Source organism: Fundulus heteroclitus, chromosome 8 (genome assembly GCF_011125445.2).
Source record: "Fundulus heteroclitus isolate FHET01 chromosome 8, MU-UCD_Fhet_4.1, whole genome shotgun sequence".
NCBI lineage: Eukaryota > Metazoa > Chordata > Actinopteri > Cyprinodontiformes > Fundulidae > Fundulus > Fundulus heteroclitus.
Genome location: NC_046368.1, coordinates 12,094,489 through 12,238,667, shown reverse-complemented (window position 1 = coordinate 12,238,667; position 144,179 = coordinate 12,094,489). Strand labels below are relative to the sequence as shown.

The window sequence follows — 144,179 nt, the reverse complement described above, 5'->3', positions numbered from 1 at the left end:
CCACATTTAAAAACCATCTATCATCCATTCTCTATAGTCACTTAGGTATGCAGGGTAGCAGGGGCTGTGAAGGGGGGGCCGATCTCCAGCAGTCACTGGTTGAGCAGCAGGGTACACCCTGGTACAGTCACCAGTCCATCACAGGGCAACACCGTACACCCACTCACACCTGAGGAGTGAGACGATTTAACCTAACAGCTGTGATTTTGAACTGTGGGAGGATGCGGGAGTACCCAGAGAGAACCCACACATGCACCAGGAGAACATGTAAACTCTATGCAGAACAACCCCCAGCCCAGGGTTCAAACCCTGGACCTTTTTGCTGCAATGCAACGGCGCCACCAACTGCACCACTGTGCAGCCCTTGTCCTTCTAAAACTAGGTGCCACTTTGGGTTGGTCTGACATCAAAATCACAATAATGTTTATTGAGGTTTATTGTTTTAACGTAAGGAAATGTGAAAAAAGCTCAAGAGGCGTGAATACTTCTGTAAGTACAGAACTTATAAACCCTCACCCTGAAAACATCGGGTAAGACCTTCTAAATCCAATTCTACAATGGGTTTGCAGCCAATTCCGACTCACTTTATTATTGTAAGCGTATCCTCAGTTCGATCAATCCCCCATTATCGCTACATAAAAATGACCCCTCTTTGCTGTAAATCCATCTTTTCCCCAAACCTTAACCAGCCTATTTCTTTTTATAAATCATTCCATATGTAGACCCACTCCCATCCCCTCTTTCAGTTCCTCCCCCTCATGCTTCCTTCCTGTCCCCTCGTGTTCCCTCTCCCCTTTTTCTCCGTCAGCCATCCGGTCTGAATAATGCAGTGGCCGTCTAGCGGCACAACCATTGTCCCTACTTCACTGTTAATGTTGTGTCCTTGTCACAGTTATTGGGTCACTATCATCCATCAGAGCTAATCATTGTCAGACAGACATGGAAAAACAAAACATATCCCAGAGAACAAAGGAACTCGCATGGTGAGAACAAAGGAGACCAGGGCCCAAAGAACCATGATGTGCTTTATGACACTCCTGTTAAATCAAATGATCAACTTTGAACAGGCAAGCACAAAAGGAGCTTCATTTTATTACCGAAACAGACACCGCATGCAAAATGTGAAATGTAAGTTATAATATGGTTATTTATCTGGTCGTTGGTTTTTGGCCATTTAATTTAATCAGAGACAAGCATTGTGGAGTGTTTAATTGACGCCTGCAGCATCCCATTACCCAAACACTGTACGTATATAAAATGCTGTGGTGCAGCTGGAACACTTGGATGTAAAAAATATCAAAACAAGCCAAAAGTCATTTAAACATGTACTATTCTCTTTTTTTCTCTCTCTCTTTTTTCCTATTCTCAAATTTAAGGGAGAGGTTTCTCTTGCTCTCTCTTATATACTAAAATTGTACCGTCGTCATACAAAATCAGAAAATGATATGTGAGTAAATGGTAAAGCAGAGGCTTCATAAATTCATAATTGCACATCATTTTACTTTTGATTGACCAAAGTTTGGATTGTATTTAGATTTAAATTTGATCATTGCATTTTTATTCAGTGTTGAACATTGTGTTGTGCAATTTCAAATATCGTCACCCTCCTAAAATAATGGCCTATGTCTTTTTTTTCCAGGTTTTTCAGAAAACCCACAAATCTATACAGCTTAAGTCCCACTCTTGACACAGGTCATGATACAACAGGGGTGGTATTGCATGGTCTCCTCAACTGAGGATCTAGATAATTTTAGAAGAAGTGGCCAGCATTCTGGGATAAAAAATATTTATTTTTTGCAAAAAAATACTTATTTTCAGACGATGTGGATATGCTATTTACCTTTGTAAAGTGCTTGTTTGTGATAATGAGCTTTTTGCCGTATTATCTACATCAATTATACTTCAAATGAAATTTTCAAGTAAAGGATTCTGTATAAATCTTGTGCTTGACCTGGAGCTAGAGTCGAGGCTGCTATGGATTAGTTTAAAGAAGCCCATTGAGACATGAAAGCTGGTTGATAGCTGATGTGGGAGTATCAGACATGACCGGCGCATTGGAGTATTGGCCTTGTGCCTGTGTGCTCTAACACAACTGAGTGTCTGAGTGCTCCAAATGAATCAATAGAGATGAGAGCTGACTGTTTTTTGTTTTTTTTTTTGTTGCCGATTTAATTACCCTCCATTAAACAAACACGATCAGCGAGACGGTTGTCCTTCAAGAAATACGCACACACTTAAACAGAAAAGGCAAACAGGATTATTTTTATGTCAGCAAAGAAATAAATCTAAGAAACACTTTGGTCAACAACGAAGAGCATACACAAATACATTTCTAAAACGAGAAAAGATATTTTTTTAAACTCCTTATACAACTGTCAAGTGAGAGCACAAAGAAGGACAGAGAATAAATTTGGCTATTTAAGGAATTTGAGCTTGTTTTGATGTTTCATAATTCTTTGCACATAGTTGAATCATCTTTGGTTTTGGAAAAGAAACCTTGAAAGCTGATGACCTCAACGCATTGGGGTAGCGTGTCTACCTCAGCCCCAAAAGGCTTGGTCAGGTTTGTGTGTGTGTGTGTGTGTGTGTGTGTGTGTGTGTGTGTGTGTGTGTGTGTGTGTGTGTGTGTGTGTGTGTGTGTGGTGAACCACAATGAACGTGTTTTATCTACTGATTACTTGTCTGAAATCAAAAAGTTTTCTTTTTGATTACACCATTTTGCATACCAACATGTAATCGCTCCGTTTCCAGTCAAGTATCAGCAACGTGATGCCTGTTACTGTAATCATTGCTAATTATATACAAAGTACGGGAAGAAAAGCATGATTATGCTTGTACTGATGACGTACCTGTGGCAGTTCAAGCAGAAGCTTGACCACTTTATAAAAAGTAAAAATTCTTGAATAGTTATATATATATATATATATATATATATATATATATTCATAGCCATGAAGTAAACACATAAAATACTTTACTTTTTACTTTCATTCAACCATTTTTTTTAAAAACCCAATTTTATTTTAAATAATTCAGTTGGTTTAAAAACACATGTACAGTGCCTTGCAAAGTATTCACACCCAACCCCCCTAACCCCAACTTGAAAAATGCCAAGGGGGTGAATACTTTTGCAGGCCACTGTATAGCAAATAATAAGCATTTATAAGCAGCCCATCTCAAGACCTGCAAACTGAATGTAACGGAAACACTTTTTAAACATATAGTCATATTACAAAATGTCAGTGTTATTGAAATAATAATTTAGTTTAGTAGATAAGTTCACAAAGTTAAGGACATTATGTAGTCAAATTACACACAGACTGATGTTTTTAAGCATTCATTTCTGTTACTACAGAAATATGAGCCTAAAGAAAACCTATTCAAAGGTTGTTAGCTTGATATGGGCTGTATGTTTACCTTCTTGCCACACAGAGTAAGAAAAATAGTAAGGAAGGTAAAAATAAATAAATAAATGTAAAGCTTAATTTAAAAACTAAATCCACCGTAGACAGCCTTGTTAGGTCACCAAGCACTTATCTTAAGGGATTTGGACAAACCCAACCTGGGACATAAATAATAATAGACAGCGAGGGTAAAATTGATAGCAGGTTCTTCCCAAAATAAATAATTGTAAAAATGATGGACCCTTCTTCTTTTCCTGCCTAAAGCGAATACAATGTAATAAGTCAGAATCTGCTAACTATACCCTCTAATCTGCCACATTTTACCATGTTTACACGTATACAAAAAAAAAAACAAAAAAAAAACAGACAAACTCATGGAGTGAAACAGTAGCAGCCACACTGTCACTGCTGGTAGAAAGCCATTTGGAGACTGCAGCTTGGAAAGAGCAGCGTTGCTGCTGTCAGCGTCTGACAGACAGCTGTGAGGAGTGTGTAAGTGTGTCTGCTGGTGTCTGATTAGTGCCTCTCCTCTCACTCTCTCTCTCTCTCTCTCTCTCTCTCTCTCTCTCTCTCTCTCTCTCTCTCTCTCTCTCTCTCTCGCTCTCTCTCTCTCTCTCTCTCTCTCGCTCTCTCTCTCGCTCTCTCTCTCTCTCTCTCTCTCTCTCGCTCTCTCATGATTATATAACGGCAGTTCTGGTCTCTGTTTATAAATGTGTGTGAATGCGTGCACGCACAGTGTGTGCGTGTAGAAGGCAAATGTGTGTATTGTCTGGCTCGGTGCATATGTCTGACCTAGAAATACCCAACAGTCTCTCATGGCTTCATTAGGACCCATCCAGAAGTTCAGAATCCACAACCTTGAAATCATCACCATGCTGCCTTCTACTTAAAGTTCTTTTCTTTTCTTTTTTTTTTTGTAGTTTTTAACTTCCCATCTCCATTTTTTTTTTATTGTTTTACTTGAGTTGCCTCCGAAAAAGGTCTCTAACCAACATATATATTTCAACATTTCAATAAAGTATATTATGAAAAACATTTTCATGACAATTTAAAATCATAGATATGGCACCCTTTACAATTATTTACAAAAAATGTGCGATGAGACATAAAATGATTTTATTTTTCACTGCATCATCATCTCATGCTGAGAATATTTCCCACAGGAAAAAGTAATCATTATTTACATCAGAATGTGACAAATTTTATTCATCTTTTTACTTTGCAAATGTTTCCCTCTTTATTGGTGGTGAATGAGCTATGGTTTCTCTGATGTATAAATATGAACAGAAAAGCGCTTTTTTAGCTATGCATCAAAATCAAAAAGACATAAGAACGTGGAATTTGAGTAAGGCAGTTATGTGTTGAACTTCAAAATCTCTCTCTCTCCCTCTATCTATCTATCTATCTATCTATCTATCTATCTATCTATCTATCTATCTATCTATCTATCTATCTATCTATCTATCTATCTATCTATCTATCTATCTATCTATCTATCTATCTATCTATCTATCTATCTATCTATCTATCTTTCTATCTATATATAACTAGTCAGAGTAAAAAAAAAGTAGCCATATATTTGTAGCATGTCCTATAACCACATTGTATTAATTGGTTAAAATACTACTGGCTGTTGTTTTTTGTTTGTGTTTAAGTGTAAATCTGCTATCCTCATTTTTTGCATATAGCATCAGAAAATGATCAAAAATGGGTAACATCACCTCCAATGAAGTTCATCTGCAACCTAGACCTGACAGTTGTATTATGGAGGGTTGTCCATCTTCCTAATTCACCATTATTTTACCAATTTTGTGGTTCATTCCTGTGAGAGGTGAGGTAAACCCTTGACAAGTCCATAACAGATTTTGCAACCAGTTACTCATTAAGATTAGAGCATGTTCCTGGTTTCCAGAAATGTAAAATACATCCTCGGTATTCTGTAGAGGTGGGTTCTTGTAGACTGTTGGAACACAAATGAGCGCAACGATTAAAGCTAATGACAATCAAAGTGATCATCGCTCTGCTCTAAAATGTTCTGATAGCGCATAGTCCCTGGTTTCTAGTATTCACATGGGAATTAACCTGATATGTTTCAACCACATTTGATGGCTCGTTTACGACAGGTTGCTCCAACCTTCATTGGAGTCAGCAACCCGGTTATGTGCCGAATGCAGGCGAGGTTTGGGAGCTTAAAATCCATCATGTTGGGATTGGGTTAGACCCAATCCCAACCAAGTTGTTTAAGGAGGTATTCCCTCTGATCAGTGGTCCTATTTTAGACATGATTAATCTATCCTTGGTAAATGGATATGTACCACAGGCTTTTAAAGTAGCTGTTATTAAACCTTTACTTAAGAAACCATCTCTTGATCAAGATGAGTTAGTAAATTACAGACCTATATCTAATCTTCTTTTCTTATCTAAAATTCTTGAGAAAGTAGTTGCTAATCAACTATGTGAACATTTACAAAGTAATGACCTACTTGAGGAGTTTCAGTCAGGCTTCAGAGCTCATCATAGCACTGAAACAGCTCTGGTGAAGGTCACCAATGATATTCTCATGGCCTCAGATAATGGACTTGTGTCTATACTTGTCCTGTTAGATCTCAGTGCTGCATTTGATACAGTTGATCACAATATTCTCCTACAAAGACTTGAGCATAGTGTAGGGATTAAGGGAAAAGCATTAGGCTGGTTTAAATCTTATCTGTCGGACAGATTCCAGTTTGTTCATGTTAATAATAAATCTTCCTCAAACTCTAGGGTCACTTGTGGAGTACCACAGGGTTCAGTCCTTGGACCAATTCTATTTACTATATATATGCTTCCGATTGGCAAAATTATCAGACAGCATGGGATTAATTTCCACTGTTATGCTGATGACACTCAGCTATATTTATCCATAAATCCTGATGAATCCAATCAGTTACTTCGACTGCAGTCATGTCTTGATGACATCAAAAGCTGGATGACATTTAAATTCTGACAAGACAGAAGTTGTAATCTTTGGGCCAGAGTCTTCAAAAAATAAAGTTCTTAATCAATCCCTTAATCTGGATGGCATTAACTTGGCCTCTGGTAATAAAGTTAAAAATCTTGGTGTTGTTTTCGACCAAGACATGTCATTTAAATCCCATATTAAACAGGTTTCCAGAGTTTCCTTTTTTCACCTCCGGAATATCGCCAAAATTAGAAACATTCTGTCCAGGAGTGATGCTGAAAAACTAGTCCATGCATTTGTTACTTCAAGGCTGGACTATTGTAATTCTTTACTATCAGGAAGTCCACAAAATGCAGTTCGAAGTCTTCAGCTGATTCAAAATGTTGCGGCAAGAGTTCTGATGAAAATCAACAAGAGGGATCATATGTCTCCAATTTTAGCTTCCCTTCATTGGCTTCCTGTTAAATCAAGAATAGAATTTAAAATTCTCCTTCTAACGTATAAAGCCCTTAATAATCAAGCTCCACCATATATCAGAGCTCTGATTACCCCGTATGTTCCTAACAGAGCACTTCGCTCTCAGACTGCAGGTCTGCTGGTGGTTCCTAGAGTCTCTAAAAGTAGAATGGGAGGCAGATCCTTTAGCTATCAGGCTCCTCTCCTGTGGAACCAACTCCCAGTTTTGGTCCGTGAGGCAGACACCCTGTCTACTTTTAAGACTAATGTTAAAACTTTCCTTTCTGACAAAGCTTATAGTTAGAGTGGCTCATACCCTGAGCTATCTCTATAGTTGTGCTGTGATAGGCCTAGGCTGCTGGAGGACATCAGGGTCTAATTTTCTCACTCTACTGATTTCTACTGTTCTTTAGTCTACTGTTCTCCAGTTTTGCATTGTATTACATTGAAATGACTGTCGTCATTTCAGCTTTTAACTTTTTGTTCTCTCTCTTTTTCTTCATAGTAGGTTCACCTGGTCTGGCGTTCTGTTAACTGTGACATCATCCAGAGAAGACGGCTCACCCGCTACTACCATCTAATGTAGAACAGATTACTAGATCAATGTGTGCTTCTGTGCTTTTTTGTTTCTCTTGTTGTGTCTCTGTTCTTTCTTCTGTAACCCCAGTCGGTCGAGGCAGATGACCGTTCATACTGAGCCCGGTTCTGCCGGAGGTTTTTCCTTCCCGTTAATGGGTGGTTTTTCTTCCCACTGTCGCTTCATGCTTGCTCAGTATGAGGGATTGCAGCAAAGCCATGTACAATGCAGATGACTCTTCCTGTGGCTCTACGCTTCCCCAGGAGTGAATGCTGCTTGTCGGGACTTTGATGCAATCAACTGGTTTCCTTATATAGGACATTTTTGACCAATCTGTATAATCTGACCCAATCTGTATAATATGATTGAACTTGACTTTGTAAAGTGCCTTGAGATGACATGTTTCATGATTTGGCGCTATATAAATAAAATTGAATTGAATTGAATTGAATGTAAGAAGCAGATTGGTATTTTGTTGTAGCATCCTCTGTCAGCACAAAAAGAAAAAAAACATCTGCTGGTGTGTATGCCTCCAAATGTTCCCCTGACTCATTTACCCATGACAATTAGCTGGAGCTACAACTTGCTTTTCCTGTGTTTGGCCAGATAAACAAAGAATAAAATAGATTGTTTCAAACCACCACACGTGCTGCTTTTGGCTTAAGTGACCTTTATTGCTCTTGTGAAAAAAAAAAATAATAAAAATAAAATTTGACTAAGTCAGTGTTGGAATGGTATGTGCAGAAAAATCCAACTTTCTGCTATTTTCATTCATTGCAACAGCTTTATACGATCACTGCTTGGCTCACTGATATAAAGGACTCTGGTGCTTAGAGTGCAAGTAACAGTGAGAGGAATTATGGTGCTTAGATCTTGAGCAGAAGTGGATCTGAAAGATCACAATATTTTAGAATCCAGAATCCAAGTTTTTGTTTCAAGCGGTCTTTCCCCACAGTGGTGGGTTACAGGGAGACTGGGCTCCACACAGTCTGCTTTTAAATCTCTGTCCCATCCCAATCTTTGGTCACGTTTACACTTTTTTTTTTCCTGAGCTGCAAACCTGAACCACAACAGAGAAGGAAAAGTAGCAAAAAACAATGATATACCCTTTAACACTGAGGCTAATGTTTGATTCCCAAGTTTGTCTACTAACTTCAGGTCAGCAGGTGATGCAATTCACATCCAATTCATTGCAACAGGGATCGAAGGTGCATGGGTATCAAAACATTTCGCCTTTACTAGAGTCGTAATCCACGTTTCAGCTGAAATCAGAGCAAAAATTGCTAAATTAATTAGCAAGCAGATGCAACATCTTTATGTTTTTTTCATGTTCTTGTGAGACCTGTGAAACGCCTTGATCAACGTCGATGTTCTTGATGTGATTTCCTTTATTCCAGAAGGGTCCTTTGAGTCAACTCTCTGAGATATCGTTTCATCTGCAAGTGACCGGGACCTTTAATACTGGATGTGTACACTAACTCCTCTCTGATAAACACTGACTGACTTTGTGACAGGACAACGCCGATAAGAAAGGAACGAGCGTTATCAGGTAAAGGTCTCTCACAGAGGTCCACTGCAGTATTTTACTACTTCTCACCCCGTCTCTGTATCTCCTCTCTTTTTCTCCCACCCCCCATCCCTCGCTGAGTCCCGTCTCATCCCCTTTCGTTTTCTTTCCCTCTTGCTGCACCTCTACCCCTCTCTCATCTCTCTCTACCCCCTGCTGCACCTCTCTCCATCACTTCCTCGCTCACCCTCCTCCCCACATGTCTGTCTGTTCGAAACTAGAGCAACGTCTTAATCGAGGCTCCGAGACGTGACGGGAATTCCTAAGCAGCCCCGGCCTCTGCAGTGCAGACACGCACGCACACACACACACACACGCACACACACACACACACGCACACACACACACACACACACACACACACAGAAGCAGAAACCCACATGTTCTGCTCTGCAGCCAATTAACAGCGCGCGATCTACCACCAAAGGAATAACTGCATTTTGATGAGCTGGAGCGTGTGTGTGTGTGTGTGTGTGTGTGTGTGTGTGTGTGTGTGTTGAGCTGGTGGCCGTCAGAAACACTTACACAGATAGAAGGATATCTCTTTTATGTGTTCAAGGGAAAGAGGGAGATTATGGTGTATTAGAAGCCTTCTCCAAGCGGGACAACCTGAGACAGGAACAGGGAAGTGCCTGAGATTTTCTTTCTGTGTGTGTGTGTGTGTGTGTGTGTGGGTGTGTTGGTGCAAACAAGCCGCATTAGGAGAACAATGCAGATGATTTACTTGGAGCTGAGCCTCGCTGTCTCCTCCTCATCCTCCTCCTCATCCGTCCTCTATTTTTGTTACCTTTCATTCTTCTTCTCCTCCTCCTCCTCCTCACGTCTATCCAGCCTCTACTTTGTGGAGTTCATCCAAAGGTGAATGCCTGGCACACACAAAAAAAAGTATATTCCCCCCTTCTGAAAACTCATATATTCTCTTTATGTGTCAAAAATATTGACATCAGCCTTGACACAATATCCCAGAGCAGCAAAGCACAGTGCTTGCCAGGTTTCATCATCCCCCCCGTATGTTCTTCAGAGATAGAATATGTTGAAACGAAAGCTGCGGGTTTGTAAATCTTGCTGGTTTCTTTGCCCCACTTCTCTGCACAGTCCTCCACATCTGTTCTTGTTAATTTAATGTGGGTAGGTAAGAGGTTTTGCACCGTTGATGAGAAGTGAAGTGAAAAACTTAATCGTTTTAGTGAATAAATAGGTCATTGAAGTATTAATTGAGAAACATAAGAATGCATGAATCCAGATTACCTATTTGGCATCAATCACCCTTTTTTCATGTGGTCTTTTTGATTACATACAATCATGCCATTAATATTTTCACGTTTGTAACGCTGCACAAAATATCTGCAAAATAAATGTATGTAACAGAATTAGGACGACAAGATTTTTTTCAACGTCAGAAAATGAATTCTCTAATGCACAGCTGGTAACTAGGAGAATCCTGCGCTTCCAATTGTTTGAGGATGAAATGCCGCCATCTAGGGGTTAAATTGGGCAATTACAACTCAGGGACTGCATATTCTAAAAAATTGTTACCTTTGTTTACTTTGCACAACGAATACATAAATTATTTAGAACTCATAGGACGTTTCTTTGTTTGTTTACCAACTTTAAAGGCTCTAAAAATATATATCAAATTTAGTAGTCTTAGCTTGTTTTAGGAGTTCTCTTTTATATGGGATTATATTAAAGGAAGTTTGGTCGTTTTTAACCACTACTTCCATATTTAAACCGAGCTTAAAAGGTTTAGTAAATTATAAAATATTCTTACTTTATATAACCATGGCTGTTTTCTTATTTTATTTAAAGAAATAGAGCTTTAAAAAATTGCTAGTGGTTTTATTCTATTGTCATTTTTATGTTATTTAGATACTGACCAAATGGTGTTTAATTGTTTAAATTTCATTAATCGGATTAATTTTGTTGCATCACAATTTTGGTGGTTTGGTCTTGTATTTTAGTTTCTTTAATATATCTAAAATCACCTTTATAATTTCACTGTAAAGTATATTCAATATAAATGTGTATTTCTTAAAAAAAAATAAAAACACCTGAGATGTTCGATTAAAAAGTAAAAAAAAAACACAATTCACTCTTTATTTAAATAAGTAAAACATTAATTCCCATTTTTTTATTCTTTCTTTATTTTTCTTTCTCGTGAGTACATAAAGTACACAATCATATTGTATTAAAAAAATAAAAATACATTGTCACATCAGTTGGAATGTTGCGGAGTCAAGGTTTGTCGACTTATGTGTCTCTGCTCGGCTGTCTTTTGCCTTTGAAACTCTCTTAAGTTTTCTTCTCCGAGCTCCTCCTCTTGATAGTCAGCTCTCTCTCAGCCGCCTCAACACCAGCAACTTTGGCTGCCTGGATGTGGAGCTTTCCATCTGGAGAAAGGCTGCAGCTGACGTCTTCATGGTTCACCCCTTCAGGCAGATCAAACTCCTGTCTGAACTCCTGCAGTCTGTAAGAGTAGGAGCCTTTGCCGTCCTCTTGTTTCTTCTCTGTCTTGCCGCTGACTCTCAGCTTCCTGCCCACCTGCCTGACTGACAGCTCTTCTGGAGCAAAGCCTTGAGTGTCCAGGGTTAGGCCAAAGTGCTCTCCCTCTTTGTCCAGCTGGTAGGAGACTGGCTGCAGAGCCACGCTGCTCCTAAAAGGCTCTGTGTCCTCCAGGATCTGGCTTTGAAGTTTCTCCATCAGCTGAAGACTGCTGCGCAGCTCTTGTAGGTTTCTTTGCAGGAGATCCTGCTGGTGGAACAGAGGCCTGACCTCTGGCCACAGACTGCGTACAGGCCAGGAGAAGTCCATGAATCTCCTGAATGCGTAGGGAAATCCACGAGAGCACAGCATGTTTCTCCTGTTTAGTCTTGAGTCTTCTTGTCTTGAGATGAATCTCTGTTCAGGCGTCTCTTCACTCCTCTGTTGCTTGTGTAGCTTTCTGTCAGTCAGTGGGACTGTCCCAGCTTTATATTCTAACAGGGGGAGCTCCAGAGGCTTCAGGAAGTTTCTGGTAATTACCACAGAACTCCACTGGGTGGAGCTGTTTCACACAATATATCTGCTCTTCCAATTTTTGCTGTTTGCCAACATCATTTCTTTCATCAAGTTTTCATTTCTTTTAACTTTTTGGGAGTCGGGGCAAAAATAACATTGTATAAACACACAATGTTTGATCCTGTTAAAGCAATTTTGGTTAAGTTTTTAGAACACTATAGCAGAATTATAAAACGGGTTTCTGAATCAACTCATACTTATTGTAATGTAGTAGATTTCCTAGAATATTTTCAGTAAATATATCTTATCTGTTTGTGTCAGGGTATATTATTCAACATATGTTGTCTTTAAAAAAAAAAGAATTGGAATGTACCTGGAGAGTACATGATGTGCTGAAAATCCAATAAATAAGAAATGTATCTTGTGTAATATAAACTTTTCAAACTAAATTATAAACCCAATGGTTATTTCTCTTTTACCTCCAGTGCACGACAACTTATATACGACAATATCTAAGAACTTATTCCTCTTTGTTTTTATTGAAAATACGGTATATTTATAATAGTAGATTTATTGTAGATTGCTTTACTAGTCTTTCAGTTCTTGCCATGGAAAAAAAAACTCCCCACAGCATAACACTCCCGCCTCCATGCTTCACTGTAGGGCGTTCAATACAGTTAATCACTAAATATTATTGTCTACATTAACAAATATGTATTCTTCTGGCCAAGCAGCCCTTAGGTTGAAATAATTTCTCAAATAGAACTCATTGTGTGTCTGTCAGTGGTGTTAAACCCCCATTTCTTGATTTTTTTTTTTTTAAGTTGGAGTATTCCATGGCTCCATACTTGGACCTCTTTATTTTCATTATACATTAATGATGAACCAAATGTTTGAGAAGACCTTCAGATCATGTTATATGTGGATGATGCTGTAATTTTAACAAACTCTAAGTATAAAATCAAAGTCTCAGAAAGAATAACATCAGCAATCATATATCGATTAGTGGCTTTTGAAATCATGTCTTTTATTAAATTCTCCAAAAACAATCTGAGCGTTACTTTCGAAACATCCATCTGAAAAGTCTTATCTGAATGTCTTGCTGAAAGGAGAGGAGCTCCAGTTTATACATATATTATATATCTTGGAGTTACCTTGGAGTCCACTTCATATCTTTTAAAAATGTGGAAAAAATATATCTAGAATTGTTCATTTTAATATTCATAACTTCAGACAAATCGTGTTATCATTGCCAGAAAATGGTGTTAAAATTATTCTTCATTACATGATTTTTTTTTTTTTTTTTTTTTTTGCATATTGAATACTGTATCACTAATTGGCCAATGACAAACTTGACAACCACAAAAACAACAGAATCACTATTCAAAATTAATTTCAAAAATTAATTTCATCCTCCAAAATACAATATTCTTAGTTTTGAAAGTTTTGGAAAATTTTAAATTGCTTTTTCATTATTTAAGGTTTGAAATGGACCTGCTCCACCACCTCTGGAAGAGTTTAAACTAAAATCCAGCACTAGAGAAAAGGTAACAAAAGCAAATACTAGAGGTGAAAGAGTAATACCTCTCAGACGCACATTTAGTCAACAGGTGTTATCAGTCGAGAGTACAGAAATTTGGAGCAACATCTCAGCTGATATAAGAGACTCTACTACATTCAGTTAATTTAAAACCAATTGTAAAAAAAAATGTCTCAAATGGAACCATATCTGTGATCACTAATGCCAGATTATCCTTATCATGGGCAGTGCTCTTAATGTTCCCCTAAATTTTATTCTAATGTTTTGTAATTGATCGATAGATTGCTTGCTTCTTGCTTTTAACTTGTTGACTTGCCAGAGGCAGAGGATGTAAAGTAGCCTTCAGGCTAATTCTGGCATATTTACATTTAATGTTATTGATTACGCACTGTCCCTTTTTAAATAAAAATTTAAAAAGAAAAAAAGGCCCATGTAGAACACTTCAGTTTGTAATATCCCTTTATTTTACAAATATTTCCATATACAAATACATTAATGTACAAAATTGCTATTTATCCTTATAACAATTGTTACAGAGATAAAAGTCCTCCCACTGGCACATCAACATGTATATGAGTCCATGTTTGCAGGTCTCTTCTATGATCTGTTGTCTGTCTCTGCTCGGCTGTCTTCTGCTTGTGAACACACACTCTGATGTGTTTCCTCCTCTGAGCTCCTCTTGATAGTCAGCTCTCTCTCAGCCGCCTCAACACCAGCAACTTTGGCTGCCTGGATGTGGAGCTTTCCATCTGGAGAAAGGCTGCAGCTGACGTCTTCATGGTTCACCCCTTCAGGCAGATCAAACTCCTGTCTGAACTCCTGCAGTCTGTAAGAGTAGGAGCCTTTGCCGTCCTCTTGTTTCTTCTCTGTCTTGCCGCTGACTCTCAGCTTCCTGCCCACCTGCCTGACTGACAGCTCTTCTGGAGCAAAGCCTTGAGTGTCCAGGGTTAGGCCAAAGTGCTCTCCCTCTTTGTCCAGCTGGTAGGATACTGGCTGCAGAGCCACGCTGCTCCTAAAAGGCTCTGTGTCCTCCAGGATCTGGCTTTGAAGTTTCTCCATCAGCTGAAGACTGCTGCACAGCTCTTGTAGGTTTCTTTGCAGGAGATCCTGCTGGCAGAACAGAGGCCTGACCTCTGGCCACAGACTGCGTACAGGCCAGGAGAAGTCCATGAATCTCCTGAATGCGTAGGGAAATCCACGAGAGCACAGCATGTTTCTCCTGTTTAGTCTTGAGTCTTCTTGTCTTGAGGTGAATCTCTGTTCAGGCGTCTCTTCACTCCTCTGTTGCTTGTGTAGCTTTCTGTCAGTCAGTGGGACTGTCCCAGCTTTATATTCTAACAGGTGGAGCTCCAGAGGCTTCAGGAAATTTCTGGTAATTACCACAGGACTCCACTGGGTGGAGCTGTTTCACACAATATATCTGCTCTTCCAGACTTTGCTGTTTGCCAACATCATTTCTTTCATCAAGTTTTCATTTCTTTAAATTTTTTGAGGGTCGGGGCATAAATAACATTGTATAAACACACAATGTTTGATCCTGTTAAAGCAATTTTGGTTACGTTTTTTTTTTAGAACACTATAGCAGAATTATAAAACGGATTTCTGAATCAATTCATACTTATTGTAATGTATTAGATTTCCTAGAATATTATCAGTAGATATAGCTTATCTGTTTGGGTCAGGGTATATTATTCAACATATGTTGTCTTTGAAAAAAACGGAATTGGAATGTACCTGTAGAGTACATGATGTGCTGAAAATCCAATAAATAAGAAATGTATCTTGAGTAATATAAACTTTTCAAATGAAATTTTAAACCCAATGGTTATTTCTCTTTTACCTCCAGTGCACGACAACTTATATAAGACAATATCTAAGAACTTATTTCTCTTTGTTTTTATTGAATATACAGTATATTTATAATAGTAGATTTATTGTAGATTGCTTTACTAGTCTTTCAGTTCTTGCCATGGAAAAAACCTCCCCACAGCATAACACTCCCACCACCATGCTTCACTGTAGGGCGTTCGATACAGTTAATCACCAAATATTATTGTCTAGATTAACAAAAATGTATTCCTCTGACCAAGCAGACCTTTGGTTGAAATAATTTCTCAAATAGAACTCATTGTGTGTCTGTCAGTGGTGTCAAACTCCCATTTCTTGATTTTCAAGTTGGAGTATTCCATGGCTCCATACTTGGACCTCTTTATTTTCATTATACATTAATGATTAACCAAATGTTTGCAAAGACCTTCAGATCATGTTATATGTAGATGATGCTGTAATTTTAACAAACTCTAAGTATGAAATCAAAGTCTCAGAAAGACTAACATCAGCAATCATATATCGATGAGTGGCTTTTGAAATCATGTCTTTTACTAAAATCTCCAAAAACAATCTGAGCTTTACTTTCGAAACGTCCATCTGCAAAGTCTTATCTGAATGTCTTGCTGAAAGGAGAGGAGCTCCAGTTTGTACATATATTATATATCTTGGAGTTACATTGGACTCCACTTCATATCTTTTAAAAATGTGGAAAAAATATATCAAGAATTGTTCATTTTAATGTTCATAACTTCAGACAAATCCGGTCATCATTGCCAGAAAATGGTGCTAAAATTATTCTTCATTACATGATTTATTTATTTTTTTGCATATTGAATACTGTATCACTAATTGGCCAATGACAAACTTGACAACCATAAAAACAACAGAATCACTGTTCAAAAAGGATTACAAAGTATTTGGGAAAAAAACAGTCCTTTCATCATTGTCTCATCCTCCAAAATACAATATTCTTAGTTTTGAAAGTTTTAGAAAATTTTAAATTGCCTGTTTCATTATTTAAGGTTTGAAATGGACCTGCTCCACCACCTCTGGAAGAGTTTAAACTAAAATCCAGCACTAATGGAAAGGTAACAAGAGCATATACTAGAGGTGAAAGAGTAATACCTCTCAGACGCACAACATTTAGTCAACAGGTGTTATCAGTCAAGAGTACAGAAATTTGGAGCAACATCTCAGCTGATATAAGAGACTCTACTACATTCAGTTAATTTAAAACCAATTGCAAAAAAATGGCTCAAAGGGAACCATATCTGTGATCACTAATGCCAGTTTATCCTTATTTGGGCAGTGCTCTTAATGTTCCCCTATCTTTTATTCTATTGTTTTGTAATTGATTGATTGATTGATTGCCTCTTGCTTTTATTTTGTTGGCTTGCCAGAGTCAGAGGATGTAAAGTAGCCTTCAGACTAATTCTGGCATATTTACATTTACTGTAATGTTAATGACTATGCACTGTCCGTTTTTAAATAAATATTTAAAAAGAAAAAAAAAGGCACATGTAGAATAACTCACTTTCTATTATCCATTTATTTTACAAATATTTCCATATACAAATACAATAATGTACAAAATTGCAATTCATCCTTACAACCACTGTTACAAAGATAAAAATCTTCCCACTGGAACATCAACATGTATATGAGTCCATGTTTGCAGGTCTCTTCTATGATCTGTTGTCTGTCTCTGCTCGGCTGTCTTCTGCTTGTGAACACACACTCTGATGTGTTTCCTCCTCTGAGCTCCTCTTGATAGTCAGCTCTCTCTCAGCCGCCTCAACACCAGCAACTTTGGCTGCCTGGATGTGGAGCTTTCCATCTGGAGAAAGGCTGCAGCTGACGTCTTCATGCTTCACCCCTTCAGGCAGATCAAACTCCTGTCTGAACTCCTGCAGTCTGTAAGAGCCTTTGCCGTCCTCTTGTTTCTTCTCTGTCTTGCCGCTGACTCTCAGCTTCCTGCCCACCTGCCTGACTGACAGCTCTTCTGGAGCAAAGCCTTGAGTGTCCAGGGTTAGGCCAAAGTGCTCTCCCTCTTTGTCCAGCTGGTAGGAGACTGGCTGCAGAGCCACGCTGCTCCTCAAAGGCTCTGTGTCCTCCAGGATCTGGCTTTGAAGTTTGTCCATCAGCTGAAGACTGCTGCGCAGCTCTTGTAGGTTTCTTTGCAGGAGATCCTGCTGGTAGAACAGAGGCCTGACCTCTGGCCACAGACTGCGTACAGGCCAGGAGAAGTCCATGAATGGACTGAGGGCAGACGGGAATCCATGAGAGCACAGCATGTTTCTCCTGTTTAGTCTTGGGTTTTCTTGTCTTGAGGTGAATCTCTGTTCAGGCGTCTCTTCACTCCTCTGTTGCTTGTGTAGCTTTCTGTCAGTCAGTGGGACTGTCCCAGCTTTATATTCTACCAGGTGGAGCTCCAGAGGCTTCAGGAAGTTTCTGGTAGTTACCACAGAACTCCACTGGGTGGAGCTCTTTCACACAATTCATCTGCTCTTCTAGACTTTGCTGTTTGCAAAGATAATTTCTTTCATCAAGTTTGCTTAAGTAATATTTTGTTGGGTATAAAAATATTGTTATGTTGTATAAAACACAATGTTTGAACCTGTTAAACAAATATAATTTGAAAGTTTATCATGAACATTAAAACAGAATATCTTAAAAAGTGAAAGTGTGCTTTTTATTGATGCACCATATTTACAGAATATTTGTATCTCATCTAATTTAAAAATTTCCTTTGCCAGACTGATCCAAATGGTTCATTTTCTTTTTCCTCCATAAAAAGACAACTTCTATAAGACAATATCTGAGGATGTTTTTCATTGTGTTTTTATAGACAACAGGGTATATTCATAATAAGTGCTATATATCGTCTGCTAACAATAATAAGTCTTGGCCTTTCTGTAGCCTTCGAATAGAAACAAATTTATACAATATATCGTTCAAAATGCTCATACGTTCAGCAGTTTTCTTTAGATATTATATGAGCACGTTTGTTTATTTAGGTCAAATGATTAAAAGTCAAACTTCATCAGCCATGTTTTTATAATTTATTGATTTTTTTATTACAGTTCATACCTAATACCCAACATATATCAGAAAAAATGTTTACTACATCATTTATAGAAATGAAGTGATATTAGTAATAGAATTTGTATTTGTTTCAGGGCAGCCTTGACAGACATTTAACAAATTCAACTGCTTTTCTAAGTGCTATACTAGAGCTGTTCAATGGATTCTGTTTACATGAAACCATGTCCCTTTTTTATATAGGAAGAAATAAAACTTTAGCGGCTCTGTGGTACGTTTTTTGTTTGTCAGTGTCCTGCTGAAAGATGAACCACTGCGTATGTCTGAGGTCAAGAACATTCTGGAACATGTTTTCATCCAGAATCTCTGTGAACATTACCGAATTTATTTTTTCCTGTCTTGTGACTAGATTTTCAGTTTGTGCCACTGAAAATTCTCCCCATAGAATAACATTGCCACCACCATGCTTCACTGCAGGGATGATATTCTCCTTGTGATGAGTGTAGCCTGGTTCCCTCAGAATATGGTGTTTGGAATTGATGCCAAAATGTTTGATCTTCACCCCATCAGACTACAGAAATGTAATTTCTCGTGTTCTGAGAGTTTTAAGGGGGCTTTTTGGCAAACCCAAGGCAGACTGGCATGTCCCTCTAACTAAGGAGTTGCTTCCATCTGGCCACTCTACCCTACAGGCCTGATTGGTGGATTGTTGCAGAGATGACTGTCCTTTAAGAACGTTCCTCTCTCTCCACAGAGCAGCACTGGAGCTCTGACAGAGTGGTCGTCAGATTATTGGTCACCTCCCTGACTAAGGCCCTTCTTTCCCAATCTTTCAGTTAAGATGGCCAAGCAGCTCTTGGAGGAGTCCAGCGAATTCCATACTTCTTCTACTTAGAGATGATGGAGGCCATGTTCAAAGCAACAGGAATCTGTCGTTAATTTTTCTCAAATTTAGATTTTTAGACAATCCTGTCTAAGAGGTCTGGAGATGAATCCTTTGATTTCATGCTTGGTTTGCATTCTGTAATGCTCTGGGTGTGACTTTCCAAATCCTGGTCAGTTTACTGAATTTACCACAGATAGACTCCAATGAAGCTGTAGCAACATCTGAAGGATGATCAGTGGAAACATGATGAGCACACACTTAAATCCTAGTATGTTAGCAATGGTACATAAGGTTTTTTTTCTAATAGATTAGCAAAAATGTGAAATTAACTTATTTTATTATGTAAGTATCGGACTATGTGTAGAGTTTTTAGTGGAACAAAGTGTTTAACCGATTTTCTGATAGGGTTGTGACATATCTGATGGTGGAAAAACTTAATACCTTTCATGTGTATTTAGCAAGTCCACAGAATAAAGCACATTTAGAACACTTCAGTTTCTAATATCCCTTTATTTTACAAATATTTCAATACACAAATACATTAAAGTACAAAATTGCTATTTATCCCTATAACAATTGTTACAGAGATAAAAGTCCTCCCACTGGCACATCAACATGTGTATGAGTCCATGTTTGCAGGTCTCTTCTATGATCTGTTGTCTGTCTCTGCTCGGCTGTCTTCTGCTTGTGAACACACACTCTGATGTGTTTCCTCCTCTGAGCTCCTCTTGATAGTCAGCTCTCTCTCAGCCGCCTCAACACCAGCAACTTTGGCTGCCTGGATGTGGAGCTTTCCATCTGGAGAAAGGCTGCAGCTGACGTCTTCATGGTTCACCCCTTCAGGCAGATCAAACTCCTGTCTGAACTCCTGCAGTCTGTAAGAGTAGGAGCCTTTGCCGTCCTCTTGTTTCTTCTCTGTCTTGCCGCTGACTCTCAGCTTCCTGCCCACCTGCCTGACTGACAGCTCTTCTGGAGCAAAGCCTTGAGTGTCCAGGGTTAGGCCAAAGTGCTCTCCCTCTTTGTCCAGCTGGTAGGAGACTGGCTGCAGAGCCACGCTGCTCCTCAAAGGCTCTGTGTCCTCCAGGATCTGGCTTTGAAGTTTCTCCATCAGCTGAAGACTGCTGCGCAGTTCTTGTAGGTTTCTTTGCAGGAGATCCTGCTGGTAGAACAGAGGCCTGACCTCTGGCCACAGACTGCGTACAGGCCAGGAGAAGTCCATGAATGGACTGAGGGCAGACGGGAATCCATGAGAGCACAGCATGTTTCTCCTGTTTAGCCTTGAGTCTTCTTGTCTTGAGATGAATCTCTGTTCAGGCGTCTCTTCACTCCTCTGTTGCTTGTGTAGCTTTCTGTCAGTCAGTGGGACTGTCCCAGCTTTATATTCTAACAGGTGGAGCTCCAGAGGCTTCAGGAAGTTTCTGGTAATTACCACAGAACTCCACTGGGTGGAGCTCTTTCACACAATTCATCTGCTCTTCTAGACTTTGCTGTTTGCAAAGATAATTTCTTTCATCAAGTTTTCTTAAGTAATATTTTGTTGGGTATAAAAATATTGTTATGTTGTATAAAACACAATATTTGAACCTGTTAAACAAATATAATTTTAAAGTTTATCATGAACATTAAAACAGAATATCTTAAAAAGTGAAAGTGTGCTTTTTATTGATGCACCATATTTACAGAATATTTGTATCTCATCTAATTTAAAAATTTCCTTTGCCAGACTGATCCAAATGGTTCATTTTCTTTTTCCTCCATAAAAAGACAACTTCTATAAGACAATATCTGAGGATGTTTTTCATTGTGTTTTTATAGACAACAGGGCATATTCATAATAAGTGCTATATATCGTCTGCTAACAATAATAAGTCTTGGCCTTTCTGTAGCCTTCGAATAGAAACAAATTTATACAATATATCGTTCAAAATGCTCATACGTTCAGCAGTTTTCTTTAGATATTATATTAGCACGTTTGTTTATTTAGGTCAAATGATTAAAAGTCAAACTTCATCAGCCATGTTTTTATAATTTATTCATTTTTTTTATTACAGTTCAAACCTAATACCCAACATATATCAGAAAAAAATTTTACTACATCATTTATAGAAATGAAGTGATATTAGTGATAGAATTTGTATTTGTTTCAGGGCAGCCTTGACAGACATTTGACAAATTCAACTGCTTTTCTAAGTGCTATACTAGAGCTGTTCAATGGATTCTGTTTACATGAAACCATGTCCCTTTTTTATATAGGAAGAAATAAAACTTTAGCGGCTCTGTGGTACGTTTTTTGTTTGTCAGTGTCCTGCTGAAAGATGAACCACTGCGTACGTCTGAGGTCAAGAACATTCTGGAACATGTTTTCATCCAGAATCTCTGTGAACATTACTGAATTTATATTTTCCTCTCTTGTGACTAGATTTTCAGTTCTTGCCTCTGAAAATTCTCCCCATAGAATAACACTGCCACCACCATGCTTCACTGCAGGGATGATATTCTCCTTGTGATGAGTGTAGCCTGGTTCCCTCAGAATATGGTGTTTGGAATTCATGCCGAAATGTTTAATCTTCGCCCAATCAGACTAAAGAAATGTAATTTCTCGTGTTCTGAGAGTTTTAAGGGGGCTTTTTGGAAAACCCAAGGCAGACTGACATGTTCCTCTAGTTAAGGAGTTACTTCCATCTGGCCACTCTACCCTACAGGCCTGAGTGTTGGATTGGTGCTGAGATGAATGTCCTTTTAGAAGGTTCTTCTCTCTCCACAGAGCAGCACTGGAGCTCTGACAGAGTGTCCGTCAGATTATTGGTCACCTCCCTGACTAAGGCCCTTCTAAGTGGAACAAAGTATTTAACCGATTTTCTGATAGGGTTGTAACATACCTGATGGTGGAAAAACTTAATACATTTCATATGTATTTAGCAAGTTCACAGAATAAAAGCACATGTAGAAAACTTCAGTTTCTATTATCCATTTATTTTACAAATATTTCCATATACAAATACATTAATGTACCAGAACTCTACTGGGTGAAGCTCTTTCACACAATATATCTGCTCTTCCAGATTTTGCTGTTTGCAAAGATAATTTCTTTCATCAAATTTTCTTAAGTAATTTTTTAGTGGATCACAAAAAAGGCTTTGTGTTTTATAAAACAAAATGTTTGAATATGTTAAGCAAAATTTTGTTAAATATTTATTACATTAAAGCAGAATATTTAACTTTTTTATTTTTACTAAATGTATCTTGTCTAATACAAATTTTTCATTTGAATAATGCATCTAACTGGTTAATAATTTCTTAGGAAGCAAGACACTAACAATCTCTAATGACTTATTTCTCATGTTTTAATAAAAAACAGGGCATATTCATACTAAGCGCTGCAGGTTGTCTGCTGAAAATATTTAATCATGGCCTTTCCTTAGACTTCAAATTAAGTCAGAAATTAATTTGCACAGTATATCTTTTTAATATGCTCATTAGTTTGATCAATTTTTATTTACATATTTATTATATGATCATATGAAGTGATTTAAGTCAAATGATTAAAAGTCAGACTTCATCAGACATATCATAAGTATATATTAATTTATTTGATTATTGCCATAATAAACTTGGGCCCCTGGTGGGAGATAGTATTAAAATATCTGTGATGATACATGGTAGAAAGAACAAAGCTAAAAGTATGATATACAGCAAAAAGTAATCATACTTTAAAGCAATAGATTGTCAGATACAACCAGCCATGGAGACCATATTTACCACTTTGTAATACAAACTGGCTTTTTAAACATTAGATCTCTGTCAACAAAAAGATTTTTAATGAATGCTTTCATTACCGACTATAATCTTCATGTTATGTTTTTAAGATAAACATGGTTACATAAATTCAATGAGGCACCTATTCTGATAGAGTCAATGCCTCCAAGCTGCAATTTTTCTTTGTCAAAGCAGACAGCAAAGAAAAGATGTGGCCACTTTTTTTGTGATTCACTAAAGTGTAAAAAGGTGTTCCTGGGAAATTTTCTCTTTTTAATATTAGGCTCTCAAGGTAAAGAGCCCGGTACGAACTCTGATCTTGTTTGCTGGCAGGCGTCATGAGTTCAAATCAAACCTTTATTAAAGATTTAAATGACCTCCAGTGAAAGGTGTTGATTCCGACTGTTTGTTTATTGTGGGAGATTTCAACTTTCATGTTGACCCCTCTGAAGACAGAGGTGCAAAAGAACCATGTGACACACTTAGAAATGTTGGTTTAACTCAACATGCTAAGCAGCCAACACCAAAGGTGGGTAGAGTAGCCACAAACTGTACTTAAGTAAGAGTAGCACTACTTCAACACATTTTTACTCAAGTAAAAGTAAAAAGTAGTCAGCCAAGAAATTACTTAAATGAGAGTAAAAAGTATTCAGTAAGAAGGCTACTCAACACTTACTAACTAATTATAACAATTGATCATTTAATATTTAAAAAATATGTAATCAGACAGACTAAAATATAAGGTTATGTACAAATTCTGGTATTTTAAAGACAAAAGATACACTAAAGACAAAAGAAACAATTTTCTAAATTATTTTTTCAACATAAATCTTCAAAGCAATACTTACAGCACTTGACGTACGTGCAGTATGTTAGAACAGTGCAAAGTACTAACAGTGACAATATCTACTATTTACTGGATGCTCATTTGACCTCCAAATCCCTCAATGAGCTCAGCAGATAGAAAATAACATTAAAATAATAAAGCTTGTGTACAAATAAGACGTCTTACTTTAACATAAACTCTAGGTGTTTGTCTTCTGGTGCATTTTTTGTTATAACACATATTGTTTATTCATGAAGTTACACACACTGAAAGGAGTAGCTAGAAATTTTACTCATGTAAGAGTAGCAATACTTGAGTAATAATATGACTCAAGAAAAAGTTCTAAATCCACTTCATCCTGTAACTCATATAAACTTATACTTCAGTATGTTAGCTATTAATATTAATACTTGTGTACATGTGGTTCCATGGTTTGGTTGTAATATATTTGCAAAAATGTGAAAATAACTTAATTAATCATGAAATTATCAGGTTCTATGTATAGAGTTTTTAGTATAAAAAAAGATTATAAGTATATATATTTTCTTATAAGGCTGGAACATACCTGATGGTGGAACAACTGACAGAATAAAGCACATGAAGAACAACTAATTTTCTATTATCCCTTTATTTTACTAATATTTCCATATACAAATACATTAATGTACAAAATTACAATTCTTACTCACAACCATTGTCACAAAAATAAAAATCTTCCCATTGGCACATCAACATGTATATGAGTCCATGTCTGCAGGTCTCTTCTATGATCTGTTGTCTGTCTCTGCTCGGCTGTCTTCTGCTTGTGAACACACACTCTGATGTGTTTCCTCCTCTGAGCTCCTCTTGATAGTCAGCTCTCTCTCAGCCGCCTCAACACCAGCAACTTTGGCTGCCTGGATGTGGAGCTTTCCATCTGGAGAAAGGCTGCAGCTGACGTCTTCATGGTTCACCCCTTCAGGCAGATCAAACTCCTGTCTGAACTCCTGCAGTCTGTAAGAGTAGGAGCCTTTGCCGTCCTCTTGTTTCTTCTCTGTCTTGCCGCTGACTCTCAGCTTCCTGCCCACCTGCCTGACTGACAGCTCTTCTGGAGCAAAGCCTTGAGTGTCCAGGGTTAGGCCAAAGTGCTCTCCCTCTTTGTCCAGCTGGTAGGAGACTGGCTGCAGAGCCATGCTGCTCCTCAAAGGCTCTGTGTCCTCCAGGATCTGGCTTTGAAGTTTCTCCATCAGCTGAAGACTGCTGCGCAGCTCTTGTAGGTTTCTTTGCAGGAGATCCTGCTGGTAGAACAGAGGCCTGACCTCTGGCCACAGACTGCGTACAGGCCAGGAGACGTCCATGAATGGACTGAGGGCAGACGGGAATCCATGAGAGCACAGCATGTTTCTCCTGTTTAGTCTTGAGTCTTCTTGTCTTGAGATGAATCTCTGTTCAGGCGTCTCTTCACTCCTCTGTTGCTTGTGTAGCTTTCTGTCAGTCAGTGGGACTGTCCCAGCTTTATATTCTACCAGGTGGAGCTCCAGAGGCTTCAGGAAGTTTCTGGTAATTACCACAGAACTCCACTGGGTGGAGCTGTTTCACACAATTTATCTGCTCTTCCAGATTTTGCTGTTTGCCAACATCATTTATTTCATCCAGTTTTCTTAAGTAAATTTTTAGTGGATCACAAAAAATACTTTGTATTTTATAAAACAAAATGTTTGAATCTGTTAAGCAAATATTTGTTAAATATTTATTACATTAAAGCAGCATATTTAACTTTTTTATTTTTACTAAATGTATCTTGTCTAATACAAATTTTTGATTTGAATAATGCATCTTACTGGTTAATAATTTCTTAGGAAGCAAGACACTAACAATCTCTAATGACTTATTTCTCATGTTTTAATAAAAAACAGGGCATATTCATACTAAGCGCTGCAGGTTGTCTGCTGAAAATATTTAATCATGGCCTTTCCTTAGACTCCGAATTAAGTCAGAAATTAATTTACACAGTATATCTTTTTAATATGCTCATTAGTTTGATCAATATTATTTACATATTTATTATATGATCATATGAAGTGATTTAAGTCAAATGATTAAAAGACAGACTTCATCAGCCATATCATAAGTATGTATTAATTTATTTGATTATTGCCATAATAAACTTGGGCACCTGGTGGGAGATAGTATTAAAATATCTGTGATGATACATGGTAGAAAGAACAAAGCTAAAAGTATGATATACAGCAAAAAGTAATCATACTTTAAAGCAATAGATTGTCAGATACAACCAGCCATGGAGACTATATTTACCACTTTGTAATACAAACTGGCTTTTTAAACATTAGATCTCTGACAACAAAAATAATTTTTAATGAATGCTTTCATTATGGACTATAATCTTCATGTTATGTTTTTAGGATAGACATGGTTACATAAATTCAATGAGGCACCTATTCTGATAGAGTCGATGCTTCCACACTGCAATTTTCCTTTGTCAAAGCAGACAGCAAAGAAAAGATGTGGCCACTTTATTTTGTGATTCCCTAAAGTGTAAAAAGGTGTTTCTGGGAAATTATCTCCTTTGAATATTAGGCTGTCAAGGTAAAGAGCCCGGTACGAACTCTGATCTTGTTTGGTGGAGGGCGTCATGAGTTCAAATCAAACCTTCATTAAAGATTTAAATGACCTCCAGTGAAAGGTGTTGATTCCGACTGTTTGTTTATTGTGGGAGATTTCAACTTTCATGTTGACAGCTCTGAAGACAGAGGTGCAAAAGAACCATGTGACCCACTTAGAAATGTTGGTTTTACTCAACATGCTAAACAGCAAACACCAGAGGTGGGTAGAGTAGCCACAAATTGTACTTAAGTAAGAGTAGCACTACTTCAACATATTTTTACTCAAGTAAAAGTAAAAAGTAGTCAGCCAAGAAATTACTTAAATGAGAGTAAAAAGTATTCAGTAAGAAGGCTACTCAACACTTACTAACTAATTATAACAATTGATCATTTAATATTTAAAAAATATGTAATCAGACAGACTAAAATATAAGGTTATGTACAAATTCTGGTATTTTAAAGACAAAAGAAACAATTTTCTAAATTATTTTTTCAACATAAATCTTCAAAGCAATACTTACAGCACTTGACGTACGTGCAGTATGTTAGAACAGTGCAAAGTACTAACAGTGACAATATATACTATTTACTGGGTGCTCATTTGACCTCCAAATCCCTCAATGAGCTCAGCAGATAGAAAATGACATTAAAATAATAAAGCTTGTGTACAAATAAGACGTCTTACTTTAACATAAACTCTAGGTTTTTGTCTTCTGGTGCATTTTTGGTTAAAACATGTATGTTCTTTATTCATGAAGTTACTGACACTGAATGGAGTAGCCAGAAATTTTACTCATGTAAGAGTAGCGATACTTGAGTAATAATATGACTCAAGAAAAAGTTTTAATTCCACTTCATCCTGTAACTCATATAAACTTATATTTGAGTATGTTAGCTATTATTATTACTTGTGTACATTTGGTTCCATGGTTTAGTTGTAATATATTTGCAAAAATGTGAAAATAACTTATTTAATTATGAAATCATCAGGTTCTATGTGTAGAGTTTTTTTGTATAAAAAAAGATTTTAAGAATATATATTTTCTTATAAGGCTAGAACATACCTGATGGTGGAAAAACTGACAGAATAAAAGCACATGAAGAACAATTCACTTTCGGTTATCCCTTTATTTTACAAATATTGCCATATACAAATACATTAAAGTACAAAATTACAATTCTTACTCACAACCACTGTTAAAATGATTAAAAATTTTCCCATTGGCACATCAACATGTATCTGTTGTCTGTCTCTGCTCGGCTGTCTTCTGCTTGTGAACACACACTCTGATGTGTTTCCTCCTCTGAGCTCCTCTTGATAGTCAGCTCTCTCTCAGCCGCCTCAACACCAGCAACTTTGGCTGCCTGGATGTGGAGCTTTCCATCTGGAGAAAGGCTGCAGCTGACGTCTTCATGGTTCACCCCTTCAGGCAGATCAAACTCCTGTCTGAACTCCTGCAGTCTGTAAGAGTAGGAGCCTTTGCCGTCCTCTTGTTTCTTCTCTGTCTTGCCGCTGACACTCAGCTTCCTGCCCACCTGCCTGACTGACAGCTCTTCTGGAGCAAAGCCTTGAGTGTCCAGGGTTAGGCCAAAGTGCTCTCCCTCTTTGTCCAGCTGGTAGGAGACTGGCTGCAGAGCCACGCTGCTCCTCAAAGGCTCTGTGTCCTCCAGGATCTGGCTTTGAAGTTTCTCCATCAGCTGAAGACTGCTGCGCAGCTCTTGTAGGTTTCTTTGCAGGAGATCCTGCTGGTAGAACAGAGGCCTGACCTCTGGCCACAGACTGCGTACAGGCCAGGAGACGTCCATGAATGGACTGAGGGCAGACGGGAATCCATGAGAGCACAGCATGTTTCTCCTGTTTAGTCTTGAGTCTTCTTGTCTTAAGGTGAATCTCTGTTCAGGCGTCTCTTCACTCCTCTGTTGCTTGTGTAGCTTTCTGTCAGTCAGTGGGACTGTCCCAGCTTTATATTCTAACAGGCGGAGCTCCAGAGGCTTCAGGAAGTTTCTGGTAAGTACCACAGAACTCCACTGGGTGGAGCTCTTTGACACAATTTATCTGCTCTTCCAGATTTTGCTGTTTGCAAAGATAATTTCTTTCATCAAATTTTCTTAAGTAATTTTTTAGTGGATCACAAAAAAAGGCTTTGTGTTTTATAAAACAAAATGTTTGAATCTGTTAAGCAAATATTTGTTAAATATTTATTACATTAAAGCAACATATTTAACTTTTTTATTTTTACTAAATGTATCTTGTCTAATACAAATTTTTGATTTGAATAATGCATCTTACTGGTTAATAATTTCTTAGGAAGCAAGACACTAACAATCTCTAATGACTTATTTCTCATGTTTTAATAAAAAACAGGGCATATTCATACTAAGCGCTGCAGGTTGTCTGCTGAAAATATTTAATCATGTCCTTTCTTTAGACTCCGAATTAAGTCAGAAATTAATTTACACAGTATATCTTTTTAATATGCTCATTAGTTTGATCAATTTTTATTTACATATTTATTATATGATCATATGAAGTGATTTAAGTCAAATGATTAAAAGACAGACTTCATCAGCCATATCATAAGTATATATTAATTTATTTGATTATTGCCATAATAAACTTGGGTACCTGGTGGGAGATAGTATTAAAATATCTGTGATGATACATGGTAGAAAGAACAAAGCTAAAAGTATGATATACAGCAAAAAGTAATCATACTTTAAAGCAATAGATTGTCAGATACAACCAGCCATGGAGACTAAATTTACCACTTTGTAATACAAACTGGCTTTTTAAACAATAGATCTCTGACAAGAAAAATAATTTTTAATGAATGCTTTCATTACCAACTATAATCTTCATGTTATGTTTTTAGGATAGACATGGTTACATAAATTCAATGAGGCACCTATTCTGATAGAGTCGATGCTTCCACACTGCAATTTTCCTTTGTCAAAGCAGACAGCAAAGAAAAGATGTGGCCACTTTTTTTGTGATTCACTAAAGTGTAAAAAGGTGTTCCTGGGAAATTATCTCCTTTGAATATTAGGCTGTCAAGGTAAAGAGCCCGGTACGAACTCTGATCGTGTTTGCTGGAGGGCGTCATAAGTTCAAATCAAACCTTTATTAAAGATTTAAATGACCTCCTGTGATATGTGTTGATTCCGACTGTTTGTTTATTGTGGGAGATTTCAACTTTCATGCTGACAGCTCTGAAGACAGAGCTGCAAAAGAACCATGTGACACACTTAGAAATGTTGGTTTTACTCAACATGCTAAACAGCCAACACCAAAGGTGGGTAGAGTAGCCACAAACTGTACTTAAGTAAGAGTAGCACTACTTCAACATATTTTTACTCAAGTAAAAGTAAAAAGTAGTCAGCCAAGAAATTACTTAAATGAGAGTAAAAAGTATTCAGTAAGAAGGCTACTCAACACTTAGTAACTAATCATAACAATTGATCATTTAATATTTAAAAAATATGTAATCAGACAGACTAAAATATAAGGTTATGTACAAATTCTGGTATTTTAAAGGCAAAAGATACACTAAAGACAAAAGAACAATTTTCAAAATTATTTTTTCAACATAAAACTTCAAAGCAATACTTACAGCACTTGACGTACGTGCAGTATGTTAGAACAGTGCAAAGTACTACCAGTGACAATATCTACTATTTACTGGATGCTCATTTGACCTGCAAATCCCTCAATGAGCTCAGCAGATAGAAAATGACATTAAAATAATAAAGCTTGTGTACAAATAAGACGTCTTACTTTAACATAAACTCTAGGTTTTGGTCTTCTGGTGCATTTTTTGTTAAAACACGTATATTGTTTATTCATGAAGTTACTCACACTGAATGGAGTAGCCAGAAATTTTACTCATGTAAGAGTAGCGATACTTGACTCATAATATGACTCAAGAAAAAGTTATAATTCCACTTCATCCTGTATCTCATATAAACTTATATTTGAGTATGTTAGCTATTACTATTACTACTTGTGTACATGTGGTTCCATGGTTTAGTTGTAATATATTTGCAAAAAATGTGAAAATAACTTATTTAATTATGAAATTATCAGATTCTATGTGTAGATTTTTTAGTATAAAAAAATATTATAAGAATAAATATTTTGTTATAAGGCTAGAACAAACCTGATGGTGGAACAACTGACAGAATAAAAGCACATGAAGAACAACTCACTTTCTATTATCCCTTTATTTTACAAATATTTCCATATACAAATACATTAATGTACAAAATTACAATTCTTACTCACAACCACTGTCACAAAGAAAAAAATCCTCCCACTGGCATATGAACATGTATATGAGTCCATGTTTGCAGGTCGCTTCTATGATCTGTTGTCTGTCTCTGCTCGGCTGTCTTCTGCTTGTGAACACACACTCTGATGTGTTTCCTCCTCTGAGCTCCTCTTGATAGTCAGCTCTCTCTCAGCCGCCTCACCACCAGCAACTTTGGCTGCCTGGATGTGGAGCTTTCCATCTGGAGAAAGGCTGCAGCTGACGTCTTGATGGTTCACCCCTTCAGGCAGATCAAACTCCTGTCTGAACTCCTGCAGTCTGTAAGAGTAGGAGCCTTTGCCGTCCTCTTGTTTCTTCTCTGTCTTGCCGCTGACTCTCAGCTTCCTGCCCACCTGCCTGACTGACAGCTCTTCTGGAGCAAAGCCTTGAGTGTCCAGGGTTAGGCCAAAGTGCTCTCCCTCTTTGTCCAGCTGGTAGGAGACTGGCTGCAGAGCCACACTGCTCCTCAAAGGCTCTGTGTCATCCAGGATCTGGCTTTGAAGTTTCTCCATCAGCTGAAGACTGCTGCGCAGCTCTTGTAGGTTTCTTTGCAGGAGATCCTGCTGGTAGAACAGAGGCCTGACCTCTGGCCACAGACTGCGTACAGGCCAGGAGAAGTCCATGAATGGACTGAGGGCAGACGGGAATCCATGAGAGCACAGCATGTTTCTCCTGTTTAGACTTGAGTCTTCTTGTCTTGAGATTAATCTCTGTTCAGGCGTCTCTTCACTCCTCTGTTGCTTGTGTAGCTTTCTGTCAGTCAGTGGGACTGTCCCAGCTTTATATTCTAACAGGTGGAGCTCCAGAGGCTTCAGGAAGTTTCTGGTAATTACCACAGAACTCCACTGGGTGGAGCTCTTTCACACAATTTATCTGCTCTTCCAGACTTTGCTGTTTGCCAACATAATTTCTGTCATCAAGTTTTTGTAAGTAATTTTTCAGTGGATCACAGAAAAGGCTTTGTCTTTTATAAAACAAAATGTTTGAATCTGTTAAGCAAATATTTGTTAAATATTTATTACATTAAAGCATTATATTTCAAAATTAATTTTACAATTGGAAAATACAATTATTAATGCACCATATTTAAGATATTTTTTTACTAAATATATCTTGTCAAATAAAACTTTTCATTTGAATAATGCATCTAAATGGTTAATTCTTCTTTTCTTCGGCAGCAAGACACTAACAATCTCTAATGACTTATGTCTCATGTTTTCATAAAAAAAACAGGGCATATTCATACTAAGCGCTGCAGGTTGTCTGCTGAAAATATTTAATCATGGCCTTTCTTTAGACTTCAAATTAAGTCAGAAATTAATTTACACAGTATTTTTTTTAATATGCTCATTAGTTTGATCAATTTTATTTACATATTTCTTATATGATCATATGAAGTGATTTAAGTCAATTGATCAAAAGTCAGACTTTATCAGCCATATCATAAGTATTTATTAATTTATTTGATTATTGTCATAATAAACTTGGTCCCCTGGTGGGAGATAGTATTAAAATCTCTGTGATTATACATGGTATAAAGAACAAAGCTAAAAGTATGACATACAGCAATAAATAATCATACTTTAAAGCAATAAATTGTCAGATACAACCAGCCACGGAGACTATATTGACCACTATGTAATACAAACTGGCTTTTTAAACATTAGACCTCTGTCAACAAAAATAATTTCTAATGAATGCTTTCATTACCAACGTTAATCTTCATGTTATGTTTTTAAGATAAACATGGTTACATAAATTCAATGAGGCACCTATTCTGATAGTCGATGCCGCCACGCTACAATTTTCCTTTGTCAAAGCAGACAGCAAAGAAAAGATGTGGCCACTTTATTTTGTGATTCACTAAGGTGTAAAAAGGTGTTGCTGGAAAATTTTCTCTTTTTAATATTAGGCTCTCAAGGTAAAGAGCCCGGTACGAACTCTGATCTTGTTTGCTGGCAGGCGTCATAAGTTCCAATCAAACTTTTATTAATTATTTAAATGACCTCCTGTGATATGTGTTGATTCCGACTGTTTATTTATTGTGGGAGATTTCAACTTTCATGTTGACAGCTCTGAAGACAGAGGTGCAAAAGAACCATGTGACACACTTAGAAATGTTGGTTTTACTCAACATGCTAAGCAGCAAACACCAGAGGTGGGTAGAGTAGCCACAAATTGTACTTAAGTAAGAATAGCACTACTTCAACATATTTTTAGTCAAGTAAAAGTAAAAAGTAGTCAGCCAAGAAATTACTCAAATAAGAGTAAAAAGTATTCAGTAAGAAGGCTACTCAACACTGAGTAACTAATCATAACAATTGATCATTTAATATTTAAAAAATATGTAATCAGACAGACTAAAATATAAGGTTATGTACAAATTCTGGTATTTTAAAGACAAAAGATACACTAAAAACAAAAGAAACGATTTTCTAAATTATTTTTTCAACATAAAACTTCAAAGCAATACTTACAGCACTTTACGTACGTGCAGTATGTTAGAACAGTGCAAAGTACTAACAGTGACAATATATACTATTTACTGGATGCTCATTTGACCTGCAAATCCCTCAATGAGCTCAGCTGATAGAAAATAACATTAAAACAACAAAGCTTGTGTACAAATAAGACGACTTACTTTAACATAAACTCTAGGTTTTTGTCTTCTGGTGCATTTTTGGTTAAAACACGTATGTTCTTTATTCATGAAGTTACTCACACTGAATGGAGTAGCCAGAAATTTTACTCATGTAAGAGTAGCAATACTTGAGTAATAATATGACTCAAGAAAAAGTTCTAATTCCACTTCATCCTGTAACTCATATAAACTTATATTTGAGTATGTTAAGTATTGTTATTATTACTTGTGTACATATGGTTCCATGGTTTAGTTGTAATATATTTGCAAAAATGTGAAAATAACTTATTTAATAATGAAATTATCAGGTTCTATGTATAGAGTTTTTAGTGTAAGAAAAAGATTAGAATAATTTATATTTTCTAATAAGGCTAGAACATACCTGATGGTGGAACAACTGACACAATAAAAGCGCAATTAGAACAACTCACTTTCTAATATCCATTTATTTTACAAATATTTCCATATACAAATACATTAAAGTACAAAATTACAATTCTTACTCACAACCACTGTTAAAATGATTAAAATTTTTCCCACTGGCACATCAACATGTAAATGAGTCCATGTTTGCAGGTCTCTTCTATGATCTGTTGTCTGTCTCTGCTCGGCTGTCTTCTGCTTGTGAACACACACTCTGATGTGTTTCCTCCTCTGAGCTCCTCTTGATAGTCAGCTCTCTCTCAGCCGCCTCAACACCAGCAACTTTGGCTGCCTGGATGTGGAGCTTTCCATCTGGAGAAAGGCTGCAGCTGACGTCTTGATGGTTCACCCCTTCAGGCAGATCAAACTCCTGTCTGAACTCCTGCAGTCTGTAAGAGTAGGAGCCTTTGCCGTCCTCTTGTTTCTTCTCTGTCTTGCCGCTGACTCTCAGCTTCCTGCCCACCTGCCTGACTGACAGCTCTTCTGGAGCAAAGCCTTGAGTGTCCAGGGTTAGGCCAAAGTGCTCTCCCTCTTTGTCCAGCTGGTAGGAGACTGGCTGCAGAGCCACGCTGCTCCTCAAAGGCTCTGTGTCCTCCAGGATCTGGCTTTGAAGTTTGTCCATCAGCTGAAGACTGCTGCGCAGCTCTTGTAGGTTTCTTTGCAGGAGATCCTGCTGGTAGAACAGAGGCCTGACCTCTGGCCACAGACTGCGTACAGGCCAGGAGAAGTCCATGGATGGACTGAGGGCAGACGGGAATCCATGAGAGCACAGCATGTTTCTCCTGTTTAGTCTTGAGTCTTGTTGTCTTGAGGTGAATATCTGTTCAGGCGTCTCTTCACTCCTCTGTTGCTTGTGTAGCTTTCTGTCAGTCAGTGGGACTGTCCCAGCTTTATATTCTAACAGGCGGAGCTCCAGAGGCTTCAGGAAGTTTCTGGTAATTACCACAGAACTCCACTGGGTGGAGCTCTTTCACACAATATATCTGCTCTTCCAGACTTTGCTGTTTGCAAAGATAATTTCTTTCATCAAATTTTCTTAAATAATATTTTGGTGGGTATAAAAATTGTTATGTTGTATAAAACACAATGTTTGAACCTGTTAAACAGATATCATTTTAAAGTTTATCATGAACATTAAAACAGAATATCTTAAAAAGTGAATGTGTACTTTTTATTAATGCACCATATTTACAGAATATTTGTATTTCATCTAATTTAAAATTTTCCTTCGCCAGTTTTATCCAAATGGTTCATTTTCTTTTTCCTCCATAAAAAGACAACGTCTATAAGACAATATCTAAGGATGTTTTTCATTGTGTTTTTATAGAGAACAGGGCATATTCATAATAAGTGCTATATATCATCTGCTAACAATAATAAGTCTTAGCCTTTCTGTAGCCTTCGAATAGAAACAAATTTATACAATATATTGTTCAAAATGCTCATACGTTGAGCAGTTTTCTTTAGATATTTCTTATATGAGCAAGTTTGGTAATTTAGGTCAAATGATTAAAAGTCAAACTTCATCAGCCATATTTTTATAATTTATTGATTTATTAGATTACAGTTCAAACCTAATACCAAACATATATCAGATAAATTGTTTACTACATCATTTATCATTATGAAGTATTATCAGTGATATAACTTGTAATTGTTTCAGGGCAGCCTTGTCAGACATTTGACAAATGCAACTGCTTTTCTAAGTGTTATACTAGAGCTGTTCAATGGATTCTTTTAACATGAAACCATGTCCTTTTTCTATTAAGGATGAAATAAAACTTTAGCGGCTCTGTGGTACTTTTCCGTTTGTCATTGTCCTGCTGAATGATGAACCATTGCGTCTGTCTGAGATCAAGAGCATTCTGGAACATGTTTTCATCCAGAATCTCTGTGAACATTACTGAATTTATCTTTTCCTCTCTTGTGACTAGATTTTCAGTTCTTGCCACTGAAAATTCTCCCTATAGAATAACACTGCCACCACCATGCTTCACTGCAGGGATGATATTCTCCTTGTGATGAGTGTAGCCTGGTTCCCTCAGAATATGGTGTTTGGAATTCATGCAAAATGTTTAATCTTCACCCAATCAGACTAGAGAAATGTAATTTCTCGTGTTCTGAGAGTTTTGAGGGGGCTTTTTGGCAAACCCAAGGCAGACTGGCATGTCCCTCTAACTAAGGAGTTGCTTCCATCTGGCCACTCTACCCTACAGACCTGATTGGTGGATTGTTGCAGAGATGACTGTCCTTTTAGAAGGTTCTTCTCTCTCCACAGAGAAACACTGGAGCTCTGACAGAGTGGCCGTCAGATTAATGGTCACCTCCCTGACTAAGGCCCTTCTTTCCCAATCTTTCAGTTAGGAAGGCCAAGCAGCTCTAGGAGGAGTCCAGCGGGTTCCATACTTCTTCTACTTAGAGATGATGGAGGCCATGTTTCTCACCTGGTCTTTCAAAGCAACAGGAATCTGTCATTAATTTTCCCCAAATTTTGATTTTTAGACAATCCTTTCTAAGAGGTCTGCAGATGATTCCTTTGACTTCATGCTTGGTTTGCATTCTGAAATGCTCTGGATGTGACTTTCCAAATCCTGGTCAGTTTACTGAATTTACCACAGATGTACTCCAATGAAGCTGTAGCAACATCTAAAGGATGATCAGTGGAACCATGATGCGCACAAACCTAAATCCTAGTACGTTAGCAATGGTTCATAAGGTTTTATTTCCAATATATTAGCAAAAATTTGAAATTAACTTATTTTATTATGTAATTATCAGATTATGTGTAGAATTTGTAGTGGAACAAAGTATTTAACTGATTTTCTGATAGGGTTGTAACACATCTGATGGTGGAAAAACTTAATACCTTTCATGTTTATTTAGCAAGTTCACAGAATAAACCACATGTAGAAAACTTCATTTTCTAATATCCCTTTATTTTACAAATATTTCCATATACAAATCCATTAATATACAAAATTGCAAGTCTTACTCAAAACCACAGTTACAAAAATACAAATCTCCCCACTGGCACATCAACATGTAAATGAGTCCATGTCTGCAGGTCTCTTCTATGATCTGTTGTCTGTCTCTGCTCGGCTGTCTTCTGCTTGTGAACACACACTCTGATGTGTTTCCTCCTCTGAGCTCCTCTTGATAGTCAGCTCTCTCTCAGCCGCCTCAACACCAGCAACTTTGGCTGCCTGGATGTGGAGCTTTCCATCTGGAGAAAGGCTGCAGCTGACGTCTTGATGGTTCACCCCTTCAGGCAGATCAAACTCCTGTCTGAACTCCTGCAGTCTGTAAGAGTAGGAGCCTTTGCCGTCCTCTTGTTTCTTCTCTGTCTTGCCGCTGACTCTCAGCTTCCTGCCCACCTGCCTGACTGACAGCTCTTCTGGAGCAAAGCCTTGAGTGTCCAGGGTTAGGCCAAAGTGCTCTCCCTCTTTGTCCAGCTGGTAGGAGACTGGCTGCAGAGCCACACTGCTCCTCAAAGGCTCTGTGTCATCCAGGATCTGGCTTTGAAGTTTCTCCATCAGCTGAAGACTGCTGCGCAGCTCTTGTAGGTTTCTTTGCAGGAGATCCTGCTGGTAGAACAGAGGCCTGACCTCTGGCCACATACTGCGTACAGGCCAGGAGAAGTCCATGGATGGACTGAGGGCAGACGGGAATCCATGAGAGCACAGCATGTTTCTCCTGTTTAGTCTTGAGTCTTGTTGTCTTGAGGTGAATATCTGTTCAGGCGTCTCTTCACTCCTCTGTTGCTTGTGTAGCTTTCTGTCAGTCAGTGGGACTGTCCCAGCTTTATATTCTAACAGGTGGAGCTGCAGAGGCTTCAGGAAGTTTCTGGTAGTTACCACAGAACTCCACTGGGTGGAGCTCTTTCACACAATTTATCTGCTCTTCCAGACTTTGCTGTTTGCCAGTGTTTATCAAGTTTTGATTTCTTTTAATTTTTTGGTGGTCAGGGAAAGATTACATTATATAAACACACAATGTTTGATCCTGTTAAAGCAATTTTGGTTACTTTTTCACAACACTATAGCAGAATATTAAAACAGGTTTCTGAAAGAAAACATAAGTATAACATAGTAGACGTCACATAATGTTCTCATTAAGTTTTATTCAGTATTTTTTTGTGGATAACAAAAAATACATTGTGTAATATAAAATACAATGTTTAAACTTTCGGTGAAAACTTGGTCTGATACTTATGAACATTAAATCGGCATATTTTAAGAAGTAATTAATATTTCTTTATAATTTTACATTTTCATTAAAAAGGCAGATCCAACCAGTTAATTTTTATTTTTCCTTTATCCTCCTGAGACCCGGCCCAGTCATTTATGTCCACTGTAGTGGACATTTTGTCCACATGTATCTCCCTTAAGTATCTGGAGTTACCCTATCAAGCCCTATAGTGTTCTGTAGAGGACATCCTGGGCTTTCCAGTGATGTATCATGTGATAGGTTTGCAAGCTGGGAACTTTACTTTTTTTCTCTCACAAGATGGTCGCTATACTAACAACCACATTTTATGAAAAGAGGAAAGGTAAGTCAAATATTCTTTATCTATTGCTTTTTTTACCATGATAATTATATATATTCTTGTTTATTAATGTGTCATCAACAATATTATTACATCTGAAAATACTTTAATTATTTATGTTTTGAAATAACAGTCATTTAATGAATGTCAACTGTAGTGGACACCGGGACCATGTTAATGTGTTTAATGACTGACATTGTCGTCGGAGACAGAAGCGAAGCAGAGAGGATTCTATACCAGATAATAGAGGGAAATTCAGATTTGGAGCTGTCAGATGAGGAAAAGGATGAGAATGAGTATCAGCCTGTGATAGGGGGAAATAGTGACGAAGAAGGAGCGGAAGAAAATGTAGGAGAATCTCATAAGACAGAGTCAGAGCCAGAGAGGGAGTGGGAAAGTCGTCGTCCTCTGTGGGGCAGGACAAACTTGTATGTTTTATTTAGTTTCAAGCTAATGTTTTAAATTTTATTATCATATTACTGTAGATTATTGTAGAGTTTGTAGTCTGTATAACAGATGTTAAATGTATGCAGGTTGCCTAAAAACATGCTTGTGAGATTGGTCAATATTATACCCATGACACTGAAATTATGGCATTAATCAAAATTGATGTGTAAAAAATGTAGGATTTTTATTAACTTAACTTTATTTTTTTCCCTCATCCCATGCCATTATAATAGATTCACACCTGTGCTACCTGGGCTTCCTGCCTATCACAATGACCCTAAAATCTGTGAATACTGGAGTCCAATCCAGTACTTTTCACAGTACATTATTGTCAAATTCTTTGAAGATCTGGCAGCTTTTACAAATCAAAGACAGCTGCAAACTACAGGAGTGTCTCTGAATACTACTAGTAATAATAGTAATATCATCTTTATTGTCATTGAAACATACATTACAATGAAATTTGTTCTCTGCTTTTAACCCATCACCCTTGGGGAGCAGTAGTCTGCCATGAGCGGCGCCTGGGGAGCAATCTGGGGATCAGGGTCTTTGCTCAGGGACCCAGAGTGCAGGCAGTGGGGATCAAACCGGGTACTTGCAACCTTCCCTGAGTGCAAGCGCGCTGCTCTAACCACTAGGCCAACACTCGCCCCCAAGAACTCAAAAATTTTACAGCCCAAATTTTACTGCCCAAGAAATCAAAATTTTCTTTGGCATATCAGTCCACATGGCCTGCCATGGCTATCCCAGAGTGAAAATGTTTTGGGCTAAAAAAAACAAAGTACCAGTCATTAGCAAGAAGATGACAAGGGACAGGTTCTACAAGCTAAGAAGCTAAGATTGTCAATGACCTGGATGTGACTGAAGAGACAAAGAAGTCAGACATTCTTTGGAGAGTCAGACCATTGCTTGACCGTGTGAGGCAAGGTTGTCTCAGCCTTCCAAGGTGTGACAAAGTGTGCATTGATGAGCAAATTATCCCATTCACAGGCCGTTGCCCAGTCAGACAGGATTATCACAGCTAAAATATCCAGAGGAAGATGAAATGCAGAACTGCTTAGTTCTATGTCTTGTAGTTTATTGTTGAACTAAATACATGTATTTTTACTGTTGCAAGCATCAAACAACAGAACAATGTTACAGATATTTATTTGTTTTTATCAAATGTGACAGTTCTTAGGTAATTATCACTTTCAAGACAATCTTTTTAAATTTTTTCATTTTCTAAAACCTGTTCTATTTTCCCATGCAAATAGTCCTGTTGTCCTCCACAGTGGACATGCTATAAAATTAAAATTAAAAATATATTTAAAAAAATTAAAATTGTAATGTGTTTTTTTAGGTCCAAATACATGGGAAATCACACAAAAAAAGAAATTGTAAGACACTTTTTTTCTTTGGTTCTCAGGAGGTTATAGCAACCAATATAAAACTCTTTTTTTGTGTGTTTTTATATAAAATAGGCTATTTTCATAATAAGCACGACAGTTTATCTGCTGCCGATATCAAATCTTGGGCTTTATTTCATGTCAAAACCAAATCACAAACTAATTTATACCATTTATTGTTCAATATGCTCATTAGTTTAATCAGTTGTATTCATATATTTCTTACAGGTGCACATGAAGTGATTTAAGTCAAATGAGTAAAAGTCAGATTTCATCTATATAATTATCATGTGCAGAATTATTTGATTACATTTATAAACTCATGCAAACAAATTTCAGTGAAAATGTTTAATACATTATTTATCATAATGAAGTAATATTAGTGATATCATTTGAATCTGTTTAAGTAAGCTTTAGCATAGTTTTACAAATAATTCCATACTCTTAAGCAGTGTATGAAACGTTTTATACAAGAGCTGCCCTATTGTTACTTTTTTCATGAAACTATGTCCCTTGCTCATTGATATTGTTTAATATAGCAACAAATAAAACCTTAGTGGCTCTGTGGTACTTTTCTGTTTGTCAATCCCTACTGAAAGACAAACCATTGCGCCTGTTTGAGGTTGAGAGCGCTCTGGAGCATGTTTTCATCCAGGATCTCTCTGCATGTTGCTTAATTTATCTTTCCCTCTTTTCTGACTTGTCTTTCAGTTCTTGCCACTGAAAAATACTGCCATCTCCATACTGCCAAAATGTTCAATGTTTGTCCCATCAGATAAAAAAATAGCATTTCTCTTGGTCTGAGAGTGTTTTGGAAGCTTTTCGGCAAACTACAGGCAGACTTGCGTGTTACTTTTACTAAGGAGTGGCCTCTATCTTGAAGTTTCTGGTAATTACCTTAATTTTCCTTTGGGTAGAGCTATATCAAATAAAGGTAAAGTAAAAAAGTTTCCACTTTTTCAAGTTATTTATTTTGTTTGCTGCTTTTGTTAAGCTAGGGACACCAGACTTTATTTAATTTGTTTTGCCGTTTGAGCCGTATCAATTAAAAATAAATGTATTTCCTTTTAACGTTTTGTGTATATTTTTATAATTTATTTTTGGTTTGAAATTTAGAATTTTTTTTTCTAAAGTCAACTTTGCAGCATCCATGAAACAGTTAATAATCTTCTGATTTAGACTTTCAACTTTTGTTATATAAATCAGAGAACTGGAAGAATAGTTTGTTACAATTAGACATTATATGTATTTTTGTTTTTAACATATTTTTTTTTTGTCATACAATTTTATAAACCATGTCTTATCTGGTTAAATTTAAATATTTCACAATCAATAGATCAATACACAAAGTGTCATTTTGGAGAGAAAAAAAAACATGTTTTTTTTATATTTTTTTTATTCCAAAGAGTTACAGTCAATACTCTTTTTTTTTTTTTTTGTCAAGCTATTTCCCAAATGGTGAAACCTATCTTGGCCAGGGCTAAGCAATCTTTCCAACCCAATACCATTGTTTTACCTTAGTTATCTAAATCAAACAAGTCCAGAGTGGAAAAAATCTAAAATTATATTTTGATTAAAGAATGCATATCAAGTTTCATTGTTAACTACCATTTGTTTTCTTTTGTGTCTAAAGTATTATGATTATATTTCTTTGTTTTGGTTCTTGGATTTTATTGAGTTGAAGTGTCATATATATCATAGAACAAGAACAAAACATTTATATATATTTGGTCAAATGACAAAAGAATGTTATTTCAGTGTCATTTTGTTTCCTGTTTAAAATATCACAATATTTTTTCGGACCAAACAAATGAAGAAAATTGCCTTAAATGTGCTCCAAGCTTCTCTTCCTTCTTTATTTTAGTTCACTCCAAGTGTTTATTGGCTCAGTAATGGTTCTCTGGTGGTCGTCGGATGGACTTTTATCTTCTGAGTGCATTACTCCAAACCCACTGTCTGCATATTAGTACCGCGATCAATAGTTATGGCTAGACAAGTAGCCTATGGTATTTAATATCACACAGAGAAAAAGAGAGACGGTGTGAACATGCAAGGTTAGCAATTTCATAGCTCTGAAATTTAAACAAAACAATATTCATTGTCATAAAGAGACGGAGCAACTTTAGCAACATACTATGGCCAGCATCTTAAAATCACAATAAAATTATTTTTTTTTTAGAACATTTATTGTTTTCAAGATGAAGTCATACTTTGCCATTGCGACTTGCAGACAACATGCAGCCTTCCTTTTTTTAATTTTTTATTTTTCCTCTCCAGAAACTCCAACAGACTTTAAAAATGGTTCTTGTTGAAAAGAGCAGTGATATTCTAAATTCAGATAACAATAGCTTCAAGCACCTTGAAAGTGTAACATAAAAAAACGTAAATGTTAGAAATTATTTACATTTTATTGAGATTACAGTAGTGTTTATAAAAATATGATAATTTTGATCTGGGGAAGTCACTACATGTCTTTATGTTGTTGTAGCAATTTTTCTCCAGAACCTTAAAAGACAATTGAATAAATATACAAATTAATAAATAGCACATCCAATTTAAAAAAAAACAGTGCTGGTAAACACGTGCTCCTTTTTGACATGTATTTTATATTACTTTTCAGCCTTTTTAGGATGCGTCCAACAATCAGATATATTTCAACCTGTATAGTAACTACTGTTCTCATCAGAATTGGTACAGTTAATTTAAATAGATTGGTTTATGAAACCTTTAGTGGGGTTAGAGTCAAGAAAACTTTTGTTAAGTCCAAAAGTATTCTAACTTCACTAAAAGTTTGGGAACCATGATTAAAAGCAGTGTCATGTTAGCCTGCGTTATCCATTCCAAAACCAGGTCTTACATGCGTTTTCAAATGTTGCCTTGCTAGAACCCCCAGTTGTGCCCTAGGTAAGGTAAGGTAAGGTAGGCTTATTTATACAGCACTTTTCAGTAACGAGACATTCAAAGTTTCATCTTCCTAGGTTCAGCTGTTTATCTGTTTAATTGAAATAACGTTAAGTCGGTCCACCATCTTCGTCTTTCTGCTCTGTGTGATCCACCAAAGCCACTGGAATTGAAACAGCCAACACCATATTGCCATCACTGTGGTTAACAGATCTGAAAAGTTTGCTTCAAAGCCTCTAAACATAGCTCAATATTTTTCTCTCCTGACCATAAAACTTTCTCCAGAGTGCATCTGGCTTGTCCATTGGTGCAGGTGCAACCTTCTTAGGGTAACTGGGATTTTAGGCTCATCTAGTATTGGTTATTATCTGTCTATTCTTGTTTCTTATTAGTTAGGTTTTCTGTTCATTATCTTTCTTAATAGTAGTTCTGTTAGATCTTTACTTTCTTGTCTAACTGTTCTAGGTTGGGTTAGTGAGTTATTTTGGTTATATTTGGTCACTCTGCATGTATTCCTATTAGGTTCTGTTCCCCTCCTGTCTCTGCCATATCATTGCTCTCTCTCCTTCTGCTTAATTACCTCAACACCATTCACCTGTGCTTTATTGCTCCACCTATCTTCCTTTCTGTCTACTCCCCTATATTCAGTCACCTTAGCCATACTCAGTTGTCAGGTCTTCAGCTATGCTACCTGGTTTCTGTCACCATCTTGTCATGATCTTGGTTCCTTTTATTCCATGCCTGCTTGTAAGCCTTTGTTTCCATTATTTGAGAAATATTCTTCACTACAGCATAATACTCCAGCATTCTTGCCTACCTTGGTCCACAAACCAACACCCAACTCCTGACATCAGGTGGTTGAAACTTGGACATAAATGCATGTTCCAACAGCACAACGACTCCAAAGAACATAGGCAAGGGCCTCATTTCAACACTACTGAAGATTTGTGGACTAAGTGTCAGCTCAGACCCAGGAGGCTTACCGATGTGAATGAACTCTTGTAGGTCTGCCAAGAAGACGGGTCAAAAATAGAACCTGAACTACACAAAAGCTCGCTTGATGACTACAAAATGTGTGTGCGGTTTTGTTACAACTCATTAAGAGAAATTTGGACATATTCTTTAGATGGATGTATATAATTAAACCTAGTTGTGAACTGATGATGGTTAGATATAATAAATTCAAACTTGTGAACCTAATTCATGTTTTTTTTCTTTATGTACTAAACTTGCATGGTATGTTGACAGCCAAGAATAAAAAAAAAAAAGGAGGGACTCTAATCCTCAGAGGCCCAGAATTCATGTGATATTCATGCCTGTGTGGAGCAACCTTTCCATCAGCACTGTATATTTAAACTATTATATTTGCACTTAACGCATACAATTTTAACATATCCATTTATCAATCAGTATCTATCTTAAAGTAGAAGTTTTAGTTGAAATAGCAAACCCATTCATACAAGTAATGATGAAAAATAGTCCAGTGATTGTTGTGGCTTTAAAGCTACCTTAATAAAGTACCTTCTGAGGTAGATTACATAATTCCCCAAAGGAAAAGTAGATTAAAGCTAACCTTAACATACAGTGCCTGCTGCCCACAGTGTTTCCCCCCCCCCCCAAATTAGTGTAGTGGCCGCAGTCGTTTCGGTACTAACTAAATCTAATTTGCTTTGCAAATGAGATTCAGCATTGAGCAGGCAGGTTCTGGAGCTGTTTCCACAGGGTCAGCATTTCCTTTGGATTCCGTTTGTGAACGAGGAGAACAGATCTGTACGCACACGGATTGTCCCTGTCTGTGGCGGGGAGATCGAACGTTAAGAACCCGGGGTGGTGGACTGGAGAGAGCCCGAGTCTGTTCAGGCACATGCCGAGGTACACGTCATCGATGGGGAAAAGGCGGACCCTTTCAGACACCTCTTGTAAGCGTAAAGCAAGTGAGCCTGAGTACACCACCCCTCCTCCACCAGCGTAAGGTGGGTACACGCCTTTGTAAAAACTTTCCGGTATGTAGTACTTCATGGAGGGCTCGCGGTTCGGCATTGCGTTGCTGATCACGTCGCCGACGAACAAATTTATGCCGGTGTTATTAGTAGACGTTCCCCAAAGCTCGTGCTCCTCCACTTTTTTCTGCAGGTAATCCAGAAGGGCGTCTGTCCGGACAAAAACGTCATCGTCGCCTTTGAAGACGAAAGCTGCGGCAGGGCAGTACTGCTGGAGCCATCGCCAGAGCAGCAAGTCCTTCAAGGTCAAATTGAAGAACGTGTCCCGGAAATCCCATTGCAGAATGTCCCCGTATTTCTCATTCTCCAGCTTCAAAAGGTTCGTCAGGTCTGGGTAAGGACCTGTGCTCGAGTCCTGCCTTCCAAGCAGGAAAACGGTGCGCACGTGTCCCCCTTTTTTACTGAACTCCCCCCTCACCAGGCCGCTACGCCCCCAAGTTTCCCGTATGGCTTGTCGGTTTTCAAAGTTCCCCACTTGAGATTTGATAGCCATGAGGAGCATAGGAGACCCCACACCAGTGCTATCATTGTTCCTCCGACACATGCCAGGCTGATTGATAAGAATAGGATACTCCCTGCAATGCATTGACTTGATAAACGCCCTGATTTGCTCCGGCATGCTGTTGAAGTCCTTCACACGAGGAACTAAACACTTGTGTGACATGCAGTCAGATAGACATTCATCCTCAAATTCCGTAAGAGGCTGACCTTTTGGCCTTCTCTGCATCCCGGTCAGGTTTCCTCTCAATATGGGGTTGTGCTGGCGGTCCCAGGTGTGCTGCAGCTGGTTCCACAGCGCGCTGTCCTCCAGGCGAAGGTTCCAGAAAGGGCCGAGTGGGTGAGAGGCCAGGACGGAGGAATTGGCCGAAATCCCTGGCGCAATGTAGTGAATGGTTATTTTTGGAGGCGCGTAGGAGATGGTGACAAATATGGTGACCATGATGTAAATCACAAGGTGGCCAGTCATCATGCATGGCAACAGGCACATGCACAGCAATCTCCCATTGCATTTGCAGCATTTCCCCATTGTTGCGCGGGTCCAACACCTGCCTAAAGAGAAAAAAAAAAGTGTAGTTATATATTCTAAAAAATTATAATAAACCAAAACTCTCTATATGGCTCATCTCTAAACACAAAACACAGCAGTGGCATAGATCAGATTTTGTAAATCCCTTTTAACACTCTGGAGCTTCTGTCTCCGTGGTGACAATCCAGTGGGGGTTATTATATGTTCTTGTTTGCACTCAGAACCTCATTGTGTACAGCTGAATACCTGAGCGCCCGAGTGATATATAGAATGCAATTTCGTCTGTCATATTATGAGCAAATCTTCCTTTCAAACCTTGTTTTGTCACTTATTGTCCATCTTGCCAGCGGATGAAAGATTAAGCTTCTTATTCATATTACTTACAAGTGTTTGAAATCTCACTGGTTCCACCAACAAAGAATACCAAAAAAAAAAAAAAAAATAGTCCAGTCTCCTTTCTTCTATTGTCTGATATGGTCGTAGGCCAGTTAGTTCAGGTCCAACGTGTCGAGCATCATTTCTATCCGCAGCAGCATATCCTCTAACCGTATATATGTAGCAAGAGCTGCTCTCTAACGCTGTGTCAGGGGCAGCTGAGCAACACGTCCCAGGTGAAGCAACCTGTGCACACTGCGCATGCTTCTCTCTGACTCCTCATTAAATAATGAGGTGAAAACACCCGTGGGAGGGGTGGGGGGCGTATTGTGTTTAGCGGGCACTGACTGATGTTACGCTGTGATTTCTCAGAAGCAGATTTTGATTTGCATGCCTGTGATGCAGGCAAATATTTGCATGGCAAAAATGGCCGGCTAAAACAAACCAAACCACGCATTGGTTGTGTTGTGAGGCATCCATCAAATGAGAAGGCATGGTTCACTGACATCACAGAAGTGGATATGAAAATTCAGTGACGTGCAAAATTCATTCCTCTTGAACATTTCAACTTTTTTTTTTTTTTACAATACAAATTGGAAATAGAAACCCCGTTGGTGCAGGTTTAGTCAGACCCCGTGGGTCCATGCGCTTTAGAACAACCTTAAGTAACTGTTGCTGTACGTCTTCTATACCAGCTTTGCACACCAGAAGCTAACCTTATGTTGTGTGTTGTTTTCAAAATTGCCTAATCTTAGTCAAATGGGATGGATGGGTCCACGGACATCAGCTTTGCCTTGCTGCAGATGCTCATTTGGATTTCGGTTTGAACATTCATTCTGTCATCAAAACAAGTCAAATGTGTATTTGGGTCCATCCCTCTTTCCACCCCTGCCGACCGCCTTTCCTGTCTCTGCTGCAACATAAGCAATCCCCACTGTGTGATATTGCCACTGCTATGTTTTCACTATGGAGCTGATGTTTTCAGCCGACTACATGGCCTGCAGTAAAGTGTAAAATGAACTAGTTTCTTTTTCGACATCAGCTTTCTTCTTGGGATTCTTCCTTAAAAGACAGTTTGCTATAGTGCATGACTGATGGTTGTGGTTTCAACAGATTCTTTTAGTTTCTATTGATTTCTGCAGCTCCTAAAGTTACCATGAGCCTGTTGGCTGCGTACAGATATGCTTTCCAAGTTGGACTCTATTTACTGACTTGGTGACTTCTTCTAAATGCAATATTCAGATGTAAAAGGGGTATGGAGACTGACAAGCAGCACACAGTAGATTTTTTTCTTTTTGAAGATTTTGTGTTGCTAGTTGTCTCACAGAAACCAGACAGGAAATTTGCAGCATGCAGCAAAAAAGTGAAAATGTGCAGGATTTCAATATACAAAATGTGGACGTTTATGTTTGTAACATGACAAAAGTTGGAAAATTTACAAAATACTTTTGCAAACGCTATAACTCTCTTTCTAAAAAACTATTTTGGTTTGAAAGTATAGTCACATAACTAAGTGTTTTGTATCATATAAATGGGATACTTCTGTTCTATCAAATTCTTTCAATATTGGACATTGCTATAGATAATTATTTGCTGACGGGCTGATGATTTCTCAAATTAAAATGATAACACTAAAAATAGATTACCCTTTTTATTTTGAGAGTATTATAATGCTGACAGATGCATTTCTATAAAGTAGAATGTCTCTGAAAAGCTTATTTTATACATTAATTCAATTAAAACAATGAAATACGTTATATAGATTCATTACAAACAAGTTGATACATTAAAAGCATTTATTTCTGTAAATTTGAAGGATTATGACTGACAGACAACAAAATCCCAAAATTCAGTTTAATTAATACTACTACTAATAATAATTTGCTTTATTTCAGGATGCCTTTCAAGGAACACAAGGTCACCGAGAGAAATAAAACGCAATTAAGACAGAAAAAGCAAGCAATATCAAAACAAGCAATAAAACTAGATGGATGTTATGTTGGATACACTATTCGGAAATGGCGCGTCTTAAGTTGACCTTTAAAAACAGAGAGTGGTTGAAAGTTTCAAAGATCAGGAGGAAGTGAGTTCAAGAGATGGGGAGCAGAGCGGCTGAAGGGAAAATTTGAATGCAGAAATGCCTGCCTTCTAAGAAGGACGAACATGCACTGCACAATATAAACGCTTAAGATTCGATTAGGGTTATTTTCTTCATAAATTACTGCATCAGTGCTGTGTGTAACGCAAACAATCAGCTTGCGATGCCACTGAGTTGTCAAACCTGGTTGCTCTAAAGCGGTCTTCATCTTGTTTTTATTGTTGGGTCTCGTGTCTCTTAACTTCCTCTAAGCGTAAACCCCTTAGATTTTCTATGGTATTTAGGCCATTCTACTTTCCTGGCCAATCAAGTGCTGTGATATCATGGTCCTTAAACGTTGGTATTTATAGCCGAGTGGGGAAGACGCAAGTCCTGCTGGAAAGCAGTAAGTATTCTCTGCTTATCTGCTCTTCCAGGCTTGATACTAGAACCTTGATTTTGTAAATGGAAATGCAGAGTTCAGTTTAATCTTAAAAGAGGACCATGTTAATCTGGCCTGCAACTTGAATTCTTGCTGTTTGTGCGTTCGCAAATACACAACAATCCATCTTGTCCATTTTCTACCTCTCCTACCATCTCCTACCTCTACCATTCAGGACCGGGCCAATCACGTTGCGGTATTATGGTCTAATTATGGACGTATAGCTGTGACCAAAGCAAGAGCTGCCGAGCCCACAGCCGAACCAAAATAAGCATGGCAGCGCTGGAGGACGCCTGCCTAGTTGTTGCTATCACATCTGTTTTGTCAGAATGCACGATTTCTTTTTTGAAATACAAACAGCAAGAGGTGCCTTGACCAGCGTAACTTGTGGTTTCTCGTACAATATTTTCATTTGATACCGTGATTGGCTAAAAGCAACCTTTGGTAGGAGGATACTAGGTGTCATTTTGCCCAATCAGCTCGGAAAGTTCTACCATAATCCACTCCTTGTGAATCTCCCCTTTACTCTAGAATGTGCTTTATTTAACAATCCCCTCAATATGTCAGTAATCCTTGTTGCATGTAAACTTTTTGTCTACCAGTTTTTCCCTTTTAACAGCACACTGTCAACAAACCAATTCTTTATCAACGACTTTTTGTAGCTTACCCGTTTTGTGATCAGCCTGTCATCTGTTTGTGAAGAAAATTACATAGCCATACTTTAAAGTTTCTATATTGTTAATACTTCCTTATTATTGGGGTTATGTACTATTCAATTTAGGTTTTCATTAGTTGCACACACCACACATAAACGGTTTAAATACATCTAAATATTTTACGAGTTTCACTTTTTTCATTTAATCACAAGGAATAAAGACCATTTTGGATATAATCATATTTTATTGAATTTAACAAAAAATATAAACGTCTCCCAAAGTGTCCACCAAATTCCCATTGTTCGCGAGACACAGCATAACAGACGCATATTTGGACCAATAGAATAGACGTCTGTCAAGTTGTTATTCGCCCGATTCCAAGAATTCAGCCAATAGAAGGGAAGAGGAGGCGGGGCCTTAAGCGGCCGCTTTGACTGGATGTTTTGCGTGGAGCGATGCACGTTTGGTTGAGCTATGAATGAAGGGCCATCGTTCCGGGTGGTTCGGAGGTGGAAAACACAGTTTTTACTCTCGCTACGTGTATTTAAAATGAACAGCCAGGTTTTCCTGAGCGGTACTTGAATGACCCGTTCACCACATGCCATCTCTCCGCCGGGTAAGTGTATTTCTAAGCATGTTTGAAACCGTTTTTTTTTTTTTTTTTTTTGGGAGGGGGGGAGCGACAAAACATGCAACAGTCCTGTTTATTTGTCTGTGGCACTAAGTAGCAAGCTTGCTAGCGGATTTTTTTTTTTAGTACTCTGTTTTTTTCTTCTTCTTTAAAAAAAAAAAGTGGAAACAAATAGGATTATCAGTCATTTTAAAATGGAAGAAAATGTTTTTTTCTCTCTCTCTTTACTCGCAGGTGAAAAAAACATTTCATTAGACTCGCTTTTGTCTGGCTTTTTAGCCAAAGTCGCCAGCCGTTGGGGTTGTTTGGAAATAGCCGTTAGCGTTAGCTTATTCTTCAGACCGTGTGTGTATATCTCCTGGAGAGAAGAAGTAACCCAAACACACAGTTTCTCACACACAACCAGACGCTGCTTACAAAACAAACGGAGCCAACGTTTCCCAGAAGACGCTGATAGCCGGAGCTGAGATACGTTGTAGCCATATCATCACCCTTTTCTCCCCCCTCCTCTCTCTCTCTCTCTCTCTCAGTTCATCGGCTAACGCTGAGACTTTATCCCCTCACTTTGAAGGCTCCTAATGCGTTCTGTTCCTGTGGCGTTCCTGACAACAAAGGCTTCTGTTGTTACAGGAAATCGTTTCCTCTCATCTGTGTATTAACCTTTAGCTGGAGTAATCGCCACAGCAACATGAAAGCCCTCTCTCTCCCCAAAGCACCCGGCGATGCTTTCTTGCGACATCTCAGCGGCGCTGGCGCATTTATTAAAGGTTTAGTTAGCTAGGCTTGCCATATTGTTTTTGTTTGTTTGTTTGTTTGTTTGCTTGTTTTTAGAATGAAGTAAAGGAAAAAGTCGTGTGTAATTTATGTGTCGTCGCCCCCCATTAACGTTGAAAAGTTGGGACCCAATCACAAAATCGGCAGGAATCTTAAGGATAAATTCTCACATGAAGCTCAGAAATGGGAAAAAGGAATCATCTGAGCAGTTTGAATAAATGTGAATGAAAAAAAAAATCAAATAAATATCAAATATCAAATACAAATATAACGTTTAATATATATATATATATATATATATATATATATATATATATATATATATATATATATACACACACACACAGGTGCATCTCAATAGATTGGAATATAATTTAAAGTTGATTGATTTCAGGAATTCCAATCAGAAAGGGGAACACCTTTCATTATTTTGGTTCTTCACATGGAACAACCTATATCCTGTATGTGTTTGTTTATTTTTTATTTATTTATTTATTTTTGCACTACTAACTTACTCAGCACTTGCCGAAGAGCAAAAAGGGGGTGGTGTGTGTGTGTGTGTGACGTGCATTCATTTTCTAGCGTCGCAGAAAGGGTTGGAGGGATATCTGCAGCGTACAGTATTTCGTTAACTGTATTCATTGTATTGATATGGATCAAAAACTAAAAAAAATTAACTCCAGATAAATGAAATGCTGCTTTGGAGGAACCCAAAATGTCACTTTGTGCATTCAGCTTCCTTAACAAACAGGAAGTAAATGGATGGATAAGGAATGAGATTCTGCATGTTCTCCAAAGTTCAAGCAGCTACAGCAAAGAGACAGTTTTTTTTATTTGGGGGTGGCGTTGCTGCCGGTATCGTAAGGACTGATAGAAAAACTTCAGCCATAGACCCAGTGATGTTAGAAGGCCGTTGCATACCTTTTGTGTTTTGACCTGCCGGTATTCCTAATGAACAAGAGAGGCTTCTGTTTCAGGAAATGATTCCCTCTCAGTCGTGTATTAACCTTTTTATCTAATGATTACTACAGCTGAAGGATAGCCATCTCCCTATAGCACTCAGTATTGCCTCCTTCGCATTTAGTGGTGCTGACGCATTTCTTAATTGACATGTACGCTGGCAACAGGAAGCGTCATATAAGACTTTTGTGATTTAAAAAAACAAAACAAAACAATCATTGGACAGAAAGGACCTTTACTGTAATCGTGTTATTAATGAAAACAGCACAAAATCCACAATCATTTATGCCTCTTTGTTTCAGTGAAACCTGTTGGGTTGTGACCTACAGTTCCAAATTGTAAAAAAAAAAAGAAAAATCAGTGGTTAGAACAAAGTAACAGACTTGTAATAACTCTTTTTCTTTTTTCCATCATAAAAGGTCACGTTCATTACCATAGAACGTTTTTGTTCCAGTATTAAAACAGCTACAGAAATCCTGCTGCCGTGAAAAAAAAAAAAAAACAGTAATCTGCTTACATGCTTTTTAATTTCAGCCTTATAGTTGAATTTTTGTTATTTTCGATAGAAACTGGAGTTTTCATGGGCCAAACAAGCATGAGCTCATGCATCAGATATGTTTCTCTTTCCAATACAGATGCCTGAAGTGATGAACCAACAGCCGACTTAGCTGATCTAAACTAATGTACTCATTTCAGGTTATTCAGGCATGTCGTATTTTTTTTTTTTTCTTGCAGCAACAGCACAAACGGCGATAGTAACACACTTGGACTGTGATGTGAAGCAAACCGTGTCACACTTGTGCTTCGCCAGTCGCCGTTAACTATTTTCTGGAATGGTTTAACCTACGCTGTTGGGAAGAAGTCCAGGGGTTAAGCCTGTGGGTTTAATTCTTGGAAAGCGCTTGCACTTTCGGAGTAACTCTCAGGTGACGGTTATCCCTTCCTTCCTCCCTCGCAGCAAAATTGGCAAATTCTTTGTCGCTTCTTTACACACAGGAGTCTCTTCGAGCCTCATTGATCGGCGTTGTTGCTTCACAGATCTATAGGCTAGTAGGGAGATTATGTATGTGCAAGGCCTTCAGTAGATCCTGTCTTAATTTGCTTTGTCTTCACTCGTGTGAAAGATCCTTCTGCCATCCGGGGTTTGACCTTCTTCTTTTTGGCCCACTGTGCCTTGTGAAAATATTCCCACACTTGGTCGTTTTCACAGTTTTGTTACGTTAAAGCCGCAGACCTCAGTGTGTTTCATTCAGATGTTTGGAATGCATAAAGCGGCACGAAATTGTGACGTATAAGAAGAGTCTGAAAAGTGCGGCGTGCTTTTCTGACCCTTTCTGAGACCCATAAATGCTATCCAACGCAACGAACGGCCACTCTGTGGGTTCTTTATTCTTGGTAACATTTGTTGTAAAAGTATTTCAAGGTTAGAAGATGCCACGGAATATTGTTAAATCCATCATCTAAAACTGGAAGACAGTGTAGCTCAGCTGCAGATCAGAAGTACATGGCTGTTTACCTAAACTGGAGAGCATCAATCAGAGGTGCAACCACAAGGGGCCTATGGCGACATTTGAGGAGCTGCTGAGATCTACTGCATGTGTATTTTTTTTTTTTCATATTTTTGTTTTGTATAATTTAATTAGTAAACTTAGATAATCTTTCACTTTGCAAGTATGCAGTGCTTTGTCAATCATGTAAAATCTCATTAAGATACATTAAAGTTGGAGGCTGTAACAAAAGATGAAAGTGTTTACTTAAATGCTTCCTTAACACCAATAAGGCCTGTGGACAAAACTCATGTTTGCATGTTGTTTTGAGTGAAGAACACAAACACAAAAAGGCAAAGATAAGCACGCGTGATACTGTTGGATGCTTGTAATACAACATCAAGGATAAAATCCATCTCTGTGCGAATGGACTTGCATAGTTCAGATGTTACTATTGATTTTTACCGCGCTGCATATGAGCAGCAACCTTATTAAATTTTAGCTTTTCTACATCAGGAAGCACCACTTAAGGCATTGCAGGGCAACATTTTCGCCTCAGATGAAATCAAGTTCCTGCCAACAGAGAAAATGTCATTTGGTAAACCTTTTTTTTTTTTATAGAAAACAAAAAGTTTCACTTTTACACATTTGCACAGATTGCATAACTGGAGTTTTGCCGTTTATAAAACTCCCTTCAAGCCTATAAGCTGATTGCTCTCCCGACTGTTTAAATTGAAATGCATTATTATATCAGTAGCCTTCCTTTATCCCTGCAGAAAGCTGCTGTTCACAGGGTTTAAACTCTTAAACGAGTGGAGTCCGATTTTTCATTCTCAGTTCAGCTGAGAAGTAGAACAAGTATGTTTATCAAAGGTTAGCATACATCAGATTATAGATCTGAGCACAGAGGGCGGCTAATTAATGCTCTGAGACGGCACAGGCTGTGTAGTGGCTTTACTACCGCCACGGTTAATTGTTTGATTGTCAAGATAATTTGTGTGGTTTCTTAAAACAAATGTCAATATTGTTTTGTCTAAAAGAAATGTCTCATCAACATTTAATAACTACATTTATGTTCCACTCATATGTGCTTTTTTTCTTCTTTTTTTTCTCTTCTTCTAGGATTTTTTGGATGCTCTCTTCCACTCCGTAGAGTTTATTCATCCAAGATTCCCCAGGACCACCTAAGACCCGATGCCTTAGTTTTGCAATTAATTACAGAACTCGCACACAATTATATTGTGAAATAACATTTTTTATGTAGAAATTAAGCCCCGTCATTTTACTCCCCACAAAGTTTCACCTGACATCCGGCTGAAAAAAGGCCCAACAGAACCCTAAAGTGTGAGCTAAACGGCAACAAGAGCCACCATGTCCTCCATCCTTCCCTTCACACCCCCGGTCGTGAAGCGCCTCCTGGGATGGAAGAAGACTCCCGCTGGCAGCGGAGGAGCCGGCGGCGGAATCGGCGGAGTCGGGGAGCAGAACGGAGGAGGGCAGGAGGAGAAATGGTGCGAGAAGGCCGTGAAAAGCCTGGTGAAGAAGCTTAAGAAGACGGGCCAGCTGGACGAGCTGGAGAAAGCCATCAGCACGCAGAACAGCAACACAAAGTGTGTCACAATACCCAGGTAAGGGCGCGAGCTGCAACTCCTTCAAACGGGAGATCCTAACTTTGAGCCGTCACATGACTTCTAACCAATCGCACCTGACAATCCCACTGGCTTTGACCTTTTTGTAACAGATTATTTTCTTTTTTATCAATTCACTCAGTCCATAAATTCAACACATTCACAGCAGGGGGACGTGCCGGCACCACCTAGTTTCGTATACATAGCGGTGGTGTATGTGGAGAAAATGTAAAGACGGGGATGATGGGCACCCACATGGTCACCGGAAGCGTTGCGACAGTGGGTTCACTTCCCCGTTCTGTTGGGCCATAGGTTAAGAAGGTTGCAGAAGTGAAACGCTGCTTGAGGAAACAGATGTCCTGCACGTAACACCGGCAGTACTTGTTTTGGACTTGACTTAATGAGCGTCAATTAGGACATTTTGAAAATACTTTTTCCACTAGACACTTTTACATCTGAAGGCTTTAAAAAAAGCTGCTGCTTTTACTCTTTTTGTGGTCCACACAGACCCAGCGGAGGGAGTTCAGAGCCGCCTGTTTGTGTGCTTTCACAAAACAAGCTTTATGACATAAGTTTGCGTCTTTGGTTAAAGCTTCCCGTTGTGATTCTGACTGTATCCCTGACCCGTGGCAGGAACGTGACTGTGGTTTCTGCTGTCATGATGACGTCATGATAATATTACCCTATTTTGCGGATCGTAAGGCACACTAAATATTCTGCCCGAATGTGTAATATCACTCCGCCCCTTCACGTACACAGATCTCTATCCGTCTCTGTCGGGAGGGCAGAGTAGTTGGAACACACTGCTCTGTTTCTAACATAAGGCCAAAATAAAAGTAACTTTTATATCAAATTAACTTACTGGGTTTATTGTTGCTAGCTCGTACTCCGGGCGCAGGCTGCCTAAAGGCTCCCACCTGTCAGTGAGAACAGAGAGGGAATGTGATGCTGTGTGTCCTGGAGACCGCCTGCTTGGAGCAGCTCAGCGTATCAAGCTCAGTGTCGCATATAAAACAGTTCGATGTGAAGACTTATTACACTGAGTATAGTTTATAGTGTGACACGTACCTGTATGCGTGGAGTCCTGCAGGGTAAGCGCTTACCTCCGCGGAGTGAACTATGCCAGAGTATGTGGGAGCCTTTACATGAATGCACTTCTAGATTCAAGATTACAGTCAGGCAGTCTTGTAGACAGCTCAGGGGTCCTATCAGGTAGTCGCACAGTGTACCGTAATGCTCCAAATATCCATTGTACGGAGTGGCTTAGTTGCTTAACAAAGTCGTGCTTACAGATTTTTGAGCACATTGCACCATATAAAATCGGTCAGTAAGCACAACATTAATTATATATAAGGTGCACCAGATTGTAAAACGCACCATCAATTTTTGAGAAGATTTAAGGAATTTTAAGTGCACCTTACAGTCTGAAAAATTCGGTAGATTGTATTGACTATTTCTATTATGGCTGCAACTGACTATTACTTTGCTAGTGGACTAATGTCAGTTTTTTTTTTTTTTTTTTTCTGATTAGTCAAATGTTATTTCAAAGGATTTTTTTTTTTTGCTTTTGGCACACCTTTGGTTCTCGCTTCATAGTAAGTTATAAGTTGTCACAGTAAATTAAAATAAAGGGAATTTGAAATGTAGGCAATCTTTCATCACGTCAAAGAAGCAGCAAAATTTGTATTATTACTGTATTATTCCACAGCAAACGAAACACATTTCCCTAATCTGTACACTTTCTGTACCAATTATAAAAAAGTTTCATTGATCAGAAACTCTAAAAATATCTGATTATTCTAGGAGGATTTAGTACAGGTTATTCATGTTTTTATGTTTTGCTTTGTTTTGAACTAAAGCTAAAATGTTGTCCAGATTTCTTAATGAAAAATTACTTGACTGAACTGCTGGATCAGAACCAAAATTCAGTTTTATCTTATTTACTTAGTGTTGCTTAGGAATTGGCTTGTATGAGCTCCTCACAGTATGAAGATTTTGAATGAAAATATCACCGTAGCGAGACAGTTACCCAAAACTAGCTATTCAAAGCGTTATCTATTTCTACGTTACTGCGTTATCTTCTTTATTTCAAACAGGAAAGCGACAGCTGTTCCTACTGATGCTAAAACAAGATGTTGACAGATGCTGCACTCATAGCTTTTCAAGTTTATGTATAGCTGTGAAATTGCATCACCTTAATAAGATTTATTTTTGGCATTCCAATAGTTTCCACACAATAATTTGAAATACCCAAACGATCTTTCTTATAAGCAAGGGAAAAGTCTAATGGTTTTCTTTCAGCCAACTGACCTTCAGTTTATGGCTGGACGTTTGTCTGCTTTTATGAAGCGGGACAGATTTTAATCCATGATCCAGCCAAACTCCAGCACCTGTGAGCAGTTTTAATGCAACACTTCTTGGTTTCTGTCATCAAAAACTAGCTAGTCACATAACTTTACATTGTGATTTTTTTTTTATTTCCACTTGTTAAAAAAAACTAACCGTTTTTATTTACATTCTTCCTTTGGCTTATCTTGAGAAAGTTTAGTGTTTTTTTCCCCCCAATAGTCTTACTCCAGAAACGTATCGCACGTTACTATTCAGTTCTTCTTTTTCTGCTAAGGCTATTCGCAGCAGTCTGTGTCGCCCCCTAGAGGTCAGTTATACAAATATAACGCTGTTGTGATAACTTTTTAAAATGCCGGCTTCATAAATTTACCCGCATTCGGCCAGCGGTGGGACCTCATTTCCACCCCTGCTTGGCCTCCACTATGAGGCCTTGTTACATAAACATTAGAGAAAGTTTGCGGTTCATGGAAACCAAAACACAGCGCTATTTTAATTTAAGAATCCACGGTGGAGTTGTCTTACTGACAGCCACCTCTCCAGTGATCATACCAGACTTCCCAGGTTGTACCTTTGTAGTTTTACCTGTTTCGTACACTCGATTTGGGTACGAAGTTGTTTCCTCTGCCACGGGATATTTTTTTAGGAGGTGGGCGGTAATTTGGGCCCGCCAGGGTCGGCATCTGCAGTCTGCAGCTCCAGAGCCACAAGTGGTTCTTTTGGCCTTCCATGTTGACTCCTAATAACTTTTGCCAAATATGATAAAGAACCAACTGATGTTTTAGAAATGTATAATGCATATTTAGCAGTTTTCAGTATTTTTCCCATGGGATAATTGCATTTAATTTCCCCAACAGAGACACAAGAAATATGAGTCATATATTTTTTTTAGATCTGTTGTTGTCATTAGGTTGGAAACTATGCTTACAAAACCTTTTTTTTTTTACATTTTCCACAATCATCAGCACTGAATAGAAGAAAATGTATCCATCCTCTATTTGCAACATATATACGTTTTTTCTTTATTTCAAAACCTTTATAATAGACATAAAATGATGGTTCTTTAAAAATGACAACAGATTTCCTATAGTAGATGTTTATCAAAAATTTGTTGTTTTTTTTTCTTCAAAAGATGAAGATTTGCTGCTCCAAATGAGTTTTATTTAGCTGGACTGATGGCTAAAATTGCTCTTTGGATTAGGTTGCAGACCGCCGCACCTCTTAAGTGCATTAACCACCAATTGTTAAAGTTTTATATAGTCTAAACATAGTTTACCATCAGGGCATTTAGCAGAAAGTTATTCAAAGGCTTTTTTGTAATATTTCATATTCAGTAGGAGGTGACTGGCCCAAGAAAAAGGAGGGGGGTGGGATGTATATTCAATGGCTTAAGAAAAAAGGTCCTGAACTGGAAGTAGGAACGGATGAAATGGCAACACGTGGGTACGAAACAGAGGTAAAAAGTGGCAAACGGGGCGATTAGTACAAGTAGAGCGCGGTCTGCTTTCAACTTGCTGGCCGAAAACGATGGTAATGCAAGCAACTGTCTGCTGCAACGGTTGATGGCTAGGGGGAATATTTAGGCGAGGATAAATTGAAATAAAATAACAAGAAACAGAGCATCAGTGTGCATAAGAACCTAATAATTCATAGTTTCAGTTTTTGTGACATATTGCCTTTGAATTGGAAATCTTAACTCTGAAGAATAAGGGGGTGGTGTACATGGTGTGAAGCTTCTGCTGCTAAGAAGAACGTTCTTATCAGTTTAGAGTTATTGTTTTGGAGCCAGGTTGCAGTAAAAAAAAAAAGAAAAGATAACGAAAGGATGTGTTTTTATCTACACAACTCTTCTTTCTCTGTAAACAGAACCCTAAGCTGGAACTGATCTTAATCTCACTAACAGGAAATTACAGTTTTGGCAACCTGAAAATGCATCGAGATTCTCTAAATTGTTTTCTTCAGAAAGAAACTTGGTGGACTCACCTTTGTGCTATTACTATATCAAAACATTTTCTCCTCCGTTGTCTCAGTATACATTTCATTAGAATCCTACGTGGCATTTAATTGCATATCTGACTTAACACTCCATGCCAGGTGAAAACTGTAGAAAGCTAAAGCATTTGGATGTTGTTTAAAAGACTAGAGGAAACCTGTAAATGTGGTTACTTAGGTGTTTTATGTAAAAAAATGGAAAAAGAGCACAAGCTCTCTGAACTCTTTTAAGGGGGCGGAGCGTTCCTGGGTCTGCGTTGTGATTGGTTGGGAGGATGTAATGACTAGAATGGAAAAGGAAGGAAAACTGTTATTCTATTGAACCTTTTATTTACCCTTTTTTTTTTTTTACATCATCGATATGTCTATCGATAAATATATATTGTTATTGAATTATAGCCCTATTATGGCGTTTTATTGGCCTAAATTTTGTATTGGCCAGCTTTGTGAAACAGATGAGCTGTTCGTCAAGTGAGAAGAAAAATAACCATATCAGGTGCAGGATGAACTGAAGCAGTAATATGTTTTGTTTTAAATGTCCTATTTTTATAGTTTTAAAAAATAAATCTCCTTTAAGACATTTAAAGTAAGAATTGGACATGGTTTTCAGGTAGTTTTCATGTTTACTAGCAGGGCTGGACAATATTAAAATGTTGCGATAACGATATGGCATGTGATAAACAGAAAAAAATACTAGGTTTTAATGAAAAGGTTGCCTCTGTCCGACTGTGATGTTTGTGTTATGAAACAACTTCGATGTGGTTTCTTATCAACTTTGCCACCTTTTTATCTACTCAAACTTTTTATGTTGAGTTAAACAACAAATGTCACCAAACATCTCAGGGGTACCAAGAGCCTGAATGCAGTGCTCTTAAATAATTAGCTAAAATTATTCAACGCTGGGCGATTCTTTACGATATGCATATTGCGATCTACGTTACTGCGATGATGGTAGATTTATATAATATTAATATATTGTGCAGCCCTAACTATTAGTCAGAAAAACATAAGATAATGTACCCATTTGTAATAGATTTTTATACATTGTTTATGTTTATACCAAAAGAATACACATTAATCTAAAAGGAGGTGTGCAACATTGCATTTAGCTTTAGGGTCAATATTGAATGGAAAAATATCCAATTTACTAAATGATTCTGACCACTTCAAGAATTTTAATAGGTTAAATACAAACTGCACTGATGTTATTCATATGCATTATGGTAGATATTACACTACTGTCAGAAGTTTATGATTATTACATCCCAATCGTTAAAAATAAAATAAATGCATTGCAGGTAGGGAAGCATCAGCACTGCTTTACTTTATGCACAATATATCAGGGAAAAAACATTGATCACTCTGGCCTTTTCTCTGGAAGGACTTTAAACTGGAGAAACACCTTGATGGAACGTTTTAAAACTTCCTTTTTGAAGTCTTTGCGTACTTATTCCCATCTTCAACCAGTGGCTGATTTGTTTTTGTTGTATTTGTCTTACAGTTGTGGGCAAAAGACAAACCAAATTAGACTTCTGATCCTGAGGGAGACTTTTATCCCCTTATATAAATGTATATGCCAGATACCCGTTTCTCAAGTTAAGATTATAAGGTCAACAATTTCCAAATCGCAGAGGTCTGCAATTTTTATCTATGTAACAATTAATGGATAAATTGCGTCCTTAATGTGTCAGTAATATGTTTAAAGTGGGTTGGCCTCCACATGGAAGGGAAGAGAGTTGCAGCAGTGATATAATTTAAATGTTTTACTTGTTTTAGCATTTATATAAGCAATACTTTTTTTTTTTTTTTTACCAGAAACTTTCAGGAATCTCACCATAGTTTAACACATGGACTTGTTAGTTGGTTGCACTTTATGTTCAACAAGGATTAATGTCCAACTCAACCAGCTATTCTCTTGAATAATAATATCCTGATTGATAAAAAAACAGTTACATTTCTTGTTTTAACTATTCCTTGTTTGCAAACATCTTTACCTACAGGCCATTTTTGTTGCTTTTGGAACTTCCGTTAAGAAGTTCCCAGAAGTAAGATGGCTTTTTTTTTTTTTTTGCCTTTTCTAAGTCGGATGAACATGTTCTTAATGTCAGAAAAAGATGATGGTGTCGGCTGTAGTGGGAAAAAAATAAGGTTTTGTGTCTAAAATTAAACTCAACTCAATTTACTTTTGTCATATTTCATGTGCAAGATTGTAAATCTCAGTTGTGAAACTGAGATTAGGGGTTTTTGACAATAAGGACTATGTTATTTACTTAAAGCTTTCAAATGAGAAAGGCTCTTGGTTAACGTCTACATTTGATGAAACTGTACTTGGTGCTAGTTCCTGTGAAGATGTAAGCGAGTGAGTCAACGGGTTTCAAGATAGGAGTCTTGTACAGACAGGCAAGATAGGTATTTTGATCACACTGCAAAATCTCCCTTCTTCTGCTTGAAGATGGTGAGAAACCTGGAAACAAGCTAACACTTTAGGATGCACATGAACAAAATTCCAATTTATTTTAATCATTTAGTCTTTTTTAATTTTGGTCCTCATTTAGATTTCCTTGTGTCAAATTGTTTGACCTTTTTTCCCATTTCATTTCTTTTGTCTTGGAAATATTATGCCAAAATGTGACTTTTTATATTTGTGCAGCTTGAATAAGGGGTTTAACATTGAAGAACTATAAAATGATAAACTTGTACACTTGAAAGTTTATAACCATTCCATTTTGTTGGGTTCTATTTTCTAAGATTACCAAAAGATTGCGCTCACTTTAAAAAAGATAATTTTCTCTTGAAGTATTTTTTTAATGATCTAAATGTGTTCCTAGATGAATGTTGGGTCTCTTCCAGCTCTGTGGACCATCTGACTGCATCACATCACTTTTTGTCTGATTTGAATTTGTCACATGATCATGGTTCATCTGGTTGGTGTCTCACTGGAAAGTGGGATGTGTATATATACACTATACTGCCAGCAGTATTCGCTCATCTGTCTTCAAAAGTATGACATTGGGGAACATCTATAGGTTTTGTAGCACATGTGAGGTCAGACATTAATGTTGGATAATGTTCCCATATCCCCTTGACTTTCTCCTGGCAACTACCGAACCCAAACTCCTCCATTAGTCCTCCAAACAGGCGGCAGGATTTTTCACTTGCTGCCCTGCTTCCATGTGACTTCCTTATTTAAGTCTAGGAACGTAAGGTGTGGAGTGTCATCTAGTGTTTGGAAATTGCAGGCTTCAGTCAAAATACGGGAAGAGGAGTGTCAAATACAGGACACTTAAAGTTCAAATAGAAAACCACATACTTATAGTTTCTCATTTGATAGTATGTACACAATTAAATACATTACAAGTGATAAACAAAAAAAGAATTCCAGCATATTGTTGTTTATAGCATAAAATAGTTCACTAAGATAGCAGATGGCGCTAAATTCCTCATTCAGTCACCTGAACCACTGTCTTAGCCACAAGGAGGCGCTGTAGGATGCCGTGACGTCAGTTTAGTCATACACGATATCAGGAAGTAGTCATTTTACATAGAGAGTCAATATTTGTTCACCTTTGTGATGGAGTTTTTAACCTTAAATGAGGATGAATACGAAGCTAGCCAATTGGATGTTGATAACGAAGCGTTTTTTATTACTTGGAGCATTTTTAATCGCAATTTTGACCAGCCACATAGAGAAAAAAAAATGATAATCTACCATCACACACAATCAAACTGCTCTAGACGCACTCCTTTCTATTTGAACTTTAAAGTAGGCTCAAAATACGGGACGTCCCGGCTAAGACGGGACAGTTGGCAACCCTTACTGTAACACCAATAAAAACAAACATTCGACTTTATGCTGTTCCTCACCTGTCTGCCGGAGAAGAGCTAGCTCCGGGTCAAACCGGAGCTGCTTCTGCTCTCGAACTGCTCTCCACTTTATAAACGCGACGTCGGTGTTAATCCTCGTTTTGGCCAAGAAGTTGTCAGATAAGGAAAGAGACAAAGACCGTTGTTTTTTGAGGTAACAGTGGGTCCTGATCGTCCTAAGGTCACATGCACGTACGAGCAGCCGGCCCGGCTTTGTACACAAGAGACTGGAGAACGACATAGAGAGATGGTGTGTGACGTCATTCAATAGTCCATCCAAAAAATATACCGTTTAAACCTTTTTTTAGTTCTATCTAAAATTACAAAATCTGGCTTATTGCTCCTTTAAACATATGATTGGTGTCATTGCACAGGTTAGGATTAGTGTTGTTCCAGAAATGTTTATAGATGCATCCTGCAAGCCTAGGTGCTTGGTTTCTATACACGTGGGGCCATGAAAGTGATTGGAGCTGCTGAATCAATAACCAATCAAATCAATTTAGATGGGCGAGCGAATACTTGTGTATATGTATAATATCTTAGACCAGTTTTGCACATCTGTGATTTCATTCTTTTAAGTTGAAACACTTCATGTTTGCCATCTGTTTGCTTTTCTTTTGATCATGTTTTCCACTTGTCCTGTGTGTCTGTGTGTGTGTGTGTCTGTCTGTCTGTAGCAATTGTTCAGAACTGTTGAGTCTATGCTCAGGCCACACGATAGAGCAGTGGGACTCTACAGGCATGTACGGATACCCTGACCATAGCAGGTGAATGCACTCACATGCACCGTCTCTATACATCTCCTGATCTACACACACGCACCTCCCGCAGCAAAGATTATACTTGTGTTCATTCGTTAAAACATTCATTGTCATTTTACAGTGCATTGTGTGCCCATTTCCATTAATTTCCTTATAATGTATGCTGGTTTTATTGCTGTAATTACAGAAAAAGCCTTTAACCAGTGTAGGCAATTTGCAATAGAGTGGTGAGAAGAGTCTAAAAGTGTTTATTTGTATTCTTATGCACTTTATTACCATTCAGCCATACCATTACGGCATTATAACCAATATTGTGGTCCATTTTCTGCTTCCAAATCACACTTACCATTAGGTTATTGACAAAAATCATCTGGAATGCCTTAAAGTGTTCAGTGACAGCACCTTAGTCTTTCAGGTATTTTCCCCTTTTCAGAAATGTCATTACACCAAGTCACAGTAGTATTTTCAGAGTTCGAAGAACAATTGAACTCCAAAGTCTTGTTCTTTTTTGTGTTTTTATCTGTGGTTTCTGATGAGAGCTGCAACTTTACAGACTTAATTTTGCAATGTGGGAATATTTGTGACATGAGTCAAAGTAACATCTGTACTGCATAGAAAATATGCATACTAGTTGTGCTTTTTAGCGTTAGTCACATTTAAACTGTAATGCATGAAAATGATGTGTGAGAGAGTTCAATATTGATTTACAAATAAACAGGAAAAGTGTGGCTTTCACAAGACCTTTTAGTACCTTTGTAGTAGTGGTACATTAAGTAGAATGAAAGTAATAAATGGGTTGTTAAGTTGTTTTGTTTTAGTGAAATAAAACTAATTAACCCTGGTAATAAAGCCCCCTGAGTCAGTACTCTTTAGAACAAATTAAGGCTGTTAATGTTTTGGCACATATTGCTATAGCACTTTGGATTTCAAGAGACTTAGAGGTTTGCTTGTTGTTTAGAGAATAGCTAAAGTTCAGTCATTTTAACACATTAAAGTTACCTTGATCTAAAAGCTTTCCCTGCTGCCTATGCAGTTTTTGGAGTGCCACATGTGGCTCAGTCTCTTGTGATTTGCAGGCTCTCAGAGGTTTTGGTTTGTGGCTTAGTGATGACAGCACAGAGTTTCGTTCTTATAAGAATCAGATTAGTAATGTGATTTTTATTTTTCACTAGTCTAAATGTAAACCAGTAAAATGACCAAACTTTGATATAGATTGTACAGTCATTATTTCAAAACAGTTTTATGGTTTTAATAATCTTGTATTTACGAGATTCCAATAAGCGTACAAAACCATTTGAGATGATGCCATATAAAATAAAACAAAGATGACCTAAAAATAAAAAAAAATGCTAAAAATGAATATTTTTAAAACACTACATTTTTGACTTTTCTTAAGGACATGAAAGGTCCTGGTTTCTGCTGGAAGTAAAATTGTTTATATATCCTTGAGTACTGTCATTGATAAATGCCATAAAACCAAAGACAGAACAAACACTTCTTTTAGTGATTGTCTACAGTCATTTCCTCTGAGGTAATTAATTGGGCTGTCTGCCTGTTTCTTTCCTCGTCGCATCAGGTCACTGGATGGCCGTCTTCAGGTTTCTCATCGTAAAGGCCTGCCTCATGTCATCTACTGCCGTCTGTGGAGATGGCCCGACCTTCACAGCCACCATGAGCTGAGGGCCATTGACACTTGCCAATATGCATTCAACCTCAAGAAAGATGAAGTCTGTGTCAATCCGTATCACTATCAGAGGGTAGAGACGCCTGGTAATGATCATTGAGAAATATTAGTCCGTTCTTTCAAACAAATCCTTCTTTTCTGGGGAAGTCTGTGTAGTTGTTTTAAAAGTATTGGAGCCTTGTCGTACAGTCTCTACGTAATGTCTTCCAAATAGGTGGTTTCTGTTTACTCTGGTTTGACTTGCAGAACAAAAAGCAATTCTCTCGCCTTTCTTCTTAGTGTTGCCTCCTGTGTTGGTGCCGCGCCACACAGAGATTCTGACAGAGCTTCCACCTCTAGACGACTTCACAAACTCCATTCCTGAAAACACCAACTTTCCCGCTGGCATAGATCCTCCCAACAACTATATACCAGGTTTGTAGAAAGGACATGAGGACTTTTTAACCTCTGCATTATCTGTTAAACAAACCAAATATATTTATTTTAGTGTAGAATTAAATTACATCTAACGTTTTTTTCCGACTCCAATCTATAGTAAGAATACACTATCACCTTTTTCTTTGCTCTTATATATTGGAAAAAATTGTGGGAAACATCTTTGGATAGCAATCACTTAATTAAAACATTATTTCATTTTTAAGTAATTTTACTTAAAATAAGCTATGATTAAATGTCAGTTATACATTTCAGTAATTATTACACTTGAAATGTATTAAATGTAAGGTTAGTTTACAACTAATCTGGGTACTCAAAATTATTAGCTTGAAAAAAATGAAGGTTTGTGTGGTTGTTTTTTTATTTTTGTGCAAAAGCTCTTAGTAAGTAGATATAACACACTTCAGCTATTCTCTGATTTGTTGGAATAAGAAATGATTGCCTTAAATCATTTACTGTTTACAGACACTCCTCCTCCAGGCTACATGAGTGAAGATGGAGAGACCAGCGACCAGCAAATGAATCAAAGTATGGAATCAGGTAGATTAGTTGTGGTCAGGGGTTGCTGTGAACCCCGCTGCTTGGAAACACGCAAACCGTTTCAGACCTGTTGACATTTTATTTTGTGGGAATATTTTGTGTGTTTAGAGTTCTAAAGTCACGCATCAATCAGAATTGATTTTCAGTCTCCTTTTATGTAAATGGTAAATGGCTTGTGCTGGTAAAGCGCTTTATTAAGCCTGACGACCCCAAAGTGCTTTTCACTACAGACAGTCATTCACACCCTGATGGTGGTGAGCTATGTTAGTAGCCACAGCTGCTCCGAGGCAGACTGACAGAAGCGAGGCTGCTGAGACAGTCGAAGCAGGGCGTTGAACCGGCAACATGCCAGTTACAGGATTTTGGCCAATTGCAAACTCTGTAAGAGCTGTAATATCAAATGTAGGAACAAAATAAAATAAAAAAAATTGAGCCTTCCAGTCATGAACAGTCACTGTTTTATGGTATAGGCTCTCTTGAGTGTGATATTACCTCTGCTCCAAATACAAATAATTACTGTCACTATTTTGAAGAAAGACAAGAAAATGATTACACAATTCACTTTTCTAGCTGTCTTTAGCATTTTATTTTAGTGATTAGTGCCTCTAGTATTCTCTAATATTTTTGAATGGCTGCCAAATGGGTGACGTTGAGTCTCCTAATTAGTAGCAGCGTCCACCCTGAATCCTGTTGGACTTGTAGCGCTTATGGTTGGTGTGTTTACTTATTGGAAAAATACTGGATTTAGCTTTTTTTTGTTTATTTCTGACCACCTAGTGTAGGCCAACCAAGCGGAATAAGCCACAGCAAATTTTAACAGATTTTTGAGAGCATTGTACCATTTAATTACTTAAATCAAAAAGTGAACCATTTAGGTGTTTAGTGCCTTTGCATGGAAAAAATCTAAGCGAAGAATATTTCTGATTATTGATTCAGTCCCAGTTTATTGGTGAAAACCCTCTGCTAGCTCTGAAATGTCCCAGTAACAAGCCAATCCTGGTAAATGCTCTGTTATTAGCCTCAAAAATAAAACTAGCCCCAATCTGGCAGGAAAAAAATACATGGTTTTTCACAGTAACAGCATTGTTTAAATCAAATAATTTGATTGTAAAGGAGTGGAATAAGAAGAAATTATGATTTTTTTTCCCACCAGGCTCACCAGCAGAAATGTCACCAAGCGCTCTGTCACCTGTCAGTCATGGTCTAGGTAAGTTTTACAGCTGTGCAAATGAATAGATCATAGAAGTCTTTCAGGGTTCTACCATACAAATTGAACAAATCTTTCTTTTGTTCTCCTCCCAGACCTTCAGCCTGTCACCTACAGCGAACCAGCTTTCTGGTGCTCTATAGCTTATTACGAGCTGAACCAGCGGGTTGGAGAGACGTTCCATGCATCACAGCCATCTCTGACTGTCGACGGCTTCACCGATCCCTCCAACTCTGAACGCTTTTGTTTAGGCCTTCTCAGCAATGTTAACAGAAACGCCACTGTGGAGATGACAAGGAGGCATATAGGTATGGACACTCGTGTAAGAGAGGGAGTAATTTAGAAGTTACTGCGAGTACAAGAAGCTGCTGAAGAACGCTACTTTACCAGCATTCTGGAATATTAGTGTTTTTGTTATATTTATTATAACCACGTACTTTATCAAAAAGGGTGCATTAATGCAGAGCTCCTACCTTGTTGTAAAGTCTGAAAACGTATGGAATTTGAGTTTATCATTTTCCAGGGCTGGATAAGTTTGGGAAAAGTGAATTGTTTGCAAAGAAATGTTTTTTCCTAAAATAAATGTAACTTTTATATTGAATTAACTTACTAGGTTTATTGTTGCTAGCGCCCGTCCGTCTGTTTTCTTCTGCTTATCCCGGTTCGGGTCGCGGGGGTAGCAGCTTCAGTAGGGAGGCCCAGACGTCCCTCTCCCCGGCCACTTGGGCCAGCTCCTCAGGAGGAATCCCAAGGCGTTCCCAGGCCAACAGAGAGACATAGTCCCTCCAGCGTGTCCTGGGTCTTCCTCTGGGCCTCCTCCCGGTGGGACGTGCCCGGAACACCTCACCAGGGAGGCGTCCAGGAGGCATCCTGACCAGATGCCCGAGCCACCTCAACTGGCTCCTCTCGATGTGGAGGAGCAGCGGCTCTACTCTGAGTCCTCCCCGGATGACTGAGCTCCTCACCCTATCTCTAAGGGAGAGCCCAGACACACTACGGAGAAAACTCATTTCAGCCGCTTGTACCCGGGATCTCGTTCTTTCGGTCACGACCCAAAGCTCGTGACCATAGATGAGGGTAGGAACGTAGATCGACCGGTAAATCGAGAGCTTCGCCTTTTGCCTCAGCTCTCTCTTCACCACAACGGATCGGTACAGCGCCCGCTTCACAGCAGACGCTGCACCAATCCGCCTGTCGATCTCCCGCTCCATCTTCCCCTCATTCGTGAACAAGACCCCAAGATACTTGAACTTCTCCACTAGCGGCAGCACATCCTCCCCAACCCGGAGAAGGCACTCCGGTTCAAGACCATGGTCTCGGATTTGGAGGCACTGATTTTCATCCCGGCCGCTTCACACTCTGCTGCGAACCGCTCCAGTGAGAGCTGTAGATCACGCCCTGATGAAGCCAATGGGACCACGTCATCCGCGAATAGCAGAGACGCAATCCTAAGGCCACCAAAACGGATCCCCTCAACACCTTGGCTGCGCCTAGAAATTCTGTCCAAAAAAGTTATGAACAGAATCGGTGACAAAGGGCAACCTTGGCGGAGTCCAACTCTCACCGGAAACGAGTCCGACTTACTGCCGGCAATGCGGACCAGACTCTGACACCGGTCGTACAGAGACCTGACAGCCCTTATTAAAGGGTCCGGTACTCCATACTCCCGGAGTACCCCCCACAGGATCCCTCGGGGGACACGGTCGAATGCCTTCTCCAGATCCACAAAGCACATGTAGACTGTTTGGGCAAACTCCCATGCCATGTTGCTAGCGCATACTCTGGAATACATCTGAAAGGCTCTGTGGTTTAATAACTTAAAATGATGGTCCTTGAAGTTGTTCTACGGGTCCCTCTTTAATATCTTAACTCGTTTTCTCTAAATTCCTGCAGGTCGTGGCGTCAGGTTGTATTACATCGGTGGGGAGGTCTTTGCCGAGTGCCTCAGTGACAGTGCCATCTTTGTCCAGAGCCCCAACTGTAACCAGCGATACGGCTGGCACCCAGCTACCGTCTGCAAGATACCGCCAGGTTGATATAGCTCAAACTATGCTTTCCATTTTTCTTTACTCCATCTCAAGTCTTCATGTTCTTTATAGTAGCTTGTATTAAAAAAGAAGTCAGGCCTCATGGCTTAGGTGCATAAGCTCTGACACATATATACTGAGGCTCGGAGAAAGCCACAGCCTGCACATTGTGAGCGCGTTTGTCACACACTCACCCACACGCTGACTCATCTGTACCCATGTAACTTTGAGCCTTTAATTCATGGCCAGAGAGACTTTGTGTGCACTATCATTACCGAGGTACAGAGAAGGGCGCGACGTGAACACGAGGATGCTGCAGATGTTCGGAGATGGGCTTTGACAGCCGTCTGCAGAATGATTGCTGAGAAGCCCTCCACACTTGACTACGCTTGTGTTTCTCGTATTGTTTGTGGAAAGTGAATTGGACGGTTCTGTAATACAATTGTCAGATTTTTGCAAAATGTTTGTTCCTATTTTCAAAACATGTTTAATCGTGTCAGAATTTGATGAGGGTCCATTGGTGTAGTTATCGGTCGTAGGCTGAGCAAGAAGCTGTATGTTGTCCTCTGCCTCATGGGTCTCCTTTTGTTTCCCACCTTTTCAGGCTGTAATCTGAAGATTTTTAACAACCAGGAGTTTGCAGCACTGCTGGCCCAGTCAGTCAATCAGGGCTTTGAGGCAGTGTACCAACTAACCAGAATGTGCACAATCAGAATGAGCTTTGTGAAGGGTTGGGGAGCAGAGTACAGGTGAGGAACACTTTCAGACGTAATATTCTGTCACGCAGAACAACTTTTAAAATTCCTGTCAGATCATTGTTGCACTGTAAACATTTGTTATTGCATCCTTGTGTTACAGGATCTGGTTCATGGCCCGTGAGCCTTTTTAGGCAACGTTTTAAGTTCATTTTTTAATGTTTGAGTAAACAAATTGACCCCACTGCAGTCCTTAAATTGTATTTTAACTTTGTGTCCACATTACAAACTTATTATTAGGAATTTTATAGTTAAAGTGAAATTGTACAAAATCTGTGTGTCTTGTTTGTGTGTCTCAATCCTAAATTTAAGGCAGGGCAAATTTATTTCTATAGCATATTTCAGTACAAAGACAATGCAAAGTGGTCTACATGATTAAAATATAGGAAAATTAAACTGAATAAAAGCAAGTTGGAATAAATGTAGAAAAAAATTAAACAAAAGAAAACATGGGAAAATGGAAACTAAAAGCAAATATAAAAAAAATAGTTGGACTAGAAGCTTAAACTAATTATGTTTCAGTAAAACAGTTTAACTAGAACAGTTAAAGGCAATCCTAAACACGTGTGTTGTGATTTAAAAGAAGTCAGACTTTCTCCTCGTTTACAGTTTTCTGGAAGTTTGTTCCAGATAAGTGGAGCATAGGAACTAAATGCTGCTTCTCCATGTCTGGTTCTGGTTCTGGTTCTGGTTCTGCAGAGTAGGCTGGAGCCAGAAGACCTGAGTGGTCTGGAGGGTTGATGCACTGATAACAAGTTTGTGATGTGTTTAGGTGCTAAACCATTCAGAGATTTATAGACTAACAGGTTTGAAATTGGCAAACATGGCTTGTGGCAAAATGTCAACAGGACTTCTTATGGCTTTCTTTGAACAATAACTTTTTTCTTCCTAAAGACGGGCTTTGTTGGGGTTGCACAACTAAAAGTTAACCTGTCCCCAGATGCCTCCTGCTTCTCAGATTAAAGCTGTCCTTATTTGGTTTGTTAGTTAGGTTAAACTGTTCTGTTTATGGATGATGGATTGAACCGTGTTCTCTAAGATGTTCCAAGATAAAGATAATACTTTATAACCCAACATTGCCCCTAAATGCATCCCTCACTTCTCCGGTGTGTTCCTTGTACTTCCTGATGCCCTCCAACAAACCCCTGAGATCAGCAACAAATATATGGAAATTAATTTACTCACAGAGGAGCTCTATTAACAGATTAGATGACTTGTGAATTCAATTGAATGCACTTCATTTTATTTATGGTCATCAGAGTACAGGGGCATTGAATTTGAAGACTCACCAAACTAGTTTTTATTTGTAAATAAAATACATTTGAAACCCATGTATAATTTGCTTCCACATTAAATGTATGCGCTTATTGGTGGTGTAACACATTAAAAGCCTAATAAAATACAGTTTGTCATTGTAATGTGATAAAGTTTTGAAAGGTTCGAGGGATATTTATAATATTTATATAAATGTGGCTCTAGCCTAAAGCCCTTTAAATGGGTCAGTGTGACTGGAAAAGCGCTATTTAAATAAATTTACCATCACAAACGGTGTGATTGCGTCATTTGGCTACTGTTTTAAAACCTGGATTCCACCAAATATAAATGGTTTTCCTGTATTTTTTATGTTTTCTTCACACAGGCGCCAGACTGTCACCAGCACACCTTGTTGGATTGAGCTGCATCTCAACGGCCCCCTCCAGTGGTTGGATAAGGTGCTGACCCAGATGGGCTCCCCGACAGTGCGCTGTTCTAGCATGTCCTAAACGGAGGTCCACGCAAAGTCACACTGGCGTTTTTACAACGTCAGAACAGCTTGTCTTAAAGGAGACTACCATGCAGTCTTAAATAATAATGTACTAACAGCGTTTTAAAAACAAAAGCAAAGAACAAAATGTCACACAATGGACCAGAAGATGGAGGAAAGGCATCGGCAAAAGGACCTGAGTGGAATGTTGTCTGGAGCTGAGTATTCATCAACCGTATAGTTGAAATTGACCTGCAGCAACATCTGGGCTCTGATCCAAGAAACCTGAAGCAGGACTGAGCCTTACTGTCCTCAGGGACGCCACAGCAGTTTCGGGGATCAAACACGACATCCAGTAACTTTAGAAACCGCCTGTCTAACCACTAGTTCAGCTCAACCCTTTGATTTAGTGTGAATAGCTCAGTTTACACAACAATGACCAACTGCCACTCTAGCGTCACGTTTAACCAAAGTCAGACTCACTCCTTAGCACGACTTTTTCCGTCATCCTTCCCGTTTTATCCCAGTTGTTGAGCTCATAGACCCGGTTATCCTGGAGTGTGCTCTTCTGCTCTTAAAGGAGAGACTCCGTCGGTGTTCTCATCATCACATGCACACAGATATATGAACACACACACGCGGTTTTAGACACAAATCTTCCTCTGCAAACTCGATGCAAGTTTAAGCCTGTTTGTTCATTGGATCGTGGCGAATGAAACTCCCAATATTTAAATGTATTTACAGCGGGATCAGTGTTTGCTCTGCACAGCTGGATAAATTAAGAAATTCTAAGGGTAAGAAGAAGAGCATACAACATGTCACCTCTCTGCAGCTGCAGTAAACCAGTCAAATGTTTTTTGTTTATTTTTTAACAAATACTTTGCTATCACAGTATTTAACCCACTTTGCATGCTCTTACTCTTTCTCTTACCAGTAGCTTCATGTAGAGCTTCAACTTTGCTTCTTTCTGTCTGACACGCAATAAGAGGATTATCTCTGAGATTCCAAATGTTTAAAAAGATGCACAAGTCTAGTATTTTGAACGGATGCACAGTTTCAAATTATAACAAATTATCATGAGGAAAAAGTCCCCCAAAGTGGGACTTTAATCTATAAATCTATAAAATAGCTTCTATACTGTAGTTGCACTGCCCCCAGATTATGCACCCTTAAGAAAGTTGCCTTCTTTGTCCAGTACAATATGCTCTGAATTGTACATTTATATCAATATACGTTTTTCTGCCCCCTCCCCCTCCCTCCATTGTCACTGTAAAGAATTATGTTTTTAAATCATCTGATGCATTTGTTTGATTTTTAAATAAGATTTTTGATCTGAAAACCAGCAATCTCTTTTGGTATATATTTTTTTTTTTTAGAGTGTTCCAGCTTTAAGTGTTCAACAAGCTAGTTATGCTACACATTTATCGTTTTTCTTTACAAAAGGTTTTAGCTACATTTATTTTGTACTTTTTTATATATAAATATATATTTAAATTCTTCATTCCTGTTTTTCTTAGATTAGATTTTTGTTCTTTAAAGAATACATTTTGTTTTGAGTAGTTACAGCTTGATGACTTGTGGTCGGTGTATTATATTATAAGCGTGTTCAATTTCCAGATATTTACCATACAACACATGTTTAAATGTGCACCCTTCAACTTGGAATTGGGCGGCTTGAATCATCGTGATAAGATCTTTGTCTTTCAATCGGCTGCTTTGAATTTGTCTTTTTAAAATGGTTCATTGCATCCTTCTTACCACCAACAATTTCAGCAATAAGGGTGTAACCAAAGACTTTTTTTTTTTAAACAGTCACGCATCACCATTCATAGAGAGCGAAAACCACAATATAACCGACTTTCTACGGTGACTCGACATCCTTTGACACCCAGAACATTCCTGTGTGCGATAGGCATGGGCCAGTATTTGATTTCTACATCGTGTTAACATAATACAGTTTCACTGAAAAAGCATCGATTTAAAACAAGAATCACAGAATCTGACCACATTGGGGCACACTTCGTTGAACAATTAGTATTAAAGTTGTCATCTGACATTTCTATCCATAACTTTTAAACTTAAGCAAACTGAATGAAATAAACACCTAACTTTGGCAGTATTTGTCTTTTAGATAAACCCATAATGCGTAATATAATGATATTATGTACTTTTGTTATACTGCTCTTTCCTGACACAGGAGGTATAACAAGCTGATATAAGCTGGTTTCTGCGCTTGGCTGCTTAGCAGGCATGCTGCTCGTAGCTTGCTAAATGTACTTTTGAAACGGCATCCCTTCATTAGGAGCGATGGGTAACGCGGTTTTTGCCTCCCCACCATGGTATGCTGTGATTTCAGCAACCAGAAATGCATCAAAACGGCCAAATGTTTCCTTTGCTGGGGAGACCTCCGTCATCCCAGTTCAAGGACTTTAAGCTGGAGGAATGGTTGGACTGAAACTTCAGTGTTCTTTTTTTCTTTTTTAATTCAAACTGCAACTTTTTAAAACCTTTTTAAAAGGGTATCTGGCCCATGCCTGTTTTACATACGAACGCTCTCACCAGCATTAGTGCAGCAACAGTTTCATAACTCCTAGCTTACACTTTGAAACCTTGACTCAAGTTGTTTACGCGCACATTTACTGCATTCCGACATTAATGCATGAACTGAATATCTGAAAATTGGGTCAAATATAAGCGTCATCTGGACTCGCGTCTCTTTACCTTCCCCAAACGAAACAAAAACAGTTGTCGTGCATGCAAGAACCGAAGGGGAAAATCGCACATTCAAAATGTTTGCTGTGACAAAATAAATCTCTGAAGGTTTTGGTTTTTCCTTTCATTGATTGTAGAAACTAGAATTTAAGCATTTGTCTGCACAAACTGAAAACTTTTTGTGCATAAAAACAAATTCTAGTCCTGCACAGTAACTTGATGTTGATATAACACAAGTCATGGAGAACTGTTTATACTTTTTTTTTTTTCTTCCTCCTTTTAAATTGAATGCAGGTTACTCATAACCTGAAACCAATCATGTTAGATCTCTGTTTTGTGTCTTTTCCAGCTTTCTTGTATTCTGCTGGCCTAGCCAATGTCTTACAAGCTGAAACTAAAATGTATTTACTCTTATTTTACAGATGACACAAGTGTTAGTTCTATGCATTGACCTAAAAGTGTTCGGACTGTATGCCCAGGAAATATTCTTAATGGCTATACTTTTTATGTGCGTAATGCCAGGATCCAGCGAGAGCCTTTGCGTTAGATTGTACTGTCAGACCAACCGGCTGTTCTCGCTCGTAGAGGCACGCTGGAACCCAACGCGGTTGTGAAGGACACTTTAACACATTCTGACATCCGCATTCCTACATACAGATCATATTGTATTTTCTTCTTATTGTGATGACAATTGTGTATTCCAAAATGAGCCTCTTTCCAGGCAAATGCCTACGAAAGAGGCTTTTTGGATAAAGTGAAGTTCCTCCAAGTCACTAGTGATGTTGTATATTGTTATATAGTTGTTACTTTTTATTTTTCCATACATGTTCTTCCCTCTGCTTGCTATGAACGGACAAAATCCATTAGAACGCAGCCTGTTTAGAATTGATGTTCTTCACACAATGATCTCCATAGGCTTTCCAACTATCCAACATTTACGACTTCTTACAGTGTACACTAATAAAGCTGTTTTACTTCAACTGATCATTTTCTGTTTTTGTTTTTCTTACGATTTTGACAATTTCAAGTCTAAGGACTTAAAAACAAGTCTCCATGTTTTTTTTGGGGTTTTTTTTATACGGCTGTTATTTTTTTTTTCCTCCCTATGCATGCTTTTAATAAACTTCTCACCCACAATACATTTCAGCCACATATCGACACCCTGCACACATTTCAAGGCAATTTGCCAGCAATCAAAAAAGCAAAGAAGTTTGTAATGAAAACCAGGGGAGATGGAAACATTTATTTATTTATTGAAAATGTTTAAGTTATAAAAACAATAGGCATGTTCCATCTTGTAAGCCCCCGATGATGTTTCACCCAGTACTATCCCCAGACGAGCAGACTGCTGTGCCAGCCTCTACCTGCTAACCAACATACATCTACCTACAGCACAGTCATCACAGTTGTAATCGTGCTAGTAAGTAAACACTAGAGGGAAGACGTAAAGAGGCGTTCAAATCGAACACAAATGTGGCAGCCTGTAAGATTTATCATATCCCTAAGCTCGGGTGCACATAGGAGCCATGCGACACTGAGCAAAAACGCAAAACGTGCAATTTTGATGAGTAGAGCGAAGCCAGAGCGTCACGAAACCTGCAAAGGATACAAAGCGGCAGTTGTTGGAATAAAAAAAAAGCTGAACTTTTGTGTCTTTTTGCGCTGCAACAACCTATCAGGAACTAGATGTGGCTGTGACGTGGGGTGAAGGACTGCGGCGGAGACGAAGCTGATTTCATTCAATGTGGAAGACAAGCTGATGGTGGCGGTCGGCCTGAGTTGTGCAAAAAAGTGAGTGAGTAGGCTAGAGTGGCAAGAAAGTGAAAGCGTCACTAGGTACGGACATTGTACTGCTACATTACTGGTTTATCGCCTGCTGTGGAGTTGCTGTGTGAGAACTGCCAGCGATAACGTCACCTGAGTGGCAGCACGCAAAAGTGCCGACGTTCGCTTACAATGTGAATTTACCTTTAGAAGAGATGGCGGCAAACATTTAAGGACCAGCGCATCCTCAGGTACTCTGCTCAATCCCTTGTACACAGGTTCCACTGTTGTCTCCAGTCAATACAAAGTCTTAGATTTCATGCTGATACTATAAATGTCATGTGCAAAGGAGACAACCTTTTAATAACCACTGATTTAGTAAATTTAGCCTACTTGTGTCTGTCTACAGCTGACCTGTGAAGGCCTCAAGTAACCTTGCCTGCAAGATTAATTCTCGGTATTTGTGCGTTCACAAACACACGACAATCCGTCTCGTACCGCTCCGGCTTCAACCGTTTGTGTCCGTACTGGTGAACGAAGGGCATCATGTAGACCCAGGAACAGAGATGAGGTGGGATAGAACTTGAAAGAAGAGCTCTTCTATAAAGTAATCTAAGCTTTGAGCATCTCCCAGTAAACTGTGTGGTGTTGAATCAATCATCTGAGAGTTCTGCAATACGACAAACCCATGGAGACACGGCAGTCTGCCGTAACTCTGGGGGAGCTGCAGAGATCCACAGCTCCATGTGCAGACTGCTGAAGCAACTATCAATCATGGAATGGGTCTTTTATGGGAAAGCGATAAGAGGAGAGTCATTGTGAAAAGAAAGTCCTCAGAAATGTCCAGGGGACTGACGAAGGAAGCTACATGTGGTGGAAACTACCAGCTGCACGTCACCCTGAACACATCTCCAATAATAAAAATAAAATAAAAAAACCTGTGGAGATGAATTTGCGCACAACATGGAAGCTGGAGCTGTTCACCTTCCAGCAAGATGTCAACAATCATAGTTGCAATAGAATAATTTGTCAAGTACTTTCTTTTGTCAGGCTGGCTGGTATTTATGTATGGAGGGACTTGGAAAACATTCCCCTTGTTTTATCTTACGACACGTTAAACAACCCAAATTATTGCTGTTCATTTTTTTACTGTGTAACTTTACAAACGGAACCCCATCACTTGCTTTGAAATCACGCTTAATCGGGACCCAAGGTAGCAAGTTTCTCACCTGAAAGACGATAACCAAAAAGTGTCAAATATCTGTCGTGACGTGGACCAGCCATCGCGAGAGCGTATTAATTGGGTCAAACAGGATGTGTTAGATGTGAAGTTCTCGCTGGTTTTAAGCCAAATTTGTAATGACTAAAGTTGCGGAAAACTATAAATGAATCGGCCAACATTAACTGGAAGTGTGCAAGACTTTATATCCTCCACTTGTTGAGGCTCCATACCGCTGATTTGAAGAGGTAAGCCTAAAACGGCATTGTGGCCGCCATAATTCCACAAATAATTTCAAGAGCATTCTAATTTACACAGTTTTTTTGGACTACTCGGAATTAAACTAAGCCAGAAATGCAGATGGAGGATTTTAGTACTTTATACAGTTGTATAGTTTTTTAAAAATATATATCTTTTAATCATTTTTTTTTGTCAATAGTCTACGTTTTGCCGGAAGAGGGCGCCAGAAGCACACAAATAATTCTCAAGCTGAGGCTGAGCACAATTTGACTTTTCATACTCTCAGATCTTCCTGCTACGTGATGATTGTCTGGTTTTGAGACGCTCAAACTGGCCTAAGAAAAGAGCTGCGCATGGTTTAGCTCAATTCAGATTATTCCTGCTTCATCATGTTTGCTTTTATTTTCTCAATTGAAGGTAAGCTACAAATAAGACGCAGAAGAACATAGACTCCCGGCCCTGAAGCACAGTGCGTAGTAAGTAGCATAAAATCAAATTTGAAATATTTATCAGTTTAAGATCAATGTGATGTGAGTTTTATTATTAAAAAGAAGTATTTAGATATGATATTGGTACAGAATTTTCTTAAAGTGGATTTGCAAAACATGTCAAGAGCATCAAACAATTTAATTTAATTTAAAGTTTGAAGGCATCACTGTCAAGTCTTTGGGTGTCTGCTTTTATGCGATTATCCAGCAATTGCTAGCAGATTGTCATAATGATACACATGTTTTAAATGTATTGAAATGATCTATTTCTGCTTACACTTTTTTGTTTGGTTTTGTTGATAGATTACCATGATTTTATGTATTTATTCATTTTTAATGCACCGGAGTGAGCACTCTTTCAACTTGATCCACTCCATTACCAGAGCATCATCGGGCTTTTGTTGATCCTCGCCCTCCTTTCATATGGTTCGGCCTTGGATTTCCTCCAGTCCCCTGAGTCCTATTACCATGTAGAGCAGTGAGGATTTCCCAAACAAATTAATACCAAATCCTGAGTGTACCTAAACTTTCTGGAAGAGTAATATAGACTGGTAATGGCAGCAGCCATCCTGCGGTTGTTGCTGCTAATGTTTTAGAACTGATTTCAATTAGTTTTTTTTTTTTTTGTAAAAACAATTCAGTTAGTGCTTGTAATTGTAGCAGCCTTTTAAAGGACTAAATATTTATCAGATGAACCATAAGCATGACCTTTCATAGAGCTGCTATAAATGTTAAGTTGTTCCTCATAACTTTTAGTCATTTGGTTATTGAGGCTGGCGAATTACAGTAAACGACACGCTGAGTATAACTGTGAATTCAAACTTCATAGGCTTCTTATTTTATAGTATAGCAATGTGATTTTAACTTCGCAGCATTTAGAGCTTTTTCACATTTTTTCATGTTTCAGGATCGAGGCTAAGTGTATTTTAGGAAAATGTTGAACCAAAGACCACCACTAAGTGTTGCATAATTGTAGAGTGGAAAGAAAAGGATGCATAAAATTTCCAAACTTGGCTTAAAAAGTAAAAAAAAAAAATGTGTCACGCATAAATATTCCTGCCCTTATACAATTACAGTGACTGTCTTGTCGGGTATGTCTCTACGAGTTTCAACCATCTTGACGTTTTATTTAGTTTATCCTCAGTCAGATGGAGAGATGGCATCAGTGAAGATCAATTTTCAAGTCTTGCCATAAACTCTCATTTGGATTTACTTCTGGACTTTGGACCATTCTAACATGTACATATGTTTTGTGTTAAACCATTGCAGCATTGGAAATAGGCTTAGGGCCATTGTCGTAGTACAAGATGAACCTTCTCCCCAATCTTTTAAGTCTGTATTTAGCTCCATACATCTTTTGATCGGCTGATCTCTCTGTCACCGTGGACATGGTTTGTTCTGGCCTGTGGCCTTTCTGGTGTTTTCTTAGGTCTTCATGATGCTTTTTGTTCACCAATGTTCTCCATTGAACTTTTGAGGCCTTCTCAAAAACAGCTGGAATTTGTACTGAGATTAATCTATGCAGAGGTGGGCGTTATTTACTAATGTGACTTGTGAAGACGATTGGTTTTGGGGTATCAGAATAAAAGGTGTGGAAACAAATGCATGCCACACTTTTTCTGATTTAGCTTTTGTTTAAAAGCTCACCATTCTGCACTAGTTTCTTGATGGTCTATCACATAAAACAAACATTTTTCGGATTGTTTGTTTGTTGTTTGGATAAGATGTTAAAAAAAAAAAGAATATTTTTGCAAAACACTATTTTATATTTATGTATTGCTGGAGGCCAATTTCATGCAGTTCATTATTTTAAAAAATCCACAAATAGGGAACTTACATTTGCTTGTTGTCTACCATCTTCCCTTCTTGCGGACACTGCAACGCAGGACATATAACCCGTGTGCTGATCCCAGGCTGTCATCTATCATTAACATGACTTTTTGTGTCTGATGTCTCTTGCTGGCATTTTGTTGGCTTTTTTTTTTTTTTTACATTTTACTAACTCTACCTCTTAGTTTGAAATCTTAAATAGGGCAGCTGAATATATAAGTGAATGTGTTATATGTCTCCTGCCAGTGGGTTGTGCCTTGTTGTTTATAGATGTGTGTATTGAGCTTGCCGTTATGTCCCAGAGAAATCTTTATGGCCACAAGAACTGAAGAAGGGTATAAGTTATGTAAACTAATTAAGACTGGCTCCTAACCTATTGCTGACCCGGGGGGTATAACAATGCGCCATGTAAAAGCTTTTGTAGTTGAGGCCTCTTGGTCACACTAGAGTGTTGGATGTCCTGTGTGTGCGTGTGTTTTGGCTGACTGGTGGTGCGGGGCACCCTTGATCCAGTAACTGGAGCACAAGGAGACAAGAAACGAGAGAGCAAAGAGAAAAGGACAGCGAGAAAGCAAAGGAGAATAGAGAAGGGGTGTAAGAAAGAAAGTGGCTCTTCTGTGAAAGAAAGTAAGAGAAGTAGAAGGCTGGCCCATGTAATTAGGTTTAAATGAGTTTTCCACTGACTCAGTGGGTCATGGTAGCGCCGGGACAAAGACGGACTGAAGGTCACGCAGTCATCGAGTCGCATCGAGCACGACTTGGTCAGAGGAACGTGAGGCCACGTGGCAAACGTTTTTCAAGGTGGTGAGGGCTATGAATGTATGAAAAGTTTCCATATCGGTAAAACTTTCTTTGAATCTCAATTATCCGTCGAGTTAAAAAAGGTTAAAAAATTATCAGTTGAACTTGGTACAACAGCTTGGAAATGTGGTTCCTGTCGGGCGACCATGGAACGCTCTCTTCTATTGGTTGAATGGAGGTATATGGTCCACATGATGATGTTATATTAATACGCTAGAAGTTTTACGTAGAGCAATCAAATGGAAGCAGCATTTTAGGGAAAGTGGGAAAAAAAACGGATTGCAAAGTGGGGTGGGGGGCGTCTACATTTCATGTAAATAAAACCTTTAGAATACAATGATGCCAAACACCCTCCAACCCAGAACAACACTGCTTCTTATGTACGACATATATATATATATATATGTTGGTCTAAACATGAATAAAAATAAGTATATGTTTGAAACGCAGGAAGGTTGGTTATGATGCACGCTGACTTTTGTGTCATTTATGTGTGCAATATGAACGACATTCATGCCACACAATATTGCAAGAAGTCAAAAGAATCTGGGCAGATTAACCTTCAACCCCAGAGTCTTTACACATCAGCTTTATGGTCCTTGTCTTTTTTTCTGTTTTGGCATTAGTACAGCACCAATTAAATACTCATTGTTACAATAGAAATTGGGTTATTTTTTGGGTGTCACTGCCAATCTACTATTTGAACATTTCAAAGTGTTTTCTTATACCAAGGGTTTTCTTTGTTGCAATGCATAGAGTAAGAATGCAATGCCCTTCCCCCACCTGTTGCTTTGCACTTCCTCTCAGCAGGTGTAAAGGAGACTGTGGCGCTTTCTACTCGTTTACAAGAAAAACGAAATATGCTGTTTAGAAATATTTTTAAAGAAGTTCCAATCTTCAGTGTCGTTTTAAACAAAAGGTTGGAAAGCTACAAGCAGCTTCTCTGCTAAGCAGCCAGCCACAGACAGGCTACCTGAGCAGTCAGCCTGACTAATTAACCTGCTGCCATAGGCTTGTTTTAATTCTGTTGTGCTTCACACAGCATGACATTCTAAGTGAATAATACACCATAAGTACTTTGAATCTACTACTAGCTGGTGTTTATTCTAAATAGATCTATGCATGAAAATAAAATAAACTGCATAAAGTAATTTCTTAGCAGCAGCAGCAAGAATAATAGGTATTCGTTTAACAAACTAAATTTTGTTAAGATTGTTTTATTTTTGTGTGAGCCGATACCACGAAACGAGGGTTTTATTGAAGATTATGAAACTTTGAGAATCTCACACTGGCTGATGCATTAAGTATACAATTTATGTTCTGTCTAAATGTAAAACCCAAGTGCTAGAAGCTGGTTTTTACTTAACAAGTTTACCAAGCTAAAGTTGTTATGACAAATGAAATAGTTTATTTTATATGCTAGTTATGTGTCATGTCCACTTGTGTCTACAAAATGTACAAAAAAAAAATTGTCCTGACCTGACATTTTCATAATTGTAAGTCTGATCAAAAGAACGAGACAGTCTAAATGAAAAGGAGTATATTAATATAATTTGCCCTCTTAATATGCCATTAAACTTCTTCAACCTATGAACTACTTGAAAACAGCTTAGCTAACTCCCCTCATGCAGATGTTACTAATGGCAAAACTGGCCTCTTTTTTTCCTCTCTAAATAATTAAAAAACAAACAGTTTTGAAAAAAAAAAAAAAAATCAATCCAGGATGTGGTGGCAAGATGCATTTTTACTCCTATTGGTCACCTGTGAGTTGTACATAAACATCAATGATTCAGTAAACCGACATACAACTGAACTGAATTACACCACTCCCACATACTTGTAACCTGCAATTAAGCCGGGTTCAAAAAGTCACCGAATGACCACAGCCATCGTTTAAATCAAAGATGGCTGCAAGGTTGTATAATAGCAAGTTTTGGTGTTTTAATTTGTTCATATCAAAGTAGTCAGGACCTTTACAGAGATATTTTCAGGTTTGTCTCTGTGATTGTGTTAATAGGATCTCCCACTTAAAATCTCATCGCACAAGGGCATTAAGGACAACCAAAGTCCTTAATGCAAAATGTTTGCTCTGAAAAAGCTCCATAGCGTAATGAGCATTCATACGACAATGTGAAAAACAAGTATTAGTAAGCAGCAGGAATTATTTCAAAGCTATAATCCATAACAAAGTCTACTGTAATACAATGTTATTTTGAATTGGAGGGATATGGATAAACTGTTTTCAAACATTTTTCACAAATAAAAATCTCAAGCTACGAGTCTTTTGGGTTATTTCTACCAGTTTGAAGTGTGGAAATAACAGTTACCAGTATGGAAATAAGTGTTAAGCCACCTTCTCTGTAGAAATTACCACAGATTAGACAGATAGTATTTGTGAACATATATTTATATGTCTTGGCACAAATTGGAGTTAGGTGTGTTTTTTGGACCATTCTAAAACATGAGAATGCTGTGATCCAGTATTGTCTCACTGTCTATGTATTTTTGCAGTTGTTGCCTTAAACCTTTGCCTCAGTCTAACATCTTTTTAGCCTCTTAGAGGTTTCCTTTAGGATTGGCTTAGGGTCATTGTCCTAGTAGCTCCACCCATCTTCCCAACAACTTCACTTAACTTACCTGTCCATGTCAAAAAAAAACCTCTACGCAGCATGATGCTGCCACCACTATGTTTTACTTTACGGGGTATTCAGGGTAATACACCGTATTGTTTTCTGTAATATATGCCAAGTTCAGTGTATTGGTCTCATCTGGCCAGATCACCTTCTCTTCTTCCACATGTTTTTTTCTGCGTCCCCTTCATGGCTTCCAGCAAACGTTATATGGAAATGTTTCGGCCACTTTTCAGGCCACTTTTCCACAAAGGCCAGATTTGTGCAGTGCAAAACCAAGAACTGTTTTTCTTACAGGAGCTGTGAATCTCTGCTGCTCCTCCAGAGTTACCGCAACATCTGGACTGCTTATTATAGATGTTAATGATGAAGATTAATGTTTTTTTTTTAGTTTTAGTTTGGATGAACAGGCACACTGAGGTTAAATTACACATAGGCGGAATATTATGATCTGCCATATAGTGGGCTGTTGAAGGTAATATTTTGGTCTGTGTTTTACTTTGGGTTAGTAAGGGGAACAGCATGTCATACTTTTCAAATTTTTCATTCGGAAAGAAATGGTAAACCATGTTTTTTCCCTCCCACTTTACAATTAAACACTGGTTTGTGTTCTGTCACATTAATTATACATAGAATAGATTGAATAAATATTGTGTTAATGTACTGTAAGTTAATCCTTAACCAGTGTTTTATAATACATATTACTTGGATTTGGATGCTGGGGTTGCTGTCCTTCTCAGTTTATCCACAATGCTTCTTTATTGTGTAACAAGTACATACACCTTGCCTTCACGGTATCGCATTACATTCTAGCAGCGAGATGTGTTCAGACCTTTCATTTCTTATCACCTCTAACATCCCTCTCCTCCCTCCCCCTACATGTGCTACATGCTGGGGTGTGTGCGGGGTTATGAAAACAGTTAGGCTTAATAATTGATGTTCTGCATTTCAATCAATTTCAACACAGTGTTAGGCTAATTAAGGTTAGCGCCATCCTCCCAGGGGCTGTGCATGTGAAAGTGTGTGAATGAAATTGTGTGTGCTCAGTGCTTTTGGTGTATGTGCGTGTCTTTCGTGCTCCTGGGGCTCCACGCTCCATTTTATATCCCAAAATACTTGGGAATTCTCTATTTCAGGAACAAGAGATGAGAGATAGTTTCTCACTGACTCTTTCTCTTCCTCGCTTTCCCTCATCCCCCTCCTCTCTCTCCCCAGGCAGGATACTAAATGCAATTAACACAGCTGCTTTACTGCCTGCTAATTATTAACACACACACACACACACACACACACTCAAACACTTCCTCCATTTTCCTGCACACACACAAAAGGGAAGTGATTATTTTATGCTGGACTAATTTAAAGTACATTGACAGTTGCTTTAATTAATTAAATACAAAGAGTACCCTTAAAGAAAAGCCGGACAGAAACAACAAGCTTTAGCATTTAAATTAAACAATAATTTACTGGGGACTTTAGCTCACTAACATTGTTTTCGTACTTCGCCCGCTGTAGTGTGTAGTTCATCCAGATACCTCAAGGTGTGAGTAAGTGTGAATCTGTGTGCGTTAATGAGTCTTTAAACCCTCAGTGACAGTATTTAACATTAACAGGAATAACTAAAAAGTCCAATTAGGAAGCAGAGACAGCTTTATGCACAGTGAAGTAGTTTCTCTCATAAGCAACAGTGGGCCATGCGTGACAACGCTAGCTGTTCTACATCTAATGAAAATAAGATGCCTTACAAATGGTAAAGAGGTATGCTAATTATTTAAAAAGTTTTTTTTCTTCTCAGTTTTATTTTACCTATATTCAAGCTTTCATTTAATGTTTTTCAGTCGTTTTATATCTTTATTCAGGATTATGTATAGTTTTTTATTTCATTGGTCATTTCATCTTCTATTTACTCCATTTAACAAATTTATTTATTTATTTTTTTTTATTTTTTTTATAGTGTCCTGTCTGGCAATGTGGCAAAAAGAATTGTTGTCTTAATGCCAAAAAGAGCCCAACAGATTTTACTTTCGCCTGTTTTTATACTTGTTAAATATTGCACTGACTGTAAATGTAGGCAGATTTAGAAGAATAGATATTTTTAATGGTGTATGGGCTGAACTTGTGTAGCGCTTTTTCAGTCATACTGACCACTCAGAGCACTATACACAATAGCCACCTTGACCCAATCACACTCACTAACACGCATTCATACACCAATGTGACAGGGGGAAGCTGGAATTGAACCCACAACCTTCCGATTACAAGACAACTATGCTACCCATTGTGGCACAGTGGCCCTGTATTAGCTGTTCACTGACTTTCTGGAATGGTACGTTCTCCCCGTTCCCATGTTTAAGAGTGGCAAAGATGAATAAGAATCAGCCATGTCATAGTTATATTTTGGTGAAGTTGGAATTTATAAATTAGGTTCATAGAGAATTTGATCTTTAAAAAAAAAGAATAAAGCATCTTAAACATTTATATTATAGATTTGTAAGCTTTGTTTTTTTAAATGGAATTATAATGCAATTGTTTAACCTATGATTGTTTAAATGCAAGTTTTGAATAAATGTATGTGATTTAAAAGTTGGATTTAGCTTTTTTTTCTTACAATGAAATACTTAGTTTCAAGATTACATTTTTCCCCCCATGTTTTTAACATGGTTGCCAATAAAGGTAAATGCGGAGTTTAAACTTTGCCATTTACATTTGTTTGATTCCACACTGCTGTTCTTCCTTCATTTCTCTGAACCTCAGTGAATACAATGAGAGTGGCCTCCTGCATCTACTGAGCAGGAAAGACATGTGTGGAAGTAAGAGGATGCAGATGTAAGATCATTGGATGTGTGCTGTGAAGAATTCATTGTGGTCTGCTCTTGAGGCTTAGGAGTGAGGAGAAGCCATGCCTCAAGTAATCAGACACCAGGTGTGTTTGTTTAATAATATCAAACGAACAGGACAAATGGGAACGGAGCTAAAGAGACAAAGTCTGATACTAAAAGATCAAAGAGAGCCATAAAAACACAGGTATCATGTGGACATGTGTGCTCTTGCTTGTGGTGGACTCAGGTGTTTAAGTACATCCCTATTACACTTAGGATTTGTCAGACAGAAGGTTGGAAACACAACGCCACCGTCTTTCCACCTCGTGACCTCTTCTCTTTTCTTCTCATTTTGCGTCCTCACAACAAGTTCCTTTGTTCGGTTTTTAATCCCACTCTCAATTCCCATGTTGCATTTTGTAGTCGTCTGTTCAGCATTGATATCTGTGTACCGAACGCAGCATCTTCAATCTATAGGTTTGGCATCAATCAGAGCTCATACACTTTTTTTTAAAAAAATCCAAATTTTATTTTAATTCTCACATTTCTGGAGTTCTTGATCATTTTAAACCATTAAAAAAAGTATAAAATATGAATAAAAATATCTCACCAAAAACACGGACAGATGGATAGATGGATGGGCAACTGCCCAACCGGATGGATCACTGGATAATGGATAGATACATGGACAGATGTGTTCATAGACACATATTGTATGTGGAAGGACAAAAGAATGTACAGATAGACAAACAGACAAATAAATGAACAAAAGGAAGGACAGATAAATAAATGTGAGGTTGGATGGATGGCCAATCTTATAGACAGATTATGGGATGAACAGATGTACCGATTGACAAACTGATAGATGGATAAACAAATGGTCGGATGAAGAAACTGATGGACAAATGAAAGTGTTGAGATATGAATTGTGACTGGATTTTCCAAACTACGTTGGAACATGTATGTATATTTGAAAGATCTTATTTATACATCTCTCGATAGGACCATCAGTACACCTGTTTTAATGTAAAGAAACAAAGGGCTGTTAAAATGCTGTGCACTGCATGTCTGCATGTTGGATAAATGCATAACAACCAAATTGCAGATCTCTTTTCATGGATGCCTCATAAAAAAAAAAAAAAAAAAAAACTCTCAGGAGCAACGGCAAAAATACGAGAAACCTGAAACAATGAAAGCTGTGCGGCTGTTGGACTTATGATAGTTTACTTAACATTTTACGTTGCATTGTCGTAGAGGGCCAACTCAGTTTAACATGAGTTTTAAATAGTTCAAACTCTTTCAAAAATATATCGTAGGATGGTCTTTTCTTTATCAGGCTCCTCTCGTGTGGAACCAACTCCCAGTTCTGGTCTGTGAGACAGACACCATGTCTACGTTTAAGACTAGGCTTAAAACTTTCCTTTATAACAAAGCTTCTAGTCAGAGTGGCTTAGATTACCCTGAGCTATCTCTGTAGTTCTGATGCTGTAGGCTTAGGCAGCTGGAGGACATTAAGATCTATTTCTCACACTCTGCTGAGTTCTCCTACTGTTATCCAATTTTGTATTTGTTCTTTTAACATTATCTTCTGTTTTCTTTTTTTCTCTTCATAGTAGGTATATCTGGGCTGGCGTTCTGTTTAGCTGCTAAACCATCCTGGAGGGCAGATAGTCTGCCATTAACCTCTCTAACATAGAAAGTATTCCTGGATCAATGCCGCTGTCCTCTGTCTTCTCTGACCCCTAGTCGGTCAAGGCAGATGACCGTTCACACTGAGCCCGGTTCTGCTGGAGGTTTTCCTTCCTGTTAAAGGGGAGTTTTCCTCTCCCCTGTCACTTCATGCGTTCTCGGTATGAGGGATTGCTGCAAAGCCATCAACAATGCAGACAACTGTCCTCTGTGGCTGCATACTCTTTCAGGAGGAGGGAATGCTGCTTGTCAAGTCTCAATGCAATCTGCTGGGTTTGCTTAGCTGGGAAACTTTTTGACCAATCTGTCTGGAGGATTTGATTGAATTTGGCTTTGTAAAGTGCCTTGTTGTGAATCGGCGCTACATAGATAAAATGTAATTGAATTAACTTGATAAAGCTTATTCATCAATCAAACTGAATATCCAAAATTAAACATCTTCCCTGCTGTACGCAAGGAACTTAATAAGTAATAATAAACTATATTTATATAGCACCTTCCAACAAAGCCTAGCATTAACCAAAGGGCTTTACAAAATAAAACAAATAACTACAGAGCACAAAAGAAGAGTGCTAGTTAAAATGCAACCACAATAAAAAGATAAAATAATATAAAGTACATTTAAATAAATGGGTCTTATGTTTGGCTTTGAACATGACCAGATCAGAGATGGCGCGCAGCTGAAAAGGAAGACTATTCCAGGCAGATAGGTCTCAACAGCCTGGCCCAACAGCTGCCTAACAGTCCCAAATTTTGAGGAATGTAAGAAATTATTAAGCGAATACTTTACATCAGTAGCTCTGCAAGTTTTATCCTGTTTACAAAAGTAAAAGATATGTTGAATTCTGGTTGTATGAGAACACATTTTGAAAGATAATTGGAAGCCATCATTATTTTATAGTATTTCTCCTATTTTTTTCTGCTTTATGAGTATCCATTTAAAAAAAGACTATTACATTTTTAAAATACACTTTTTGGTTCTTTTGTTATGACTAATTTATCACCCTTAAGTATGAAGAGCATTAAACACCTCACTTCTTACTTTGTTTTACTTTATCCCCATCTGCTTTTATCAATTGTATATTGTAGCCCTACCCCTACAGATAAAAAAAAAATGGTAAGAATGCATCTACTACTTTTATTTTTTGTAGCTGTAAACACAGAAGAGCTGTGGCAGCGCAGCAAAAGACATGTGGTACTGCGTTGGGGGTAAGACCTCGGGCCTGAGGGCAGGGAACCATATTGTATTCATGTGTGTGCATGTGCGTCCAATGTATTCCATGTTATTCACCACTAACCTCACCATCTTGTGTGTGTCTGGTCTTGTGTGTGTTTGAATACATGCATGAATATGTGAAAGTGTGACATATGGGGGTCTGTGCGCGTGTGTGTGTGTGAGTGAGTAGGGGCCCCTGGCCAGGCCATTCGTTATTGATGCTCTCGCCTCGGGGTACGTCGGGGGAAACAAATGCGTACGCGGGAGTGTGCGCGTGTGTGTGCTTGTGTGTGTGCACAGGGGGTCACGCGGTGTCATCAAGCGGCGGCTGGTGAAAGATGGCCAGCGCTGATATGATCAGTCATCTGTTGATCAAGATGTAATGCCGCCACCCCGTCGCACTTCCTCTGTCCGAATTTCACTCTTAACTCACTGTTTCACTTTTCTTTCTCTTTTTTTGATTGCAACTCAGTTCTGTGGCTCTGTTTTTTTAATTTTTTTTTTTATTTCTCCAGTCACAATTTTAACATTTAGCATTGCATCCATTTTTTCCTTGACTTTATGTTTCTGGTCCATTGTTTATAATTTTTAACCTCTCATTTCACCCGACACATTCTTTTCTATAGTCTTTCCACTCTCCTTGCTTGTTACTTTCTCACCCTCTTCTTCCTCATCTCTCTCTTCCTTTCATTAAAGTGTCGTGTTACACGTCTACGCACACAAACAAGGAGTCAGGAAACGGGAAAACACCATCACACTCCGGAGCATGCACATAGGCAGCTCGAGACACTAACATTGCACGTAACATGGATATATTGCGGTCAGAAGGTAAAGTGCTTCAGCAACTGTGGTTAACAGTAAAGCATCATCTAAAGTGCTCTGTACTGCGGTGAATTGCTAACAGGCCTCAAAGAGTTTTTTTTTTTTGTTTTTTTTTAACGTTATGACGCGGATGTTTTTGTGGTCAAAAGATAATGGGGGTTTTACAGTGCGGTTCAGAGCTGTGTGTATCATTGTGAGCGTGTGCATGCATGCATGTTGTTCTTCACATGCTAAGTAAAGAGGACATCGGTAATAGGAGTTAAAGTGCAGTTAATTTGTAAAGTGCCATATTATAAGAAACACAATATTGTTACTCAAACCTGTTACCATGAGGCCTAAAGGTTGTTTAAAAACAGCAGATTGAAATAACTGTATATATTCTGGCCAATAGAGAAGGTGTGTGTCATGGCAACCTCCGTTGTTTTGTTATTATTGTTATTATTATTATTATGAATTTGCATAAATATTTAAATCCCTCATATTTTTACCATTGTGTCATAATTCAAACACAAACCAGCATATTTTATTGGGATTTGATGGAATGGAACAACATAAAGTTGTGCATACTTGTGAAGTAAAAGGAAAAGGATCCATGGCTACATTCACACCGCAGGTCTTTTTTTTTTTAACTGGAACAAGAAGGTCTGAGCATATCAGCCCCATTGTGAAATCTAAATGTTCTATTTGAGCTTTTCTGTTTTTTACTTCTCTATTATAATAATAATAATAATAATAATAATAATAATAATAATAATAATAATAATAATAATAATAATAATAATAATAAATTAATAATAACCTTTATTTAACCAGGTTTGTCCCATTGAGATCAAGCGATCTCTTTTACAACAGACTTGCAAAGACCGGCAGCATACAAATTCAATTACAACAAATAGTCACAATAAACATGAATCTTACAATAAAACATATGCAAATGACTCAAACTACTTAAACATAATTTTAATTTCACTGTTATTTTTAGTTGTAGATGTACAGCACTTTGACCTTTTGTTATTATAAACTGCTTATTTCAAATAAAGGTGGTATGGTAGAGGTGAACATATGCAGCCAGCAACTAACAAGGAATGTGAACATATATTGCCGTTACATGAGCACGTCAGCATCATTGGCATGTGGGACAAGATATAGATAAGTTGATACCCGCAGAACTTGAGGTACAGTGGGGGTCATGGGCAAAACTAAACCTCTGACCATTAGGTCCAAATGGCAGGATTGGTCAGAGTTTTTACAGGCCTGCAGATCTCTCAAAGACCTAATTTTTTAACTTCCTTTTTCTGAACCCATAATGTATTGACTATTGTCAGGATGGAAGGACCATTTCACCCACCATGACAAAGTGTTTCTGAACAGGATTACCAACTACAGCTTTAAGCAGAAAGGTTTGCTGGAGGCTTTTCCTTCCTGTTAAAGGGGAATTTTCCTTTCCACTGTCGCTTCATGCTTGCTCAGTATGAGGGATTGCTGCAAAGCCATGGACAATGCAGATGACCGTCCCTGTGGCTCTATGCTTCTTCAAGAGGAGTGAATGCTGCTTTTCAAGACTGGATGTAACCTGCTGGGTTTCCTTAGAGAGGAAACTGTTTGACCAATCTGTATAATCAAATTGAATTTGACTTTGCAACGTACCTTGAGATGACATGTATCATGAATTGGTGCTATATTAATAAAATATAATTGAACTGAATATAATAGAAAGGAGTTCCATAGTGACTCTGAAGTAGCTGCAGAGATCTACAGCACAAGCTGGAGAAATTTACTACAGGAAAAAAAACTACTTTTCCTGTAATCCACAGATTGGGCTGTTATGGAACAGTATCATAAGGATGTTTTTTTCCAGATAAATCATTTTTTTTTAGTTTGTCCTTCATGCAACACTGTCAGGTGCACATCACCCAGAGCACACTATCTACACAGTTAATCACAGCGGTCGCCTGGAGGATTTTCTTCAACTTAGTCTGAAATGTTGGCCAGATTTGATGACAAGATACACTGGAGCTAAATCCATAGCAGTTCAGGAAAAGTTTGTGTTAGAGGCTGCAAAAGACTTTGGGCTGGGGTAGAGGTTCGCCATCTATTAGCACAATGATCCTAAACATACCAGAGCCATGTTAAAGATTACCGCCCCCTGTCGACGGTCCTGATCCTGTACCCTGGAGAAGCGGTCTTCTTTTATTAATGACCTCTTTAGTAAGAAATTACTCTTAATCTAAACCAGACGGAAAATGGTACAGATCAGTACCGGGCTCTTATATTGAACACAATACAGGAAAAATGTGAAATGAACAAGATGAACAAGAGCCCCACTTTCAGCCTCTTGTGGTCCACCCCTCACATGTTGTTTGTAGAAGACATGTCAGACTGTGAAATGGCATGGACTCCAAGGTTTATCCACATCCACGTGCTGCCCACGAGATAACTGACCGTTTGTCTGTGTGTGCCACATCTATGACATCCACAGTGTCAGTGAGTTATGTTATTTCCCAGATCCTTTTCCTTTTACGTCACAGCTGCTTTCAGCGGCTCCTGCAATATGTAGTTTCATATATCTCACAACCATAATGGAATCGTTAGGCTGGTAACTCATTCATGTGCTAGACAGGCCCACTGAGCTTAAGCTATGTTATAAAGAAGAATATGTAAAAAAAAAGATTTAGTTCCCTTCCACTTTAGTTGTTTGCTTTTTTTTTATGTTTGTCCTGCAGACCCAAGTGACTACATCAAATGTTGCGCTTGTAATGTGACAAAATGGGAAAGCGTTTGAGGGGTAAAATTTTGCAAAGCACTGTACCAAAATGAATATTACTAAGAGTAAAGAAGACAACAATGACATGTGCCATTAAAGATGGTCACACATTCCCATTGAAAGTTTTATTACACAGTTTTCTATTACTTAAATTTTACGCAAGCTATTCTGCATTAAACAGAGTAAAGATAGTAAATAAATAAAAAAAAATTTAAAGTACATTTTTTTGTTTGAACGTAGCTTATTAAAAATCCATGCAGCACAAATTTTTTGCAATAATCTAATTCTTAGATTATTTACAATAATTTGCACATACAATCCTCTGTGTGTGTGTGTGTGTGTGTGTGTGTGTGTGTGTGTGTTAGTGTGTGTACATACTACCAGTCTGTCACACACATTGTGTGTCTTTAATAGAGTTTATCTACTGTACTGTGTTTATGGAGTACATGCCGACTGTGTTCTCTATGAGAATTTAAATATCAGACTAGATCTTGGCATATAATCCATTTCAAATGACTTGAGCTGATATCAGGGAGCATGAAATCTTGATCAGGATATCCAAACCCATTACTGTTTGTGTGGTTTTCAGTGGAAAATAGATAATGTCTTTACAATGTGTGGTTAGAGTCAAGACCAGCACAGTTCACTGTGCACTGACCCCAACTGATGCATAATGTAAGAGCACCGACCGCACTGATGTATTAGTGGACTAAATGACTGTATTAATGGTGTTCAATGCAGGGAGGAAGAGGCTAAGAGGGCCGAGAAATGCTTTGAGTGAATGTGTGGAACAGAGACTGGCTAGAGTGCATGTGTGCATGTAAACGTTCGAGAGTCGAACATATCCAGAAGGATGAGGGAATTCCCCTCGAGTTAGGACTGCTTTTGATCCTGGGTTTGTATTGCTATAGACCATAGTGTACAAAAAGAACAAATTTAATGATCTGTGGAGTATTTTTCTACTTATACTGGAATACTAGAATAATTTGTGTATTTCACTTATATTGGAACAATATGCAAAACAAAGTTTATTCATATACCCTTTTGTTTAGTATTAGTCTTGTGACTGCACAAATGTATTTGTTTTAGTATATTGAATTAAGTAAAAATTCATATATTTCAACCTTTGGGTTGGGGCTCAAATAGATTCCCATGCTTTAACACAGAATTACCTTAGTACAAGTGAAAGGTGGTCTTCCCTTTTTACTGGCCTCTTTTTTTAAACCAGATAAATGTATGAATTTCAAAATTCATCATATTTTGAAGTGAGGGACTGGTGTATGGCTCCTTTCAGTCGGCTGACCACTTGTGTGTAGCAATAGGTTGGGGAGGGGCAGTCTTGCTTCACTCTATTCTTCAAAGAGGCAGAGAAAACTCCAGTAATACCAGGTGCCTCATTTATAAACCTTGCATATGCACAAAATGGGACCTGAAAGTTGCGTATGTCACTTGCCACCCAAAAGTTGGGATGTATTAGAAAAAAACCCATCTTGACGGGAAACTGTGCAATGCTCACGGAAACTCTGACCCATGCGTATGCCAATTTTGGAGACAGGGATACTGGTGACACAGATGGTAAAGTTGTGCCTTTCAGCCAGACACTATGATTCCTCTTAGACGTTCAGTTTCACTCCGTATCAGACTTTAATCACAGATCAATTTTGTCACAAGCACTCAAAACCCCATTTTTATTCACGCTTTCGCTGGTGACACATAACTACATAAGTATAGTGAAATTAATTAAAAATGCATCTTAAATGTTTAATAAAAGTCAGTCAGCATTACTTGAATTGCTGTAAAGTTTGTTTTTTTTGGGGGGTTTTTTGGCCTTCGGTGTGTTGGACTTTGACATCCCTGCTGTAAACAGTCAATTTACAGCAATTCAGGGCAGGGAGCGGTCCTTTATCAGGAGAAACCTCTCATTCCTCCTAGTCTCCCTTCCTCCTCAGGATGTAGATCTGAATGCAAAGCCTCAGAGGAGTTTCTACATGGAGCACGGTATGAGGCTGTCATCCAAAACAGCAATCAAGTTCGCTTTTTAACAAGTTCATTTAATGTGGACAACATCTGTGCTTTTACCTCTGATTTACACATTTAATAAACTCCTCTCTGTGATTTTTTTCTTCAAATTCTTTGCTTTTTCTCTGTGCTTGCCTTTTCACCCTGAAAAAAAAAAACAACAACCAAAAAACGATTAGCAGCCTCGTTTAAAAACACATTAACATTCATGAGATGCTTTGCGTCGACTATTTATGGTTGAATCTGGGCATGTAGAGGGTAGAACATGAGGCAGAACCTGGTACGCAAATCTTCAGGTGCAGCTGTGAGCTATGAAGGGAAACCGTGTGCTGGTGTGTGTGCACATGGTTTTTATAAATCAGATTTTTTTTTTTTTCAGTCTACCTATTTAATATTTCTGGTTAGCAAGATGAACTTTTTGTATGGATTCCACGCAATGCTTTCTAAATGAGACCTCAGCTCTTTATTTGGAATACCATTAAAATAATTGTAAAGGTTAGGATTGTCATACCATTCCGATTGTTTAAAGTTCATTTAATGAGAATTTAACAGAGCTTAGACACGGAAACCTTATAAAACATACGTATATTTTGATCTCTAGCTGTAGGTTTGAGAATTTTGTGACATAATTTTAGTCCAGCTACAAGTTTAGTGCTTAGGACAAGCTTATCGTTTGTGGTGCTGTCAAATGATATCCAAATATTTGATGTTCCCCTGGAGCACCTTTAACTTTATCACCTTCAAATGAAAAGCACATGGTGCTACAACATTATTCAGAGAGGCAGCACAGAGATCAAATAGTTGCAGAGCTCCACAGCAGAGTCCATAGGACCACATTTAGCAATACACTCCATAAAGCTGACTTTATGGAAGATTAGCCAGTAAAAATGAGAAGCCATATTTTTAGTTTGCCAAAAAGGCATATGGGAGACTCCCCAAACGTATAGAAGAAAGAGTCTGGTAGGTGAGACTATAATTAAACTTTTTGGCCACCGAGGAAGGCCCTATGATGCAAACCCAACAGATCCATGGTGGTGGCAGCATAATACTGTGGGATGTTTTTCAGCAGCAGGAAGTGGGAAACTGGTCCAAGTCAAGGGACAGATAGATGGTGACAAGTACAGGGATATTCTTGAATAAAGCCTGCATTGTTCAAGTCCAGACCTTATTCTCACAGAGCATTTGTGGTTTGGCTTAAAGATTGCTGTTCACAAGCAAAAGCCATCCAAGATCAAGGAGCTAGAGCGGTTTTACCTTGAGGAATGGGCAAAAGTCCTGGTAGTAAGATGTGGCAAGCTCATCAATCCAGAATCAAGTCTTTATTGTCATAATGTAACCATAATGACGTTTCTGAGACCAATCCAAAGTGGCTTACAACTGTAATTGTCACAAATGTTGGCTCTATAATGTATTAAGCTCTAATTATTTCTTTTTTGGGAGTGGAGGGGGTGAAGTTATACACAATGAAAGTTTTTTTTTTGTTATTTTGTCCTATTTGTGCAAATTGTTAAAAAGTCAATTTTGAAAAATGCCAAGGGGGTGAGCACCGTTGTATGCCGCTGTACCTGTACTCCAATATTTGTCCCCTATGCGAGTAACTCTATTCCAAGCTTTCTCCATACAAATCTTCCCCCATGTCACTCTTTTTTTTTTCCCCCCTCTTTGGCCTTTTCTTCCTCCCATGCTCCGTTATTGTCTTTCTCATATGGTAAACAACTGTCATATTTGGCCCTCTTAAATAGCCTTTAGAGTTTTGTTAGCACGCACACACTCCAACATATCTCATCAATGTTTCAGACACAGAGCTGCATATCAGCTAGCTATACCCCATGTCTAGTCCTCACTTATTTACATCCGGCTGCCCCCGCACATCTGAAACCTCAACACCAACATCAATGATTCATCAGCCAATGTTTTAGCAAAATGCATACCTCCTCTGTCGATACAGAGTATGAGTGTGTGTGTGTGTGTGTGTGTGTGTGTGTGTGTGTGTGTGTGTGGGGGGGGGGGGGGGTAGCAAGGGGACAACAAGGGAGACGGATGAAGAGGACAGTAAATGTAGAGTAATGGAGATTAGTAGCAGAGAAGACAGGAAAGAAAGGTGAAATAGGAGATAAGTAACTGAAATAATGACGCAGAAGAAAGTGGTCAAGAAAATTTGGACAACAGACAGAAAAGGAGGAAAAGACGAGTAAGGCCTTTCAGTCTTTCGTGACAGCGTGCAACACTCGATCCCTCTTTTACGGATGAAACATGGTCTTTTTTATTTTATTTTTGTCAGAAATCAATGGCATTCAGCAGACATACAGACACAGGAGTCCAATATGTCTTTTACTCTTTAGATTTCAGTCGAACATGACCCTACTTCCCTCCTGGGGCTTTGTAGAAGTTCATGAACATTTACACATTGATTTTGAAAAAGGCACCTGTGTTTTGAGATTGCTGTGGTTTTTGTGGTATACAGTTACATAAGAAATGAAAAAAAAAGATGAAACCAAGTAGGGAAGGAGGAATTTGCATGTGAACAGTATGCATAAAATGTCGATGAGCACTTTTCTTGGATTATCCCTCCTGGATCCCTAGAAATGTGTTTAATTGAAAAAAAATATATATATTTTTTTTCCCATAATTTAATTTATTTTTAGGCAAATGTCATACAATTATGGTGTATAGAAATATCTTAGTTAGCTTTTTTCTTTTTTTTTTGTCAAAGGGAGACAGAACATAAAGGTAACCAGGATGGTTATTTTGAATCCTCCACTTTTATTTGCATGCATGTTTTGAAAAACAAAAAACAATATAGAAAGTAGAATTTTACATTTTGTGACTTTGTACAACATATGTCTATTTCTGACCATGATGGTAAGTCATGTTCATGTTTCTCTTACTGGACAAATTAGTTTACTGTGACTTGCAAAAGTAATCAAACCCCTTGAGTTTTTTCACATATGATATTACAACCACAAACATAGATATATTTTATTGAAATAGTATGTGCAAGACTGACACAAAGTGATATATAATTGTAAAGGCAAAAGTAAATTATACATCTTTCTTTTTTTTTTTTTTTTTTCAAAGAAAAAGCTGAAAAGTATTCATCCACCCTGAATCAGTACTTTGTGGAACCACCATTTGCTGCAACAACAGCTGAAAGTCTCTACCAGCTTTGCACATCTATCGACTGAAATTTCTTCCCATTCTTCTTTGCATCTGACTTAAAATGTGCCTAGGAGGATGGGCCTCCATGTCCTTTGCAACAGCAGCGCTCCAACTGCAGGTTGCTCAAATGCAAGCCACCAGAATTGACAAAGACTCCTGGAAAGGTGTCAAAACCTTTTCAAGAACACCTGATCAAACTGGGTCGTTGTGTCACTGGAAGGTGAACCTCCGCCCCAGTCTCAAGTCTTTTGAACACTCCAACAGGTTTTCTTCCACAATTGCCCTGTATTTGGCTTCATCCATCTTCCCATCAACTCTGACCGTCTTCCCTCTCTCTGCTGAACAGAAGCACCCCCAGAGCATGATGCTGCCACCACCATATTTCACAGTGGGGACGTTGTGTTCAGAGTGATGGCAGTGTTAGTTCTGTTTAGTGTTTTGGATTTTGGCCATAAAGTTTAATTTTGGTGTCATCTGACCAAAGCACCTTCTTCCAGATGGTTGCTGTGTCCCCAGAATGGCTTCTAGGAAACTACTAATGGGACTTATTATGGTTTTCTTTTAACAATGGCTTTCTTCTGGCCACTTTTCCATAAAGATCACATTTGTGCAGTGCACGACCAATAGTTGTCCTGTGGACAGATTCCCCCACCTGAGCTGTAGATCTCTGCAGTTCATCCAGAGTCACCATGGGCCTCTTGGCTGCATCTCTGATCCGTGCTCTCCATGTTCTGCCTGTAAGTTTAGGTTTACAGTTGTGCCATACTCTTTCTATTTCTGGATGATGGTTTGAACAGTGCTCCCTGAGCTTGGGAAACCTTTTTAGAGCATAAGCTTTCTTTAAACTTCTCCACAACTTTATCCGTGACCTGTCTGGTGTGTTCCTTGGAATTCATAATGCTTTTTGCTCGCCAATATTCTCTTAACCACCACCTGAGGCCGTCACAGAGCAGCTGTATTTGTACTGAGATTAGATCACACAAAGTGGACTCTATTCATTAGCAATCATCAGGTAACTTCTGGTTGCACTCAGAGAAATGAGGGACTGGATACCTTTTGCACACCACACATTTCCGTTTTTTATTGATATATATATTTTTTTTAAATCATGTGTAATTATTTTGATATTTCACAATTGTATACTACTTTGTGTTGGTCCTCCACATAAGATTCCAATAAAATATATTTGCTTGGTGTTGTAATGTCACAAAATGTGGAAAAGTTCAAGGGGTACGAACACTTTTGCCAGTCACTGTACATATCCATTTGTAACTTTTACATCTGAATTACAATATCTTGACATATGATAAACTCAAAAAATAAATGTAAAGGCTAACTTTGTAAGTAAAAAAAAAAACAAAGACAGAAGAATTAAAATGGGGGCATTTGGCCTTGACTTTGACAAAGAGTTGTTCCACGGTAACAAGGACAAGACACTTCTATGTTTCTGTCTCTCCCTCATCATGCTCTCCGCTTCTCTCTCTCTCCTTTTCTGTCATTTGGCGCCCAGGGTGAAATTATGATAATAAGAGAAAGGAAAAGCTATTACCATGGCTGCTCTCTCATTATGTAAATGATATTAAACAGGCCCAGTGTGTATGCATATGTGTGTGGTTCTGTGGTGTGTATTCAAGCTTGATCAGCTGAGCCGGCTGCCACATGTAGACACATTTGTTTGTGTACACTGCATTTGTGTGTGTCGCTTTAGTTGGCTGTTTAGATGTGTGGACAAGATATTCAAGCCTTTTTCTTTTTTTTTTTAAACAGCTGTGTGTCTATGCACGTGTGTGTCCTGTGGCTAGGGGGGCTAATCTCTACACAGTGATTACAAGGTGTCAAACTCCGCCACATTGATTATGACATGTTAATTACATGTTTGTTTCCGCCTGCTTTGAGAACGCATTCATTAAAATAAGTACAGCACAGTGCCTAATAAATTTGCTCACATTTTGTAATATTACAAACCGGTATTCACCATATTTTATTGGGACTTTGTGTGATAGACCTAATTGTGAAGGGGAACACATTTTTCACTGATCAAACTCTAAAAGGTGTGGCGTGCATTTGTGAGCAGCCCTCTTTACTGTGACTCTCCTAAAGTCCAGTGCGATCAGTTGACTTAGACACCACCTTATTGGTGATTAGAATCTGTGTCTAATTTAATTAATCAATTTGTTTTGTTCTGCGAATGCCTCAGAGGTTCACTCGAGCAAATTTGCGAATACACATCATTCTAAAAACTAAGAAACAAACCAGATAAGTCCAAAGTTATGGAGAAGCTTAAAGTAGGCCTGTCAAGATAACAAATTTTGCTGGATGACAATTTGTCCCTCAAGTTATTACCGTAAACGATAATATTGTCGTTTTTATATCATTTTCAAATAATAATATGATGATGGCATGATGATGCAAGTACCAAGTACACCCTCTCAAAGTTCAATAGACCTTCATTTCTAAAGAAATGTTAACATGGGAACTGGAAAACTGTCTTCTGGTGATAACGCTAACAGCAGCGTGATCAGCTACCATAATAAGGTATCATTAAAGTAGGCCTATCACTTTATGAATGAGAGCATTTAGTTCTCATTCATAAAACATTGAATTTGGGGACAGCCTTAGCAAGGGACAGGTCTTCAAAAACAAGGGGGACTGTAACTGGAAATCAGGGACGTCTGGTCACCCTAAAATCACTTTCTATAAGTGTGCAACATTTTGCACTGCCCTTTTTGTGTTTTGTGTGTTGATTAAACGCTCCAGTGATTGTGGACTGTCGGGTAGGTGGAGACGGCCTTCGGTTGTAGTCTTCTTCTACCCACCGCCTGGAAAAGCTGCATCGGATGATTACGTTTTAGGTGCAGATGCATTTTTGTTGTACATTCGCGTTTAGTTGCTACCGTTACACAAACAATGCGACTTACTTGCTCGCACAGGTTAAGGGGTTCACCACGGTCATTTGGTTTAGATCCAAAGTTCTCCTACACCGCAGCGGACACATTCAGCGTTGAAACCAATTCCATCTCTGTTTTTCCAAATTTCGACTAGCACATATCTGGCTTTCCACTCCTCCCGGGGCGCTAATGCTACACTTTGAGCTACATAACCGTACCATGTGCAAGTACTTGACATAGGAGTTCTCTTCTGCTTGGGATAATTGGCCAGGTCTCCCTTGCAAAAGAGATTTTTAATCTCAATGGGTATAACCTGGTTAAATAAAGGATAAATAAAATTAAAAAAATAATTGGAATTATTGAGCTCATTCTAATGTATCATTTGATTGATTTATTACTTATTGAAACATGTTTAAAGTAGATCCGGCTTATCAAGCAATGCTCCCAAAATCTCCAAGATCATCAAATGTAGTTTAAAGGCTCTTGCAAAATTGCAAGCCTAAATTTAAAAGTTGGGTAGCTTAATTTGAGAAGGACTCACAAGGCCAGTTATAACTCGTAGGAACAGCAGAAATTCACAGCTCAGGTAGGGGGAATCTGTTTAAATGACAACTATTTGCCTTTACTCCAGAAATTAGCCCTTTATGGAGGAGTGGCAAGAAAAAAAGCCATTGTTTAAAAAAGTTAAAAGAAATCCCATTTATATTTTTCCACAAGCCATTCAGGTAACATAGCAGACATGTTGGAGGAGTTGCTCTTGTCTGTCGAGACAAAAAATAACTTTTTGGCCTGCAAAGTGAAAAAAAGAAGCTGTTTGGAGACAAACTAGCACTGAACCTCACACTGAACCCACAGTCCCTACCATGAAGCATGGTAGTGGCAGCATCATGCTGTGGAGAGGCTTTTCTTCAGCAGGGACTGGTTGAAAGAAAACCTTCTAGAGGCTGGAAAAGACTTGACATCAAAGGATTATGACCATAAGCATACAGCCAGAGCTACAATGGAGTAGTTTACATCTATGTGTCTGAACGGCCCAGTTAAAGTCCAGATCTAAAGCCAATGTGTGGCATTGAAAACAGATTTTTCAGACACACTCGATTCCATTTACTAAACATTGATCTGAATAGAGGGTAAAGCCAGTGACTCAGATATCCTTATTCCTCACAATAATGACCTTAATAGTGTCACAATCCTACTGTGTTTGAGTCTTTCGGTTTCTTTTATGTTCTCTAGTTGTGGTTATTCTAGTTCATTCTTTTTCTTGCTATCATTTCTGGTTTTCTTCCCTCTGAGTCCCTCTGCTCATCACTCTCTTTCCCTCTGTTTTCTGCCTTCATTGATCTCAGCTGTTCCTCATTTCCCACCTGATTACGCCGACTTCTGTTGTCATGTTTTTCCTGAAGTCCTTACCCTTTATACAAGCTGCCCCGTTTTCTTTGTTGATATGTCTTATCTCTTTGACTTCCATGCCTGGACTCCATTACCAATGCCTTATTGTACCTTTTACTTTTATTATCATTGAGTCCTTGTTTTCGTCATGCGGCTTCCAAGTTCCTGTCTGTGCTTTGGTCCTGCTAAAGCCTTACAAAGCACGACAAATAGGCCCTCTTTGTGTCAATGTTCTGACTACAACTAGCATGTTACTTCCAATCATGTTTAGTTTATTTTTTAATTAATTAATTTATTTCATAAAAAATAACTTTGAAATTCATACACACAACACTAGCAAATCGATGCATCTTGAATGAAAATGAGCAGAGAGAGGAGCAATCTTATGATCTCTGCCTCTTAACTTATCTTACAATAATAGTGCATCAGTTCTGGTACTTAATCTTTTTTTTACAGTATTTACATCCATCTTGTCTCAGTTATCCATGTTTGCTGTGATTACATTTTACAGTATTCAAAAACATATATAAAAATATTATATAGCATCATTCAAACTCAACTTAGTGTGTTACACAAAAACAAAAGAAAATATGTAAAACTCAAAAACCTTTGTGCTTCAAAGAGCATTGTATAGAAAAGAAACAAATGCTAAAATGCTTTCTCTTAATAATATAATATTATTATTATTCATTAACAACTTGGTCATAAACCACAGAATTATTCCATAATTTCATATTTACTCAATAACACTTAATTTAATACCTTTTTAAAAAAAAAAAATACTTTAAGTGTTAATGTTCAGAGCTGAGGAAGATGTTTGGAGAGGTGAAACCTCCTTAAGTAACAATTGAAGAAGTCCAGTTGCCTTCTACTTTTTAAGCATTTATATTGTTATTGTTTTAAGTTTTTCATGAATGTTTGAATTGTTTGGTAGATTTTTTTTTATTTTTTATTTCCCAAACAATTTAAGTAATATTATTTGTGACAAAATTAATTCAACTGCTTAATAGATAGCATAATAAGCACACTTATGAATGTATAGTAAAGTTTTTAAATGTAAAAATTGCTTAACAGTATTGGGTAAATGGAGCAAAGAGACTTAAATGTGTTAAGGTGAAGCTCAAAAGTTCAAAATATGTCGCTCTAGTAAGAGTTCGACTCTCAGTTCACCTGTTTAAAAAAGAGCTCTTAAAAGTCTATTCATTTATGTATTAACTTATTTATTTTAACCCTGCTGGGGTTGTGATGATCAGTTGTCATTTTTTCAACTAACTGAATTTAACGTCTACAGGCAAATAACTCGTTGGATACTAATTGGAATATTCTTTGTGATTATGAACTTTTCAGACTTGTGAAGAAAGTCTGCCAAGGCCCGCGCCATTGTTGTGATTTGTTCATTCCTCAGAATCTGTGTGTCTGCATGGACACCTTAATATATTGCTGCTGTTGTGTGTGTGTGTGTGTGTGCTTGGTGGTCTGTCTTGGTCTACTCCATTGCTTGTTTATATGCTTCATACCACAGGTCCTAAGGGATTCATAAATATTGATCGTCACAAAGGATGGATAGCTGCTTGATAGCTTGTCCAGGTCCTGGGAACACAGGCACACAGACGCACGCCCTCACACACCAAGACGCTCACTTTCCAAGCAGCCACAGCCCAATACAATGTCCCTGTTACTTTGATTCAAAAAGCAAAAGCAGTTTTTTTATGTGATTTTATTTGTTCTTGCTCGTTCCAGGCTTTACAAATATACAGATGAAAGCAAGTTTTCTTTTCTATTAGTCTGTATGGCCTACAGAATTAGGACCTCATAAAAGTCTGTGGCTATTTCTGAAGTTGAAAGATTATTTGATTACAGCAGTGGGAAAAAAAGCATGTAAAGGCCAAAAATAAAGTCTTTTAGCAGGACTTCAGTGGCAACAGAAGGACACCCTCCCGTGGTTAAAAAAATCTAACAATGCAATACTTCAGTTTCCTGGGATAAGAACAAAAACATAGATTTTTGTAAGTTTTAGCCATTTGTATCTCATGTGTGCTTCTGGCTGAGGGGGCATTCTGTTCCTCTAGAGACCTTCTAACGTTGGCTAAAACCTCTCTCTTCTTTCAAACAAAAACTGTTTCACCTTTTTGGTTTTGAATTTGCTTTTATGACCGAAATTTATTTCAGTTAAATGTTGTATTATGCTGCTGGAATAAGACATCAGTGGATGTAGACACTGTAGTAATAAAGAGATGAAGTATAAAGAGACATAGTAACAGTTCAGCTCTACTGACAAATGTCTCTTGCGGTCTGTGTGACAGCAAGAGAAAATAAAATCTTAAAAATATCACACGTCTTTAGACAGTCTACCACCACACACTTTGAAAATCCGCATTTTAAAACCAAGGAAAATAAAAAAAACTGTTGTGAAAATGGCTAGAATTAAAGAAAATTTTCTCGAAAGAATTAAATTAAATTAAAGAATTTTCTGGAAATGCAGGTAAGAAATGGCCAAGTCACTTTTTGAATAACTGCGCAAAACCTGCTCTTTCGCTCCTAAGGGAGATGGCGTGAAAGAATCTCCCAAATGCACTCTGGTCTTTTTTTCTTTCTTCATAGGCCTTCCTCTTCTTCTCATAAACTTTTAAGACAGTTTGCTTCTTGTGACTCTCAGCTATTTTCAAAGTATACGGTGAGCACAGCGGAGCTACAATGAATTGCTAACACCAAAGCTAACTATATACATAAACACTGGAAGTGCACATGCGCAGCAAGAAGAAACTAGCAAGGAACGTCCACGCACATTGATGTCAGGTGAGAATGTCACAATGACGTGGGACAACCACTTATTTGTTTATTGAAAGTCCTTGAACATTGATTTTTATTAAGATTTTAAAGGATACCCAATAATTAGTTTTTACTGAAACGTACACTGTTGCAAATTGGAGCTTTGTTGGGCAGAACCTATGTTCGAAATTAATCTAAAGTCGAAATCCTTTGAATAAGTTTTACATTACAATTCACATTGTTATATTTTGTTTTTACCAAGATAGAATATAATAAATAATAGTCCTCCAGTCTTTAAGATGCTTTCACTTGGTTTTCCTGCTGTCTTAATCCATCCATAGAAAAAAAACACTAATATTTCTGTCACTTTGACACTTGTAAGCCTGCTACTCTTCAGTGACATACTGGTTCATCCAACACAAAAGATTCTTCAGCAGATGTAATTTTATATTCTCCATTAGTATCGCTGTGTTTGGACGCTGCTGCATGTTCAAAGCTTGAAAGAGTGACAAGATGGCCCCCGAGAGTGCACAATAGATTGATATGATTGCATCAAGGCTTGGCTTTAAAGTGCTGCAAGACTACTTGAAGAGGCAGAATGACTGAACTGGAATAATGGGAGGCTGAGATCAGACGCTGTTACCATGATCCCATCTGCAATACCAGATACTTCTGATCACTCCATAAACCGTGTTTCTTACACACTCTTAAAAGGTCCCTTGGGAGAATGAGAGCTCAAACGTAAGCGAATAATAAGATGGAAAGATATGAAGACAAAGCTGTATTTCAGGGGGCCAAACTGGGTTGCTGGACACTTGTAAATATTCTACAGTTCACATATATTGCTTTTCACATGTTTAATGATCTCCTGTGACTATTTAACTCTGAGCTGTTTACAGCAGTAGAGTATGTAAAGCAAATCCACACTGTCTACTTCAATAAACCGTAATATAAAAATAACAATATGATACAATACAATCAAAAGATCTGCATAGCAAGTCATGTCTTCTGCAGACCTTTTCTGCCGTGTGGTAAATATCTTATTTTTCTGTCACATATGTCAGTTTGCTCTTGCAGGACTGAATCTCTTTTCTGCAGCAAAAATGTGTTTTTTGCTGCAAATCTTGTTTCAAGCTTACTCACAATTGTGATACACTTCGACAGATTCTTATGCTGACAGGTTATGTGGGACTAGGCCAGGATCCATTTAAAAAATTGCCTACATGAAATCCATATGTTTTATGGGTCTTAAAGGGGACATGTCATGCTTTTCGGTTCTTCCTTTTCACATTGAAATCTTTCAGTTGTGGTTTGTATAGAGTGGCACTGCAATACTTTGGTCTAAATCCCTCCCCAGTTTACCCCCATGTCCCCCCTTTTCACCACTGTTCTGAGCTGCGTCTAAGAGCACCTCGTTTTGGTGTGGTCACTTTAAATCTAAAGGAGGCCCTTCACACTCCATTCCAGGTTGCAGAGCGTTCCACGTCATGCCATTCAGCCATTTATGGAGTATGCTGGGGGACGGTGTAATGAACTATCAATGACTTATCCTCTTGTAGCTTCGGCATCCTTAAGCTTGGTCTACAAAATCGCTCAGATGAATAAAAATGGCCGATTTGCGAGACCGATAAGCTGGAAGCCCATGACCTTGTTTAGCACTTCCACCGTAAATACTGTGACGTAATTGTTCAAAAATGTGATAGAAAACAAAGAAAACTGAACGACTTGAAATATATGACCGAGGGTCCTCACCAAGATTTTTTTTGTTACCACAATGGGGGACGGCGGGTAGGGGGGGGCCCGTTGCGTAGTGGTTGTTTGTCAAGCTAATAACAGCTAGCATTTGCTTACGTTGTCCAGAAGGTTTACAACTTTGCAGATGCACGTTCAAGAGCTTTACTGAGCTCTCTATGTTGCTCTCAAACATCTGTGTTGCACTGACCGTGTTACGCTAAAATGCGCTGGCAAGAACCCTGCCACCCAAAAAGAATATAAAGATAACTGTACTGTAGCAGGAGAGACTACATTCAAAATTTCTGCACTCCAGAAACTCCCAAGTACAAAACAAAATGCATTTTGGGATTAATATGGAGGATTTTGCATGATGTATTCCCTTTTAAAAGCTTATATTTAAAAAAAAAAAACTATTTTCCACCAGCGAGGAAAGGTTATACAACAAACGTCACTGAATTGTAAAAGTAAGAATTTGGTTCTGCAAGATCATAATTATTCTGTATTTTTATCTAATCCAAACATGCTCAAAATTGTGATTCTGTAAATGTACTGTTAATTTGCTGTGGAAAGCCCATGTGACCAAGCTCATTTATTAAAATAAGCTAAATAAGCAGCAAAATCCCACTATCAGCTGTATATGGGATGTATATGGGATTAAAATGTTTAAAATGAACCTTTTTTAAAGGAATCTGCCTATTGGACAATGTTACTGTCATTCCAGTGCTGCCTTGTGGAAGTCCGTTAAACACAGCACTTTCTTTCCAACCACCCATTGTTGAAGACCCATCATCCACAGCTGTTTAGCTTCCCTTATTCAGTTTTTAAAGAAGAAAACAACGTATTTAAATTTTCTGAACCTGCTGTTATATCTGAAATCTTCTCACCAGCCTGGGTCGGTTTGTTTTATTCTGATAGCCAATTATCATATTAAGAGAATTCATCTGTGACACCCGTGTCTTTATTAAATAACCTTCCCTAATTATCAACACATTTGCTTGATTGTGGCTCCCAGTCTATTTGGGCCGGACTACGAAAATTGCTTTGGTCATTACTGAAATTAAATGATTGTGTTTATCCGTATACATAGGCTGGAGTGCTGGTCAGTTCCAGTTTCCAGCCTTTTCTATATTTTAGCCTAAAGCCTCTTGGACAAAGTTGTAAATATTTTACAATTTATGACAATAAACAATGAAAATGTACATTTTAGTTACAAAAAAAACCTCACTGGAAAAAAAAATGGGACAGTGATCAATGTTTTATCTCCCAACATCGTTAATTGGGTTGAAAAGCCAATGTTTTTGATAGTGAAACATCAGTACGAATTTGGCTACATAGTATGTTTTTCAGTGCCTTGCAAAAATTCATAGGCCTTGAACTACGTAACATTTTAGTCAAAGTACAACCACAGACCTTATTGCATTTTTTAATTATGTGTGCACAGTCATCAAGTGGAAGGAAAATCGCATGAGACACGGAAAAGTAAGAACAGTTTGGCCTGCATTTTCAACCTCTATTGGATTGTGGGTGTCTGTGAACATCGATCTTCAAGTCTTGAAAAAGATTCTCACTTAGAGTCCGGTCTTGACTTTGGAATTAATAATATATTAATATATTTTCATCTAAATCATTCTACTGTAGCACTGATTGTATGTTTGGAGACACTGTCCTGCTAAAAGGTGAACCTGAGCCCCAGTCTCAACTCTTTTGCTTCCTCCAGTCATTTTTCTTTCGTTGTTGCTCACTGTGGTGTACACTGTTATTTTTCTATCACACAGTGTTTTACATACTGGTTTCATCTGATCACAACACATTCTTCCACAGGTCTGCTTCATGCTCCGTGTGCCCTGTAGCAAACTGGCGACAAAACTTTTAACAACAGCTTTAGCTGTGTTGCTTTTTCCAGTAAGTCTGATTAGTTGGTTAGGTTATCCCAATCAACACATTCTCTTATGTGAGTTGTGGATCTCTCCAGTTCTCGCAAAGCTAACATGGGCCTCTTGGCTATTTTTTTTGATTAACACTCCTTTCCTAGCCTGTAATTTAGGTGGACTGAAGAAGGTTTAGAAGGTTTGCAGTTGTGCCATACTGTTTCCATTTTAAGATGATTGAAGGGTGACAATTGATCCCACTAGATCTTCTTTTGGGGTGCTGGAGTATATCCACCTATATATCCATCGTCTATACTCGCAGGGTCACAGTGGGGGGGTTATGGTGCCTATCTCAAGCAGTCATTGGGCAAGAGGCGGGGTACGCACAGGACAGGTTGCCAGTTCATTACAGGGCGAATTGGAGTATAGGGGATGGAAATAATAAATATGTCACCCTTTTTAGATTTTTGTTTTTGTAAATATTGATAACTGTATATTTGTTTTAATCTACTGCACAATTTTGTGCTACATTAGTTTGTTCAGTAAGATAAAATACCAACAAAAGGCATAAAAGTTTGTTGTCACATGGCAAAATTGTAATAAGAATTAAAATGGCATGAATGTTTTTGTAACGCACTTATAGAAAGCAGAGAAAGAGACACATCTGTGTTATGTTGTGTGTGTGTGTGTGTGTGTGTGTGTGTGTGTGTGTGTGTGTGTGTGTGTGTGTGTGTGCATATAGCACACATCTCAGGGTGTGTGTTAATGTCTAATTCTCAGTGACAGATAACTGGGTTGGAGCAGCAGTGTGTCAGCTCTGTTTACCCAGGACAGGCCTCTTGGAAATTAGACTTAACTCATAACCACAGGCGCCAATTGTCCTCCTTTCAACACAAACATACGCATAGTATAACACAAAAGCTCACACCTATATGAACTTTTTTTTTTTTTTTTTTTTTTTTTTACAAATACAAGCATTTACTATGGAGTCAGTATTAAACAGAAACACATGCAGGGGTACAAAAATGCGAAGTTAGACACATGCGCTCACACACAGAGACGCTGTTACCAGAAAACAACTTATTCAGTACCTGTCACCTCTGCTTAATAAATAAGAATTTATTTTGTGTGTGTGTGTGTGTGTTTTGGGTGACAGATTTAAGGATTATTTGAATGTGGCCGTGTGTGTGTGTGTGTGTGTGTGTGTGTGTGTGTGTGTGTACTCGTAGGAGAGAAAAAGAGATGGGGCAAGTGGAGGAGCGAAGCCGTCTAGATTAACCATTTAGTCTGTGTGGTCAGCTGCCTTAATGAAAACCAATAGAGATCCACCCCGCTTTAATGAAGAACACACACACCTCACAGCTTCAATTTGCAACTGGAATAAGGCTCTGTCACTCGCTCTATATTTGTGTGTATGACTCTTAACAGAGAAAAATAAGCATGCAACAGAACTTAGTTTTTACTATGCCCCTTTCTCTTCTTTCTTTTCTCTCTGTAGTAGTTAGCGTTTTAATATTGTCTTTAGATATTATTATTTTTCTGTTTTTGTCTTTTAAATTTTGTGTTGCATGGTCTTATGTTAAGCCTTATAGAGTCAATCTAGCATGTGACACCCCTGATCTTGAGTCTGCAACCAGTAAACAACCCTGGCAATCAGAAGCCACCAAATTAATTACTGTGTGAAAGTTACACACACATACACACACACACACACACACATACACACACTCACAAACTGGACTCTATCACAAATGCTGTCTTAGTTGCTGGAGTCAAACAGGATGATCTGTGCGTCTGATTTAAAGGTGAGCCTTGCACAGGTGTTTGCATAAGATTACAAACAAAGTTGTCTTTGCTTTAACATCAACTTGGAGCTTGTCAATAAGATCCAGATCATTTCTGAGCAAAGACATGATCCATTTTGGGCAACGAGGACAAGTTAAATAGTGGCAAGTCAAGAAGAAACAATTCATCTCGGGGCAAGATTCAGCAGTCCACTTGTACCTCAAGAACAAAGGACAGACTTTTGAAGATAGCAGATACGTTTACATTGACAAAAGTAATCGGAATAAAAATGTGTCATGTAAACAAGCCAATCGGAATATTATGATCGGACTAAGCTCAATCGGAATGAAATTGTATTCCGAATGAGAGGGGTGGTTTATGCCGATTGATAATCCGATTGACATGCATCTAAATGCTTGTCAGGATCAAATTATTCCGAATGTGGCAAACTGATCCAAGTGCGCATGTGCACGTTACATTTATTAAATGTAAATGTGACGTAGTTTTGCATTGTTGAGTTGTGGAAATAACATCGGGAAGCTAAACTGTCGGGGCTCCCGATAAAACCTTTGTACTCGAAACATTAAACTAGCTCAAAATTGTTATTTTTTCAGTAACGTTTCAACTGTAATTGAAACTTGGTGCAGGTTCAGCCCGGGCAAACAAACAAACTTGTACATTACTGCTTTACTATTTCTTGTTTTTTAGCAAAGATGGAAGTTCTTCTTTTTCTTCTGTGTTTTTTTAAGGGAAATTTGATAACTTTGCATGTTAGAGTGGTTCTATTATGAATAAAGCCAGGAGCATATACACGCACGTAATGATCAGATTAATTGATTGTGTGTCAATATAAATGGTACGATTATTTTTTTCAATCCAATCATGAGATCCATGTTCTTAAAAACAGCAGCGCTCCAACTGCAGGTTGCTCAAGTGCAAGCCACCAGAACTGACAAAGACTCCTGGATAGGTGTCAAAACGTTTTCCGATAAACTGAGCAAAAGTCTGGTTGCCTCCGATTTAATGAGCAGACGTTATGCAATCATCCATGTTAATTGTCCTTCAACCATTTTTAATCACATCTTTTGTAGATAATATTACATTCTAAACACATTTGATTTAAAACAAAAAAACTCATGAATAATAATGTATGTTAATAAAGTCAAGCCAGTAGTAATTTACATGGAAATGGTCCGTCCTCTATTCTTACATTTAAGTTAAGGGCTTGATACAAAGTTGCACTTGTGACTGATTAATATATTTGGAATTTAGTCTCATTATATGTGTAACTTCATGTTGGAATTGGTACATTATGCATGATAAATATCATTTTTTGTTTACCGTTTGTTTTGCGATATAGAATAAATGGTTGTTTATTGTGAAAAAAGTTAAAAAAGATAAAATCGCATATTTTTTAGGAACATTACATACATTTTTTTATTCAAAAGTAAGTAATAACAAGTGGCTGAACTACACACACTTTTTTCATATTTCTATGAACACTCGGTTCGCAAAATGTATCTCCTGTTTTCATGGTTTGACCCTCCTAGAAAAAATAGGGTTTAAACCAGCATCGATGGCACTATACAAAACAGTGTAAGAGCAGCTAAATTTGTGATCTGTATTTGCCAGAATAAGATAAAAGGTCTTTTAATGTTGTGATATAATATATAATCTCCATTTAATGAAAGTGCAATTCTTTCATTTTTCTGAACTGATGATCAAACTGTTGACCTTTTTCAAGTCAAATTAAAAACCACAAAAGGAAGATGTTACTACACGAACAGCACATTTCCTCTTGAATCTTTTCTGATTTTAAACCAAAAAAACCTCTGTAAATTATCTGAAAGTTTTTGGATGTGCTATTATACTAGTATATTTAAACACTAATTTCAACTAGAATATGATTTTCTCATTATGTTAAGAGGATTTTGTACTTGTCATTTATTTTCAGTCTTCAGAGAAATTAATATATTTGTGTTTATGTTTAAATGTTTGTGATCGTTCTGCAATTTAATGATTTTGAGGAGTACCACGGAGGCAAAAATAAATCTAAAGAAAAAACCTTTGTCATTTGATTGTGATAAAGTCAGCAGATGTTACTTTTTAGTTGATCCCATTGAGGGATCAGTGCAAGCACGTTTGTACTTCAGTAGTCTGTTCAGGGCAATTTTAAATGATGGACTACTGCTTAAAAGTATTGTTGAAACAAGGATGCTTTTAGATAACAGCAGGCAGTGAGTGTCCTGTGTTACCTTTCTTGGTAAGCTCATGTAAAATAACAGTAACAGGTCACAGTGTGTTATCTGAACAGGTATTTGACCTGTCTGACCTGACTGTGTGTAATGACTAGACTGGTAACATGATATGTGATGACTGACTAATTTAGCAGCCAGACTCGCAAGGATAGAAGAAGCTGACTCCTCTGTGAGTGTGGAGAGAGTCAACAACGCTACCTTTTCCCTCAGTATCACTTTCACACGCAGTGATGCTCCTGTTCTTCCTCGGTATTGCACGGATCTTTCTGCAGCTTTAACTCTAACTTTGCACTCTGTTGTCAAGCTGCTACAGTACCGCTATCGCGCTGGCCTTTAATGTGTCCAGCAAAACAAACCATACCCAAAACCATACTCCTATTACATTTGCCATGTTATAAGCAGAAACTTGAAAGTTTTTAGATTTTATGTGATTGACCAGCGCAACCAGAGCATCATTGTAAAGTGGTTGGTAGGGGATGGGTTTTCAATATTTTTTACAAGTAAAATAAAACAAAGTGGCAGATGTTTGCATTCAGATCCCCTTACCGTAACAGCCATCAATGAAATCCAGTGAAACCACTGAACATCTGAAGAATTGTATCTGTCAGAAAACTAAAACCAACCCACCACCCCTTGCATGAAACCAGGTAATGGCAGCATCATGTTGTGAGGAGGCGTTTCATCCCCAGGGTGGCTTGTCATAACCTGGTAAACCAGTTTGATAATGTGTAGTCCTCTCTGTTCTGCACATCATCCACCTGGGACTGCTCCCATCGAATATGTTCAGGTCAAAAATGGACGTCCAGCAGAACCTTTCGAGCTGATTGGGCGAATCAACATATAGTGTCCACCTGAGAAAGGTTGGTTTTAGCCAATCACTGTATCAAATGAAAATGTCATAAGCATCAGGCGCCATGAGAAACCACAACAACTTACGCTGGTCAAGGTTATTTAAATAGTGATGGTCGTGACAACGGTGGATTCTGACAAAACAGATGCGATAGCAGCAGCTATGCATGCGTCCTGCTGCGCTGCCATGCTTATTTTGCTTCGGCTGTGGGCTCGGTACATTTTGCTTTCGTCACAGGCATATGTCCCGCCTTATACCATAATACTGCAACGTGATTGGCCGGTCCATTTTAGTTCAGTCTCAACGGTTAAGTGGGACAAGATGGATTCTTGTGTGATTGTGAAAGCACGAATACCGCGAGATTTCAGCTTGCAGGCAAGGGTACGGTTGTCAGAATTAGAGGAAAGGTGACTAAATACTACAAAGAAAACATGTTGGAGGCTGCAAGAGAAGAGGAAATTAGACTGGAGAGGAGATTCACCTTCCAGCATGAAAACCCCTAAAGATTGAGGTTTTGGATCAAATCATATCAGAATGGCTAATTTATGACCTGACCTAAATCCGAAAATAAATAAATGAAGAGTCCTTTGCAAAACAAAACAAAAATTATTTTAATTATTACGCAATGAAAACCATTTAGTTTTTAGATGTGTGAAGCTGGTAGAGATGCACTCTCAACGAATTACTGCCATAACTGTAGTCAAAGGTGATTGAGAGGCCTATTGATTTTATTGTTGTGGGTCTCAGAGTAAAGGGAGCTAAATACAAAAGGACAAATCATCTTTTACACACATTTACATTTTATTTTATTTTATTTTTTGTATTATGTAATGGTTTGCTTTCACTTCAGTTATACACTACTTTGCATTTCAGTATATCAAACATTTCCAATAAAATTAAAGTTTATTTTTTATAATATGACAAAATGTGCAAATATTTAACTTTTGTAGACAGCACATAAAACTGTAACTCACCCCTGTACAAGAGCCTTACTCCGTCCACATCTAATATTTGAAATATGCGCGTTAAGCAGTTAATGATGGTGGACCAATGAATGTGCGGGAGATGAGGGCTGTGCGTGGTCTGTGCTACTAGAACAAGGTAAATAAATGCTAAATAAACTAACTGAATGCTAAGATAAGAAATAGCTAATCTGGAATCTCCCTACGGAGGCATGTATGAGGCGCTTTTATACCCCACAGAGTTGGGTGACGTCGCAATGTATTTTGAGTCGGTACAGATTTAAAATTCAAATGCAATACACTCTTTTGACACAACAAGGACATCACACATACAGTTTTAGGCACAAAAGCAGGACTTCAACAAATATGTGGCAAATTGTCAAACTAATGACCAGGACATGTAGACAGCAGCATAACACATCTATATATACAATTTATTAGCAAATAAAAGTCAATTTGGGGGTAAGTTACCCAGTCTAAAAGCTGAAAATCCTACTTTCTTGTTGAAATAACAATATTAAATTTATATTAAGACAAATTGTTGGTTTAGATAAATAAATAAATTCTTTCTTCATGTTGCCAATGGTAAAATGTTTTATTTCATGTTAAAATGAACTGGTGTGTATATACTTAAATGCATTCCTCTTTTTTTTCACACTGACGTGTCTTCCACTGCTAATATTTAAGTGTTGCCCCTCACACATGCTGGCACATACAGGGACTGACTTTCCCTTCTCAGGTACATGGCCAGACAGGTGAAACTCACACCACCACCACATCACCTGAGCCTCTGATACACGCTGATGCCTTCCACTCTGTTACCTTACCTTCACAGTGTAACATTTCTTAATAATTACCTTAGCTCCCAGAAACGTCGAGAGCTCAGATAACGATTACATGTGCAAGAGAACACGGTCAGCATAAGATTAAAAGGTTAGTACAATCCAAAATGTCAAGCTTTCCCTTTCTAACAACTCCGGCATGTTCACTGTGACATGCCCACCAGGAAACACAACTAATGCTATCAAGGTCTAATTACGAGCCAGCTCTAACTGTGCTGCAAGGTTCCATCCATCATACTCACTTTGTCACTGTCTCTGCCCCAATAAATGATCATAATCATGCTCTGCATCAGGTGCTATTTGTCATCCTCTGGCTGGCTGGCTGGGTATGTGCTAATCAGTACTGTTACAGTCATATTAAAACACCTAACCAGCCCCTAATGACCTCACACCGGGACCCATGTTTGTACAGTCGGTGTTCGCTGTGCTCAAATCTGAGTTTGACCTCGTTGCTGCAAAGTAAATAATAGATATTGCCGTAATCCTCCACACTTCTGTTATCCTGGATTTTCTTTCATATATTCCTTGTAAAAAAATAAACAAAGAGTATAAACATACATGGTGCAATTGTAATAGATTTAAAATGCCAAATGGTACAGTGTATTTAAATGTGGGTATCCTTGTATGAAGTAAAACCAAAAGAGAACATGTTAAAGAAACTAAATTTACAGCCATTTGTCACTAGCTTGGTGATCTTGAATGAGGAACCAACCTGCAAGTACTGATTGTCATGATTTAGGTTTCTGTTTATTTTGCTTTGAACTTTTCTGGACTTTTTCACCCCTCAGCCACTATCCAATCAACTCCACTGCCAGTAATTACATTCAACTCTGGTCACCTGTTCACCTGTCTACTTATACCTGACTCAGCCAACTCTTCCCCGCCAGAACGTCTCTTCTCGACTTGTCCAGTGTGATGTGCCCTGCCTCTACCAGTTCCCGTGAGCTCAGCCCACTGGACTCTTCAGATAAAAGTTGCCTGCGTCTGCATGCTGCAGTTCTGCCTGTTTCCCCGTGAGTTACAGCTGCTTGCTCTGCCTGTTCTGGTGTTTCCATACCTGCATCCTCTGGTCTCCTGCTCACCCCTGCCTGCCTGCATCATCAGCCATAACTCATCTGTTCATGTCTGGTTCTGCTTGTATGCCTGTTTGATTGGATCAACCTAATACATAATTATAATTTAATCAAAACCATTGCACTGTATTTATAACTATATTAAGTGTCATTGTCCTGCTTGAATGCAAACCTCTGCCCCAATCTCATCAATTCTTATGCATTCTTTAACAATTTTCTTTTAGAATTACCCTTTATTTTTGCTCAATCCATCCTTTGTTCAAAAGGGACACATAATGCAAAAGCCACTTTTCAGTCCTTAAATACATCTTGTTGTCTACATGGAGTCTTTGAGTGCACAACATTTGAATGTAGTGTTTCCAGGGGCTGAATAGACATATTTATTTTTGGGGGGGTCATGTTTTTCAAGCCGTTCAGTTTTCTCTGTCTTCTGTTATGTATTTTGAACAAGTACATCACAGTATTTGTTGTATAACTGCTAAGCAACTTCATGAACTTCCAGTTTACCAGTCTCACCGATCTGCCATTTTTATTTCTCGGAGCTATTCTGTATTACAAGCTGAAGGATGCCGAAGTGCATAAGTAAGAATGTTTGGTTGTCTGATGTAGTAACCCACACAACTCATTACACCTTCCCTCAGCCTGTGTGCACCATAATGCAGTGATGCCTGGGTTAGATAACTGGCAAACATTATCTAAACAGATTCAATTAGGAAAACGACCAACTTCATCATCACAAGTACATCTTTAAAACAATGTACTACATCAGCTTAAATGATTTCTTAACTGCAGCTTCATTCCCTTTAGCAGGCCAAAAAGAAATAAAAAAATCCCTTATCCTAGACTATCAAGTGCCATTTACTGCACAAAAAAGAGGAACACGTAGCATTCTTTAATAAATGGGTCTCTGCTTAAACTGCGGTGAGCCGACATGCACACAGTTCCACTCTGTCAAGTTTGGTACTCACAAGACCCCGAAGAGGGGGGCCAAAAAAATGCCAGTATGTTTACAATATTTTTTAACTCTATCTTTACATCAACTCTCACCAGCTTTACTGGCTATGCTGAAGAAAAGAACTTCCAACAGCATGATGATGCCACAACGGTGTGTCACTGTCTCTAAAAACCCTGGGCACCTTCAAAAAGCAGTAGTATTCATACTGAAATTAAATTATACACTAAAGTGGGCTTTAGTTAGTATTAGGTGAAACCTGATTAGCAGATTAAATGGAAGTAATATGTTTGCATGAGATTCTGGAAACCATCCATCCCTTTGCTTCCTCTGCAAAATGATGCAAAACTTTGTGGTGGTCCATGTTGTAAAATCCCAGTGAACTACAAGTCTTTAGTTGTAAAAAAAACAAAACATTAATGCTTCTGTGTGTTCTGTGCATCATTCCAGGGTCAATGTAAAAGTAATTGAGTTGGCCAAAGGAAACGTTGGGACTGTACACTTTGTAAAACCATTTATTCAATTCCTTTCCCATCGCTCAGTAAATTCTACATTTCTGACTTTATTTCAATATCCTCAACCTTTTATAATTTATTCCTCTTCTTCCTTTTAAATTTCATTCAACCTTTTTGTCTTTCAGGACTCCCATGTGCCTCAGGCTGGTCTCTTCGGTCTGATGGCTCCCAGCAGGTGGGTGAACTCAGGATGAAATCCTTCTTGGCACATTCAGCATGCTGAATATTAGGCTGATTGCATTCAATGGCCAAGAATACATCGTTAACATTTATACGGAGTTGTTTGAGACCCATTTAATTTTTTCTCTCTCTCTCGAAAGTTTCTGTATGTTTTTTTTGTTTTTTCTTAACCTCATGTTTTAATAATTTTCACCCCAAAAGTGGTGGGGAAATAAATATTTATTAATTGGAAAAAGTCCCATTTTAACATATCTTGCAAAACTGCGTTGAAATATAACAAAAACGTAACATATTGTGTAATTGTTTGAGAGATCCATTTCCATTCAGTAATTTTTGTCTGATTATTCAAACATATTATGAAAATAACATCAGTTATTAAAATGTTGATTACTCGTAGTTCACAGTGTTTCCAATTAGAACGAATGTAATCAAAAGTGTGACATATATGATGTGCTGTTAAAAATAAACTGAACATACACTCGGCTTTTGCCAGCTACTTAACCACATAAATCCATCATCGGCTAATATGTAATATACTTGGCCAGTCTTTTGCGCATTGTACTTCTAAACCTGTTTTCACTTGTTATAAATGACACCAATATAAAATGAAGAGTTGCACAGAGAACACAGTTTATCCAATCTTTTCAGTCTGCTGTCTTGACTGCACCATGCTGTAAAGTAATGAAGCACGGCGTAGTTTTCACAGAGAGAGCTGGTAATTATGGAAGCGCTGTGATGAGAAGGTTTTCTTTAGATGGACTAGATTGGCCATTCATTACCAGCACCACTGCTACACACACACACACACCGGCTTCAGAGACAATGGAGCACAGACTGATTCAATCTGGGCTTGTACTTACAGGCAACAATGAGATAATCAAGTAGAGCATTACCCTGAGTAGCACACGGGCCTTCGTGTGTGTGTGTGTTTGTATACCTACCTCATGGCAAGATTTACTAGTTTTTAATGCAAAAAAATCACTATTTTCTATTCTGCTGTGCTGTTTTTCTGTCATAATATTGTCGTAATATTGTAAACGATAGCAAATACAAATTTACTCCCCATCCAGTGAGGAGCATATACAAGACAGGACTCCTACAGTATGGACTGGAGTACAATATGATTTGTGCATTGCCAGATCTGGCATGAGTAAAGAAAAGGGAAATGGTGGGGTAGAAAATATTTGTATTTCTGCACTTTGTTTCCCCTTTCATTGCCTAAATGTTTAATCTACTTGCAGAATGTGTTTTTTTCCGAGGCTCCATATTTAAGCCCTAACCAGTTTAGAGCATACACTATATTGCCAAAAGTATTCACTCACCTGCCTTGAATTATATATGACCATAAGTGACATCCCATTCCTAATCCATAGGGTTCAATATGATGTCGGTCCACTCTTTTCAGCTATAAGAGCTTCAACTCCTCTGTCCATAAGGTTTGGGGTGTATTCGTGGGTATTTTTAACCATTCTTCCAGAAACACATTTGCAAGATCATACACTGATGTTGGATGAGATCCTCTGACTCTTAGTCTCAGCTATAACTCAACCCCAAGTTGGTCTATTGGGTTAAGGTCAGGACAGTCCAGGTCATTGACACCAAACTCTGTCATCAGTGTCTTAATGGACGAGGGGGGTGGGAGATGGGAAGAGGAAGAAGAAGGAGCCATCTCCAAACTGATCCAACAGGTTGGGAGCATGGAAATGTCAAAAATGTCTTGGGATACTGAGGCATTCAGAGTTCCTTCCACTGGAACTAAGGGGCCAAGCCCAGCTCTTGAAAAATGAGCCCACACCAGCCCCCTCCACCAAACTTTATACTTGACACAATACAGTCAGACAAGGCCCATTCTACTGAGAACTGCCAAACCCAGACTCGTCCATCATATTTCCAGGTGGAGAAGTGAGATCTGTGACTCCAGAGCCTTCATTGCTCAAAAGGCCGGTGGTGCGGTACTTTACACCATTGCATCCAATGCTTTACATTGATCTTGATGATGTACAGCTTGAATACAGCTGCATGGCATTGGAACCTATTCTGTGAAGCTCTCTAAGCATTGTTCTTGAGCTAATATGAAGGCCACATGATGTCCGTAGGCCTGTGGCTATTGAATAAATAAAGCTGCAGACCTGTTAGCACTATGCACCCTAGCATCCACCACCCCAGCTCCATCAGTTTACGAGGCCTACCACTTCATGGCTTAGTTGCTATCATTCCCAATCTCTTTCACTTTGTTATAATACCATTGACAGTTGACTGTAGAATATTTAGGGGCAAGGAAATATCACGACTGGACCTGTTGCACAGGTGGCATCCAATCACAGCTGGAGTTCACTGAGCTTCTGAGAGCATCTCATTCTTTCACTTTTTTTGTAGAAACTGATTTCATGCACCTGTGGCCATGGAAGTGACTGGAACATCCTCCACCCATCCATTATTTGGATGGGTGAGCGAAAACTGTTGGCATTATGTTTATGTCTTGAAATCATCGTATAAGAATCCAACACAAACTTAGAAAATTGCAGACGTTTTTTGTTTGACAAAAGTGTGGAATTTGTACATGAAAATGTGTAGGAAGCCATGTATGATATTTTTTACCTGGACAGCAAATCTTTCACTAGAAAGCGAGTTAAGCAGGACAGTTGGACAAGAATAATGTGTGAAAAACCTGAGAAAGACATGGGAGTAAAAAAAATATCTCATTCTCTTTGGGGGGACGGGGGGGGGGGGGGGGGGCTGGTTTTAGAAAAGGCCATTCATGTACAGTTTAAGGAGTAGTAAAAATATATATTTCAATTTCTTTCTCCCCTTCCTTTCTACTTCTGTTTTTTTCCCCCTACCCTCTTAGTTGATAAGCACTCGATCTCAAACAAGCCTCTTTGGCAGTCTCCAGGGACCGCTTTTAGATTTTACGCCTTTTTGGACATATCTGCTTAAACTCCCTATTTACCCGTCTGACATCAAGACACAGAAGTATAGATGTGTGGAGCTGCCAGCGGAGGACGTGAATGAGTGGAATGCCGTGCCATGGTCCTCTGGGAACTGGATTTAATACAACACAATAAAAAAACGGGGAGGGGAGGGGACTTTTGATGTTTTTATCGAAGCATACACCCCTCATTGAAGTGTGTATGTTCTGGTTGATGTGTGTCTCTGCTGGTAAGTGGCAGCAGAACACCGTCCGCAGGGGTCCTTCATCAAAACATGCTTCCAGGAGGAAGAAAACAGTACAGGCCTTAATAAAATGGGAGAGAATATGAAAAAAATGGGCTGAGGTTAATTTATTTTCCTTTTTTTCTTTCAACATCATAATTAGAGATGCACCGATCACAACCCATTCCCAGTCTTATTTTTCTATCAAAGCATCAAAACAATTTTATTGTCAAGCCTGCTTTTTGAATATCCTAATCCTAAACATTTTTGGATTTTGTCTTTAAAACTAAACTCCTCCACAACTCTAATCCTGACCTGACTGACGTGTTCCTCAGCGTTATGTCGTCCTCTTTGTTTACTGATGTTCTCTAGCAAACCTCTGAGGCCTTTATAGGCCAGTTGTATTTATACTGAGATTAGAAACAAACTAAATCTGTTTACTACATTGATGCTTTCTTGCACTGGACCTTATTTAGACACATTAGTTTTCTTTGTAAAAAAAATAAATAAAAAAAATAAAATCATGAATTATTTTCTTTCTACTTTACAATCGTGCGTTATTGTTTTCAGATTCTATTTTATAGGTTACAATAATTTGTGAAACTGAAAATAAATTATTACTTAACTAAACAAGAGTCGCATTTAATTGATCATCGGTGTCCTCTTCTGAAGATGGTTTGTCCATTTGAACAAATCACTCGCCCTCTCGTTTCCCACCCCTCTTGAACCCTTGACCACCATCTCTGAAGGTCAAAGGTCAAGGCTGAGGGTCAGATTGGTGGCACCGGGGAGCCACGCGACCCGCCCGACTGTTCTTCTCTGTTTTTAGCGGGTGGAAAGAATGTGATTACGCCGTTAGATTGATTAGCGGTGCATGCTTGCAACCTGCGGGATCGGTGGATGTGTGTGTTGTGCTGTTACGGCGACAGCAATGCATTTCAATGGGTCTAATGTGAAAGCTGTCAATACTCCTGATTCAAACCACAACGTGTCATAGGGGGTTAATGCCCTTTGGCTGGTTAGTGTCTTTGTCTGTCTGAGTGTGCGTATGTGTGTGTTAACTGACAAATGTTTACTCTTACATATCATCCAGGAGGAAATAAAGGAACAAGCTTTGACCAACTATGACAATTGCTCCATTATACCTGTTTTTGTTCATGTATTGCTTTTATTATTCTTTTCTATAGCTCGGAGGATCTTTTTTTCATATAAATAGGCACTAAACAATATATGTCTCGGGTTTGTTTTTCTTTAATGTATTTAATCTTGACTGTGCTGAGGAAACAATGGTATTAAGCATCAGCGTTCACATTAACAGCTTCTCTCAGAAGACGGCTGGAATCGAGGCTAAACATTTCTTAATGTAAATGGAGATTGTAAGTGTAATTTAGTGTCTATCATGCGCTCTAAGCATTGGTTTGTTTGCTTTCTCCCCACAGTCAGGATAGATGTGATTTTGAGCAATTTATATATAATGCGTGTGTCATTACTTTGTCTCGGTTATTTTTTTGAACTTGGCAAATTGTCCTTGCTGTGTCAGAGTAATGGAAGGCCACAAAGTCACGGTTTTATTTAAATGACAGAATTTGATCTTTATATTAGTATATATAACTCACTTGGCAGGAGAACTCTTGGTATTTGTAAAGCACTAAATGTTTGTTGCTATGTATTACCATGTTGTGTAAATGTGTAAAGTAATTTAGTGAGTGTGTGTGTGTAACTGTGTTTGAAAATGGTTTGGCTGAGCTTCTCCGTAGTGTCCCTCCGGTGCCTCCACTCAACACTAGAGATCATACAATATAGTCCTGAAGCACCCCACACAAATCCCTGTGGTGATTATCAGATCCCCTCAGATCCTTTCAAAGCCCTAGACTGAATTTGAAGCCACATTGTTTTTTATTTACTTGATGTGGAAGGCCCAGCTGCAGCAATATGAAGACCAAACACACTCTCACACTCGTGTGCCCCCCCCCCCCCCCCCCCCCCCACACACACACACACACACATACATCCTTGTTTTAAATACTTACTGAGGACGGTGCCTTGACTTCCATTCAATTTCAACCCTTCCTATGGCTTTACCATAATTGACACCTTAGTCCTACTGGGGTAACACCTACCCCAGAAAAAGAAAAATGAAGACCAGAAAGATGTCCTCACTTTACATCAAAGTCCTCACTTTACTAGTAAAATGAGCAATAGTGTTCTCACTCAAATAAAAGTACAACCACACCCATGCAAACCTGCAGCTGTATCAAAACATACACTCAATGGTCACTTTATGAGGTACAGCTTGTATCATGTTGTATCCCGTTTTGCCTCCTGAACTGGATTAATTCTTCACTACAGTAAATTTAACAAAGTGCTGGAAGTGATTTAGTTCACGACTGACATAAGAGCATCACACAGTTACTCCCATCCCATCGCATCCCAAAGGTGCTCCTTTGGGCTGAGATCTGGAGGCCACCTTCAGTACATTGACCTCTTTGTCAGGTTCAGCAAACCATCTTTAGAAGTATTGAGCCTTGTGACATGATGCCTTATCCTGCTGAAAGTCAACTTTAAAGGATTACAACACTGTGTTCAAAATGAGTTTTTTTTGTTAGCAAGAATTATGAGGTCAACTAAGGCATCTGAATAATGGATCCAAGGGGCAGAAACTTTGAGCAAGCAGCCTCTTTAAGCACCTCCCACTCAGTCCTGAATTCTTTCTCTTTTAATATCTATTTAAAAGAGTCCGTGAACTAAGACATGTGCTTCTGTATTCATGTTTTTTTTTTCCTTTTCCTTTTCGTCCTGCTTGTAGACACAAAGGAGCTGACCGTTTTGTGGACAATTTTGTTCTTATTTTATTTTTTAAGCCACTTTAAACCACGTTTATATCAGAACTGTCTTATAAGAAGATATACGAACCACTTCCGCTACAAGCCGTTGTCAATTACGTATATATTAGGAGCAGAGGCGCAGTACATCGCTGGTTGTGTTACAGAGCCGTCACTGAAAAGCAGGGCTTTACATATATGTTAAACCAATGTAAAATTAGCATTTTAAACTGCCGTTAGCATCTTATATTAGCGATTAACATGGTTCGCTTTTTCCTTCAGCAAATGTAATTAGCATTTGAAAAATCCTTTTTATATTTACTCGGGTTATCTTTGTCTGCTTTTAAAATTTGTGTGGTGATCTGAAATCTGTGCAACAGAAAAACACAAACTGAAGAAATCTTATTTATCAATCTGTTCATTGATCCGTCCATCCATCCATCTTGGATTGATTTGCTTATCAGCAAACAAAAATTACTTCTTCATTGGTATAAGTCTCTTCCAAGTCAGCCAGACAAAAGCCTCAATAAGGTCTGTGTCGTGCACAAAGCATTTGCGCTGTTCCCAGGTTTTGGGATGGCGTTCTACTAGAGCTCTTAAAGCCCTGGAAACAGTCAGAACAAATTGATATTGCATGTGTCTGTGCATGTGCATGTGTGCATTTGAATATAGCTACTCGTTTGTGCCCATATATGTAATCACCCAACACAGATAAAAGTGTCTCTCCGAATGTGTCTCTAAGTGATCATATTTGTCTTCTGAATGTAGCTGACTGTAAACCAGGTCTAGCTGACTCCCTGCAGACAGGCAGATATGAAGATATTATGGGATTTGTGCAGGCACGCTCCCCTCTCGCTGTCTTGGAGAGCGCGTGTGAAGATATTATGGAGATCAGAGGCAGGCTGGGAGCCTCTGAGGCTATTAGCTCATCTGTGCTGTATTGAGACGAGGGTATGTACACATCTGCTGATGGCACCAGAGGAACTGAACAGTGTATGTCTGTGTTTGATTGTAGGCACACCACTTTCTTTCCTCGTTGTGTCTGCATACATGATGTTCGGGCTCGGTTGTCCGCGTAAGCCTCCTGTATTGTTATAATTTACCAGGTATGCGCTCGCAGCGAATTTATTCAGCTGCGGGGGGAAAAAAACAAAACAACAATTGATGAAAAAGACATAGAAATAATAGAAACACATTGTTTCCACCTTTTCCCCTCCATCCTTTTGTTGCATGGTGTGATGCGTCAGGGGACTTATTGCTATCAAAATGTAAAACATTTCAATTTGGGAATCATGAATTGAACTGCAAATACTGCACGAGAATAGGAAACGCTGATGAAATCACTCACACTGTGGCCAACTTTGATTCAGCACATTTTGGAAACGCGGGCCCTTATGTCTTTATCTTATCAGTGCCTTCTTGGGCCTGTGAATTAGTAGTACAATTTTTAGCTGACTTTTTTTTTTTTTTTTTTTTGACCAGGTATTGGCTTGGTTCAAGTGCTTGTTAGATCAAATCAAGTTCCATATTTGTGTTGCAATGTTAAATGCATTTCGTTGGCAGCCGGTGGTTTTGGATCGGGCTTCTTTGCATTGATTCAAAAAGATCTCTTCTCGCTTTCTTTATCTGTTGAGATGGCGAGTGTTGCTCAGTTGATTAACACAGATGTCACAAAATTTCTTATCAACTTGGCTAAAAAGTTGTTGGCTCAGAGCAAGAGAGGTGAAATGGAAGAAGGGAAAAAAAATCACACCCTTTTGTGCCAACGTTTGCAGCTTTATCTCACTTTGATTGATATGGCGTCAGAGGTTACTCGATTAAACAGTGCTTCACACTGCATAGATTCCTACTTAAAAGTCTCAAGACCTCTAAATTATTTATTGACGTCTGTTCCAATCTGCATCTGACTAAGGAGGCCGGTGCTCCATGTGCGCGGGTGAAGGAGAACGGCTCTCATCGGTGGCAGGGGGGGTTGGCTCAGCAACGCCTAAAGGAACTTGTTTTCCGAGAGCACTTGTTCACCTGCCCGTCTTCTCTAATGGAGCTCAGCAGGGAGGGATGAATAGGCTCGAAAGGAGCAGCGCTATAGTGAAATTGCACCGCAGCAGCTCAGCGTGCGCGAGCCTCAATTCGCGCAAGCAAAATCCCATCGCTGTCTTTTCTCTTCCAACTCATGCTTCCCCCTATAGGAGGAGGAAAAACGAGAGGGCTTTGCAGGCGCATATACTGTAAATCACCAATGAACAAACTATCCGGGAGGGAAGCAAAGAAGCACATGCGTTCACATAAGTGGTCTAGTAAAATACTGAGACAAGCTGAGGAGAAGAAATTGTCTAAAATCTTGGGCAAATAGCTTAAGACTCTTTTTAAAGTTCAGCAGTAAAACAAAAAAGCTTCTCATTGGTTTTCTGTCGTCCCCCCTGAGTTAAGATTTAGTGGAACAAGAAACAAACAAAAAAAAAAAAAGGTTGAATACTAAGTTATTTTTTAGCATTTGTGTGTTCCAAAGAGCAAAGTAGTAGTAAAGTATCGGTAGAAATGGGGTAAAGCTGTTGAAATTTTATTAAATGGGCTTTGTGTCTTAAAGGCCTCCATAGAGGTAATGCTTCCATTTTATTTTCAATCCAAGTTAAGCTTCTCATTTTAACCAGGGGATTTAACACTTAAATAATCATTTTCCTGTTGATTAATTATGCGTACAATGCTTCAAATTAGTGGATAGTTGTCAATTTTAAGGAAAAGGATATGAGTTCCAAATCTTTCAATGAAATGTGGTGTGCTTATGGATTCAGCCCTCTGATACTGCTAAATAAAAGCTCGTACAGACACTTCCCTTCCCAATTATCTTGTGATTTCCAGGGTTAAAGAGTTTGTCAGATAACAGAATGATGAAGACCAAAGAGCAGACCAGACAGGTCAGGGATTATCATGCGAAGTTTAAAACAGAATTAGGTTTGAAACTATACTGTCAGCTTCAAACATTTAACAGAGCACTGTTCAGCCTATTGTCCAAAAATGGAAAAAAAAAAAAAAAAAACGCAACTGAAAATCTACCAAGATGTGGAAAATGTGACAGGCTGGGCAAGAAGAAGAGACCTATGGTATTTCTGGAGGAGCTGCAGACATTCATAGCTCAGGTGGGAGTATCCATTGACAGCTATTAGTCACGCATTCCACAACTCCTGTTGGATGTTTTCATCAAGTCATGTAGGACAGCCGTGTTCCTAAGGGTCCACTGTCTGCCAAACATGTATGAAAACTCCCATACATCTGATTTTAATGAACTGGTTGTTTAGAGGGTTTTTCATATCTTGATGCCAGGCAGGGAAGGTAAAGCAATCACTTGAATCAGGTGTCCAGTTACACGCCTAAACATGATGACCGTACAGTCAGCGTTGTGCAAGTTCAGGAACTAGTTTTGAGAATAAATAGTAGCCATAAATTTATTTCAGCAAGGTTAAAATTAAATAGGGTCTTTCATTTGGAGTCATAGTTCACCGACCAAACATTTTGAATTAAGTTCAGAGCTCCAGCATAAACTCATTCTCGTTAATTTTTTTTAGATTTTGTCTGGAACACCGTTAAAAAAAAAAAAAAAAACATGCTTCAAGATGTCATTTAAAAATTAATACACTGATTATCTCCTTTTGTATCTGCTCTTGTAAACTGTATTATATAAAGGCTGAATATGCATATTTATGGATTTTTGTCATCAGAAGAAAAAAAAACTGAATTTTGATTGAAAAGTGGTCCATTGATGTTCTGTTTATGTTCACTTTTAAGTCCGATCTCTTTAATGGTGAGATTTGGCTTAGGTCTTTTGTTTTACTCTTTAAACTCTTATTTGTCTTCCTGTGAAATTAATTAAAGGAGCTGAAGCACTATTTCACTGCGCAATTGTGATATTTCTACAGCTATAAAAATCAAAAATAAACCCAGGTGGCCTATATAGAATTGTGGTAACAGGAGAGTTACAACACTGTAATGATCGTTTTTAACAAAATTCCGACTCTGTTTGAAAACTTTAGCTGATCAACTCTTCAATCATGTAAATTAAAATTATAGGCATATAGTTTTTGTGTAAAAAAATCCCCCAGCATATTTGTTTTCAAAGTTCTCAAAATGGAAATTCTAGTCCTGAACGTGTTTCTGCAAAACATTGAGTACACTGGGGCCTGGCGATTAGTGTCTGGAACTGCTATTGTAGGGGACAAAACTGGCATGTACAAAAGATGCTCTGGGCAGATGATACCAAAATGTAATATTTTGAAATTCAGGCAAAATGCCATGTGTGTTGCAAAACCATAAGAAACATGGTGATGACAACATCATGCTGTGGTTGATGCTTTTCTTCACCAGGGACCAAGAAGATGGATGAAGGAAAACCCGTTTCAGCCTGCATAGACTTGAACCTGGGCTGCAGGTTCACCTTCCCGGGCATCAATAAAACTAGAGCTACAATTGTTTGATATAAGAACGCAGGATAATAACGTATTAGAAAGGCCTAGACGTAAACCCAGCTGAAAATCTGGGACATGAGATCAAATGTGACATTCACCAACACTCTTCAGCTAATCCGGTTGACCTTGAGAAGTTTCACATTGATAGATGGGCGACATTAATTGTCTCCAGATTTGTAAAATCGCCCAAGATATACCCAAAAAAAAAAAACTAAAGCTATAACTGCAGCTAAAGATGGTTCTGCAAAGTTTTGACTCGGGGTGGCTGAATACAAATGCACCTCACACTTTTTAGATTTTAATTTGCAAACAGAAAATCCACATGCATCATTGTCCTTCTACCTCTCAATTGTTTGGAAGTTAAACCGCAAACTTTAACATATTTGAAGACTTCTGTAAGGCACCTGAAGATGACACGCGATGCTCTTAGCGTGATTATTCAGTCATGCCTGCACCCTCGGTGGCAGCCTACCAAATATTCACGAGCATAAAAGGGCGCGCCAGTGAAAGATGGCCAGAGCTTAAGCGTTGACACGACCTTGAAGACTGAAACATTTGGTGGTGGTCTCTGCTGTCGGTTGGATGAAGTTCAGGGGAAAGTAGCGAGTTCATTTACTTTGTGTTGTTTCGAAAGCGGGATGTGAGTGAGAAGCTTTAGCTCTGCGGGCCGACCCGTGTTTCTCTCTCTCTGCTGTTTTATTGAGGGCCTGTCTCAGGGGGCAGGTATTGATTTTCGCCTGGATAAGATGGGATAGCCCTGGAAGACTCCATGACGGATGGATGAGAGGAAAAGAAAAGACTATGAGGAAGGTGGGGTTCTTGTTCCTTCCCTTGACCCCTCGCTTATAATTTTTGAATAAAACATTACATGTTATTTTTCCTCCTCTGCTGCCAATTTAACCAATAGTAATAAGATAGCAATGGCATCAGTTTGGATGTTTTCTCCCAGAAGCACCAAAGGACAACTTAATTGCTCAATTCATTAGCTGGCACCATCAAGGAACCCATATCAGCTCATTTAAGAACTCCTCACTGACCCAACCCTTGAATAGATTACTCTGGAGTTTAATGAAGTCAAATTATGACACTCAGAAGTTATTAACGTCTAAGTTGTCACCTTTTAATCAGCTGTGCTCCTCTTATTAAAGTATTTCTCTTCCGTCAAACTCTTGACAGTTGACAAGCACACACTTTTGACCACCATTGATGCTGTTTGCGAGTTTAAGTGCCAGGTTAAAATCACCACAACCAGAACATGCCACAAAAATATAGAACGGCATGCTCTCTCAGGTTAACGCAAGGTGACGGACAACAGGTCAGCCTGGTGAGGGAGAAGCTTGGAAGAGCATGTTTGTATTTTGTCCTCTGTGTTCCTTTTGTGAACCTCTGTGTCTCTGTGTGAGTGTTTACTGCGTTGTTCTATAGCTGATAGAGAGCAGGGCTTAGGACAGCCGAGTGCACGGGGGGCTCGGGGCGGGTTGAGGGGAGAAAAAAAGTTCCCAAGATTCATTTTTTCTCATCTTGCACAGAGCGAGAGGAGGGGAGTACGGTGTGTTATTTTTCTTGGCTTTAGCCCTCATGGCTCTAAGTGGGTATTGATCAGGTGCCTTAATGCAAACCTGTCAAATTAATTTTGCAGAGAACGAGGGCTGTGACTGCTACAAGATTGCTTCAGCGCTGAATAGTAGGGGGTGGATGGATAGAGGGATGGATGGACTTGGTTTGGGATTGTTAGGATTTAGGAATGAATTTTTATCATCCAAAGGGGAAGCTTGTATTCATTTATTTCATGTTTGGTTCTTTTCACGCTCTTTTTTGTGATCATTCCTATGCTTTCCCAGGCTTCCACAAAATGGTACGTTTGAACTTACTTGTGCAGAAAACAGAAACAAAGAAGAAAGTTGAACCGAGACGGATAAATAATCCTAATCTTACTTATCAATACTGTTACATATGCACATGTTCCACACTTACTCGCATGCCTGGTGTAAAAAAAAAATACCTTAATTTATTAAGTTATTTCTGAGGCATACCCAAAATTTTCTCTGTCCTACCAACACAAACCTAAATATCTGGGGTTTGCCAAATACTACTAGGGTTTTTATTTTTGTGGCGTTAATGGCCTTTTTTTGAAAATAGGCAGACAGGAAATGGGGTTGAGAGAGAGGGGGAAGACATGCAGGAATGGTTCACGGGCCAGGACTCAAACCCCGGACGGCTGTGTCAAGGACTGAGGCTTCCGTACATGGGTCGCTCACACTACCCCAGCATCAACCGCTGTGCCTATATTGCAGGGATTTTAACAGGAACCCCATGCTTTGGTCAAATTAGATTAAGATTAGGCCTTTTGGCAGCAACACTGATGATGCGTTTAATTGGAAATAAATTATGAATATGTGGGGAAAGCATCTCATGTCCAGTTTTAAGTATGGTGGAGGATTTCTGATGCTGTGGGCCTGTTTGGGCCCTGGGAGCCTTGTTAGAACTGGCTGTCACAGTTTCCAGGTTTCTAGGTTATAGTTTTCCTCCTTTGTCATTATGTTTTCAGAAGTTCCCTTCTGTTTATCTATGTCCATTTTAGGCTTGCCACATTGGTTTTGTGTTTAGTTTCTTAACCCGTTCAATTAGGGTTAGCATTTGTCCTTCTCCCTTAATAAGGCGTTTCCTTGTGTTTTAGGTTCAGCTCCTGTGTGTTAATTAGTCTCCCTTCCAATCTTACTGCCTACCTAATGGCTCATCTGCTCCTCATTGTCTCTAGATAAACACGCCAGCACACCAATTAACATCCTATGTCATTCTCCACACCCCCCTCAGTATATAAGCACTGTGTTAGTTATTGTTCCTTGTTGGACTCTTCTTTTTCTTTGTGCCTACTCGTTACCATGTCCGTTTTTACATCCGTTGGTCTTCCAGGTTGCTTCTTCCCTTTTGCTCTGTCGATGCTCCATGTGCTCTGTGGTGAGTTTTTGTTTATGATTTAATTAAATCTTTCTATTCACTGTGCCTCTCCTGAGATCCTGTGTCTGTGTCTTGGTCCTGTACCCAAACCACAAACTCTGACCCTGGTGGCCTCAGCCAGACAACTGAAAATGATCATCAGATCTTTCAGGAGGATAATTATAACAAACATACTGGCAAATCAACCCAGAAATTGTTCTCTGGGCTAAATGTTTAACTTTTTTTAATGGCCATTTCAGCTTCCAGACTTAAATCCTGCAGGAAACCCGTGGGGTGGGCTGAAGAGAAGAGGTCATTACACAGGACCCAAGACTCTGGATATCAGGAGAGAGTGAAATGAAAGAAATTGGTTAAAGATCCTTCATTGATATCCTCCAACCATGTAAGACATTGCATAATAGTAATAGCTATCCTATTGGCAAAAATGGGGGCTGTACAAGATCTTAACAGGCAATAATCGTGGCGCTATATTGACTTCTCTTTCTAATTATTTTTTTGAACTAAATGCTTTTAGCGAGATCATAACAATTTTTAATCACACAAATGACCTAGTATTTTACCCAATCAGAGCTGGTGCCAGTGCTTTTGACAAAACATGTGCTCTCAGGAAAAAAAGCAAATCATTAAAAATGACTTTGTTCCTTTAACTTTAAAAGTAAATCTGTTTAACGGTGCAACAGACTGGAATTGGGAAAATGTAAAACCATCCACTCCTTATTATTATCCACAGACTGTGTGTGATCTACTGGGTTGTCTCTGACTTTGAGTTTTGACATTTAGTGGATCTGAATTTAAATTATACACCGCCTACTGTAGTATCTGACCACTATAGTGAAGTTGTTTGATTATTGTACAGACATTGTAATCAATACTAAGCAAGAAAACAAGCCATGCAATGCTTTGCCTTGAAAAAAAAAATCATTGGAATAACATTCTCTCAGGAAACAGAGCAGTAAAACAGAATTATAGCATTAAGTATCATAATGATTCAGAATGAGCTTTACTGAGGAGATATCCAAATATTTCACTGTCGAGATTCTAGATGACATTTTAACTATGTTTTAAATTCATATTGTTTGTGCACATGAGGTTGCTCGGAGCAAGACCACGTATCTCCCTGGTCTCTCATAATCCTGTTGCCTCACAGTCTGTGGCGTAAACGTCGTCCTAGATGTATATCAGAACTATTGCAATGACGTATAAAGTAAGAAAATAAAATACAGGAATATTTTCAGTCAGCACATCTGCTCGTCTACGTCCCTGATCTTATTTCCTTTGTTTTAGTTTCAGTGAATTATGGATGATTGTTGACTCAGAACGGACTTCTGAGTTGTTTGTATGCTTTATTTTCAAAGAGGCCTGCGCAAGATTGAACCTTTTTTCATTCAACAGAACAAACAGTGTGTTTTATTAAGCTTGTATGGAATAATTATTGGGATGTAGTAGGGAAATGATACATGGCTTTCATTCTGCATATAAAAATCTAAAAGGTTTGGCTTGACTTTGTAATCATCTCCCCCAAGTAAATATTTTTCGCTGAATGTCATTTCCCAGCAGTTACAGCCGACGGTCTTTGTCATTTGGCTCTACTTGTTCTGCTCATCAGGAGATGTTTTGCCTTTTTTTTTTTTAGCAAAATAGCCTAGGCTCCACTTGACTGAATAGAACGTGTCTGTGAACAGCAGTTTGGAAATAATGCCGGGTATTCCGGATATTCAAATTTAAGTCTGGTCTTTGTAACATATGAATATGCTGTGAATTAAACCAGAGTGTCTTCCAGGACTGCCTTGTATTCTTTATGCTGACCAACTTCCCTGACACTGTAAAAAAAAAAAAAAAATCCTCAAACCATCATGCTGCCACCGCCATGTTTAACAGGGGGAATGATTTGTTTGACATGGTGAGCTTATCACTGCAAGCAGCATTTTGCAAAAAAAAAATAAAATTGGGTCTTTTCTGACCAGATCACCTTTTTCAACATCTGTGAAGCACCTGAGCAGGACCTCACGCCCCAGAATGTGCCCTGTGGACTGCACTGTGGCAGCTCACTGCTCTATGAGGGATGAGTTAAATTCAGAGGACAAATTTAATTGAAATGTATGTGGGGACACTGCCAATGGGGCTTCAAAAAGCTTCTTGACAAAATTAGGCTTCTTCTTTTTACTCTTTCATACAGGTCAGATTTTTAGAGAGCAGGGCACAAGCATCCTGAGCTTTGGACTTCTGCAGCTCCTCTAGAGTTACCACGGGCATTTTGTCTGATTCTTGGAATAATGCTCATCATAGCTGGCCTATCAGTTTAGGTGGATCTGAAAGGGTCTAATTGGTAAGGACTCTTCAGCCAAAGCAGATGTGCATCAGCGGTCGCCATGATGAGTGCTGTCAGAATAGTGCAGTCAGTAAAGAAGTAGGTTGGAAAAGGACCCTGCATGCGTCCTCTCACAGCTCCTTTAGCATAGGGAGCTCACAACGTCCCGTACTGGCGCTATGGTGCTATAAAGAATCCAACAATCTGTTTAGTTACATAATGTATAAGCACAACTTACCTCACCGAAATTAACGAAAATATTCGGGAAAGAAGAGAGCACAAAGTTTGTTATTCTTTTTCAGAAGGCTGTAGACCCATATTTGACTAGAACCATCGACGCAATGACGTATGACTTAAAGGCTGTCCGAAATCGGCACAGCAGTCCGAAGCTACTTTCCTTCTCACAATAGAGCACTTTGCTGTTGACCTCATGAAAAGTCAAGGAGCAGGAGCTAGGAACAGGAGCTAGGAGCTATGATTTAAAAAAGAACAGAAGCTGCTTTTTTTCCTGACAGGTTTCCAGCGCGTCAAACTTTTTCTCTGACTATTTTCCTTTTTGGATGGTCAAATGAACAAAGCTCTCTGAAACATTGGGAGAATATTTAATTACCCTGCTTGAACCTTCTTCACAGCCTTATCTCTGACCAGTCAAGTGTTGTAGGACATGCCTTGTTCTGTATGATAGAGCGCTTAGTGCTTAGTGTGTTCACTGTCTGCATGAGACATGTTGACTCCTCCAGACAGATGGGGGCGCTGTGTGCTGCAAGAGTGGGGTCTATAGAGCGGATCAGTGGCAGAGAGAGACAGCGACCAGTTCGTATGCCCTGTGTTCTTTTAATAATCTTGTGCAGCAAGATTATTAAAAGGCTACATCTCTTCAGTACTTCCATGTTCCTATGTTTTTTTCTCTTGCCTCCCTCCAAATTGCACAAGAGTGGGATTTTAACCCTGAAGAAGACAACTTCGGCCCTGCAGGAAGCACTGTTAGTTCTTTAACCGAGGCCTTCACAGAACAGCTGTATTTGTACTGAGATTAAATTCCCCACAAGTGGGCTCTGTTTACTCATTGGGCGTCTTCTGGATCTAATTATATGAACGTAGTTTTATTTAAGGGTATCAGAGTAAAATGGGCTCAATACATTTGCACATATGCAAAAACCTGTGCTCTTTTTTATGTCTATTACATAAAATAAAAATAAAATCCATTGAGGTTTGTGGTTGATGGGTGATAAAATGTGAGAAAATATGAAAATATAAACATTCTTTTACATAGCAGTTTATATAATGGCAATAATGACGCTGAGATTATATCATTAGAAGAGCCTCGTGCCAAGTTCCAGTCTGACAATACGCTAGAGTCAATAAAATCAATGCAACGTATATGCTTGAAAAACAAAGTAGCTTTAAAGTGCAGTAAAATTACTCTGTAGGTTTCATCAGTATTCCATGGTCTACACTAATATTGAGTATGTAACACTCAAGTCACTTACCAATGGGGTTACTGTTGGGCAGTATGGGTTTTTATTGATTGGAAAGGATTTTCCTAACAATGTTCTACAGGACAGCGTCGATGTGCTGCTCTAACACAAGATTAGCTAGATTAAGACAGCTAAAATAAAGGTTTGACAATGTGCCTACTAAAACATGCATAAGTTTGTCATTTATTTTACACCCACTGTCTAAATCAAATGCCTTTCTTGCTGTTTCTAATGTTTTCATGCAGTTTTCACAAGTGTTAGGTCAGCATTTTTGTTTCATATGACTCATCAGTAATTGAACTTCTAACAATAACTTTGACCAACTTCCCTGACCCTGCCAACAAAGCAACAACCCTCAAACCATGATGCTGCCACCACCGTGTTTCACAGTGGGGATCAGGTGGTCAACATGGTGAGTTCTTCATCATAAGTAACATTTAGCAAAATAGTTCAAATGTGGTCTGTTCTCTCTTTTTTGGTATGACTTATTGAACTCATGACACATTTCAGTCCAGTTCAAGTTTAGTCATTTATGGATGAAACGTAACAATGTATGGATGAAAAGTAAACATTAACATCTTATTACTTTGCTCTGAATGTTAAAATAATGCCTAGTGTTTTAGCTGCCCCACACGGATAGCTGTCTGTAAAAATGTTTCACCGTTGCAAAGGGTTAAAAATACAAAGTTTAAAAGATATTACTGATTGACATACTTTAAATAATAATTTGACTGAAAAGTACTTTCAATGTGACTGAGAATATGTTGTCATCTTGCAGATTAATGTGTTGCGTTTGTTTCTCGTTCTTTCAGTCCTGTCGACTATTTTCAATATGTTACCAGAAGCAAAGCTAATTCAGTTCACATCAGTGTGCCAAAGTAATTCTTGATTTAAACTCCCCAAATAAAAAGCATTTCATCATTGCAAAATAGCTTTTGCATTTGGAGCAGTATTTGCATTTTCTTTAAACCACTCTTTCTGCCTTTCTCTCAAGGGCTCACAAACTGAATGCATTTAAATTGTAACTCAAATGGTCTCACTTGCAAACAAGCTGTTGTGGCACTGAAGATGCAAATATATTTGCGGGATGTGTGTGTATGCACGTCCGTGTGCTTTAAGTGCATACCTGTGATTGTATAGAGTGTGTTTGTGCTCTCTGTAAATTGACCGGCTATTCTAAGAGGTTCCATTACTGCTCAGTGGCTTTCATCTGCTCATAGAGAGAAAGTCCTTGCATCTTAAGCAAAAAGGACATGTTCCAAAATGCACACACAAATTCATACAAACGCACAACTAAAAATATGGACAGTCCTGGGTGAACAGGACATGTGAGATGAGAACTTAAGTTTCATGATAAAACAAAGAATCATTAAATTATCTAGTGGGTACAACCCTAAAGTGTTCATGTTCTAATCCCATACAACAAGTGAAGATAAGGAATTCAGGAGTCCTCCTAGTTCATTGTTAGAATTTGATGCTTTGGACATCCTGGCTTCAATTGGTGATGCAGTCAAGACTGGTAAAAAAAAAAAAGAAAAAGAAAAGGAAAAGAATAAAAAAAACACAAAGGAGAAAATGAAAATGTAGAGTTTGCTTTATTTGAAAAAAAATATGACTAAAAATATTGACTATGTGAATAAAATACAACATTATCCATAAAACATAATTCTTTTTATCAAAATGGAGAGAAGTCTATTTTATCATTACGTTTGGGATATGCTGTGGCTGTTCCGTTGAACATTTTAAAACAGCTATTTATTTCTTCTGTCTTTTGCAGGTATGCAGTACAAAGAAAATTTTGTTGTGGAGAAATATCAGTAAAATACTTTGCTACTTCACATTAGTTGTGTTAAAAAAAAAAGTTTACACATGATCAGTGAAGATTCTTGATGTAACTGAGAAATGTTTTCCCACTGTTAAGAACTATATTTGTGGAAGGAAATTAAGGCTTGCGTGGCATGTGGCAGACAGATGACATGTTCCAGGATGGCAGATGCAGACTGTCACTGAGCAGGAAATCCAGACATTACTGATTGTGTTTAGTAATAACTGATGTACACACATGGAAATAAACACTAATGGAAGTCTGGAAGTTTTGCATATTGTTCTTAAACCAACTCTGTACAAATTGGTTTTGGTAAAGGAAATGTGTGCCGGATATTTGAGGACTCCTAACTGCTTTGTGTGTCTCTGCATGAACAGACTTTTGATCTCTGCAGAGAGAACAAAAGTGAAACTTTCTGAAAGCTTGATTTTAAAAAGTGACATGAAGCAAATACAAGTCCTTCAATATTGATGGAAAAAAGGAGAACAAATTTTCTCAAAGCGAATAGGTGGAGAAAACGTATCATCGCCACAGTAAAATTATTGCCCGAATAGGAGAACTATACATCAGAACCAATAATTATTAATAATTCACAACAAGATCTATGATTTGCAGATATCATAATACAGAGATGTATCTACAATCCACACATAGAAAGACCAAAATGCAGTACTAACAGGTGGGCAGTGAGATGCGGAATGTCTTTAAAACAAAAACTAAAGGGCTTGAGAAGTCGAATAAATAAAACTAGATATCACAACTGGCAAAAACTGACCACATATTAAAAAAATAAATAAAAAAAGGCTAACTGAATCATAAGGCTGTACATCCATGAGGATGATAAAGATCTGGCAAGGAGTAAATTAACTGGACTTAACTTAAACTGAGGGATCAATCAACAAAACACATGTAGAAGTAATAATAACAATAATGTGTAGTAATATTAAAAAAAACTTTACACTTACAGAATATCTCAAAGTGCTAGAGTCGATAAAACAAAAAAATAAAAGTAGGAACAATAAAATGCAGATAAGGCACACAAGTAAAAGTAGTGAGAGCAAAGTAAACTAAAAAAAAGGCCAAACATCTAAAAAAGTGATCATTAAAAGATTGTGGAAAAAAGGTTTATCAAGCCTGTTTTTAAAGGCTTGCCTCCGCATCCAAGGGGCAGCAGGAAAAGGCCTGGTTTAATACGGACTGAGTCCTTGGAATGTGAAGATAGGTGTTGGAGCAGCAGAGAGAGTGTGAGGGACAGTGAAGGGTGAAGAGGTCTTTTAAGTAAAACGGTGCATTCCCATGCAACGCCCGGTGATTTGGGCAGACGGGAAGCTAATAAAGTGAACAGAGAATGGAGAACAGGGCTAATATTTCTGTGTTTACGCACTCTCATCAGGATCCTGGCAGCGCTGTTCTGAATATTCTGTCATTTGTGTATGTTCTTGCAGGAAAATCCCAAAGAGGAGTGCATTGTAATAGTCCAGTCTGGAGGAGAAAAGAGCACCGACAAGCTTTTCTGCGTCAGAGAGGGAAAAGCGTAGGCCGGAGTTTCGCAATGTTTCAGGAGTAGAGGATGGGAATCTTATAGATGTGCTTGATATGATCTTTGAATGCAAGTTCCGCCACCAAGATTGGCGACTATACTAGAGAGACAAATTTTCTGCCCAGAAAAAACATAATACTGACACAGATCTGTCCATCAGGTACAATTGTAACAACTTCAATGCAGTGCCAATGAGCCCTGCAAGGTGCTGGAGGTGGTGGAGAAGGATGTATTGGTCCACCATGTCTTTGGCTGCCGATATTAATTTTTTTCTTGAGTGTTTTGTTTTTTTTGGGAAGAAGGAGATTGATGTATTGGCAAGGTTGTTGATAGGGTAAACAAGTCATGCTGTTCAGATCGAGAGGAGATGGTGGAAAAAAGTACTTTGGAGTTACAAGGTTTATCTGAGTGTATGGGTGAGTAAACTGGGAATGGAATATATTTAAGGGGTCTTACATTCATTTTGCAGTGCTCCTGATAATCTAGCTTTTGGGCTATCAGACCAGAGGCTAAAAAAAGTGTATCTCAACCAGCTGATTTTATTTATCCCAGCTCAGGGGTAAACCATGGGACTGAACGTGAATCTCTAACAAGAGTGCGGTTGTCCTAGATGCAAGAAAGGCTGTTGTTGTTAAGAAAAGGAAACAGGAATATAACTCTGACAACCAGATGCTAAAAGTTCACAATTGATCATTTGTAGGTTTCTAAAAGAAATCTGTGTAGGTTTGAAAGACATGATGACATGTAGTCTTCATAAACCTTAATGCTATACAAATTGTCCAGAACTGTACAAAGGATTGCACATTAAGAAAAAGGGACATAACTGTGGAAAACAGGACAATAAATTAAATCATTTAACAGCTTTAGAGTTTTCAAAGCAGGAGTAACACAAGGTGGTCTACAGAAACGAACATGTATGCACACATTTGCTTTCATACAATATTGACAACCTATGAATCCACATTTAGGTTTACTTTGCCACATCTGGATGACATAAGTGTGCCGCTATGTGTTATACTCTACTGTGAATGCAATTATTCTGTTGGTTTGTTACTTGAGTTGTTATTTTGTTGGTTGTTTTTGTCTTACCTTCCTGTGATTTTCCAAACTAGTTTTTCAAACCAGATCAAGAGGCCCCCGAAGCTTTAAACTGACAAGCTGATTATGGGATGCTCCATTAGTTATGCCTAGGAGGGCTTTTGTTTGCCACAGCATTTAAAAAAAAAGAACAAACAAACAATTTGATTGCACCACAGTTGTATTAATAGGTTTGGGTACTGATTGATATTCGGTGTGTTTTTGATTTTGTGCAATTTTGCTATGATGATTTAAGTCCAATTAATGGTGTTCTGTGTTTTAGGAAGAGTTTTGATTATAAAGCCTTGAGTAGACTGTCAGTCTATAAATCACTAAATGGCTCAGCACCTAAATACACCACAGACTTGTTATCAGCCTACTCTGCAGAACCAGAACCAGAACTAAATAAGGAGAAGCAGCATTTAGTTCCTATGATACACTTACCTGGAACAAACTTCCAGTAAACTTTAAAATTGCTGAAAGCCTGAGTTCCTTTAAATCAAGATTAAAAACACATTTGTTTAGGATTGCCGTCGACTGTTCTAGTTAAACTGTTTTAATAAATAAATGCCTATAGAAATAATGAATTATGTTCAATCCTTAAAGCAAACAAAATAGGATTCACAAATTCAGAACAGTGACTGAAGTTTTAAGTTTAAATTACATTACTGAAACATCATTAGGTCAACTTTGTAGTCCAACTGTTCTTCATATTTGCTTGTAATTTCTATTTTCCCATGTTTTATTTATTTTATTTTATTTTTCCCATTTTATTCCAACTTGCTTTTATTCTGTTTTATTGTTCTATGTTTTAATCATGTAAATCACTTTGCATTGTCCTTGTACTGAAATGTGCTACAGAAATAAATTTGCCTTGCCTTGCCCAGAAGCTCTTATACAAGGGTTGTGCAGTTTGGGTCTCAAGAGGCACAAAACACTCAATTCCTATAGCCAGGGTCCTACTTTTTTTTTTTCCATTTTTATAGATATTTTGGCATAAATTTAGTTAGATTGATGTAATGATTTTCAGGATTCCTTTTTCTTCAGTTTTTTGTTTAGTAAAAATGTTTATGTGCAATCCATCCCTGCAAAATGCACTTTCATTGGCTGGGAAGAAAAAAAAAAACAATCGGCAGTTGAAGCCTGAAATCTTTCAGTACTCCACAAAGAATAAAAACATACAAAAAAACCCACATACTTAAGCTTACCACCCATAAAAAAAGCAACAGAATCTAAGCACGCTAATTCAGTAAGTGTAGCCTATGTTAAAAACTGGAGTTTTACATCATTCTTTAAAGCAAAGGTCAAAAAGAGCCTGATATCGTGAGGCTGGTTCCCAATCTGATCTAGTTAATCCTGGAAAAGCAACTGGATATTGCAGATGTTAAAGAAGGTAATTCTTGAAACAAAGTTAGGTTGAGAGTTAAAAGACAAAACCTCATTAAAATGATTTCTTACTGCTGTTTCTGAGGCTAATGTGTTGCCACCTGTAGTAAGTATGTGGTTCACCACGAGATTTTTTCAGGTCTAAACCCTACCCTTTATTTTAGAAGTAGATCTTTACAGGTCGGGTAAATCTGTATGAGCACAGATAAAGGAGAGCAAATTCAGTACTTATTATTTTTCTTTTGTTTTCACTACTAGTTGAATATCAAATATAAAACAAAGAGTGTACATGTAGTGTTTTCTAATGATATTGCTCAACGGAAAATAAGTAGTTGCTCTGGTCATCCCTGCACCAACACCATTAATTCAAAAGGTTGAACAACTTCCTCCTCATCCAGTTCTGCAGAGTTCTGTCAATGACCAACTTATTTAATCTCCGTGCCAAGCCAGGGAAAGCTCAAAATGATGCAGGCCATCAACTATGGAATACCCGAGTTGTGGATCACTTACACTACAATAAAACAATTATCCTAGTTGAGAACTCCGTAGTTAACCATAGGTGTGGATGACACATTATTAATGTACAAATAAGAATCTATTTGATTAATTAGACTATTTAATGCCAGAAATAGCTGACAAATTGCAACACAACAACAAACCTGTAGATCCTGACTGATGCAACATAAAAGCTTCACCAAAATCATTTATTAGCATTTTTTTCTAAAGTTTTGAAATCAGTGCAGTTTGTAACGTGTCAAGTAAAAAAAATTATATCGATGCATGCTGATCTTGCACAAACTGATACGAACAACCAGATCTTCTCAAAATACCTCGTTCTAGCAAACTGCTAGTCTATGTAAGTATGTGGTGTTCATCTGCTATGTTTTTATTGTTGCTAACACTGTCAAGCAGGAAATGGTTGTGAAATGTCTTTGAAAAATACTTCTTATCCAGTTGGATAAATGAGATAAAGCAAAAGACGGAGCCTTGGGACAGTAAAATGGAGGAGATAAGGGTGAAAATGTGTAAAGTGGTGTGTCTGTGTCTGTTTGTAAGGGAGGTGGGGTGGGTTTCCTGTCACTCTTTATATGCATCAAAGGCCGCATCCCATTCAAAGCAACATGACAGAGACGTAGAGCAATCTGGCAGACCAAAAGCATTTAATTTTCAAATGTCTCCCAAATAAAACGCTATTCATATGAACAAGGTGCAGAAGACATGCATATGCACACAAATGATTTTGCCAGCACACACTCAAGTATGGATATATGCATGCGCAGATATGCATATGCCATTTTGCCCCTCATCTATTACTTCAACCCCCACAGACTCAGGGGAAAAGAGGAAATGTCTTTTTTAAAGGATTGAATACAGCGGGTTGAGCTTTGCCACTTTAACCTTACATATGCTAAATTTGGTGCTATGTATTCATGCAGAGAGCCACAATACGGGTATTACATTTAGATGTGTCATTTTGCCTCTAATGACATGCCCACTATTTTGAAGCTGAGAGCAAAATGTTCCTACTTTTAGTACTAATCATGTCTTTCCTGATCTTAAACTGAGATTCATACTGTCTGAAATTGGTGTCAAAACATTATATTAGCAGATATTAGCTGTTTTGCTAATTTTAATGGTTTAAATTAACCATTTAAAAGTTGAAAAATATTTCAATTTATAAAGTTAATTTTCAAAATATATCAATTAAAAGTCACAAGACAAACCAGTTTGGTCCAATTATAGTTTTCTGAAGGATAAAGCTTTCTAAAGAGCTTGGTCAAAGAAACTCTTGCTGAAGAAAGGCTTTCCCCACAGCATAATGCCGCGGATGTGGGGATGGTGTACTCAGGATTGTGTGCGGTGTTAGGTCTTTGCTACAGCTACTATTTGCCAAAAGGTTCCAGTTTAATCACGTTTCACCTTCTTCCTCATGTGTGCTGTATCTACTGCAATGCTTGTGGTAAACTACAAATCCTACTTCTTATGGCTTCCGTTCATCAGCGGCTTTCTTCTTACCACTCTTCCACAAAGGCCAGATAGTTGTCCCATCAACACACTGAGCTGTAGATCTCAAGAGCTACCATGAGCCTCTTGGCTGCTTCATCGATTGATGTTTTCCTTGCTCTCCTTGCAAATTGCCATGTCTTAGTAGGTTTTCAGTTGTAATAGACTTAGACTTAGACTTAGACTTTCTTTGTTGTCATTTTGTATACACAGAGTGCATACAGAACGAAATTTCGTTTTCACACAGCTCAGAAATATTGCAGTAACTCTACAGGATACCTTGCAGTGAATTACAGTAATAAACTCTTTCTAAGTTTATACAGACAGTTAAACCAGAGCTGTGAGATATTCGTAGCTTAAGATGTTCTTCAATGACCTAACCATGATTTTACCTTCCTTGCAGCTTTATCCATGACTTATTCAGCATGTTCCTTCTTCTTC

General features: G+C 38.3%; 8 protein-coding genes and 1 long non-coding RNA gene across 17 annotated transcripts; 2 read left to right on the top strand and 7 right to left on the bottom strand.

Annotated features, from left to right (window-relative positions):
* Positions 1-11,164: 11,164 nt before the first annotated feature.
* Positions 11,165-11,892, bottom strand: LOC105919526 (heat shock protein 30-like). The gene has a single exon (XM_036139783.1). It carries the CDS (start codon positions 11,796-11,798, stop codon positions 11,238-11,240), a length of 561 nt encoding a protein of 186 aa, XP_035995676.1. The 5' UTR covers positions 11,799-11,892; the 3' UTR covers positions 11,165-11,237.
* Positions 11,893-13,956: 2,064 nt separating this feature from the next.
* On the bottom strand, positions 13,957-28,346 carry LOC118563914 (heat shock protein 30-like). Of its 6 annotated transcripts, none has more exons than XM_036140112.1 (2): positions 27,718-28,346; positions 13,957-14,138 (listed from the first exon to the last, which is right to left on the bottom strand). In XM_036140112.1, the coding sequence occupies exons 1-2, from the start codon at positions 28,271-28,273 to the stop codon at positions 14,080-14,082; spliced, it is 615 nt and encodes a 204-aa protein (XP_035996005.1). In that variant the 5' UTR covers positions 28,274-28,346; the 3' UTR covers positions 13,957-14,079. The 6 variants fall into 6 exon arrangements, with proteins under 6 accessions (XP_035996005.1, XP_035996000.1, XP_035996002.1 ...); XM_036140107.1 differs by lacking the exon at positions 27,718-28,346 and adding an exon at positions 20,502-20,576 and having other exon boundaries at positions 13,960-14,694; XM_036140109.1 differs by lacking the exon at positions 27,718-28,346 and adding an exon at positions 17,237-17,666 and having other exon boundaries at positions 13,974-14,324.
* LOC118563915 (heat shock protein 30-like) lies at positions 19,828-20,543 on the bottom strand. Its single transcript, XM_036140114.1, has one exon. The coding sequence runs from the start codon at positions 20,499-20,501 to the stop codon at positions 19,887-19,889; it is 615 nt and encodes a 204-aa protein (XP_035996007.1). The 5' UTR covers positions 20,502-20,543; the 3' UTR covers positions 19,828-19,886.
* Positions 28,347-30,553: 2,207 nt separating the features above from the next.
* Positions 30,554-31,453, bottom strand: LOC118563855 (heat shock protein 30-like). The gene has a single exon (XM_036139782.1). The coding sequence runs from the start codon at positions 31,395-31,397 to the stop codon at positions 30,783-30,785; it is 615 nt and encodes a 204-aa protein (XP_035995675.1). The 5' UTR covers positions 31,398-31,453; the 3' UTR covers positions 30,554-30,782.
* A 2,430-nt stretch (positions 31,454-33,883) lies between these two features.
* On the bottom strand, positions 33,884-34,644 carry LOC118563854 (heat shock protein 30-like). The gene has a single exon (XM_036139781.1). The coding sequence runs from the start codon at positions 34,569-34,571 to the stop codon at positions 33,957-33,959; it is 615 nt and encodes a 204-aa protein (XP_035995674.1). The 5' UTR covers positions 34,572-34,644; the 3' UTR covers positions 33,884-33,956.
* A 2,067-nt stretch (positions 34,645-36,711) lies between these two features.
* On the bottom strand, positions 36,712-37,555 carry LOC118563853 (heat shock protein 30-like). The gene has a single exon (XM_036139780.1). The coding sequence runs from the start codon at positions 37,480-37,482 to the stop codon at positions 36,868-36,870; it is 615 nt and encodes a 204-aa protein (XP_035995673.1). The 5' UTR covers positions 37,483-37,555; the 3' UTR covers positions 36,712-36,867.
* Positions 37,556-44,689: 7,134 nt separating this feature from the next.
* LOC105929308 (N-acetyllactosaminide beta-1,3-N-acetylglucosaminyltransferase 2) lies at positions 44,690-46,645 on the bottom strand. 2 transcript variants are annotated; one of them, XM_036139778.1, is made up of 2 exons: positions 46,490-46,645; positions 44,690-46,128 (listed from the first exon to the last, which is right to left on the bottom strand). In XM_036139778.1, exon 2 carries the CDS (start codon positions 46,103-46,105, stop codon positions 44,762-44,764), a length of 1,344 nt encoding a protein of 447 aa, XP_035995671.1. In that variant the 5' UTR covers positions 46,106-46,128; positions 46,490-46,645; the 3' UTR covers positions 44,690-44,761. The 2 variants fall into 2 exon arrangements, with proteins under 2 accessions (XP_035995671.1, XP_035995672.1); XM_036139779.1 differs by having other exon boundaries at positions 44,690-46,124.
* Positions 46,646-50,084: 3,439 nt separating this feature from the next.
* Positions 50,085-74,603, top strand: smad2 (SMAD family member 2). Of its 3 annotated transcripts, none has more exons than XM_036140105.1 (11): positions 50,085-50,271; positions 54,630-55,135; positions 64,015-64,104; positions 65,675-65,868; positions 66,062-66,196; positions 66,683-66,745; positions 67,911-67,964; positions 68,060-68,272; positions 69,858-69,995; positions 70,596-70,740; positions 72,386-74,603. In XM_036140105.1, the coding sequence occupies exons 2-11, from the start codon at positions 54,879-54,881 to the stop codon at positions 72,507-72,509; spliced, it is 1,413 nt and encodes a 470-aa protein (XP_035995998.1). In that variant the 5' UTR covers positions 50,085-50,271; positions 54,630-54,878; the 3' UTR covers positions 72,510-74,603. The 3 variants fall into 3 exon arrangements, with proteins under 3 accessions (XP_035995998.1, XP_035995997.1, XP_035995999.1); XM_036140104.1 differs by having other exon boundaries at positions 66,683-66,757; XM_036140106.1 differs by lacking the exon at positions 64,015-64,104 and having other exon boundaries at positions 66,683-66,757.
* Positions 74,604-78,264: 3,661 nt separating this feature from the next.
* Positions 78,265-119,300, top strand: LOC110368789. The gene is made up of 3 exons (XR_002428406.2): positions 78,265-78,433; positions 78,843-78,901; positions 118,673-119,300. It is a non-coding gene; the product is annotated as an uncharacterized LOC110368789 (long non-coding RNA).
* Positions 119,301-144,179: the final 24,879 nt, after the last annotated feature.

Coding starts and splice junctions, on each gene's coding strand:
- LOC105919526 (XM_036139783.1), bottom strand. CDS start 11,798: ATGCTGTGCTCTCGTGGATTTCCCTACGCATTCAGGAGATTCATGGAC.
- LOC118563915 (XM_036140114.1), bottom strand. CDS start 20,501: ATGCTGTGCTCTCATGGATTCCCGTCTGCCCTCAGTCCATTCATGGAC.
- LOC118563914 (XM_036140112.1), bottom strand. CDS start 28,273: ATGCTGTGCTCTCATGGATTCCCGTCTGCCCTCAGTCCATTCATGGAC. Junction 14,139..27,717: donor GAGCTCAGAGGAGGAAACAC/ATCAGAGTGTGT, acceptor AGGAGGAAACAC/ATCAGAGTGTGTGTTCACAA.
- LOC118563855 (XM_036139782.1), bottom strand. CDS start 31,397: ATGCTGTGCTCTCATGGATTCCCGTCTGCCCTCAGTCCATTCATGGAC.
- LOC118563854 (XM_036139781.1), bottom strand. CDS start 34,571: ATGCTGTGCTCTCATGGATTCCCGTCTGCCCTCAGTCCATCCATGGAC.
- LOC118563853 (XM_036139780.1), bottom strand. CDS start 37,482: ATGCTGTGCTCTCATGGATTCCCGTCTGCCCTCAGTCCATCCATGGAC.
- LOC105929308 (XM_036139778.1), bottom strand. CDS start 46,105: ATGGGGAAATGCTGCAAATGCAATGGGAGATTGCTGTGCATGTGCCTG.
- smad2 (XM_036140104.1), top strand. CDS start 54,879: ATGTCCTCCATCCTTCCCTTCACACCCCCGGTCGTGAAGCGCCTCCTG. Junction 66,758..67,910: donor GAATCAAAGTATGGAATCAG/GTAGATTAGTTG, acceptor TTTTCCCACCAG/GCTCACCAGCAGAAATGTCA. Junction 69,996..70,595: donor CGTCTGCAAGATACCGCCAG/GTTGATATAGCT, acceptor CCACCTTTTCAG/GCTGTAATCTGAAGATTTTT.